The sequence below is a fragment of the Opisthocomus hoazin genome, chromosome 2 (assembly GCF_030867145.1).
Source record: "Opisthocomus hoazin isolate bOpiHoa1 chromosome 2, bOpiHoa1.hap1, whole genome shotgun sequence".
Taxonomy (NCBI): domain Eukaryota; kingdom Metazoa; phylum Chordata; class Aves; order Opisthocomiformes; family Opisthocomidae; genus Opisthocomus; species Opisthocomus hoazin.
In genome coordinates, this window is record NC_134415.1 from 8,757,989 (window position 1) to 8,897,196 (window position 139,208).

The 139,208-nt window shown below is 41.8% G+C and overlaps 4 protein-coding genes across 6 annotated transcripts; 2 read left to right on the forward strand and 2 right to left on the reverse strand.

Moving 5' to 3' along the window:
* Positions 1-870: 870 nt before the first annotated feature.
* On the reverse strand, positions 871-29,814 carry ERO1B (endoplasmic reticulum oxidoreductase 1 beta). Its single transcript, XM_075412406.1, has 16 exons — positions 29,619-29,814; positions 24,890-25,009; positions 19,772-19,855; positions 19,335-19,376; positions 17,313-17,395; positions 15,305-15,378; positions 12,533-12,653; positions 12,396-12,442; positions 11,250-11,261; positions 10,520-10,546; positions 9,237-9,329; positions 8,835-9,081; positions 8,052-8,121; positions 7,083-7,169; positions 5,312-5,445; positions 871-4,544 (listed from the first exon to the last, which is right to left on the reverse strand). The coding sequence occupies exons 1-16, from the start codon at positions 29,718-29,720 to the stop codon at positions 4,484-4,486; spliced, it is 1,404 nt and encodes a 467-aa protein (XP_075268521.1). The 5' UTR covers positions 29,721-29,814; the 3' UTR covers positions 871-4,483.
* Positions 29,815-39,049: 9,235 nt separating this feature from the next.
* On the forward strand, positions 39,050-57,258 carry EDARADD (EDAR associated via death domain). Of its 2 annotated transcripts, XM_075412418.1 has the most exons (6): positions 39,050-39,146; positions 43,457-43,518; positions 45,181-45,220; positions 48,550-48,638; positions 50,878-50,923; positions 54,009-57,258. In XM_075412418.1, exons 1-6 carry the CDS (start codon positions 39,116-39,118, stop codon positions 54,371-54,373), a joined length of 633 nt encoding a protein of 210 aa, XP_075268533.1. In that variant the 5' UTR covers positions 39,050-39,115; the 3' UTR covers positions 54,374-57,258. The 2 variants fall into 2 exon arrangements, with proteins under 2 accessions (XP_075268533.1, XP_075268532.1); XM_075412417.1 differs by lacking the exons at positions 39,050-39,146; positions 43,457-43,518 and having other exon boundaries at positions 43,526-45,220; positions 48,528-48,638.
* Positions 57,259-64,098: 6,840 nt separating this feature from the next.
* Positions 64,099-79,332, forward strand: LGALS8 (galectin 8). Of its 2 annotated transcripts, XM_075412437.1 has the most exons (10): positions 64,099-64,193; positions 66,192-66,329; positions 69,807-69,895; positions 70,619-70,829; positions 71,472-71,588; positions 73,899-73,955; positions 74,035-74,061; positions 75,437-75,525; positions 77,422-77,587; positions 78,041-79,332. In XM_075412437.1, exons 2-10 carry the CDS (start codon positions 66,288-66,290, stop codon positions 78,188-78,190), a joined length of 948 nt encoding a protein of 315 aa, XP_075268552.1. In that variant the 5' UTR covers positions 64,099-64,193; positions 66,192-66,287; the 3' UTR covers positions 78,191-79,332. The 2 variants fall into 2 exon arrangements, with proteins under 2 accessions (XP_075268552.1, XP_075268554.1); XM_075412439.1 differs by lacking the exon at positions 73,899-73,955.
* Positions 79,333-80,389: 1,057 nt separating this feature from the next.
* Positions 80,390-120,875, reverse strand: HEATR1 (HEAT repeat containing 1). Its single transcript, XM_075412425.1, has 44 exons — positions 120,553-120,875; positions 117,185-117,401; positions 115,961-116,102; positions 115,353-115,454; positions 114,296-114,436; positions 113,502-113,713; positions 112,113-112,246; positions 111,181-111,289; positions 110,730-110,840; positions 110,159-110,276; positions 108,812-108,919; positions 108,298-108,393; positions 107,192-107,280; positions 106,692-106,903; positions 106,293-106,414; positions 105,545-105,742; positions 103,689-103,872; positions 103,265-103,413; positions 100,981-101,173; positions 100,272-100,444; positions 99,764-99,931; positions 98,665-98,907; positions 97,776-97,907; positions 97,259-97,365; positions 96,026-96,169; positions 95,118-95,236; positions 94,733-94,854; positions 93,167-93,295; positions 91,651-91,881; positions 90,852-90,978; positions 89,583-89,749; positions 88,847-88,893; positions 87,862-87,985; positions 86,871-87,011; positions 86,367-86,656; positions 85,431-85,581; positions 84,746-84,904; positions 83,872-84,006; positions 83,535-83,639; positions 83,273-83,441; positions 82,391-82,545; positions 81,862-82,020; positions 81,047-81,155; positions 80,390-80,608 (listed from the first exon to the last, which is right to left on the reverse strand). Exons 1-44 carry the CDS (start codon positions 120,692-120,694, stop codon positions 80,520-80,522), a joined length of 6,474 nt encoding a protein of 2,157 aa, XP_075268540.1. The 5' UTR covers positions 120,695-120,875; the 3' UTR covers positions 80,390-80,519.
* Positions 120,876-139,208: the final 18,333 nt, after the last annotated feature.

The following is a 139,208-nucleotide window of genomic DNA, read 5'->3' on the forward strand; positions in this document are numbered from 1 at the left end:
GCCAGAGATTAAAAGAGGTGCCACAGGGTTGGGAGAGGAACAGAAATTTCATTAAACCCTTTGGAGTTCTACAGTCATGTTTGTACAAAGCTGCCTGAAGACCTACTGCAAGGAACGTCTGCAGGAGGAATTACATTTTCTTCACAGTTGATAGAGCTGCACAGCAAAAATTTAATTATGAGAAATCTGTGCTTAAAACAAGCTCAATCCCTGTGCCACAGTATGCATGCAAAAAAGTGGAATGGCAAGTGACTGTCATCAATCATAGTGATGAATTCAACACTCTCAAACACAGGAGATTTAAACAACAATGTGAAAGGTAAGATCTTAAATTTAAATTAAATCACTATAATTATCAGCACCTGTGTAACAGGTCCTAAACTGAGGATGAAACACATGTATCAAATCTTTAGTAAGATAATTTGTTAAAAATACATACATGGAATGAAACAGAAAGCTGCAGAAATGCTTTACGGGGAGTAATTTCACATGAAGAGCCCCACTGGGTAAACCCACCAGAAAAAATAGTCACAAAATTAATTTTATAAGCTATTCTGAGAAAGGGACAGAACAGGCCACACTTTCTTTCAAAATAAGCCTTTTTGCCTCTTAAAACAACTGGACTTACCCAGGGGCTAAATCTGGCCACACTACAACGCACTGTGCGCAGCAACGGGCACCCAGGTTACCGGCACCGTTGAGTGGAGCTGAAGTGAGAACGGAAGCCTGCTCATCACCATAAGCATAAATGATGGACATGTAAATTATTTAAGTTATATAATTTCTACCAAGTGTAGTTCAAAGGGAAATGAAATGAAGAGTCAAAAAATTTTCAAATTAAGACCCAAAAATTACCTTCACAAAAAGAAGTTGTAGCAGAAAATACTTTAATTCACATTTTATAGACTCAAACATAGCAAAGATTCAGAACTGTTTAGATCTCAGTAAGCAGTTCCAACACTGATTTTAATAAGTATTACATTTTAATAGGCTAGCTATCGGGAGGAATTGTGAAGTGAAGCATTGCTGATTGCTGCTTTATAAACATAACCATCTAGATTATTTACACCATATTACAGGCCATTTCCCAGAAAAGCCCAAAGCAAGGCCAGGTAAAGGCAACCCAACCAGCAACACACAACTTGGGGAAGCGCGGCACAGTGTATTTCGTGTACACACGACGAGACCTACAGCAGAAACCGTCGGCTGAAGTAGGAAAACGCTTTTGTTACTCCAGCTTACACAATTCTCTATATTTTACTGGTTTAAATCTATATTCTCACCTTCCTCCTCAGGCACTGAAGAGCCAGGTGTTCACCAGCAGTGCCTCACATTCCACCTGTGCAGTTTGCACCAAGTCTTTTTCACCATTTCATGTAAGCCTTCATGACTTGGGGAAAAACGAAACATCTTTGTCTTCTCACTGCCTCTGGGATTACAATCAGTGTGTCATTTGTACAGGGAAAGGTACTTCTACTCTGAAATGAACGGCAGACAATGCTGACAAGCTGATCTCCAACAGGGAGCTGGAATTTAAAATCGTTTACAGGTCATGGACAGTGTAACTAACCTTATTCTTTAGTATAAAAACAGATCTGTAAGTATCTAAAATTTCATTTAACATATAAAGAACTAAGTCACCCAACTTGCACGGCAAAGCTTCATAGGCAGTACAGTCACAGAATGTACACCAAATACAGTAAAAAAGAGAGTGACCAGGAAAATTGTTTCAATTATATTTGTAACCGGAAAAATCTCACGTCCCGTTTCTACAACGACAGTGCAGTGAAATCCCTTCCATGTTTGATCACCAAGCCAGATGTACCTTCAAATGCAACAGAACTTCCCCGTATGCAGAATTTGCTGTTCAGTTGCATTCCTGCCTTTCCATGACACAAAGGAAAAGAAAAAAGCTTCAGTCTCTTCAGGTCCTCCCCCATCGGTGTTAACCCCGCCTGCTCTGTGCCCCCGAGGTGTGCAGGACCTGCGTGCCTGAACCTCTCGCCTGTCCCGCGAGCAGTGCGTGATGCCAGTGTGTGATGCTGCTTCAGTGTCCGCAGATTTTCGCCAGGCACGGGTGGAAGAAAAGAAAAACAGCAAGTTGCATCCCCAGAAGAAGGTTGGAAGCAATTCAACTTTCCCCACAAAGCAAGGGGGAAAAGGGAAGAAACAATTCTGAGACCCAGGGCCTTCCCGGGGTAGTGCAGACAACACAATTTTTTTTCAACTAGAAAATCCTGCCTAAAGCTTTAGGCACTGTAAGATATAACAATACCGATAAATCGTAGCTACACAGCATTCTTCACACGAGTGAGCCTACAGGTTCTAGCCCTTGCAGGCCAAGCCACAAGGCAAGGAATTAACGGCCAACTGAAAAACCACACTTTTCCAACGTGTACAATTACTCAGAAGAGTTAGACACTCGGGGTGTAACTCATTTACCAAACACAGCTGTGCACATCTGAGCTAGTTACCTAGATTCCCACTTCAATTTAATGGAGAAAAATAAGCTCTAGGGTGCAAAGGCAGAGCTCGGAATAGGCCGGACCAATCCACCCGGAAATCGCCCACTCTTCTCCAGTAACTAGAAGGCGGAAGCCCCATGGTGACTTGCTCCGACGCGGGTGTCCACAGGCAAGAGACGCTGCTGGGTAAGAACAAAACACCCCCAGAGCGGCACCAGCTTTCTCTAACACCACATTATATTGTGTACTGGCTTAAACGGGAACTTCTAACTGGATACCAGTTCATTGCCAGTTTGTGCAACTATCACCAAAACTTTGTGGGTGTAGTTTGTTTTTTGGGGGGTATTTTGGTTTGGGTTGTTTTTTTTCCCCCCTTTCATTTAGCTTATGCCAGTTTGACTCAAGAGGGTTTACTTTCTTGAGAAACAGTATTTTTGATAATAGCACGTGTCAGCAGGACAGTCTATCTCATTTCCCGCCAGGCAGAAATTTGAGGCTCGTCTGGAAACAAGGGACAGAGCATATTCCGGCTTTCAGAAAAACTCAGCTGTAAAGGACCACTTTATGGAAGCCAAGACAGTTACAATCGATTACATAAACAAGTCACTAAATATCTGGTAGGGTGAAAAATGTTTAAGAGCACTTTATCTTGTGAAGACTTATTTTTAAAAACAAGAGATGTATCTACACTGTACCAGCACTTCCTACATTCATAATTCCTAACTTCACTTTGAAACATGCTGGTTTAAAAAAAATTATTTCATTTTAAATTTAAACCAATATTTGGTTGCTCCTCATCAGTAGTGCTGTTTCTGAATTCTCTTTTGGACAATGGAAAGTTATCATTGACATCTGTGGACAATGATACATGAGTAATTTCTTACTTTATGAAAGTTACGTTATTAACATACCCGTTTTTTTACGCTGAATATCGTTTTAAAGAAGATACAGTCAGGGATTGCATAGATAAGAGTATGCGGTATTAAATGTCGGCGTGACTTTAAAAAGCATTTTTTTTTAAAAGTGACTACAAAAACAAGTTCTTACTTTTTCCACTGGCCTTTTAACATAGCACTAAAACATAACCCACAAAGAGCAAATCTGTTTCCACAGCTCAAAGACTGAAGTGTGCTGTTTTAACATTTTAGGCTTTAAAAAGACAATTTCTGGAAACTGAACTTGTGATTACAATCTAGAAAATGAAACGGGGTTAGATGCGAATTTATGGACTGAGGCTTTTCAGCCAGCAGCACTCCACTCACCACCTCCCCCTGCCTCGACCCCCAGCCCTGAGCAAACGCAGGCAGCCAAGGGGCTGCAGAAAAGTCCCTTCCAACTGTGCTGCATCAGATGCCAGGTTGTTGTTTTAAAGAAAAAAGGAAATTCTGCAAAGCAGCACGTCAGGAAAAAAAAGTCGATATCAGCATGATGCAAAGGAGCTCGGTGTGAAATAAAAATTTTCTGCTCAGTAGATTTCCTATTTTTAAGTAAGTTTCATTATTACGGTAAGAAGTCAGAACTCAACAACAGTCTTATTTCCTTTTTTGTTTTTTTTGTTTTGTTTTGTTGTTGGTTTTTTTTTCCTCTTTTAGCCAGCCAGAATCGGCATAGCCAATCCTCAGAATATACTGAGGCTCAGTACTGGGGAGAGGCGAGAGGTGCTCCACCTCTCTCAGGACAGGCCGAGGCAGGGTGGAGGGACACACGTTTTCATATAAAATAACTGTCTCAGAAAGACAAGGAGATAAAGAAAGTTTATGAAGTTTCAGTACAACAGAACTGTGAGCAGAGAACTTAAAAAATAAACAGATCAGCATAATTTACACATTTAAAAACTATATATTTCATTCATAAATATCTTTTCTAATTAATATCCATTCCTAATTTAAACATAAATATTCAAGTTGGTATTTGATTTTACTTTTTATCAGTTCCCACGAGTCCTGTAAGGATCAGTTCCTCCTGCTCAATGCAGTCACGTAAATGGTCTTCGCTAACTGGTTGTGCAAAGGCCTTCATTACCTAGTTTGTTGTAATAAAACTTTAAAATTCTGCAACTCTCTTATACTTGTGGAAAGCCTGTAAAAGAAAAACCCCTTCAGTGTTAGTAAGTCAACTGTGAAAGAGAAGTGCAAATCATCATCTTCCGGGGGGGCTTTTTGTTTGGGTTTTTTTGAACACAATTCTGTTCCAAAGATGAACTAAGATAATACTTTCCCACAAAAGATCTACTATCTGACTCTCCATTATTTTGACACAATATATTACAGGGATTAAAGTTTAGATATATTTTACATTTTCCCCACTTGATTAAACGTCTAAAGAATCTCCAACTAGAGGTAAGAAACACTAATTATATTCTTTTAAATGGGACCAGATTGTTCTATTCAAGATCTGAAGAACTAGCACGATGAACAAACTAAGCAAGTTTACACGTCTTTTAAAGCTGTTCAAATGTTTTATTTCATCACTTAAATGGGGTAAATATTTGCTGTTTTCAAAAAATTAATCAAAATGTAAGTTTTAACAAAGATAATCACATCACACAAAAATAGAAAAGCTTAAGGGCTGAAGACTGTTTGAGACTTAAATCCAGCTTTCCCAAGATGGAATTTATAAGATTTGGGATCAATAGATGAATTGGATCCCAATACACAAATGACGACCGAGGCTAATGACCAGCACTCCACATACTCAGGTTGATGGCATTAAGTTTATCAATATCACTAATAATAATTCAGCCCTTAAAAGCTACAGCTACATGTACAATACCATCTTTCCACAGACCCTGAGTGGTGACACTGAAGTTTTACTGGTTTTCTACTACACAGCTGATGAAAACTTACCTTCCAAAGGCATTTACAAGAGCAACTATTTCTTGACGTGTGAGCTGAAAACCTTTTGATGGGCTATTCTCAGGAAGGCTCTGTATTTCTTTCTCAGAAAATAAGATCTTCAGAGCAGTTCCTAAGCCTTGAGTCTACAAGAAAATGTCTTAACATCAATAAGATCCCTCCTTCAAACTCGCAGAAAACAGTAAGAGTTAAAATATTACTATTCCAGGCAAACTGCAGTACCAGTCCTTGTATCTTGACATTCCCTCAACTCAAACGACTGCACACAAGCCAGGACCCGAGTGCAAATGCATGCCGTCAGTGGTGTACCAGGTTCAGTCGCTACATAAGAACACCTGTTTCCTCAGGTATACTTGCTCTTCACCCTCATGTTTTTAATCTCTTCCTTTCCCATCTCTTTTCTTCTCAGCCACACCAGATGCACATGAAAACACGTCCATTCCCACACTCCCAGCTTCCTCTCCCCCCGACAGCAGAGATGCCTCACTGCTGCAGAGCTGCTGGATCAGATCTCCCCTTTTCTTCTCCCCTCCCCTTTCCAAGTCAAACTAGGTTTTTATTCTGAGCTATCACAGCACTCCTGCTCTTCCACCTCCAGTCCCAGTGGCAGACATTGCAGTTTAAGTTTCAACCCCTATTTGCTATACAGAAATGGAACAGCAGAAGCTATTCTCATTTCCCCTTTTACTGGGCTACAGAAACAACCACTGGCTTTTGACACAAAAGTGGTTGAGGCTGGCTGCAAGAGAATTTTCTAGGTCAGGAAGTCTGCCCCTATTTCATCTTGCGCAAGAAGGAAAAATTATAATACATCAGAAGCATTAACTAGGACAGGGTAGGCAGAACTCTGGAAATTCAGCAGAGACCACCAAATTTTAGGTATTACGAATCTCTTTGAAAACTGAGCTCTGATAAGCTTAGTGCTATAGAGCAGTATAGCACCCCGCTAGGCACCCCAGAGTAACAACTGTTCTCAGTCTGGACTTAACTTTAGCCTTCAGGGTTAAAATCTTGTTCTCAATAAAATAAAAGTAAGATGTCTCCAGAAACTGACATTCTGTTTTGCAACTCTCAGCTTAACTATAAAATACCGCAAGATGCACAGTAATCTTAAGATCACATTTCCAGGCGGTAAGATAGAAATCACATCTCTACTTCCCCTTTTTTACAGAAATAAAAAAGTTCCCAATCCTTCAGGTTCCAGTGAAGTTTCTAACTGTAAAGAAAACATGCTATTCATTTGCTGCCTTCTGCATAAATGGTAAAAATCTGACTGACTCCTTTTTCTTATGCCTCAATTTGTGGAGTTAAATCTCATGCTGAATTTCCTAACAATTAAGCAAGTGCTGTATTTCCAGGAAGGCTTCTGACAGGTGATTCTACAAAGCTCATCTGATCACTGACTACAGAGAAGACACTGACTGCCAGTAAGACTTTGCCATGAAGCATCTGTTATAAGTAAAATTTTCTTGGCAAATACAAACTATACCTCTGTCACCATTTAGAGCAGGGCAGCGAAGAACCTCTCAGTAAACTAAGCAGCTGTTGACTAAGCAAAATAAATGTTTTTTAACAAAATTTTAGAAAAAGTTTAATAGTGAACTGAAAAGATGTCTATTTTTAATATGCAGGTAAGGACATCAAAGACCAACCACGTGTAGAAAGTCTAAATGCTAAGGTAACAGGCACCCTCCCCAGACCGAGACAGATGCTTCTCGCCTAACCCCCCCTGCAACGCGCACACACATAAAATAAACGATACCTGCAGCTTGCCCCACAGCCTGCATTTATCACACCCAACACAATCCATTATGCGGGATATGTTCTTGAAATGCAATCGGAATTCTTCCTATCAGTTAAAAACAGCATAAAAAAGGTTAACAAAGTACCTCTTAGCTTTACAAAAAAAAAAAAAAAGGTAAACTAACTTAGTACCACTAGAATATCAATTCTCTATTACTAAAACTGAACAAAGCCGCTACCATATGTGGTCAGGCCATAAGAAACCCCCCTATAAACCCAGAATCTTGTTCCAAACCATTGCTAATAGTTAATGCCTTGAAAGAACGAAAATGCAGGACATGCAGGGCGACGCTTGTATTCTGTACACCAAGTTTCCAACAACTTGCTCAAAATTTTCTGAGCTGTAAGTACTCTGTCTGTGTCCTTGCCCAATTTTTCTTCCATTATCCAAATCCCTTTAGAACCAACATACATTTCTGACAAACAGGCAGACAAGTTACAATTCACAAATGTTATTTTCTGTCCAAAGCTACGAGTGGATGTTGCTTTGCAGCTTCAGTCAGAGTGGAAGCAAGCACAGCACAGAACTTCAGATGATCCCGATGAAATACTTAAGGTCAGAAAAACACTACCTGGGCTGATAAACTACTGGCACCTTTCTAATACTGATAAAATTCCAAACTACTACTGAAATATGTATTAAAAGTGTTATTAAGTATCAAACCAGACCTTTACTACTAAGCCACAATTCAGCTGTGGAAGTGTAGTGCGTACCAATCTGAACAGCAGCCTGTTCATTTACTATACACACCTCGTGTTCATTTACTATAAAGTAGATTAAGAGGCCTCAGATATAACCACGTAACTTTTCATCCCTTCCTTTCCTACTCTCAGCAGTACGTTTCTGGTAGGTAGAGAGGTTTTCTAAAGTAACACAGCTTAACTCGAAAACGGGTATTTTGGATGTCATTCAGAAAACTAGCTTTACCTTTAGTGACTTGGCTCCTTTTTTATCTCCAGCAAACATGGACTTTTCATCAAAGTGCATATGGAAGGACCTAATAAAGACAAAACGCAAAAAAACCAAATGCTGGCATGAACTACAGTGTCCTATCAAGCCTGGCAAGCAGCTGATGCCATCGCTGTAAAACACTTTTCAGAGTTCCTAGTCTTCGCAGAATAAAAAAATCTACTGAATGGTATCAGTTTTACTACTCAATCACTGCAACTTGAAACCTGTTCTTTACAGTTTTGTTGAGAATTTTCTTCATTTCCACTGATGAAGATTTCTCTCTAATACACACTGACCTTGCCCTAATGCTTGCCTTTCCGTTGATCGTTGTCTGACCACATCTCAAATACCTAGCAAGATTATGACTAGGGACAGCACTGAAGCCACACAGCACATTACCAATCACAAAAATCAGTGAGAATGTGAGCAAAAGAACTGGACTAAAGAGCCTTACAGAGCAAACAGAGGAAGCAGGGATGGCTAAAACCCCAGCGGGTACGTCACTCAGCGCGTTGTGTGGTTGTGGTTTTGGTTTTGTTTTGGTTGGTTTGTTTGGGGTTTTTTTGTTTTTAACGATTGGTATATTCAGACCTCAAAAATACCCTCTCTTCCTGTCAGATGTACAAATTCCTCTTGTTCTGTCTCATCATTCCACTTTCCTTCTTGTCTTATGCTATCAAGAAGTCATCTATTCTCACTTGAGAATATAACTGAGAATTTAAAACTATTCATGAAAAAACCAAAAATCTTATGCCTTACTTTGTATCCCTGAAGATATCTAGTAAGAGAGCTTTAGATTCAGCATCCTCATGGCCATTTCCAGTGTAAAGGTCAACAACTGCACGCTCAAAGTACGGTGCAACCTTTGACAAAGCACGCAGCTCTATCAAATATAAGAAATACAAATTTTTGAGCCTCCTTGGTCCTTCTCCTTTTGTTTCAGCGGGGTCAAAGCGGCGAGTGAACTCTTTCACATTTGCTCCCCAGCGAGGCTTCCCCCAGGTTTCTACACAGAGGAAGAAAAGGGGCAGGGAAGTAAAACATACATATTTAGAAAAAGAAAGCAACTAAGTATACAGCAAAAATTTTGACAAAAAAAACGAATACATGTTACAGATATTGTAGAATTCCATTTGGCAATTTTACCTAGACTTATATTACCTTCAAGAAGATAATTTGCACACAGATGCAAGTTGATGCTAGCATGAAGTCCAGAAATGAGTTTATAAAACACTCTTTTCTCAAGGCAAAGACCTGTCCAGGAAAAAAGACAAACAGACCCCAAACTAAACACTGGAAACCATGTATGAAAACTAATATACCTTGACATTTCAGTGATGCAAGTCTGCATAGTTTAACTTTCAAGAGTTACAATTACAGTACTTTGACATTGTTAATAAGCCCTTATAACCATCATAGGAAAAGTTTACCTCTTATTTTTTATATAAAGAAGTACAAGTTTGACATTTCTTACTCAGTATTTTAGTGTTCTAATAAATACAGTCAGATTAAGTATCTGGTCAATTAGTACAGATAAATTGCCACACAAAAATAAGATGCTTACATTGTTTGAGCAATAAATTTTAAACAGTCTTGAATTTCTGGAAACCAGAACTGTACTGTGATCCACCCTAATTCGAATCAAAGCTACCACTGAACTAGTGAATAAGTAGTGACCTTACAGAAAAACATCAAAAACCCCAGAAAACCTTATGGCATTGGAAAACAACACAAATATTTCTCAATATTTCTTCCAAGCTCTGCTATAAATTCACTGAAGAAATGCAATGGCATTGGGTGGCCAAAATATAATTTAAATGCAGAAATCAGTTATGATACCACTTCGACCCAGAGACAGAGACTACACTCAGAATTTAGGAGTTTGTTTCTTTCTCAAAGGTGTGTTTGGGTGACTTCCCTGCCACTCCAGTCCCCACAAACTGAAGCAGGAAGAGCTGATGGCGAAGCCTGTCTGTGAGGCTGAGACACGGCGTCGTTTACAGACATCACATTTTAAAAAGCATGTAAATTTGTATGCTTTCCTGCAATAGCACCAGTCAGAGATTTCCAACTGGACAAGGAAAGGCTTATGAAAAGCAGAATGAACTAAGTTTAAAATTAAGTACATTTAACCCATTTACTTTTCTGCACACCCTCAAAATGTGATTTTGATTGCTACCACTGTAATAATGATTTCCATTTAAATATGAATAAAAAGCAAATTGCTTTGCCTTCTGAACAAACACAGATTATACTTCTGTTAGTCTATATATTGGGAACAGAACCATCAAAAACTTTAATGTTTTAAAGTTGTTTTCAAATAAGAATGCTTAGCAGTTTTACTACTAAGAATGTCCCTGCTTAAATGCCTAAAATGAGCAGAAAAGTCAAAGTGTTTCTTCTAGTGAATTTAACATTATATTAACCCATCCAAGAGCCTTTACCTTCTAGCCATGTGTAGAAAGATTCTCCTGTAAACACAAAGTATATAGTTAAATGAAGAGTATGCATTTTCAACATAATGGTATCTTTATATTACTACGCATACTAACACTAGCTGCCACCTGGACATAAAGCTAAATTATTTAGCTATTAAAGTGAGAATAGGCACTGAAGTGGCTGAGCTCTGAGGTTAGTTTAGATCTGCTGGGGTCAGAACAGGAGACATACGAGAACGAGCATGACTACGTTACTGGTCAGGGCGCTCAGAGGTGCATGCAGCGCAAGCCTGATTATGTGCACTGGTGGTGAAAGACGTGATGGCAGAGTGTAATTATACCCCGTAGCCTTCACCTTGACCGCTATTGTCTGCAGGTTTCCTGTAGCCTTAGACTTTTGCCTGAGAGCTTTCGACTGAAAAAAATCTTCAAGTCTGTCTCAGTGCAGACAGACCAAATGCTTTTTCTCCCCACTCTCTCCTCACCTTCCCAAAATCAAGGACACATTCTGTTACAAGGATAAGAACCAACAACAGAACTGTGTTTTGCTCTTATACACTCCATCCTCCAACTCAAAATGAAAGAATTATCCCAATAAAAACATTTTCTGATCAATCATCTGCAGAAAAACATAACTTTCCAGCCCTCTAAAGCAATGGCAATAAAGTGAATAAATCAGATGTCCAAAACTCTTTATACTTCATTTCTGCAAGTCAAGCAAAGTAAGATGACTTACCATCATCTCCTCCTTGGGGGGGCAGGGAGGGGAAAAAAAAAAATCCTTAAGTATTAAAAAGATAATTTCCACAGCAAAGTAGTAATGAAACACAGGCTTTACTACAAACACTGAAAAAGTGCAAGAAATCTTATTTAATCTACAAAAAAATAGGCTACTTTCCATCCTCTTCCTCCTCCTCAAGACCACCTGAGACTAAACACATTATAATAATGAAAGTCGCTAAGAATTTGAAAATTTAGTAGCAGCTGATTTACATATTCTTGAGAGCTATGTTTTCACTTCAGAAAGATGGTTGGGAAGTCGTTCTTCAGTTCACACTGTTCAACAATCTGACCGGTGTTCCATTCTGAAATGCTGATCTCTGAGTTAAACTGCTCTTATAGTTCTTTTTATTTATGTATGCCAGCAATATATTATCTCAATATTTATAATTACTTACGGCTATCTTGATTTTCTAATGTGTGGTGTTTTCAAATTCAATCTATTGGCTAATAGCTAGTTTTTAAGGGAAATGAGACACACTGATGGTGAAAGCTAATTTATTTGGAACACCAAGCTATAGTTTTCAATTTAATTTTGAAAACTTAAAACCCAAGTCATTGGCATACCTTTTTTTTTTTTTTACATTCTTGCAGATAACTGAACCTTCCGAAGTATCCACTCTTTCCTCAAATAATGCAATAATTTGTACATTTCTAATACACTAAACATTATGGTGGAAAATGTACAGCTACATTACACTAGGATGACTATGAGCTTAAGTGATTAAATTAAATGCTCTAGAAAAACAAAAAACAAACCCAAGGGAAGAATACAGGAGTGCTGAAACTTTTGTTGAACTCCTTCCCATCCACACTGGAAAATTACAGTGACACTTACTACACAGTTTGAGACTTACTTTAGTTTTCACATTAGTTTCCCTGACATTAATAAGCCTATTCATATGCATAAGATTAAGCATGTATGTAATCAAGTATCACAAACCTTAGCCTGAATATTGAAAACGGACAGCTACCTCTACAGAGGAAATTAAAACAGCAGAAAGCAAACCTACAGACTGAAGATTACCATTTGTATCACTTGTACTGCAATAGTCACTATGTTAAAAGAACTGCACTGGAAAATAAAACAGGCAAGACCCACCCCTACTAGGCGCCAGTGGATTTAAAGGACGATAGACAGATCGAGGCCTAGAAAATAAGTTAAAAAACACAAAAATCAGTTTTAAGCTAAATTGAAGTGCAGGTGTAAGAAATAGGCTTCCTCTCCCTCCCAATTACTTGAAGCAGTTTTCTTCATAGATGCTGTTCCACACTCTCCAAGCAGAAGGCCCCTTGTATCCAGTGTAACGTTCTGGATTCAGCAGCAAATCCACATACTGTGCATCTGGAGATCTCTCATCTAAACAGGAAACCTTTTGTTACATATTCTAACTGATCATTTAAAAAAGATTTAATTTTTAAAAACAGTCACACAGAATTAAATACAAATAAGAAGTCTCATATAATACCATTCTGTCTCCCAGCTGGATTATAAATGCCTTGTACATAAAAATACAGCAATACACACACTACATAAAGCTCAAAAGTACAGAATTTATTCCAAAGTCTCTTGTGTGGCCATCATTTCTACAATGTCTGAACACCTATGCGGCTTCTTCAACTCCACCATAAACACTTGCCATGCAATGTGTTCTCTCACCCTGAGCTAAGATACAAACAGTGTTTTCTTTTAAATGGGCTTCAGATTCAGGGTTTATTTGTCCGGCAGTGTTTGGCTGGGGGTGTTGCCTTTGTTTGAAATGGGTATACTGCTACAGGGGCTTCTTAATAAAGACCTGGTCAAAGAAGAGCATCTTGTAGTTGGCACATCTTGTGTATTTAGTAGCTAAATCCCCTTTTTCCCCAGATTCCCTTGTATACTAGCAGGAAGTCTGGATCGCATTGCTTCATCGAACAAACTTTCAGCATATTGCAGAACACTCTGTTGGTTATGGCAAGAAACATGTTATTTAAGCAGCACCTCAACAAGTTCTACCCTCATCTCTAAAGTTCACTATAAATTCAGGTAACATATTCAAAGACAACTGTGGAACATTACTCTCTCTGCTTAAAAACTCTGTATGAATAGAAACTTATGTTTTGAGCCACAACCAGTAAAAAACAGGAAGAACTCCCTCCTCTGAAATTCTACGTCAAGAGCAACTCATGCTTAAAAGTCCCCACATACAATACAAGTCAGTAGTCCAGAGATTTATTCACAGGAATAGGCCAAGCAGTGCCACTGACTGTTTCCTCAGATGTTGAAAGAAGCCACAGAAACAAAGTGAAAACTGCTCTAAAAAGAACAGATGATTCTGCATGAGCAGTTAAGCATCGCTTCAGCAGCAGCAGCAAAAACAAAGAAAAGAGACAGACACAAGACACACAACAACACAGTGAGTGCCAGATGAGACAAAGTCAAATTACAGCTTTGTTTATTTCTTTGACAGCATGGCTAACCTAAGCAGTTCCTACGCTTCCTGGTCACTTCAGGTCTCCACTTTTTCTTCTCGTTATCCACACACAACTGAGTCTGTGGGGCAGTGCAACAGAAAGATGGAAAGCTGACCTGGGTTATGAAGTTTTTTTCAGCTAGATCAATTCCCTTATCCAGTTTATTGTTAAGCCCAACAAAAAGCTAGTCAAAAGTAAAGCTGGTATGCTTTTGTGCTACAGTTGTGTGAATTAAGAGCTCTCTCACTACCAGGAAGAGAGGAGAGGAAGAGAACAAGAGTTTCTGCCTCCTCCCAGTCACTCCCAGTAGTTCTCTCTCACCTCTCCTGCTCCAGCTCAAACTCACCTGATAAGCCAGTTCATCACAACATATTTGGGAGACAGCAGGGAGATGTCAACTTAATTTCCTGCTATTCGAGTAAGCTGAAGCAGCTCACCATGCAGAAAGATGCACTCCAGAGCCAGTGCAAAAGAAGCACTGGAAGAACGCAGCTGGGGGCAGTACATCTTCCTTCAGCAGGGCACGATGCAAGGAGGGATGGAGGCAGAATCAGCAACTACTTAAGTTAGTATTACTTCTAAAAGAAATGCTCCTGCACTACACCTTTCCCAGCTGAGTCCTCTTAAAACTGTAAGTAGGCAGCTTGAAGATAGTAGAGACAACAGCAGCTTATTGCATATAACAGTTCAGATCTACAGTTATACTCAATGACTATTTATTACAGAAACAGCTTACATACAAAATTTTCACAGGTAAGACGCAGAAGTGCTGAAAGAGAACCAAGGCTGGTAAGTCCACTACAGCTGCTACTTTCTCAGGTGACACCAAACATTAGCCTAAAGGTAGATTAAAACATCTTGCATTACGCCCCAAGTCTTCCTAGCATCGAAAGCTTTCTAAAGTATTTATTAAAAAGGCCTTTAGCAGTCATTCCCGAACTTGGCAATCCTCATGTTTATCTGAAAAACACTCCTTTGAGCTTTGAATGTTACGAGCAAATAAACACACTCACACATGTGGAGCAGAGGGAAGACACAATCTAGTATCCCAATGTTTTGCCAATAAGAAAGTTCTTACAAATAAGGGTGAACTTAGTGCAGAGATCATTTGGAAACACAGCAAGGCTGGAAGAGGAACAAACTCAGTCCAAGCATAGACAGCAGAATAGCAACAAAATCATACAGTAGTAAGAAACTGAATCAGCTGCAAGTAATTTGTCTTATATTTGAGCTAGATGCAACTCTTCTGCGAGAAGAAGCTTTTTAAAAAATATATGCTAACCTTCTCCCATTTATCTTTTTTTTTTACTTCCATAAAAGTCTCCTGTTCACTATACCAACAGGAGGTAACCGTGAATGTGCACTGTATAGACTACCAAACGCTCCTTGTAAAAAATTGCATTCTTTGTTTGTAAAATGGTATGAACTGTCACATCCCCATTCAGCACAAAACTAAAACGTTTTTAGAATGGTTATTTGCAGAGAAACTACAATCTTTTGTGTTTTTTAAGAGACAGAAAATAAAACAAACACTCTGAAAAAGCTTAAACATTTTACCATCAAGTTCACAAAAATGATCCTGTGAATCATCGTATCTTGCCCAGTCAATGAAAGCCTCCTTACTTTGGTTACTGAGGGGAAAAAAATACATTTGATTTTAAACTTTTAAATAAACAACATCAATAAGAGCTACCGAAAGAAACACAATCCACATACAGTAGTTAACTTGGAACTGAATTCTGAATTACTGTATCTGAAACTTGAGAATATATGGAGTTACCGCTTCTCAGCTGCACAGAGATTCCAGCAGGCATCAACTGCAATATTTTAAAAAGTCATCTTAATGTTAGACAGTAAGAAAGATTTTGCCATTGTTATTTGAACAAAATGTGCAGCAGCACTGACCTCTCTCTTCCTTCAGTAAGAGTTTGGTAAAATACTTTTACAGCATACATTTTCAACACTTTTCACAGTACTACTTTAGCAGCTGTCACTTGAGGGGGGGGCGGAGGGATCATCATATTTTCGTAACCTTTCAATGATATCTACAATAATTAGCCTTGCTTTTTAGTGGGAGACTAGATGTTTAAACACCCCTTCCAAGCTAAATTACTCTGTGATTTGTCTTAAGCCTTTTAAATAATAATGGTATTCAACTCACCCTAGCATTTTCAAAGGTGTACTGTACCAGAGAGACAAGTTCTTCAACGTTCGCATGTTATGAAACACAAAGAATGCTTTCTTCTACGCATATGTGTGGCACAGAACCCCTGATGCCACACTACTGACAGCAAAACGTAAGCAAAGTTAAGACTGGAAACTCTGCCTCAGGGTGCAGTGGAGCACCCCGAAATAATGAAACCAACCTGTTGCGTTTGATCAAATCAGTACTAGCTCAACTCTACAGAGGCAATTCTACAACAGGATACATTTCTAACATCCTGCCAAATCACAACAGGAGACTTCACACTTGGCATTAGGCGAGGAACTTCTCCAGTAACTACAAGCAGGCAAGATTTGATAATCACAAGAAACACAGCTGATAAAGGAAAATAACCCAAAACCATGAGGATGGTGCACTGCTAGGTAGAGAACAAGGAGGTTTGCCTACAAAGCACAAATTCCAGCACTTGCAGGGTCCATTACCTGCTCTCCCCGAACTTTAATCTCCCACGCTACTCTCACAAAAGGCATTCTCTTTAGCTCTCCGTATGTGTACTCAATTTTATATTTCTTTTGCCCTACAGTAGTGGAAAAGAGTTAATAGTTCCTTATTTCCCCTAAAAAAACTCGGATAAGGGCTCTACCCAGTTTGGTTTAACACACTACACACCAGGCAGCAGCAGTCACTTTTTCATGGCAGTCCCATTTTGTCAGACGACAGGAAAGAGTTTCAACATCTCTATCAGGTAGGACTGCTCAAATCTGTGACCACACCTCTCCATCAACACTGAAAAATTGATTTTTCTATTTCTGCTTTTTAAAGGTGGGGAGTCTAGTAGAATGCAAGTTTTTTCTAAGTACTGTTCCACACACTTTCCTAGTCAGGGGCAACACCATCCTGCAGAATTCCTCCCACCGAACCTTGACTGTGCCGTGCAATAAGCAAGATCAGGGAATTGATCCAAGCTAAAAATAACTTTACTGACCACAAAAGGAACTCACAAGCTCCCTGATCTGGTTCACTGAACGATCACAAACAGGCACATCAGTGTAACAGAGGGACAGAGAAGGACAGAATTCCTTAATCCAGCACAGTCATCAAGAACAAAGAGTGATACTAGTAAAAAGTAGGAAAAAGGTGGGTTTATTTGCAAGTTTCCTCCGACTCTTGATGCTACGAGATACATCTTTCAAATAATATCAAAGTGTAGGGTTTTTTTTTAAAGTTACTTCTCACTTAACACCCTTACCTTCAGATGTTCTTGCATCATTTCACATTTAGTTTCTAATGGGCTATGGAAAGAATGAAGAACAAAAAACAGCACATTCCAAAAACAAGACTGACAAAATGAAATGCTCCTTTGTTACTATTTTTGTACTATTGTTGTAAATCACAGCATACCTTAAGGTACTGTTAACAGCTCCCAGTTTGTTAGCTTGCTCACAGTCTTCCAGTTCTTTGGAATTATTTGCTGCTTTTGAATACTGTAAGAAAGTTCATATTTAATATACAAGTGAGTTACCTAAATTCTCTGAGAATAGGTGCTGTGAAAGGCATTTCTACGTCTAGTAGTGAACTGGCTAGTATCAGGGAAACCCCTCAGATCCTAGAAACAGTAAGTAATTCCAGAATATTTCTTATTTCTATTTTTCTTCACTTAATCTCATCAAGCCAATTTCACCCTGTGGATTTGACCACCACAGAGACTTCAGCTATTCATTTAAATTAAATGGAGTTCTGAAGAGCTTCAGATACGTCGTTGCATTCTTGTAAAAGGACCTTGGAAGACAAGTAGCGTCATACCTATAAATATACCTTGTATTCTGCAAGCATAATCATACCCCAAGTTTCCTTGGTCATTTCAGTAGGAAAATGTATCAGTTTTGGCCATTTTCCCCTCATGTTTCATTTAATCATATTCATTGACATGCTTTAGATGTGCACATGTCTGGAAGATAGGCTTTTCAAGCTAAAGGCAAATTTTGATTATTTTAAAGCCAGAATTGAAGTATTTAAGCTGAACTCTGATTCTACAGCATTTTTAAAAAAAGTAATCCACTAAAATCGTCTCACTGTTAGAATATTTGTACGGAAAACATTTGACGAATTAAAGATTAAATTCCACTATTCTACAATCATATGGTTATGTCAGCAGGGAATTTAAGTCTGTCAGCTTAAAGCTCAAAAAATCCTTCTAACGGTTTTGAAACACAATAGACAGTATCAGAGCTCCTGAAAGATAAAAAACCCCAAGTTCCTCTTTTATGGGGTTTTTGGGTTGGGGTTTTTTTTTTGTGTGTTTTCTTTTGCAGACTGAGCCTTAGGTTTACATAGATTTCTGCCTTATCACAGTCCTTAAATACAGAAAATGACTTAATGTTAAGTAACTGATAGCTTATATAAAGCTAAACTGCTGGCTTCCCTTCACTTCAGGGCACAAACATGTTGACATGAAGGATTACTAGCCAAAACCAGCTCAAAATAAAAATGTAAGTGAAAGGCTTTGATACACCCTTCAGAAATAGCAAACAACAATAATAATTTCATACATTTTAAAAGAAAGAGAATACTTCATTTCTGAGGACAGACTTGTGGTCAAGATGCCAAAGTACCACCACAATACATACCACGACACTTCTCAAAAAAAGAAAGGATTTAATTAAAATTGTTCAGATGAGTAAGCGAGACAACTTGCTTTAAAAATGCATTTGCCAGAACAAATACAAAGGAACACAACAGAACCTCAGCATATAAAAAAAAATTTCAATTTTTTCCCCCTAGTAATATACATAATATACTACGTATAAGGAAAACTAGATCAGCATTCCTCTGATACAAAGCAGGCACAATATGAAGAATCTGAGACAAATTATAGCCAGATTTTACTCTCCCTCTAGTCTATTCTCTTAATTTTGACAGCTAAGAAAAATCAAAACTATGTACCAGAAATAAAAAAACAACCTTTAATGCTTGAAGGATAAGCTGTTCTGTGGCACTACGTACCCAAATTAAAGCAAAACAAAAAGAATATTCTCTTAATTTTCCAAAAGACTGGACTGCTACTGCATCTGTGCATCTTAGCCTATGGCTTTATACAAGGTGACCTGTACTCGGAAACGAATGCAGAATTTTGCATCAGGCATTCTGTGGCCATGTACTGCTGTCCCTGGTCATTCATCGACTCAGTCTGCACCAGATCTCAAGCTATGACAGACTCAGAACGACATGACAGTACCAGTTATGTCAGAAACACTACTATACGTAAAAGTAAAAATGCAAAGCCACATGCAGGAACTAATCAGTTATGTTAACAGTTTCACTACTATGTCAAGACTGAAGGTTTGTAATAAAGTCAGAGCAACTGTAATGGTAACATTTAAAAAAATAAATCAGAAAGAACTTAGAAAGCAAATGACCACTTACTTTATTAGAGCTCCCAGCCTTAATTCCAACAGGTATTTTGCTCTAAAACCAAAAAATAAATCACGTTTTTTACACTGTTCATAGAAATGATTGATTAAAATCTACAAATTAAATATAATTCCTACAGAGGTCAAAGCAGACTTGTTTTCAAATAACTAAACTTGCTCCTTTACCTTTCTCAACACGTTATATCCAAAATAGTGCTAAAGCTTAGAAGAGACTTATGCTTAAAGTTATTTGTTTTATTGGTAAAGTGACTAAACCTTAAAACACTTCTGGTATTTCTGCTTTTGAAATGGAAAATAGTTTTATTGTCAATCTTTTATTTAAAATTAAGTTCCCATTAGTAAATATTGTTAGTATAGTATTAGTCACTGCAAATCAGCAAAGTTTATAACCAAATAACCTTTTTCAATTATATCTTATTTGATCCATACCTCAGGACAAGGCTCTACATGACAATCTTTGATAGAACAATGGCCATCATCAGCCCAAAATGGGCATGGTCTCTTCAGGTTGACCTAAACATACAAAACCAAAAGTTTACAATCAACACTTACATAAGGCAACTTCACAAGAAAGAGCTCTCAGTATCAGGAAATCCTTTCAAACTGAGAGAACTACTCTGCCCCGGAGTATATAAGCTGAAGCTTGCTGCAGTGGAATTGTTAGTGACAATGATCTCCAGTGGACACAAACACATAGTATATTAAAGCACAAATTAAATCTCGTACCACTAGTACAACTTCAAAGCAGTAAACAAACTACTACAAAGGTGGCAAATCAGACATATGCAGCTCCAAAATGGTTGTCCTTACAATCAATTGCACCACTACTACACTGAGCAAGAAAATACATTTGATGGAGGACAGACTACTGCGCAGATTTACTAATGCAAGTAAGTGCTTAGATGATTTCAGATTTCAAGCAATAAAAGCAGGCAATCATTACCAGACATCATAGCTAGTCAAGGAAGAATGAGTATCACTAACGGCCTCAAATTAGAGAGCTGACACTGTACAAATATAAATAATGAAGAGAAACTACTTCAAAAACATTACCAGCAAATTCTGTGATCATTAGCGCTCCTATTTGTCATCAAATGGCACAGTAAAGGCATGGAGTACACAGATATTATTATGTACTACACGGCAAGCGATTTAAACACTTTACTACACTTCACTTGGATTGTCAATGTGAAAGTGAAGGAAATAAAAAAAATTCCAGCTTCCCTTTACATTAGCCTTATACATACTAACAAACATTAGTGATAAAAACCACTTTGACCTCATCACTCCTAAACGGAAGACTACAGACTAAAGGTTTTCCCACATGATCAACCAGAAACACCGCAGAAGTACATCGTCTTTGAAATCTAACATTACAAATAAAATACAAAGCATTTAACCTCCGTAGGAACCACTATTTTCAGATAAAAAGTCAGTTTTAAAACTTTCAAAGTAAAAATAAAACAAAAACACAAACCCAAAATTACTTCTATTCTTTTACTTTGTTTTGCTTTAGCACAGCTTGTAGTAGTTTTCTTCAGCTGATAAATACTATTCATGAAGATACTCAACTGAAGTCACTACTTATATCCAACAAACTGCATCTTGAATGATTTGATGTTATCACTTCTTAGTTGAAACCATTGCAGATATTGAATTTTATTCTAGTGAGGCACGGCATATAAAACGCACTGTGAAATTAAGCCTAATACCTCAAGGACGGCATCAGGCCCTAGAGTAGTTTCAACACAAAAATTCAAGAATTCTAAACATGCTTATAAAAATTATTTAAATCTACAAGTCTTAAGTCAGAAAACTAATGCTTACACTAGCTTATGGAAAAAATACATACAAGCTGTACAGTGAATTCACAGCCACACACTATAATGAACAGTACTCCCACTATACTTAATAGGTTGAAATATTGAGATTAAACACTTCATCAATTTAGCCTTCAGAAAAACATTATTTTCCCTTATATGTAGGAACACTTTTCTAATTCATGGAATTTATATATTATACTTTCACATCACATTAGGAGAAACATAGAGTGGAAACAAAGCTTAAACATCTAGTACAGTAGTGCCAGAGCAGCCCCTTAGGCAAAGAATTGGCAACTGAACTCTAAATCCCACGCTCTGATGAACTTGGAGTCCACTACATGTGGTACCTGAAGGGTTCCTGCTATGATAAACGAAACACACTACTCAATCTTTTAATTTGGAGATTAAATGATACCACTGAGCTGTCCTGAACAATTATTCCATTAAAAAAAAACTTTATGCTTTGAACACATTTAACTGGCAGAGTGCATTTACACTGGATCAGTGATTTGCTTTAGGTGGCCTGGTTTTTAGGGGAAGACAGTAATAGAAGCCCAATGGCCACATTCACTGAATTGTCCAACCAGAACCTCAGCATATATATACATTAAAAAAAGACTCTTTTTTTTTCCCCCCTAGTAATATACATAATATACTACGTATAAAGAAAACTAGATCAACAAAGCAGGCACAATATGAAGAATCTGAGACAAACTATAGCCAGATTTTACTCTCCCTCTAGTCTATTTTCTTAATTTTGACAGCTAAGAAAAATCAAAACTATGTACCGGAAATAAAAAAACAACCTTTAATGCTTGAAGGATAAGCTGTTCTGTGGCACTACGTACCCAAATTAAAGCAAAACAAAAAGAAATGTTCTTTCAATACCACAAAAGATCCCCAAAGAGCAAAACTTAATATTTAACTTGCTCCACTGCCCTTTATTATACTAAATTCCTCTACCAAACCTTTCAGCAAGTAAGTTCTTTCTGTATTTTCAAAACATGCATACAAAGCTAACTGCTATTTAACATCTGAAGGAAAGGCTCTTTTCCAGGTTTCTAGTTTGATGTACTTATTCAGCATGACTGGGAATTATAAATTCAGCTTTAAAATGTTAAAGAGATTCCTCAGTCAAAAACCTAACAAGACATTAAGCAGATGGTGCGACTTCTTAGGAGTGGTGACAACTATCTTCCAGTTACAGTTCAAGCCATGCTAGCACAGATACATCAAAAGCAGAGATTTTAGGTTTCTCCCCGCCCCCAAATCCACAAACACCATCCCTAGGAAAAAACAATATATAAAATTTTAGAATTTTTTGTACTTGTTCACTCATCTTTTTTTTTTTTAAAAATAAAGCACAAAAAAGTCTTAGATTTTACATCACCTTCACAATAAGACTTATTATATAAAATATGCCCCCCCTCAATTTCTACCAAAAAAAAGACCAGCTAACATAATTAGACTACAACCTTCTTCAAAGTAAACTGTAACAATAAAAACTGGTTACACACTCATAGGAAGATACAAGTAACTAGGCAGTTGCTGCTCTTACACAGAGGAACTCTGTAAATAACAAAATAGTGCTGTCTGAACTGCAGATTAATTCAGAAAAAACACCTGTAAATCAAGGTACACTAGTCCCAAAATGATTCAAGAGCACTAAAAACCAGTGCACATGCGCACACACACACTTCTGAGACAAACTGAGGTTGTACAGAAGTACTTGTACTTTAATCAATGCCAGTCAGGCACTGACTACATAGAACATCTTTCTATTTTCTTCAGGGTCTGAAGTATTAGATATCGTTATTATCGTTCAGAGTATTATTCAATAACTGTCACAGACTGAAAATTAAACTCCTTATCACGAGGCTTCCATAGTTTCTGTGTTTTGATGTATAAAACCATATAAAGAGAAAATCTTTTATTCTTTTATTTCTTTCACCGAGAAGTGTTCCACTAACTGTCTAGAAGCCACTTCACACAATTTCAGCAAGACTTTAAATAAAAACTAGCTAGTTCATTCAATATTATACACTAAAGTTTAAGTTCTTTCATGGCTATCGAACTAGTAACACAATGGGAACACTGTGACTGTAGTTACAGAAGTTCACGATCAAAATCCCTATTACAAATGTAATTAGTTCAGAGTAAGAGCGTTTTCACTCCCAGAACAAGTATATTCCCCCTATGCTTATTCAGTATTTAGCTATGCTGTAGTTGACCTAGATGATGATTGCCTACCCTCACAATTTCCACATCCACCTATTTGCTTAACAGCACTTCCATGATTCTGTGCAGGGGCATAAAAAAAGTCCGTTCCTTATTCAGAGAGGAAAGGGTGAAAAACATTCTGACCTACTCAGTTTGCTTGTTCAACACAGATTCTTCCCTGTCACAAGCGGAAGTACTAAATAATGTGTGGTGACGGGTGGGCTGCACGCTGGCCCTTATAATTGCCCATCCATTAGGAAGACCAGTACGAAAGATGAGGTAGGACTGCAACACACCATTTAAGTATGATTTGCAGAACTGCTGTTGAAACGAAGACTAACTCTACATTCACAGGATGAAATTACTGTTACACAAAACCTTGTATACCTGTTGCTCCTCTTGTTCAAATACTTTGTTTTGTATCTTTCTGTTGCCTCTGGAGAATCTATTTACCACTACTATGTAATGTATTATCACAGAAGTTGCATGTATCTTGTTTCTCCTGAAAAGTGACGTTAGAACTGTATTGTGTAGCAGGAGGAGAGTCAGGATGAAGTTACACACTACTGCTTGCTCAGACTAGAAAGGGTAGATTCTAGCACTTTTTTCTCCTTCCTCACGTTCATAACCCCACCCTGCATCAGTTTAACACTCGTCTGATTCCAGATCAGCTAGATAATGTGCTACATCCTGGGGGAAAAACAAACAAACAAACAAAAAACAAACCAACAACCAAACCCAAACATCCAAACTAAAAATCTACCAGGTTAAAGAGGTGCATTGGCCTAATGCGCCGTCAGACAGGCCCTAGAGCTAGAAATAGGGAAGCAGCAGGACAGTCTACCCTAAAGGAGTTCAACCTCCTTTTTCCAGTGGCAGGCAACCTTCTGATTAGCTCAGTCAAAATGCAACCTCATTTTCGAGTTAAGCATATCTGAAAACAGAAGTATCAGGCTTCAAAGTCTTATTTTGCTCATCAAATTCTAATATAGAGAAAAAAATGTTTAAAATCACTAAAAAGTGATATTACATACTACTTTAAAATTGAATATTTTAACCTATTTTTCAAAATATAACGGTTCTTTAGACAACAAACACTAAAATCAGAACTAAGACAGCAACTTATAAGAAAAGGAAATCATTGCAATATTTCCATGTCAAATTACGCACCTTTCTTAGAAGACAAGTACTGCACGCTGTCAGAAAGTTGCTAATATACAAATCTTTTCTAAATGTAGCAGTACAAGATACTACCTTTAAAATTACCACTTATCAGTTGAATGAAAGCAGTCATGATGTACTGTCACTGACTCAGGATTAACACAGCAACCATGACTTATTACCATCATAACTGTCAGGGACTGAAAACCTGCTACAACCAAATTAAAGAGCTGTGGGCTTCTATAAAACAACTTAATATAGACAAGTTGATTTGATATGTAATCCTCCCTATATATTCTGGATTTTATTTAAATGATTCAGGAAAATACCATTCTAATTGTACCTTGTAATATCTGAAGTAATCGCGTTCTTGCAGTTTCTGTATTTTGGGGAAGATCTTGAAAGTATTGAAGTCATCGATGCTTTCTATGTCACATAAACAATCATCTAGGACTCCTGCGAGCTATTTAAAAATACATAAAAATTTATTTTTAACCAAGAATTGCAATATTAACTACAGAAAAGTCCTCTAAAGAGAAAAAATGGCAGTCAAAAGAAATACTAGTGAAATGCAGTTCCACAGCAAATAATTTATTTCTCATCATTAAAATACTCTACAACATACCTTACACGCTCAGAATTAGATACAGCATACCTTACACACTCAGAATTAGAAAATAAGACTGATTTTGTTTTATTCATTTTAAGTCCACCTCCAAACACAATGCTGAATCAACGTTAGCAAGATTAACACTTTCAGCCCTGAAATTTGTTGACAGATTCAGTATATAGAACCTTCTGCAGAATGAGCAGCAAGACTTTCCAGACTACGAACACATGGTATATTAGCACATCAGACCCGCATACCAAGTATTCTCCTGCCAAACACTCATTAGTTGAATTGCCTAAAAAAACCCACTGTCATGCATTGACACCTTATAATTCTTCTCAAGTGTAAGAGCACTCCAGCTAGTTTCTTCAGAGGCATGGGAGAAAGGCGAAAAGGTAGTTTCGTACCCAAGAAGTCAGTAACTTCACAGTTAAACCCTATAAATAAATACCATGAAAACCAGGTGCAGGCGTCTATATTGTAAGGCTGTAAATCTATTGTGAAACTATGTCTGAACTTTTCAGGTCCCAGTTTTCATCTCGCGCCAGGACAGCAAGCTGGTTCAAGGTACTGCACTAATTGAAGACCACCTCTACGGAAGGGAGTGCCCAGGAGCGCAGAAGCGCGACTGCCAGCACAGGAGAGGAAGACAGGACTGTGCAAGCAGCAGAGAGGACAGGCCCAACTTGTAGACTCAGCCACGGCAACACTTTTGCTGAGACCCTGACAGTGTCTTAGTGAAAGGCGGAAACACTGAAAGAGTAGTTCTATGAATACCTGTATGGCAAATGTCATTAAATCTAAACTAACCACTCCTAAGCATAGCTTCTTAAACTACTACAAACATGTTTGAAAGGCCTTTCAAATGTACATTTGAAGGCTTTTGACCATATCTAAGTGAGGGCAACCAAACACTGCTGTTAACTACTACTATTCAGCAGCTAGACAGGAAATTCATTTATATACATGGTGGCCTAGAAAGCACATAAAATAGGAAAGCCCATACATCCTATATCTTGCATGGGCTTAGAAGAACTTCTAGCTATTAAAGGGTTATGTGTAAAAGGAGACAAAAACTATTTTGTGGCTTTTTTCCTCCACAGATTTCACATAGATGAGATTATGAAATCATCTAATCTATTTTATGCATGATAAATCACTCCATCACTTTACAGAACAGATACCCTTACATAACCAGGCTTGATGTAAGGGTCACTAGAAATTGAACTGTAGGCTTCTGCTCTTTCATGAAGCATAAAAGAGGCCTGGAAAATGGACTTCCCTCCCAACCCCCTGTGAGAATAAAGAGGTGAGGGTATGGCAATAAAGCATTCAAGTACAAAATTCACCTTATGTAGATCCTACTCTTCCTGAGGCACTAAATAGGCTGTCCCAATTCTGCAAATCGGATACGGCAATGAAGTAGAACTCATTTAAGGGAAGCTACTTCACCCGAAGTCTTCCATGCTGTTATGCTTGCCTTGTTAATGTTCTCTAGCTTCAAACCTGGGCAAACAGCTATGAAACAGACTACGTGTAATTACAGGTTTTTCACAAAGCCAGGAAAGCTCACAGCCCACATGACTGCCAACTTCAATGTCAGAAGACAAAACTTGTTATTATTGATACCCACAGAAGTAAAATACCTATGCATTTTAATCTATAACAATTTCTTTAAAAAATTCAAATTTTCTTATTGATCACACATAGGCAGAAATTAATTTTGCAGTCTTTACAGGTAACACCATACCACAAAACAAACGGCAGTACATTTCACTATAATATAAAAAGGTAAAAAGATAACTCCGAACATTTTGCTCAAGTATTATTAAACTGTATAAAGAGGATAAACCTTGTACGAAGAGCAACAATTTATTAAGCTGAAAGCAGTAGGAAAGATCCGAGAAATTTTCTTTGGACTCAGAAGATAAAGAGTGGGAAACTATTTTGATGACCACCTCATGAAGCTATCTACTGGTTACAAAAATATTTTTACCATCTATGCAAAACCGAACGTGCTTTTTCAGAGGAGAATGTCCCAAATAAACACGCAGTAGTTACACTCAGTGTCAAATCCCCATGACAAAATAAAAAGCAACTAAGACGGCAAACTAATGGAGGTCATACCTTTGCCAGATATCTCTGATAAAATCTCGATTCTAAAAAGATCTTTGAAAATGTAGTACAGTTTACTTAGAACACTATGAAGTTTCAGAAATAAACCCTCGCCAAAATCTAGAACTGGTCTGAGAAATTATTGTAAGAAAAATTAATTTAGTGTAAGAGAGCAAGCAAATGCAATTCTGCATTTCTTTCTCACAACTTTTTTGAAACTGTAACAGTTAGCTCCCTGTCTACACAAAATAACAAAATCAAAGTTTCCTTGGAAGGCATGCTCTAAAATTAAGCTGTGCTATATCCGTACTAAACCACGATTTATAAAGCGGTTTGACAGCACATACTAAACACCAACACTGCACATGGGTGGAGTCAGTTCATGGCATACTAATACAACAGCAACACAGGCCTCAAGTACCCCAGAGATACATATTTTTTACTAATCCAGGTGTAGTTTTCAGTGTTCTCACTTGCACAATGATGGAACACTCTAAGAATATGCAGAAAATGGTTTCATTTTGTCAACACCTGGATCTTCCAGCGGATTCTTTTTCAAACTGGACACCTCAAAATAACAGCAGTGTATTACACAGTTAAAAATATGTATTGCAAGACCTACTTTGCTAGTCACACAATTGGTATTTTGCCTTTTTTAAATTGAGCTATACTAGTTAACTTTGTCCACAAACACAGAGCCAAACTGTACTGTAAGTTATCACAACTTTTATTACAATAGCCAAGTATCAAGCTTTCTTTTCATCTGTTAATTAGTCTGAACTCTGCGATAAACTCTAAAAGCATTAGCCTAATATGATTTGTGTTCAAGAAGCCATCTAACATTGAACAGCTGTTACTTCTTCTGTATTTCCAATACGCTTATCAAAGTATTTCAATGTATTGTCAAACTGAGTTTTAGTTCTTGTACAGACATCAGAGCTGTACCCGAGATGTTAAAAGTTCTAACTTATCTTCTCCAAGATAAATCAACCTTTCAGAAGAAAAGGTCAATGTCCAACCTGCATCGATTTCTCCTTATGAAATCTGTAAAGAGAAACGTATACTGCACTTCAACATCAAGAACAACCTGAATAAAGACATATATTAACAAGCAGTCTATTCATGCAAACAACCTTATTAGTGTTATCAGGTTGTCGTACTTTAATTGTTTCAACAATTAGAAGACCACCTGGGATACCTTGTTCTTTTCCTTCATGTTTTACTTTACCATAGCTGCAGAATGAGAGAAAAGCTGTAACACGACTCCAAGCACTAATGACTAGCTTATCACTTCCCTGTGCAAGTCAAACTCTAGGTGTTTAAACCCTGAACACGATATGCTCACAATTTTATGAAATAGCAGCAGCCAGTCTCTCTGCCAAGCATAACAAGAAAACCATGCCAGTTTGTTAATGGTTTCTTTAAGAATCCCAATTCAATCAGCATTTAGTTACGCTAAAATAGCTACTAAAATAAGGGATTTTCAAACCTGAGAAAAACCCAATTTACAACAAAATAAACCTGCAATAAAAACTGTCTGTGCTAGTAGAAAATAGAAGAAAAATAACAATCAGACACAAAAGACAAACTTTGCTCTGCATGGACGTTACTCTTCATATTTCCACATAAACTCACTCCAATGTCTTCGGACCAGCTGAAACCCTTCCCTACTTGACACCAGCTATGATTTCAAGCCACAGTCATCCCGCTGATGAGCAGCAAAGTCCCACCTACAGACACGCGTCCTTCGGAAGCCGTGCAGGCAGTTTACAGCAAGAAGGAGCGCTCTGATCCTTCTCTGTAATGTGGGCAAACGGACACGACCTAAGCACAAGCCAAGCCCGGGCGCTGACGTTACCATTCAAACACACGGCTTCTCATCGACTTCCTAAGGACACCGAAGTTTCTGCCTGAAGCCAAGGGTGCGATCCAACGCAGAGCTCCTCCACAGAACACCCCGGTGACAGCAAGCAGCCTTCCCGGGATTAAACAACCCCGGGATCGTTACAACCAGGGTACCACCGGTGGTTCTCCGGTCAGCCAGCTGCTCCCCTCGCTGCAGCAGCGGGGCCCCACGGACCGGAGGCACCCGGCCCCGGGCTGGATCCCAGCAGGCAGCAGCCGCCGGGTATCAGAGGAACGACGCGGGGGACAGGCTCCCGCCAGGGATCCCCACCGCGGCCCTCGCCGCCTCCTGCAGCCCGCGACGGGGAGGATCTCGGCTCTCCGTCCCCTCAGGCAGAGGCGTCCGCGGCCCTACCGACAGCATCCCTGCCCGGCCGCGCTCCCTCCCCTCCCCGCCGTGAGGGGACCCCGCCGCATCGTCCCACCCGCCGCCGGCTCCTACCTGAGCCTCCGCTGCCAGGGCGCAGCCGAGCACCGCCAGCAGCCGCGCCGCCAGCCGTGCCCTCGCCGCCGTGCCGCGGGCGCCACCACCGCCGCCGCTCATGCTGCCGCTCCGCCCGCCGCGGCTCACGGGGGAGGGCGGCCCTCGCCCCGCCGCGCAGCAGCGGCCGCCACAGGAAGGAGAGGGGCGAACCGCGGGGCGGCGGCGGCGGCGTCTCCTGCCGGCGCGCCCGCTGCCGCCTGCGGCGGGACCCGTCGGGCGGGGGCGCCGCGCTCACCTCAACCTGCCCGCCCGCCGCCGCCACGGCACCGAGACGCGCGCGTACGGGCCCCTCGCGCCGCCGCCGCCCAAACGGCCGCTCCCCCGGCAGCCGCGCGGCATCTCGGGAACGGTAGTCCGCGCGCGCGCGCGCACCACCTCCCCCTCCGCCCCCCTCCCCGCCGCGCGGCGCCCAATCGGAGAGGACCACGCGCGCCTCCAAAACAAGCGGCGAGGGAGAGGGCGCTTGCGCGCGGCGGGGCGGGGCGTGCGATGACCGCGCGGCGACGTGTGAGAGGAGGCACGAGCGGCGTTGGGCGGGAGGGGGCCGCCACCGGGGAGTTGGAATGTGCGGGGCCCGCGGGCGGCCTTGGGGCGGGCGCCTCGGCGGGACGGGGGGTGCTGGGAGGGAGGTTGCGTCTTGCTGGTGCTGGGAGGGGAACTGGGGGTGTGGAAGGGGCGTTTTTCCTCCACGCTAAACTCCCTGCTCTCAGCGCAGCTGCTGCTGTGAGGAGGTTGCCATATAAAGGTGGGCACGCACAGGGGTTTTTTAAGAGCGAGGAGTACAGGGAGGTCGGACATACGGCTTTGCCTTGTCTGATTCCCTCACCTGTTCCCTTTCAGAGCAAGGGTGAAAGTCACAGAATCACAGAGTGTTCGGAGTTGGAAGGGACCTCTGTGGGTCATCTAGTCCAACCCCCTGCCGAAGCAGGGTCACCTACGGCAGGCTGCACAGGACCTTGTCCAGGCGGGTCTTGAATATCTCCAGAAAAGCAGACTCCACAGCCCCCCTGGGCAGCCTGTGCCAGGGCTCCGTCACCCTCAGAAGGAGGAAGTTCTTCCTCATGTTCAGGTGGAACTTCCTCTGCCTCAGTTTGTGCCCATTGCCCCTTGTCCTGTCGCTGGGCACCACTGAAAAGAGTCTGGCCCCATCCTCCTGACACCCACCCTTCAGATATTTATAAGCATTTATAAGGTCCCCTTGCAGCCTTCTCTTCTCCAGGCTAAACAAGCCCAGCTCCCTCAACCTCTCCTCGTAGGGGAGATGCTCCAGTCCCCTCACCATCCTCGTAGCCCTCCGCTGGACTCTCTCCAGTAGCTCCTCATCTTTCTTGACCTGGGGAGCCCAGAACTGGACACAGGACTCCAGATGAGGCCTCACCAGGGCAGTGTAGAGGGGAAGGAGAACCTCCCTCATCCTGCTGGCCACACTCCTCCTAATGCATCCCAGGATCCCATTGGCCTTCTTGGCAGCCAGGGCACACTGCTGGCTCATGGTTAACCTGTCATCCACCAGGACACCCAGGTCTCTCTCCGCAGAGCTGCTCTCCAGCATGTCCACCCCAAGCCTGTACTGGTGCCTGGGGTTGTTCCTCCCCAGGTGAAGGACCCTGCTTTTGCCTTTGTTGAACCTCATCAGGTTCCTTTCTGCCCAACTTTCCAGCCTATCCAGGTCACGCTGAATGGCAGCACAGCCTTCTGGTGTGTCTACCACTCCTCCCAGTTTGGTGTCATCAGCAAACTTGCTGAGGGTACATTCTAACTCTTCATCCAGGTCGTTGATGAAGAAATTGAACAGGACTGGGCCCAGTACTGACCCCTGAGGGACACCACTAGTTACCAGCCTCCAACTAGACTCAGTGCCGCTGGTGACAAGTCAATGGAAAAGCTATAGACTCTCCATCCACAGGCTTTTTTTTTTTTTTTAAATGCATTTTTTTAGTTGTACCCCCCCCACCACGTTTTTCAGAGGAGGCACAGGCTACTGTGCAGTACATTGAAGCCTACAGGACGGGAAGAAGGTGCTTTCAGCTGTGGTTTCACGTTACGGCTAAGATAATGAACTACTGAGTTGTGTGGAAAGAGGCAGTCCTATTTCTCCCTCTCCTCCCTCCTTCTGCAGGTTCCCCATCCCATGTGTCAGACCCAGGAGTCCTAAAGTTGCATCTTAAATCAATTCAGCTACTTGAGCGGATTTTTTTTTTTCCCCCCCTTAGGGATAATTTTCTGCCAGAGCAGCCAGCTGAGCTCACTGTATGTCTGCTTCATCACTCGGCCTGATCCAGGCAAAGAGGCAAGGGCACATACCCTGGTAGGAAAAAGAGAGGGTAGGACCATCCCTTCCAGTGTCTGCTTCCTGTTAGATTACCTACACCTAACTTTATTTTGTGATTTACTAAATTTTTACTGACCCCTTAGAGAGACTGGTTGGCACTTGAGAGGTTGAAAGTTGCCGTATGACATGAGTTGAATTTCTCTAGCTGTGCTTTGCCAATAGCTATTTGAACAGGTCTAAGACTGCTCCTCCTGCTTCTTTTCAGTTCGTTTCAAAATCTGAAAGAAAAAATATAACAACAAAAAACTACAAACCAGCTCAGAAACAATTTTTTGCTCCCGACAGTTAAATGTATATCTGTAACTCACTTCCAGAATTGCAAAAATTCATACTCTTCTGGAAAAATATGAGTGTTGCACTGAATTCATGTGCAGTGTTGTTGGAATTAGTGTTTTATTTTCAATCCATGTGCTAACCCAGGTTCTTCTTCCACACTTTCAGTTAGAGGAGAATACTTCTTTACTGGAGTATGGAGACAAGCTTTAAGGTCGAGGAAACTATTTCAGAGAGCTTGTAAGTTTTTAGATTGGCCATTGTTATTTGCTTACAAATTAATTCAAATTAGTTTTCCATTAGATTTGTCCTTAAGTGCCAGTGTGTCACAGATTTTGCGTTGCTGAAAATGGCTTGAAAAGATGAAGGATTGGTAGCTTTGAGTTACAGAGACCACAAAATGGAGTAGGCAGTAGTTTTGTAGTTTGGTCCCAGAGAGATGATGTAATTCCTCCTTCATTTCCTTTCTGGAGTACAGGCAATAGACCTATCATTTGGGAAGGATTAAATGAGAATCTATTCCTACTTTCAGCGTCAGTGGACCAGTAAATTCTCTAGGTGTTTGAGAAGAAATGGCAGAACAGCTAATACTAATATTTACATTACCATAATTTGCTCCCACTATCAGTACTCCATACTTTGTCACAAGTGGTTTGTACTTCTCACAAAGGAACTGTTTCTGTTTAGCAGATTCACATAATTCATTGTATTTGTTTGCATTTTGTAGCTTTGATTCTGGAGTAAATTTTCTATCATGGGTATTTTAAAAAGCCCTGAAACCTTGGAAGAATGAAGCACTTGCACTGCGTAAAGGACTATGCAAATTAGATATAAACTATCGTATTTTCTACCTCATAGTGTTCACTCAGTTGTCAGTTCAGAACATTTTATGTGAGTTAAAGAAAGTACTTTATTTCTTCACTTCTGGCAGATCTTATCCTACTTGCATTGAAAGTCAGTAGCAGTTTAGTTTTTGACTGCCAGGTTGGTATCGTAAGGAATTGGCTGTGTAAAGGTATAATGAATAATTTTAAGAGGCAAAAACCAGAAGTTAATTCCTTGTGTACATAAGCATTATCTGCTCTACCAGAGCTGAATTTAGCTTAATACAATTTTCTAAACTCTAGAGTATTTTCAATCTTATTTTATGTTTTAGTGTTGATTTCAACCTATGAATGCTAATTTGGTAGTGGTATAAAAATGTTTAAAAAAAAAAAAGTAAAAATCCTAATCTAGTGTTTCTTTGTGAAATCAGTTTCTAGAAATGGCTGCAGAAGAAACAGTCTTACAATCGTAAATGAAACCTGACAGCATGTTACAAGGCTGGGAGTACCTACTAAGCCTGTTTCTTTTAAAGAAATTTGCCATGATGCTATAATATATTTGGCAAGGGCTGAGGACAAGCCTTTACTGGGGAGAGCGATAATCACAGTTTACAGCTTGCTGGGCTTATGAAAAAAGTCTGGCATATATATTTAATTTTTCAATGTACATTGTACAATGTACATGCTTGGCGTAAGAACAAATATCTTCTGTGATCTTGTAATATGCATTGCTGTTAAAAACGTTGACAGTTTTATTTGCAAGCTCTAACATTTTCTTTCTACGTGCGAGCAAAGAAAGCCTTGAACACAGCAACTAAAACCATTATTATGTATTAGTAAATGAGAGTTAAATAATGTGCATCAGAGTCACCTCTTCCCCATCACAACATTGGTCTCTAGAGTGGACAGAGATCTGGGTGCACCAGAGAGTGACAGACAGTCTTTTAGTGGATACAACACATGTGCAATTACCAAAGTTGCCGTTGGCCTGCAGTGGGAAATAAAACTGATAAAGTCCTGCTACTGTTCTTATGTTAGCTCCATCAGTGCTTTTTACTCAGCTGTTATTTGCCAGAATTACAGAGCTTATGCACTCTGGTTGTACACAGAAATCATGATCTGTGATCATCAACCGTGTAAAAATGTGTCTTAGAAATTATTATGGACCAATTAAAGTGAACAAACGGCAAAACAGGGTGGCTTCACGTTTTGTATTAGGAGAAGCTTGGTAAATTCCAGCTGCTTTGCCAAGTTCATGAGCTAGATTTCAGTAATCTGAAATGTGGATTTCTGGAAATTTTTTGCCCTTGAAACTTTTGCCTTTATTTATTTTTCCAATTAACATTTGAATGAGTCCTTTCTAAACTTAGGAGAGTAAACCAGAGGAATCAATATGTCACAAACTTCTGTTTAAGCCTGGCAAACAGCAGCGGTGGGACTGCAGTGCCTGTTGAGCAATGGAACATCTTGTGGTAGCCTGGTTACGAAGATTTGACGATACAGCAAGGCAAAGCTGTGGGTAAGAACTGTAGTAAACCACCTGATGGAAGTACGAAAAGCATGCCAAGTAGTGGAGCATGAGTTCTGTGGTCTAATCAGGCCTGCTACAACTGAAGAGCTTGCATGCCCCAAAGCCTGTTTTACCCGGCTGTCTCAGGCCTGATACCAGTTGTTATGTTTGCTTGCAAGTCATGGTTCATTGACATCCTGTTCTCACCTACTGGTATCTGCCTTAAAACCACAATGTATGCTCAAGTCTGAGGCAACTGTTGCAAATAACTTGTGAAAAGTACCCATGGATGTCTACACAAACAACAAATGTCAAGACTATGGCCTGTAAATGGCAAAACAGCAGGTTGAATTCAGTACAGTGAAAAAAGGGAGATTTTTTAACATAAAAATTTCATACAGCAGCAGCTTCACTATGACTTCAAATCCTCAAATTAACTACGAATCTTGGCTATACACCTGTATCCTCGTTCCTGTTTCGTGTGTGCTCTATAGCTGAATGTTAACAAACTGCAGTGCACAGCATATGGCTGGATCAGCTGAATCAAGAGTACAGAAGTAATCTCTGGTGTCTTACTGTCATTCCTGTAGTACCTATAATTTTTGACGAAGGAATGCTAACAAAGAAAAGAGTCTACTAGCTCTGTCAAACTTCTGAATATAGCAGGTGCAGATGAACAGAAGTAATCTTGTTTAAAAAAAAAAAAAAACAAGAAGAAGATTTATGCACTGGCACTTTGGGTGCGTGTGCTTATCTGTCAACAAACCCAGTCGTGAGGTAGAGATCTCAACTAAATACACGTTTCATGGAAACAAGCAGCCAGGCAGGGGGACGCCGCTAATGCTCCTGCGGAGTGATAAGCTGCAGCCTGAAACCAATCGTGTTAGGCTCAGTCTCAATATGTCTATCTAGAGAAAGCAAGGTTTCACTGTTTCTGGGGTGCGTGTTTGACTTGGACACAGCACAGCTCCCGGAGCGGTGGGAACATTCCTGTATCATGCAGTCCTGTAAGGCAAACAAATTATCCACAGGCTGACGTAAGATGGTCTAGATATGTGTGATTTCTTATATTTTATCCCTATAATGTTGTTTCTGCCAAATGAATGTCAAAATTCTGACCTTCCTGTACAACTGTAAAAGAACAAACCGATGTAATTATTGGCAAAGAAAGTAGTTTTAGTTTTTTAGCTGCTGGTTAATTATTCCTACTCCAAAACAGTCTCAGAATTTTAAAGAACTGGCCTAGCAAAACACTGTCAACTGCCAACAGCTGAAAGCTATCTATAGGATATCTGGGAAAGAGAAATGCAGGGGGGGAAGTATTTCCTAACCCTGCGGAAGCACATTAGAGGTAAAGAGCTTGTATTGAAACAGAAGTATTTTACTCAGCATGAACTTCCTTAAATAAAGATGTTTGAAATGTATAAAGCAAATGAATGAGGAAGAATAAACAAGGTTGCCATGCGATACTGGCAGGCCCACGATTACCGTGACTATTAGCAACCCCTGTCAGACAGGGGAAGATTACTGTCCCACTGTGTTAGTGGCGTTTGTGATCTGGAACAGAAGTTCCTTATTTCCATGGGGAAAAGCTGCAGAGGATCAGTTGGAAAAAGGTTTTCTATCTTTTTGTGGGGGGATAGCGATAATATTTTGCTGGACAGGAATATATTGTCCCTGGCAGGAAAAAGGTTTCATTTGCAGCCTTGTGCTCAGAAGGTGGGAAACCCCTTGAGACTGTAGGTTAACTGCGATTTCAAACAGGGAACTAACTGGAGATGTATTACCAGACGGCTTGTAGGTCTTTGGGAAGTCTCTGCCCTCATCAGAGATGGCTGTTGTTCTTTTGATGGGGCCCAGAAAGGGGTGAGAAGAGGCAAGTGCAGACTTGAGCTGTAGAAACTGTTTGAAAATACTAATTCTGTATTGGAGTGGAAATTTACAGAATCCTGAGCTCTTCACATTATCGTTAGTTACAGTTAATTTAACAGCTTGCAGGGTTACAGCAAGATAAAATATATATTGTACTTAAGTATAGAAATTTGATTAGAAAGTTAATCCACTGTTTTAGAGAATGCCATTGTTTAAAGTTATCTTACTCTGGATTTAGTATTTGTGATAGAATTATATCTAGTTTTGGTAAAATAATTGCTGGCTTTCTGGACTGGTCAGTTAGTTAAGCAACAAACAAAGATTTCTGTATCACTTGTTAAAGAATGATGCAAGAACAGGCATGCAACAGCCAAATTAATCTTTACTGTTGACAGTGCTCTAGAGATATTTATATGTAATTGCAGGCTCCTCCTTCAGTGTTAGGAGAAAAATTGTTAAATTAGGACGACTAACCTAAGTTTTGAGGTAATAATGTTATCTAGACTATTGGCTTTTACTATTAAATTCCATTATTTAAGGAGTTCTTTATGAATAATTTGTTTGAAAACAATGTTCCAAATTGAAAGGCCAGTGCAATTTACAGATGCACTTTTAAAAATACATTATTTGTAACAACATTTTAACAACAGTGTTGGCTGCTGGCACAAGTGTTGTTCTTCTAAAATTAGTTTGTTATTGTTTATGAAAGTATTTTTTAATCCTAGGGTAGGAAGATTTCAGGTTGTAAGTTATCAGAAGAGTAAATGCCACATCGATGGTAAAACCTGGCTTAGCCCCCAACACCAATGCTTTGTATGTTTCTCCAGTTTACAGCCCCCTGTATAACAACAGTACCTTAGAGATATTTTGAATGATGTTAATGGATACGTGTTTGTATAGATTATACATATATTTATCCAAAGTTTTTTGTAGTCACTGACTATATCTACTTCTGGTTAAAACCAGTAGTCTTCAAACAGCGCACAGAGGCAACGCATACATGCAGGTCCTCAGGGCAGATATGACATTCATTTTATTGAGGCATAAATGTGTCAGGTTTAAAATCCAGAGAATTCTTAGCTCTACCATGGCTTTGTCATGCCTAACAGTTATAGGAGAGGCTGCAATTATTACTGTAGCATTTGTGTTGGTAAGAATATACTTCCTCCGCCCTCTAACTCTCAGCATGATTATCTATCACCAAAAACATTGTGCCTCCAGGGAAATGTACAGAATCAGCAATTTTATTTCTAATCAGACTTGGTGTTACCCTTTTAAATGAAGAAATTCCTCCTTTCTTTGACAATGAGTTTCAACGTTAACATGGAAGCAATCAGAATCAAACCATACTGAACAGCCGGCCTCCAATGATACCCCTAAAAAAGTACTTCTTTGGTTTTTACGCGTGATGAATTACAGAAATGTTGGTGACCTGATAGCTCTGCCTTGGAGATGCAGTTCTATGGAGCTATATGTATGTGTTTGTGTATTGCCCAGTGGCAAAACCTCCATTTATCTCGGGCACAATAAGGGTGATGCTCTGAATCTTCTAAATACCACGTCGGTGCTCTCCCTGGTAGGGTGATTTAGGCGGACACCGTAACACTCTCGTCACAAAGCTCTCCTCTTTCATAAGAATTCACAAATTCAATAACAGAATTATTGAAAAACATTAATAGTATTGGTATTAATGAAAAGCCATAGAGCAGGATGAGCCACTGTGTTCAATCTAAATTCTGAAAATTAAAGCAATTTCATTTTTATTACCTTTTTTTTTTTTTTAGATTTGTAACGTGCATGAGAGATGGAAGATAATCTGTGGAGAAGCACTCAATTTTTAATGGTCTATGGACCAAAGGGTACTTTTAGTCACTCCAGTGTAAGCCAGTTGACTGAACTGGAGCTCTCCCAGTGTAGCAGAGTAGGGTTTGGCTGCGAAGTGACCTCGCTAATAAATGAGGAAGGTGGCTCACACAGAAGTGTGTTCTTTATACTGACACAATCCAGCTACGCTGGCTTCTTTGGTTTGTATTGCACAGTGAGCAGCAACAGACAGTATTTCTTGTATAGAAAGAGGTTTCATGCGTCGACCCCGTTTAAGAAATCTGTATTAATTTAAGTATATTGAAACCTTAAGGGCGAGAACTCGCCAGAGACGACAGTGGGGACCCAACGCAACTCCAAAGATTTGACATCACCGCGGTGTTGGAAGTGCCCGTAGCATAAAAGGATGAATTTTAAATATTTGTGAAAAAAACAGTGCAGCTTGTGACTGCTGCTCTGCCAGACCGGTGTTCCGCGGCTCCGGCTGCGGGGGTCCTGCAGGCACCCCCCCGTCTGAGGGGCGGGTTTCACGCGGGTAAGCACCTGCCGGAGCGAGCCCTTGGTTTCCCACTGCCGGAGTGACTCACGTTGCGCCCGAACCGGAGCCGCTGGAGCGGCCCGACGCGCTGCCCGGCCGCGGGAGCCGCGCCGGGGGCGGGGCGGCGCTACCTGTGGAGGGGCGGAGCCAGCGGGGGGGCGAGGCGGTGCTACCTGCGGGGGGCGGAGCCAGCGGGGGGGGCGGGGCGGCGCGGCGGTTCCGGGCACGTCGGCGGGCGCCGCTCGTTCCTGGCGCTGGGACCCGGCCGCCGCCGCCCGCCCCATGGCCGCCCCGCAGGACCCGCTGCCCGCAGGTGAGGCCGCCGCCGGGAGCCGGGCGGGCGGGGAACGGGAGGGGCGGTGGCTGCCGGGCCCCCGCGGGTCCGCTGCCCTCCCCGCGGCCGTGCGAAAGGCCCCGGCCCGGGTGGAAAGGGCTTGGTAGTTGCTCCCCCCCCCGCCGCACGCGGTAATTAAGCGTGGTAATGATTTATCGCGTGCGGTGCTGGTGTGATTTAGTGCAACTTGTCAAGCCTGCCCCGGTGTTTAGCTTATCAGTCGGCCTGTGCTTGCTAACAGCACGTTAAAAAGGCATTTTGCTGAGCTCCCGGGCTCCAGGTGGTGAGGAAGCCCACGCTCTTCAGCTTACATGGCTAATGGTGCGAGTGACCTTTGAGTATCTCCTCTCAGGTGTGCCAGCATCGCGGTTTTCCCCTACCTGTCTGCTCAGACAGTGACCAAGTTTTGAGCGGTTAATAGTAAACAAAAATGCACAAGCGCTGATGGACTCAGACTTTTCAGAGAACTTAATATTCTAATATACTTTGCTGTGTTTCCTCCTCTTAACCAAATCTGAGGTTTGTATGCCTCTGGCCAAAGCATCGTTGTCGATTTGGTTTGGTCAAAGGGTTACTCTCTATTTAGCACTAGTACTAGGGTGATCGCTTGGAGTTGTACTAAGTTGTACTGTTGAAGTGTGTGCCCTGCCTTGGCATGAGAGGGGCCTTACATGTGCGTGCTTGAACTGCATAGCTATGTTAGACCTTACACGCTTCACTCACTGCTGGTGGTGTCCAGGCTGTGTTGCAGGGACAAAATGAACAGAGGGCAATACCACCTCTGCTACACGGTGCTTTGCGACCCCCCTCCTCCCTGAAGGTCAAAATGCTGGGGTCTCCAAAGCTCGCCTTCAGGCTTCCTTCCAATTCAAGGGTGAAGAGCAGATGTAGGGTTAGAAGTTTTGAATATCTGTGTGTATACACATATATAAATCTGCTTATAAATAAAATTGACTGTTCACACTGGTAAGTGCACAGCGTTGCATCCCCGTTGGAGTACCAGTATTGAACAGAGTGAAACAGTGGTGATGGGTACAAGTCTGCTGCTCCTGTTGCCGACTGGTTGTACTGGACAGGCTCTGGCGGAAGAGCCATGGCAGCTGCTGAGCCATCCGTGTGCGGGTGCTGGGCGGCAGAAAGGGTCCTTGGGAGCAGCCATCGAACCTGGCTTATGTCTGTCCGAGTCAGTCTGTACATGCTGATTTACGTCCATCTGAGTCAACTCACGTGTGGTTCCTGGCAGGAGTGTGGGGAATTAAATGCAGGCCAGTGGTTGTATGCTGTCAGTGGGGAGTATGGTGATAGTGGTTTTTTTGAGGGATCCTGAATCACGTTGTTGTCAAGCTGTCTGTCAAAGTAACCATGAAATCAGGTGGTCTGCACTGAATAGTCAGATGATACCTGTATTTCCTGTTGACCTTTCAACATGCAGAACTGTGGATGTTTTACATTTGAGATAAACAGAGAACTTTCCTTCCTGCTGTTTTGTGCACCTGCATCCAGCTGTATGAGATGAGCTGCAGAATGCTGTGGGTGGTACGTGTGGGAAGAGAGAGGGGACATGGCATTTTAATTGCCTTATTCACAATTAAATGTTAAGTCTGTGGTTTTCAGATTATCTGCCAGCTATCAGTGATCAACAAGACCATGGTGAATCATCCACAGCCAGTATGTGGACCATTTATCCTTAGGTACAAATATTCGTAGACATAGATGCCACTTACAGAAAATGTTGGAACTTGGTAGTGCTCTACAACCTAAGAAAATGGAAATTGTTGTTCTTCGTAAAGAATTATAAAAATGAAAGGGAAGAAATTGAAGCACAGGGAGAGAAATACAGTCTTAAAATATTTTTCAGGATGGATAAAACAAGAAAGATGCAAGGTCACAGTTCATGGTGACTGTGTTTCTGTGCGAGACCTAGAAAGCAGGAGTCAATCAGAGGTACCGCTCTGTACGCCATCACTTCTTGTAGGGTCACCCTGGAGTCTGTTGAATCCTTATTTCAAATGCCTGTATTCTTGGAGTTTCTCCCATTTTTTTCAATGCTTCCCTCTGGATTGTGGAAAGTACATAATTACTGGTGTTGTGATGTACCTTGGCCGTATCTTGGAGTTGTGACAGAAGATGGGGGATGAATACCTTAACGGTAGCTACAGTAGCCACGAAGGTTCACCAGAGCGTGGACCTTTTGAGGGGCCTACTTTCATCTACCTTAAGGCTCCTCTTATATTACAAGGGTGAAAGAAAGATTTATTTATTCATGCAGCCAAGAATTCATAAGGAGGAGCTGTAAGGGCTCCAGAATAAGCTGACGACGAGTTGCATGCTGTGCCACTGGGTTTGCTGGGTCTTTGCTGACACTGGAGAAACAGTGAGACAAGGGGTGCCTGGGCTGGCTTTCTTCCTTCGAGACTTTCTTTGGCTCTCAGTACCTCCTCCTTTTTCAGCTTTCCTTTACAGAGTGGGCCTCTGTCTTTGCCCCAGCTCCCTTTCCATTCTTTTCACAGCTCTCCACTACAGTTCCCACTTGGATCCGCCATTTTTGGCCTTGCTCTCATGCAACGTCTTACTCCAGCTTATTGTATTTTTTCATATCCAGGTCAGACTCCCACCCTCTCTGCATTTGAGTTCGGAAGCTTATGTGGTTTGTGCTGGCCCTTGCCATCAGGGCAGGCTTTATCCAGAGTGCTCTGTTAATACCGTGTTTCTGGAGCAGGGATTTAATATTTGCCGAAAAGGGCATGCGTGACAAGAATGTGTGAGTTTGGTTTGGGGTTTTCTCCTCTTCTTAAACTTTGCACTGCAGGGTGAACATGCTCATCTGAAGTTTCAGAGACCTCTGCCTTTGTAAAATGTTCAGTGTGTGTTTGTGCAAAGGCTGCGCTCAAGCTTTGGAGGTCTGAGCCCTCTGATGGTGTGCCACCAGCCTGGAGAACGCGTGTGGCCATCCTGTGGGCATTAGCGCTGAGAAGACCCCTCTCCGCAATGCTGGGAAGAGCCCGGGGACTGCACCGTACCCCCGGGAGCTGCTGGTGGGGCTGCCCCATGGAAGCAGGAGGGAGAGCAGCTCTGTCCCGGGGCGCTGGGGCTGCCTCTGTCCCGCTGCTGCCACCTTTTTGATTTTCAGGCCTGTTTATTGTACTGTCTTGTGTTGTCTTATGCTTTAGCTTGTGGTTCTGTTGTGTTGAGTAGGTTTGTAGGAGCAGGCCCTAATAACAATAATAATAAACAATTATGCTAAATTTGAGTTGGTTAGAATAGTGTCTGTGCAACTTCTGTGCTATTTTGGGGCTCGGTGTTTATACTGGGCGTTTTGTAATTAATTTCTGGGACTAAGTTGTCTTCTAAAATGCCCTGATTTCTATATAGGGAGAAGATAATCACCAAATATTGATTCCAACCACCTCTTTCTGACCGCGGTTGAAAACATTTCATGTGTTCTTGTAGTAAGTGTAAGGACTTTCAGAATGAGAGTGACAAGAATGGAGTGAAAATCCGACTACAGAATTTAAAATGCTTTTCAGTATTTGAAAACGTGATACTCATCAACAGAAGAGAGTCCTCGAGGAAATGGCATGATGATGTTAAATTGCAGGAGTGGTGTTGTGAATCCTGACTTCTGTATGAGATTTGTTTCAGGTCCTCTGTGCACTTTTGGTCAGTACCCCACTATTATTTGTAAGTTCAGCCATCGGTGCAGAGGGGTTGACATTTAATGATTCACCTGCAAATGCGTTGAAGATTTATTTTTGTATCCTTTTGATGCTAATAGAATTGAAGTTTGTGATTCTATTGTGTACAAATAATTATTATTTACCTTAGATATGTATTAATTATTAGGTTTTGTATTACAGTCTGCTGTTTATTATAGTATTAATTTTTGTTGTAATGGATATATTTACTGTTTGAATTATTGCTTTAAGGAAAAAACTGAGCTTGGATGGCAAAACTTAGCTTTTAGCAGATTTACTGGATTTTATTCCTTATTGCCTAATTGCTTTGTGATTTATTTATTTTGATGAAAAATAATTTAGGGTTTTCATTTAAGTCTGTCTTTTGTTAGCTTAGAGTTGGGATTCCTTGTTGCGTGTAGTTTCTTACCTATATGCTAGTAGCTCGGACATTTTCTAGTTTGTCATGTTTTTTTTGTGGAAGTGTAGTTTGACACAATGCAGGTAAGGGCGGCATAGCTGTGCTTTATCTTGGTCAGACAAAGAAGCAAAATATGAATTGCCGGACAGAAATATTTTGAGGATTATGCAGCGATAAAGCTTTCTTATTTCTAGCAGATCATGCAGCAAAAGAGCCGGTGGAGGATACGGATCCAAGTACTCTTTCCTTAACAATGGTATGTGTTTCTGGTCTAATACAGTTCAAACCATTATAGCTCTCTACAGTTATGTAATGCAGAAGCGAGGTAAAACATTCAAGGATGTGAACTCAAACGGCGAGTATATATAGGGTTTTAATTTACTAATCTTGCACAATTAAAGTGTAAATAGAATACCAATAGGTACATAAGCCGAGTTGGATCGTGTCAGCTGAGCTGTCCATGGGATAGCCTCTAGAGGCTGTGACAGTACCATTTTTTTTTTAATTTAAAAAACCCCAACAACCGAGAAAGATTGGTGCGGGCATTCTTCTTTCTATGTGGGTTGGAGGGATAAGAAAACCCACCTAGGGTTTAAAATTCCAGTCGTACTGAGTTGTTACTCCTTCCTGTAGCTCTTTTGTCTTATGAGTTAAAGTCATGGAAAGGTAAGATCAAGCAGCAGCGCCTTACAGCAGGCGTGGGTGAGCCTTGGGGGACACCGGACAGCGCTCTCTAGTGCTTGCTGCAAGCAGAGTAACACCGCTTACGCCAAGTTTTTGTGCCTTAGGATATTAAACATGACAGTCTTATGCTGAGACAGGAGGATATAAGGTAAAAGTAATATGAAATTCCATGAAGTCTTTTAAGAGTTCTTCTTTTCAGTGTTGCTATGGATTGCTTACTCTGGGGAAGAGTTAAAGTGCCATGTAGCCCAGAGAAGACTGTTGTCTAATGTAGTTACATAAACAGAATGAAACACGTTGGTTTATTTTATGGATGACAAGTGAGCAAGCTATTGCTTTGCCTTGGTGTTTTCTTCCCATTTTGAAGCTTTGCAACAGAGGGTCAGCAGGAAACTCTGAAAATTTCACTAGTATTTTAAATGCTGATCCTTCACTGTGATCCATTATTGCAGTCTGTGTGCATGCATTTGTGTTAGCAGATTTTAATAAAAGATGTAGACTTTGTGATTGTTTTTGTGAACTGACTAAATTAGACGCTGTGTTTGGCTAAGGAGAGTTTTTAAAAAGTGGGGAAAAGTTGCTGTGCCTCAGACAAAAGAAAGTTTGTTTATTCCCCCCACTCCCTTAAATTAAGATGTCTTTAATCTGTTTGCTTGGTTACTAGCTTCTGTAAAAGCCACACCTACTTTTACATAATGGTAGGGGTCATAGGGAAGGAGGTGGATTGCAGGTATAATAGTAAGTTATAACATGCCTGGAAATCAGCAGCTATTCCATTAAACTCAGTAATAATGTTTTCTATTGCATCCTTATCAGTTTTTTAATTTTAGAGCAAAAGGGAAAAATATTCTTTTCTTCTAGTACAGTAAAATTTTAGTAAAAGCTTATATCTGCTAAAAGAGCTTTTGAAGTCATCTCTGTTCCTCCAGGTATGCATTACCTTTTCTAGATTATCTTGCTACTTAAATGCAAAATTTCTTTCCCAATCTCTTTTTTTTTTCACTAAAAAGCAATACCTTTAAAAATAGCAATCTCTATTACTTTTGCATATGCTTATCAGTAGTGTTAGTAGCATCTCGATTCCTGCATGAGTGTTACTATGTCTGATTCTAGACAGATCAACGAGTAGCAATTTAAGAGATGGAACTGTAAATATGCAGTTTTATATACTCTTTCTCCAGCACAATTACACTCAGAATAACAAACATCTGTCTCTCTTATCTTTTTGTAACAGACTGAAAAATATCCTGTCCAAGACACAGGAGTACCTAAAGGTAAGTTTTGTGAATTCTGTCTGTTCAGGTGTTGTAGATCTGTGTTGTTATGTGCAATAAAACCATTGGTGTTACCCAACAGATTGAAATATTCTTACTTTTTCCTATATGTTTATGTTTTAAATGTAGTGTTGTTGTCTGTATTTTTAAGATCAGCTTGGTGTATATATAAAACTTTTGAACAAATTTCCTTCTAAAGTTTAGTTTTGATCTAAAAGTCAGTCTAAAACTATCATCAGAAGATCTTGGTTCTCAATCTGAAAGGAAAATACAGTGGTGCCATCGAAAAATAGTGTTCAGAGAACAGATGGTAGAGACATGACAATGTTAGAAGGTGACTTTGAAGAGATTACCAGTGCCTTCAGGTTATCAGAAATACAATCCAGGAATACCTTCCAGGTCTCTTGCCTCTAATTGCATACTCAGCCCTATGACCAATGAACTCTTCATACCTTCAGCAGGTATTAATACCATCTACTTGAAAGCCTAGTACAGGTCCACTCTGCACAAGTTCCTGTCTCTCCTCACTGCAAAAGGAGTGAGGGAGTACAGGTTCTGTATTGCACTGAAGTCAAATACTTGGATTACGCAGTGTAAATATCCCCTTTACGGTTTCCTTGACATGTGGGGTGGGTTTTTTGTCATCCCAGGCTTCACCGTTGGCTTTTGTCCAGGGAATGCACTGGCGAGGGCTCAGTTGAGGAGCGCTCTGCAGGTAGTGTGTTCTCCATCCTGTGTTGCACAGCAGGTCTGCAATGGGGACAGACACAGGAAACTATGCAGAATCTAGTCTTAATTGAAACTTTTGCTGAGGAGCGTGAGCAGTGTACCACTGGGGTTAAAAGAAAGTTAGAGACTGTTTTTGGGGCTTGAGGGAGCCAGCCAGCGGAAATGAGCATCTTCTCAGCAGGAAAGGAGAATGTGGGATGAAAACTGGTTTGAAATCATAAGCTACTTTCTGTTTATTTGCAGCCATGTGGTTTGTTCCTTCAGAGTTGAGTATTAACACTAAAGTAATTTCTCTGTAACGTTCTTTTCCATGCCTTGTTTTCTATTTCACCCATGACATCAGGTCCCCCTCAAAATTAATTAGATAAATTCCTAAATTTCAAATTTGTCAAAGTTGTTTGAAATCTGAGATTGCATGTTTTAAATGCATTTAATTTAAAAAGGAAAGCCGAGAGGAAGTAGAAATTTCAGCACTTTCTGTAGAAAGGACATGAACTTGGTTTATTTTTAATCTTAGTTTCTGCTTCCTCTTGCTAAGTGTATAAAGATGTAAGTACTAATATAGCTTGACATTTCCCCCTTGCAGTTGAAAGTGATACAAATAACTGTTTATATTCTGTTTATTTCTGTGTCTTAAATTTTTTTCTGAAAATGACTTTTCATAACTATTTCTATAAAATACAGACTTAGAAATATGAATCTGTGAGCTAAAAAGATATGCAGGTCTGATTCTGTGTAACAGAAAATTATGTTTGCTTCAGATACAGTGTTTGAACAGAAAGTACGTTGGCCAGGGGTCAGGGCTGTTTTGTTGCTTTAATAGGTCAGTTAATTAATGGACCGTTTTGGGGCTGTAACTTATTAAAGCTCTTGGCACCTTCTACTGATTACAAATTAAAGGTGAGTTGAGGGAACTTTTAATCTTGCAGGACTAGGCCTAATGTTTACAATATGTTTTGATTATAATTCTACCTCCACTCATGTATAGAACAAATTTCACACGTAATGTTGCCACACAAATGAAGTGGAATTTTGATGCCCGTACTCTGCATTTTCAGCCAGACTCTTCTGGATTTTTTGTTGTTGTTGTTGTCTCTGGACCTACAGTCATAAGGAATAAAGATGATCCTTATTGAACATTTACCCTGCTGGCAGTGGAGTTTTGGCTTTAAGTTTCAGCAGATTCAGATTAATTTCTTGAGTGAGATTAGGAAATATGCCTTCTTTCTGTTATCTGACCATTCATAGGGCCACAAAGATGGTCCACGGGCTGGAACCCCTCTGCTACAAGGACAGGCTGAGGGAGTTGGGGCTGTTGAGCCTGGAGAAGAGAAGGCTCCAGGAAGGGAGACCTTATTGCGGCCTTTCAGTACTTGAAGGGAGCCTGTAGGAAAGATGGGGACAATCTTTTTAGCAAGGCCTGTTGTGACAGGACAAGGGGTAACGGTTTTGAACTAAGGCAGGGTAGATTTAGGCTGTATATAAGGAGGATATTTTTTACAGTGAGGGTGGTGACACACTGGCCCAGGTTGCCCAGAGAGGTGGTCGATGCCCCATCCCTGGAAACATTCCAGGCCAGGTTGGATGGGGCTCTGAGCAACCTGACCCAGGTGAAGATGTCCCTGCTCACTGCAGGGAGATTGGGCTGGATGGCCTCTGAAGGTCCCTTCCAACCCAAAGCATTCTCTGCTTCTGTAAAGATAACAGCTGTTCTTTAATGAGAACTTACCACTAAACAAACAGCAAATGGAAATGTACCAGCATTACAAATGTCGTCACCACCATGGGGAGTTCTTGCGTGTAAAAACGTGTAGAATATAACTTCTTTTAAAATTGTGTACATGGTTGGTTAGTACCTGACCTAGGGCAATTATGCAGATCATTTGATGATGAGGACCTTATTAATCATGCAGAGTGAAATTTGTCTGTTTGCACAAGGTTCACAAAGGGCTAATGCATCCCTTGTACCCCATTTTGAGGGCTGAACTGGAGCTTGAAAGGTAAACAGAGTTTGTGCTGTACTGGAGAATGTTGTGCTTTTGAGTGGACTCCCAGGGCAGTTGATAAACAAACTTCGAAATGGATTGTTTCAGTGCTTCAGAAAACTCCAGTGTAGTAGAGAGAAGTAGGATGAGTGTAATTCACATAGAGGCAGAATAAAAAGTAAATATTTGTGTAGTACATATTTAAAGAATTAGCATTGTGTGATGAGAAAAGCAAAGCAAAAAGGGATAATATTGACTTGCAACAGTCATCTTCAGCCTACTTTAAATGTGTTGGCTTGGTTAATATTCTCTGGTCACTTTCTGAAAGAAGAACATGACTCTTCAAAAATAGTATGGTGTTGGTTTAAACAACAATTGCTACACTAATGTCTGATCTCTGCAAGGATTATTTTTCTTTGCATAGTCATGCTCTGCACGATTATTGCAGTCTCTGCCAATTTTGTATTTTGGGCTTTTAATCCAGCATTTTCCAGTGGCTGCTGCTGATATGGAGTTAAATTTTGTATGCTAGACATCTGTAATTTATGTTTGATAGTCTTACTATTTAAATTTGTATTTGGGTGGGAGACCAGTGTTTCACAGTCTTTGTCTTAGATGAGGAGTACCTAACAGATCAAGTTACATTGGAAATTGCATCCGTGAACATCAAGACCCTTACGTCAGATTCTGGCCTAATCCAACAGGTAAGAAAAATGATACCTGAATGTGATCTAAGTTATTGTTATTGATTAAATAAGTATGTTAACAAATAAATATATTTTCAGACTATATCTGGACAGCACAGAATTGCTCAGTAAAACAGACCAGAAACAAGCTCTCTTCTTAAGAGTTCAATGAGATGAGCTTTTGTGGAGAAGATCAAAAGAAAGGTTATTTAATCATTAACATGTACTTTTCAGTTTAAATAGGTTTTGATTAGTATGTAGATGCTCTCAAGAAGAGCTGACAAAGACTTAAGGCTTTGTCATGCATGCTCTCCCTCTTTCCTGCTGAAAATAGAGCCAGGGCAGGGACCAAGTGAAGAAGTAAGGAATCCTAGGTTTTGGACTCCTGGTGTTTTGCCCTTAGGAGGAGGAATTTGACCACTCTGCTTTGACACTGGGTCACTGGTCTTCCTGCAGTTGGAAACACTCCACTGTTTGTGAAATCTTACGTTGCCATAGGGCAAGCAATGCTGAGTGACCCTCGTGGCTGCCATCTTTCAAGTGAATGTTATTGGCTGAATTTCAAATTGATTCTCTTTGGGTTGAGCAGAAAACTTGGAGAAGAGAAATGAATGAGCATTTTCCAGTGAGACAAAGAATTAAAAGGAGTTCCTTATGCCAGAGTCCCAGCTGAATTTCATCAGAAACAAACATGGGTTTGGTATGCATTTCACAGATGATGGAGGTAACGGTCTCATTCCCATCATCAAGAGGAGAGCATTTATTGCCATCTTGGAATCACTATGCAGATATTTCAGTGTATTTGGGTGTTAATGGGTCTACAGAGATGAAAAACTTTCTGCTTATCTTCAGACGGTGCATAGGTTTGTGGCTTTCATTAGACCTGTAGACGTTCATTGGATTTTAGTTGTGGGCAAAGAATATTCTTGCTTAATACCTTCATTTCATGGGTAGTAGTACTACATTGTCTTGTTGCAATTACATTACAAGAAAATGATCTTGAATAAACCTGAGTGCATCTAACTTGATAAAAGTGGATTATAACTGATCAGTAAAAATGAAAATTTTGAAAACAGATGTATGGCACAGGTAAGCATCCCTGTTTTATTTTGTACTTTTTGCAGTACTAGCCACTCTTGTTATTTTTGAAGAAATGCTGAAAACAGCATGCAAATTTTTCCCTTCCTAACAAAGTCTTTGACTATTTTGGAGATAGTTTGCCTTCTTTGTAGTTGGACTGGGAATATATGCACGTTCACCACATCAATTGAAACGGCCTATATTCTATTTTTGGTGGCTTTCTTAGTAAAGAAGGTGTAGCAGGTAGGAGCAGCGTATCTTGTTACGCTATATTGTTACCCAGTTGACTTGTGTTTGCATGCACAGCCTGCAAAATGTTAACAAGGCTGCTGTGATAGTTTTGGAAGAATGACGCGATACAAAAAATCACATTGCAGCTATCTAAGGGGAAAATCCCCTTGTGCTTTCATCTTTAAATCCTCAACAGAAGAAAGATATTTCACCTGGCTCCACACCCGCATAGTTGAAGTAAGGGCAGCTGCCTTTTCCCGCAGTTCTGGGATCAAGGTGCTGTCCTTCCAGTTTTTAGATGTTGCTCTCTAAATAGTAGAATTGAAACGTTACAATGTGTGTTGCAGTCTCACGATGCTAAGTAATTTCACTGTGTTTAATTAGCAAGCGAAAAGCCACTGAGGGAATGTTTACTTCAAACAGGAGAATGGTTAGACGTGAACCAGCAGAGAGGTTCCAGTCCACCTGTTGTCTAGAAAAGCTTCCTACACATGTAAAGAAATTTGTAAAAAAAGCTTCTCCAATTTTCCTAGATCAATGGAATGAACCCTCACTGCTGCATGTCATGGGCAAAATTCTAGTTTTTTTTTCATTACAAAGCATTTTAAAAATCTTTTAAATCAAGCCATATGAATTGTTGAACAGCTGTTGAGGGATTAAGAACAAATTACTCAAAAGATGTAACCCCACAGCATATCGTTAATGAAGATGACATTGTTCGGTGGATCCAGCCAACAGGCCAGTTTTGTGAGACAAAGCATGAAAATGGTGCCTGAAAAGACTGTAGATTGTCAGTAATTCCTCAAAACCAGATATGTTCCCTGTCTCAATTTACAGGTAGCTCAGGATTCTTCTAATTAATCTCCTGCCACTTGTGAATTAGCCAAATAGTTATTCTGATATTCAAATACATTGTTTTGATTTATATTTGTTTTCTGCTTTGTAGCCAGAAGACAAAGACTTGCAAAACCATAGTGACGAATCACTTTCAGGTAATGTGTCAGCTTTACTGTTCTAAGTATTTTATTCCTATATTTTCTTTGAAAGTACTTCATTAAAAACTGCTGCTTGTTGTAACCAAGAACTGCCTGGGTAGTCAATGCTTGTGGAGCTCATTTCGTTAACCAGTGTCATTTACAGCTTTCCCTTTGTTCTAAAGGAGGTGGTGATCAATAATGCAGGCCATATAAAATGTGAAAGTTGGGCTTTCCAGACACATCCAGTACATCCACCTTTGGAAGAAATCTGTAAACAGCTTCCTGGAGAGAGCAGAAGCTCGCAGTGGGCTGCGGGGGCTTGTCCCATAATTGTGTGAGCGCAGCTGGGGTTGGGCTGTGTGGGGAGGATATACAGCCCTGTTAGTCTAACAGCGACCAGCTGAGACTTTTCCTGTTGGTAAAGAATCTTGTCCTATCATGTAGCATTAGGATCATGCAATTAGGTGGGTAGGTCAGAAGTTGCTCGTCAGTATCTAACACAGGACATCTTAGAAAAGCAAGATTCTTTGTAATGCTTTTGATAGTCTGCACACGGTATAGCACAAGAAGCAGGTTGGTTTAGTTTTGTTTACCTATAACTGTGCCCTGTGTTTTCTTTACCCCTGCTTCCCTGTTTCGTACTGGAGAATAAAACTTAGTCTGGCATCCTCGCAAAGCAAAAGAAGATGAAATTCAGATAGGGTGCTCTCCTGCCCTTTGAGCTCAACCAGAACTTTGGATGAGATTCATTTTTCCTTGTTAGTATAACTAAATCTTAGTATGAGTGAAGCAAGCAAATTTCATCTCACTTCAGCAAGAGTTTAGGATGCACAATAAGTACAGAATAGTTCCCATATGTATTTCTGCAGAGAACAGCTGCAAGGCCTGTGGAATACCTGTAAGCAAAGATGTCACCAGAACATGTTTCCCCTGAACAGGGAATCTAAGCATTTGTATGAAGCTAGGTGTCTGTAGCAGCGTTGTTGCTGCACGTCCTAACTTGTTGAAAACCTCAGAAGTTGTCTTTGGCCTGATAAAAAAGCAACCTGATGTGCAACGTTACAAAAATAACAATAGTGTGTTCTTCCCTTAAAGACAAAAAAGTGCATGCAGAAGCTACATTCAGCTGAGTTGCTTTTATCAGCACTAACAGTGAGATTAAAAAAATCACAATTTGACCATCTTTCTGGAATTTTTACACAATCTGAGAATTAATTATTGCAAATGAAAAAAAAAACCCAATCCCAATCAAAAAAACCTTGTCAGATACTGTTGTCTGTATGAGTAGGTGGCACTCAGTACCAGATTTGCCCTTTGCCAGAGGTACAAATTCAGGTCTCTTAGACCAGCACTGATCAAGCACTTGCAAATTGTGTGTCACTGTTTTCTGTTGATTTTAATCACTTTTTTGATTAAGATTAGTTTTCTTATTGTACTATCCCTTTGTCAAAGAGTTTTATCCCAGGCAGGACAAATTGCTTCCCTATTTGAAGCTGTACAGTGAGACTAGAGGGCAGCAGCTTTAGAAGGTGCTTCTAGGCTGCGTCCATTATCTACTGCTCTTCAGACCTACCAAATTCTCCCTGCCTGCAAAAAGGAGCAGGGAGAGTTAAGGTCGTATCTGCAGCCAAAATGCTCAAGTGATGCCCTACACCACTGCAATGTTAAAGGTCTTAGTATTTGACTAGACTTATGACTAGAATTGGTCTCTACATGCTTCTACGGGTTCTTAATGTACAATACAGTCTGATAGCACCACATTGTTGACAGTGGTGGGGAGATACTGACTGTTGTGTGTGGGAGACATTTAAATGGCATTTTTCGGTATTTGATGCAGATTTTAGAACACATCACGATCTACTTCCAGCAACTTGGTATTTTTATTTTTCTCACACATGGAAGAGTACGCACTTTATTCCTTTCCATAATGTACATTTAAAATAAGCTTGCTTGGTAGAGCAGGGACAGCTTTTAATTTAAGAGCCCTTACAAAGCAAAGGAACATTTCCACTTTTCCACTGTGTTAAAGTACTAGATGTTAGTTGTGTTTGCAGCTGTCAGCAGAGATTCTCCTGGTGCAAATATTTCATGTTGTTATGAAGGCAGCAGCTCAGAAGTGCATAACCTTTTCCTTCATCCTACAACATACGTATAGGAGATGCACATAATCCTGTTGGTGTTGTAAGTGGGGGTTATGACAGATTCAAGGAAGCGACATCGTTCCCAAAAACAAAAAAGGGGAGTATCCCAGCTCATGCACTGGATTGAGTTGCATGCCTTTTCTATGAAAGTATAAATACAGTACTTTCAAAATGACTGTCCTTTTGATTGTAGCCACTGAGCGTAGTGAAGAGAGACATGTTAGAAAGTTAATTTCATGAGTACTTCATAAGGAGAGGCATTATGTGTCACTATTCTGACTTTTTCAGAAACAGAATCACAGAATGGTAGGGGTTGGAAGGGACCTCTGTGGATCATCTGGTCCAACTCCCCTGTTGAAGCAGGGTCACCCAGAGCAGGCTGCACAGGACCTCATCCAGGCGGGTCTTGAATATCTCCAGAGAAGGAGACTCCACAACCCCTCTGGGCAGCCTGTTCCAGTGCTCCGTCACCCTCAGAGGGAAGAAGTTCTTCCTCATGTTCAGACGGAACTTCCTCTGCTTCAGTTTGTGCCCGTTGCCCCTTGTCCTGTCGCTGGGCACCACTGACAAGAGCCTGGCCCCATCCTCCTGACGCCCACCCTTAAAATATTTATAGGCATTTATAAGGTCCCCTCTCAGCCTTCTCCAGGCTGAACAAGCCCACCTCCCTCAGCCTCTCCTGGTAGGAGAGATGCTCCAGCCCCCTCATAATCTTTGTAGCCTTCTGCTGGACTCTCCAGTAGCTCCTCATCTTTCTTGAACTGAGGAGCCCAGAACTGGACACAGTACTCCAGATGGCGCCTCACTAGAGGGGGAGGAGAACCTCCCTCGACCTGCTGAATCAAAACAATTCACAGGAACATAATACTCTTCAACCCTTTGTGCTTTTAATTTTTTATTCCCGCTGAAACCGCAGCAATAGATCCTAACTTCTCCCCATGTCATGGTTTTCACTGCAGATCTCAAGAAAACCTGCAAGGAAAATGGCAGCTGCTCCTTGTGCTTATTTCGTGCACCAACCATCAGTGACATGCTCAATGATGAGGACTTGTTGTACACAGTGAGGCTAAAGCTGGATCCCTGCCACCCAACAGTGAAGAACTGGAGAAATTTAGCAAGCAAGTGGGGGATGACCTATGATGAATTGTGTTTCCTTGAACAGAAGCCCCAAAGTCCCACCTTGGAGTTCTTGCTACGGAATAGTGACAGGACTGTGGAGCAGCTGATCGATCTCTGTAAATTTTATAAGAGAATTGATGTTGTGAAAGTGCTGCTGAAATGGGTGGAGGAGGAATGGCCCAAGAGAGGGAACAGAACTTACTAGAATGACTTCTAGGTCAAAGAAAGTCGTTAATCCGTGCGTGTTACGCACTGGGACTTGCTGCCACTAGTACATGGGAAGTTTCCCTTGGCAGGGAGAGCGAGCCTGTACTGACGGTTTGTATACTGTGTAAGCTTTATGTACTGTCTACACATGTATATGCTCTGTGCCCTCAGGGTTGCAAAGATAACCTTACAAAAATGGATGGAATAATGCAGGTTGTGTTCCTGAGTCTGCAAATGCCTTCAGTTCCTTTGCTGCTGTTTGTAGGCTTCCTAAGCAGAAGAGGAGTGAAAAACTGGTTTTGCTACAGCAGTTGTGAACCATGTCAGTTGTGAGCTGTTGCTATTGGGAAAGCCACAATTAGAAGGCAAGTCTCTTGGCCTTTCTGGCACCCCTTCCACAATTTTATATCTTCTACCTAGTAAAAGATGAGGAGGTTTTTTTTTCATATCCCCCCCCCCTTTTTTTTTTTTAATTTATGACACTGGTCTTGGTACAGGAACACCTCAGCGTTCCAAGCAGCAGCTTGGATTTGCATGTTACAATTAATTCAATGTTTCAACATCACATTCAGGCACATTAAGCTTTAAATCTCTTATAAACAAGAATAGAAATTAAATAAAATAATTATTTGCATACTTCTACATCATAGGGCATAGATCTGCTACAGAAAAAAATCATGCAATTCAGAGAGACTTCCCAGCGAATAAGCACTAAAGACAAAAAAAAAAAAACCCAATTAAAATGCTTTATGCTTAAAATTACTTTCCAAAGTTTTGTAGACAATATACACTCTGAGTGCACTTACCTATTTATCTCAAATGCCTCTCGCTTTGCAGCATGAGGTGACGGCTAATGCCTCACCCACAGCAGATCCTTAGTATTGAGTATAACTTCCCTTGTCACAGGCTCTGGTTTTCTTTACAGTCCCGTGGGCTGACCTACCTTCTGTCCCACACTAAAGTAGTTGCACACTTGCGTGACGCTAGCACAAGTTTGTGTATTGATTAAAGCCACTCTAATGGGAATTAACAGGCAAATTAATCTGCAGTCCAGGTGGATGGTTATTAAAGTAGTTATGGTGGCTTAGACTGATGTTTCTCAAAGAATTTTGATACTCTGAATTACACTGTTTACATTTTAAATATTTTAGAAGGGAGTCTTTTTCCTACCATTCTTCTGTGTTCTAATGTTTTAAAAAAAACTCCTGAAAAATTAGTTATACAATATGATGTATAAAGTACTTATACCTACAATGCTACACACAAAAATGTTGTGACTTAAAAATACTTCTAGTTGTTACCCTTACTAAAAGCATCTGAGACAATACTAATATGTACATAGGTGTATATACCAAAGCACTGGTGAACAGTATGTCAAGATGTGGGGCAGAACTAGAATGGGGTACAGGTTGATGCACTGTTTACTTTTCTCAAGTAGAAATGGCTAAGAATTAGTAGCAAAGCTGAGGGAAAGCTAATGCTGTCTATTGAGTTTCTTACTGTAAGAGAATGTAAAGGGACCTGTAGTAATACTATACTATAGATACTGAGTGATACGGTTACAGAGGAGCTAGAAGTAAAGACTTAACATTTTCAGTGTCAGGCACTAGTTCTGGAGTGACATAAATTAGCTTTATTTTAGTGACTTCAAGAAGCTGAAGATCTAGTTTCAAAGTGACAAGACTGACCTAAATTTGAGGTTTGAATTTTTTTTTTTTGTTTTTAAGAGCTTGTGCAAGACTGGAATTTTTAATAACTTTTTTTAACCATTCCTCAAAAAAGCTTCTACTCCTTAGAACAGTAAGTTTTCTAGCCATATTTTAGATAGGAAATTGTACTACTGTGTCTTGTTGAAGCTGCAGTTCAAATGTTTCATGTTCCTCTTCTAGGAACGGGGGTTTACTGATAAATGTCTGTCAACTCTAACTTTTGCAAATAGTCTTCTGTCTGTAGTTCGGAGCTCAAGAATCAGCTTTGAGGACTACTGCTGTGCTGGGCTGCCTGTTCCTTTCAATTCCTACAGAGGCATCCACTGCCTACCTGCAAATAGCTCATAATGCAGCTTGTCCAGCGTAATCCCCGTTACCTTAGGCCTACTAGATGTGTGATTTAGGATCATGTGGCTGTGTGTTAAGTTGTGCTGAGTGATGAGTGCTGGCATGCATGCCAACACCTTTTCTCTCCCATAACATACCGTCGCTGTGTGTGTGGTATTATAGTATGCTCTGCTTTGGTAGATCCAGTCCAGCAAGGAGCTGGACCCCTTACCCAAGACTCACAATGGGAACATGAAATGATGCAGCAGCATTTCTGAATCCAGACGTTCAACTGAAATCTACCCCTTCTCCTGTTTTCTGGATAAAACTTGTAAAATTTTGAAGAAACACTGTTGCCTTGTGGAAATGAGTTCTGATCCCTTGAAGGTCTTGAAAAGTCAATGTCGGCTGCAAGGATTCGTGTCTGATGGAAATAAAGCTGCTTCTGCGAGTTGCCATGTAGATTCTGTATAAAGTCAACACTGAAGGTTGAAAATATTCGCCTTAAACTTCATCACACACTGGATTACCCATTAGTATACTTGAAATATTTTTTTTTTCCTCTTTGTATGGCATGAATTGGGATGTACACACTTTTTTTAGTTTTATGTGTGGTTACAAGATATTGGGTCTGTGTGTTCAGTTTATTGTATCTTCTGTTATAATGTGTACTATTTGTAGAAGAAATATAGATTGTCAGTGTTTGACTTGATTGTATCTGTTTTTATCACAGCTAGGAAAACAGCTGTTTTCCTTCTCATCGGTCACCTTGGAACCACTGAATGATCAACTAGTTGTGCTGTGTAAACAAAAAAAAAATAAACGATCTTTTATTTCTTATATTCAACATTCATGGTGTCTTAAAGCACCTATGCTTTCAACAGATGCTGCTATTCAAGAAAGGAAGATACACTTTTAAAAAATCTTTTCCATATGAAAAATGAGTTAATTTTGATAAGAAGATGAACAAAGATGTTTATCTAGAAGCTTGCAGCGGAGTTGCTAACTATAGAGAGGTATGAAACCTACACTGGGTGAACTCTTCCTTAATTAATAACCAATCTGGTAATGAAAGTTAAGGAATCACATGTACACTGAAAAGGCTCTACTAGACTTTTTTTATTGCATTATATCTTTCTCCTATTCCCATGTGAGACCACTTTTGCTTCAGGGGTTTCCAGTTCTTTGGCTGCCATCTCTGTGCCTGCAGGATAATCAGTGGCACTTCCCACCCACTGTAGCTTTTATCAAGATGTCCAAACTACTATGTTTTTTCATTCCTGCAGCTTTATCTAAGACTTGGTGAGCCTAATAACTGTGCTTAAACAGCAAAGGTACAGTCCTGTGCTCCAGGAGCCCCTAGTTTTGCTGCGAGGTCAACTATGGGGCATCCCCAATGAAATGGTGATAGTATCCACTTGCCTTACTTGCTGCATGTGCTTCCCTTTGATCTGTGGAGAGGAATGCAAGATGAGTTTGGGGCTGCCTTTTGGAAGCCTGTCATAAAGGATAGGGTAGTCAGCATGGCCCCAGGTGCTTGCTTGGAAGTAAGTTGTACAGAAACTGTAAACCATGCTTCCTGAATCGCTGCTGAATAACAGAGAGCTGCAGCTCAGTGTGGGCAATGCTTTGTGCAAGAGACTGCAGATTTTTCACTGTCTAAAACTGACTGCCTCCCACAGTTCCAAGTCGAGCTGTTAGCAAGCGGATAAAAAAATGTAAATTCTGCTTTATGATGGCTTAAGTTAGGGTAGCACTGTTGACTTGTGGCCATAGTTAGAAATTATTGTCGGATATCAGAATTGTTTAAACAAGGTCAAAGAACGTGCATGGTGTTTATAATAATGTAAAGAGCAGCCTACTTCTGTAATTTTTGCAGCATATCATGTGCTCTGTCCATGAAGGAAAAGCAACGTATCTTGTAAGTCGTATGTTTTGGATCAGGTTGGGCAGAGCGCCATTAAATGAGGACTTGGCCTTGTCTGTTTTGACAGAAAAGTGCTTTTCCTTGCCCTTGAGCCCAGCTAGTCCTGATTGCGTGACTATGGTCAGTTGTTAGCCTTAGCTGGGTAGGGAAGGTATGGAGCTACTGGTCAGAAGGCTGAATATGAGGAGCACTAAGAAGAATTTATTTGGAAAGGTGGAGTCTGGCATTTGTAACCCTGAACCTTGGCCAAGGACTGACTCCATCTTACACGAAATTGATGGCGAAGAGGAGTTGACAGACCTGGGAAAAACTTGCCTGTACCCTCTGTTGAGGCAGAGGCAATTAAACAGCCAGGCAGATTTACTAGTTGGTTTGATCTCTGTGTTTTACCTTTGTAGAATGGTGATTCTGGATTTCAAAGGCAGGTCGTTGGGGTATGTGTATTATTTGTTACTGTGGTGCTGAGCCGCACGAGAATTTTAAATGTGAGAAAGATAAAGCAGTGCAAGTCTTGTTAGGATGGGATCAGCAACGTTGGCTTTGGCCTTTTTGAATTCCGACATGAAAGAATATTGGCGTGTTGGGTTTGTTCAGGCTTTGGTTACTGGCCTTCACAGTGCTATGAAGATGAGGATTAAAATTGGAGAAGAGAAAGAAGTAGCTTCTGTCAGAAATAATTAGTGAGAAGTAATGTCTGTGGTGTTAACTTTCTCTTTCTTCTGATGCATGTACAGAAACAGTTTCCTTGACTGAAAAATCTTAGTCATTTACAAATGACTTCTCTGTAACTCATTTGTCGTTTGGCCCTCATACCAAATTTGTATCTTGTTTGCTCTTATGCTTCTCTTCAGTCTTTTGCTTTAAAAAGCAGGCATTGCAACAAAAAAATACACTACTTACTAGTTTCTGAAGTAGCAGTAGCATCTTAAGATTTTGAGTGGGTAAGCCCATTAAAAAAAAAAAAGTCTTTTTATTTTGTTCCCTGTGATTTCTAAGATTTGTGCATTTAGGCTTTAAACTGAAAGCTGGAAGATCTGAGTGATCGTTAGAGCTAAGTATTGACGTATCAAAGAAGAGTTATGGAAGGTCACTGGTTAAATTGTAACTAAATAACAGACGAACCAGCTGGGCTGTCAACTGAAATTTTTATGTTGGTGTACCAAGAAGTGGTGACTGGTGTCCACTTTGAATCTAAAGCCTTTCAAAGAAGCTTGGGGAACAGTTTTCATCAGAAAATGCTGTAGTGCACAAACGGCTCCACTAAGCTATGGAAGACACAACAATGTCAGGCTTTTGAGATCATATGAAGTCCTTACACATAAAATTTCTGCTGAACAGTACAGTGTGCTAGAGGCTATACCCCTGTAGCCTGTAATACTGTATTAACTATGGGAAGAAATTACAGTTATTCTGGTGCCACACAACAATATAAAAAAGATTACCTGAGAGTAACTTCCGCTGGGTGGAATTTCTTAATGGGGACCAGTAGCCTGCTTTGATTGCCTCACTGCAAAGCTAGATAGTCTGTGTAGCCATCAGCTTTGGGTGAGGACAAACTTGTCATAACCCATATTTTAGATTTGCTACCAGCCTGTTAAGGACTCTTGATGAGACCTGCAGAGAGCCATTGAGGTTATTGATATTGAATGGTCATAGTGGTGCATTGCCAGTTTTGTCTCCACCAGATCACAGAAGTCTTGTACCAACCTCAAAAGAACAGCAGCACTTAGAAAGCTGTTGTGGTCCTGTATGCATCACAGAAAGGGCAAATGTAGCCAGTGAGGCAGCCAACCCTACCCCTAGACTAAAGTCAGTGTAACTTTGGGCTTTGGTACATAGGCTAGGAAGAAAAGTAAACAACCATATCTGAACACTGAGAAACCACAAGTAACCTATTACATAAAGTGCTGGAAAAGCAGCCTCTTACATAAAGGGAGGAATGGTGTTTTGGGTTGTGGAGTGGAGGGCAGTTGACCAAACAGGGACCCGTGAGAGGTTTTGAAACGTGTTTATTTGTGTCAAGTCTAGGGACTTCTCTTTTTTAAATAACTCACCATTAACTGGTGGAAATTTTAGAATTGGAACTGTGTATAAAATATTGGGCCAAGTAATTATGACTGCGTTTGTTGTTACCCTCACTTTGAGCAATGGCTTGCTGCCCTGAGAGGTGCAGGTTATAGGCTGGGGAGGACGAGGGTTCTGCTTAACAAGTCTCCTTCGAGGAAGCAGGCTAGCATCTCATCGTGTGCGTTGTGGCACTGCTGAAAAGCGGGAGGAACGGGAGAGCGGGAGCAGGCGGGCGAGGGGCGGCGGATAGCTGAGGCAGCTAGCAGAGCCAGAGCGCTGCTGGAGTGACTCCAAGGACAGAGCAGCTTCTAATGCCGCTGGATCTGGTGGAGGTTGGATGCAGCTCTGCTGCCCGGCAGGGAAGCCACTGTCTGCACTTCATGCTTTGGAGAAATGCAGATGTAAGAAGAGGTGTTTACCACAGGAAGAGAGGAGAAAACATAGCAGCTCCCTTAGCAAGAAATTACAGGAGAGCTCAAAACAGTCTGTGGTTGTACTCTGCTTTTTCTACCCAATAAAGCGGTGTTTGTAAAGCCTCCTGACGGAATATGTGAGAAGGGGTTAAAAAAAGTGCCAAGTCATCAGTTTACTTCAGCTTTCCCAGATTTCTGAGTAGGCTTTAACTGTTATTAGCATGGCCTGTGTTGCTCTCGGAAGCTTACACTGAAGCGTGCTACAATTACGCAGATGATTGTGACAAACTGTATCAAATCCAGTTTTGCTGACAACAGACTCAGCAAGCACAATATTTATCTAAACTAAAAATCCATTGTCGCTATTAGACTCAGTCACGTAGATCCAAAAGCTCAGTGTAAAACGGTGCTAAACACCACTAGTGGGCTGTGGTCTGACACTGCTGCTCGGGTGTTAAGTCCATCTCTTCTCCAAAGTGGAAAGGGAATACCGAATCGAAAGCTACATCTGTAAATGATCACGATTCAGTTTTTAATGAGATGAATCAAAGCAGGTCCTGGTAGCCAAGAGGGAATATAGAAGATTTGGAGATCACCTAATTATCTCTGAAAATAAGCAGGAAGTTCATAAAGGCTGTACTCAGTAGTGCTGGCTGGGGACGGTAGCAGCTGACGTGCAGTAGAAGCTCCTGTACTGCTGGTGGCTTGTGATTACATTGCTCTCCCAGTTCTTGTGGCTGGGCAGGTAAAACTTCTTAGGGGTAACAGGGTCCTCCTTCAAACAGTACCTTTTGGCCAAGAGCAGCTGCTGAATTTGCTTCAGCTCAAATTTTCTGCCTCTGTCTTGACACAGCACTTCTGTCTCCCCGGCAAGCAGAATTGCGCTGGAACGCGGGGAGTCGGGCTGTGCTGACAGGATGACGCGCAGTCCCAGCAATGGTTGTGTGCACCTCGAGTTGGAGCTTTGAAAGCAAAAGCCTGAATTAGGGCTTGGGCCGTGGAAATAAGGGAAGACTTTGTTACTTGCCATCATGACTGCGACTGAAATCAGCAGGAAGATGACAGTCTGCGAACAAAACAACTGCAGTGTAGAGCCAGGCTACTCAAGCTGTAACCCAGCTGACTCACTGGCAATGCTGCATTAGCTTCGGGAGCAGAAATGGGGATTTTCCTGCCCATTTCATAAACTGCCTATGACTCAGCCTTCGAAGAGGTGAACAGCATGTTAATCCAACAGCTGTTCTGCTTCGGCAAAGAACTGGTGCGTACTTTAAATCACTTTATTTCCTTTGGATTGTTCCTTCCGAAAAGTAGAAGAGCTCTGAGCCAGAAGTAGTAGTAAAGTAGTAAAACTTTATTTTCTGTGGTTCTCCTAGAAACACTTCCACTTCTTGCTTCTCCTTTCAGCATCACTATGTTTTCATTCCGGACCTTCAGCATCTTTTCTGTCCCTGTTGTTTGACCTGAACTTTTAAACCTGCTCTGAGGTTGCTGTCTAATACTGAGAAGTGAAGGCATCATGTACTTCTGTCAGTCTGGAAGTTTTATCAAAGGATTTATCAAAATTTTCTACTCTTTAAACTAGAATGCCTGGCACAGTAGCTTCAAAGGAAAACGAAGTGGTAGCTCAGGCCCTAGAACATTTTCTTTGTTCTCTTGTAAAAAAAGTGCAGTGGAATTTTGAAGAACAACTGAATAGCAGGCTTTCCGCTGTCACCTGACTGCAGACAGTAGTTCTTGGTCCTCTCTCAAAACCATGCACGATTCTAAGACACCTGCTTCGCTGCTCTTTAATCCGAGTAGCTCATTTCTGCCGTTCTCCTCAAGAGCGATGTTATCATACCTTTCTGTGAATGAGTCCTTCAAACCTGATACAGCTGGGCTGATGTGCCCTTCAAAGCAGCAACCTTGCAGCTGTCAGCAAACTCTAGCAAGTAGATGTGATTTGGCATGGGGTTTATTTTGTGCCGGTGAAGGAAGGGGTTAAAGGAATTTTAGTAGAAGCAGCATTGCCTAATAGTTAAGGGATTTAGTAGAAGCAGCACTGCCTAAGAGTTGCTGTGCAGAGAACTGATAGTGCCTATCTGTTGTGTAAATTAACTGAAGCAGAGAGTCTTGCATTTCCTTACAGAGGGGGTAGCTCCTGACGAGCACTGGGGAGTCGCCTAGGACCGGTTAAGACCGACCCTGCAGTTTGGATGGGACCCAGAAGAGAACTGAGTTTGCACAGAAACAAAGCTCAGTCAGTGAACACCGTGATGAAGAGGATGGGCCTTCATCTTGGCACCCCTGATGACCACCACCAGCAGGCACTGCGCAAGCGCACCTGGGAGGAGTCTATGAAAATGACTTTTTGGAACTGATTTTAATACGAAGTGGGGATAGGTCATGCATATGTATAGGCAGATTGGGAATTTGATGAATATATAATATTTGACTGTATAAATTGAAGAAGCAAGTTACTGTCCAGCAGGAGCAACTTTGGTGGGGCTACCCCCATGCCGCCTGGCGCCGAATAAACATAGCTACTTCACAGTCTTACAGATTGTGGAGCCTGCTTTCCGCACGTCACCGCTTAATTGTAGAATGGAAGACCGGGTATTATCTAGCTGAGATATTGGAACGGTCTTTGGCCCAGGAGTGGCTGAGTGCCATTCTAACTTTGCTTGTAGCCGCGTGCACTGCTTCCTGCCAGGCAAGGAAGTGCCTGCCATTGAGCGGGACACGGCGATTTAATTCTGTGGGCCCTTTCTGCTGCAGCCTTTATTTCTGCGCTCATCTCTCCCCCCGCCCAGAGGAACGGGGGGAGCTTGAAGCAGCGCTTCCCTGCGCGCGTTGCTGCTGCGCATCACGGGCCGTAAAACTACGAGGGGCTTCGGGAGCAGCCAAAACCGCAGTGGGTGACGCTGGTGAGGGGACGGGAGGACAGAAGCACATCACGCGTGGGCGTTTCGCCAGCTCCGCGGTCCCGGAGCAACGACTGGGGTTGGAAACCGCCTTTGGGTCCGGTCGCGGGAGCCTTGCCCTGTCAGGAGATGGGCTCAGGCTGCACCGCGGGCCCTGCAGAGGAGACCCGAAGCGCGGGGGAAACGGTTTTGCGGAGGAAGGTTGCGGTAGCGCCCAGGACCTGAATTAACTTGGCCGCCCACCCCGCCCGTTCGGCGCCCGGACGCCCAGGCCTGCCAGCGCGCCCCTCCACCGGCAGGAGGCGCTCTCCCTGCGGCCGCGTGGGGAGGCGCGGGGCGCGGTGACGCGGGAGGCGGCGGGGCGGGCCCGGGCCGGGCGCGGGGCAGGGGAGCGCGGGCGGCCTCACCGCGCGGGTCACCGGGCGCTGAGGCGGAGAGAGGGGGAGCGTCCGTCGGCCGGGAGCTGAGGGTAAGGGCGGTAACGGGGGCTGCTCCCCGCGGGGCCGCGGCGGGCCCGGCTGGAGGAGCGCGCGGTGGAGTCGGGCGGCCGGGCTGCCGCGGCGGGACTGGGCCCGCGTCCCTCCGCTTTGTAGCCGGGGGACGGCGCTGGCGTCTGGGCTTTGGCTGCGTGCGGGCGGCCGGGAAGAGCCTGGCTTCCTCTCCCGGCGGAAGCGCGGTTTGCCGCGGTGCGAAGTGCGGCTCCGGTGACAGAGCCTGACCGGCCTGGCCCTCGTCGCAGGCGCCTCAGGCGTGCCCCGGAGGGACGGCTGGGTGTTGGCCCGTCCGCGTTCCTGGTTGTTGTTTTTCTTTACTGAAGAGTTTTCAGCTGCTTTGCAGCGCCTGGGATGACAGGAGAGCACGCGTGTCTTACTCAGTTCTACAGGTGCAGCCAGGAAGCCTGAACTTCAGCGCTGCAGGCTTGAGGCTTGGCTTCACGTCCGCTGGCAGCGGCTCCTCTGACAGGAGAACCTCGCCGCGGCGTGGTCTCCTGGCGTGTCAAACAGGGCCTGAACTGCAGCTTGCCCTCGGCACTGTGACCCCTTCAATAAAAAAAATGACCAAAGAAACAAAAAACCCCTCAATCCATCGCTTTGCTGTAGCGCTGCCGGCTCTGCCCAGCCTGGCAGCGCTGGTCCAGGGTCCTCTTTCAAAAGCAGGGTCTGGGTTGCTGTCGCACACCCAGGGAAGGTTGGTTGGCAGGCTGCGGGTTGTAGGCGCGGGTTTTGCTTTTTTTGGGTCTGCTGTTGGACTTTCTGATGCTGAGTTAGTGTTTGCTTTGGTCTTGGTTACCTCCTTTTCGAGATTACAATAATGAAGTTTCCCTGCCTTTGCACATTCCTGTTGTGGTGGTGGTATCCCATGAGGAGATCAAAGGGGCGGATGAGTTACGCAGCGTAGGCACCTTATGTTCTCCAAATTGTGTTCTAGACACTGGTTTTGAGTAGGAGAATTAATGCCCTTCTGGCCCAAGTCTCCCACGAGATAAGCCAGATGTTGCAACGGGCCGCTCTGTTGTGGAATCATTGCAGAAGATTAACCCCAGGGCCCTGTGGAACAGGTCGCAGACGTTGCGTTTCGGTTTGGTGGTGGGTTTTTGGAGGGTTTTTTGCTCTTTTAACATTGCTAGCAGTTGTCACACAGTAATGATGCTAGAACCCTCACCTTTGGCTTTTTCCCTGTCTGCCTGTCATCACCACACAGTTTGCATGCTACCTTAAGTTAGTTCTCTAGAATGAGCAAGAAATAATTACTTAGTAGTTTCAGCTGGGCCCTGAATTTTCTTCACTTCATTAGAAGATTTGCTAAAGAAATGGCAGTGTGTAGCTGGGTATGCTCACCAGCTGTTGTTTCATTTCTCATTAATGGTGTGCATCTAATGCAATTTTACAAACTCCTGTAGTTAGTTGTGGAGTCCAGTTTGTGGATTTGCTTCCCTGCTATGTCTTTGCCTAGTATCTCTTCAGCTTATGTCAGGTAAACCTGGAAAAAGCAAGTTCAGCCCCTTGGGCTTGTCTGCCTTGGGAAATCTGGAGAGAGCACAGAAAGCATTAAAGGACATGGAAATGGTTGGTTGTTTGTCTTGGAAGAACTGCTTTTGTACTGTGTATCTTTCCCCTGTCTGCAGGCAGAGGTCAGCTGCAAATGGAGAGCTGTTAGGGGCTCTGAGGGGCACAGAGTTATCAGTGTTCCACTGTACAATGATGGTTTTTACATGGGATTCTGTCTCAGTGTACATAATCTCAGGAAGCTGCTGCTGACATTGTGTACCTGTGTGCGCTGTCCCTTGTTAGGGTGGCACCTCGCTTCTTCAAGCAAGCCTTTAATTTTCATATTTCAAAACTCCAGCAAATTTATTGGAAAGATGTCTGCATCATTTCTTGTGCAGTTTAAAGTTATACCTTGGAGGGTTTCACTTCATTTAGTGTCACTTTGTTTATTTCTAATTAAAAGTTTTGGTTTTTCAAAGGGGTCTGTCCTTTGTTGCTGCCCGACCAGTGAGTCCTTTAACTACGCTCCAGCGGTGGTCACACAGAACTGACAAACTTAAACGGGAGGAGGGAAGATGATGTCCTTGGGTGGACCGCAGAAGACAATCCGTAACCCGGTAACTCCCCTGTTGTGTCAACAACTACTCCCTTGCAAAATGGGATTTTGTTTTTTGTGTCAATAGTTAGTACTCTCACTGTTTTGCACAGTGAGGGATGCTATTGAGAACTCAGGTGTTTGAGGGAGAATGTCACAGGTGACGCTAGGAGCCTGATGGTGTTTAGAAATTGTGCTGTAAGCAAATGGACACAATGCACGGGGCTTCCGACGCAGGAAGGAAGTTCTGTTGGCCTTGGAGGGTAATGCTTCTTCATTCACAGCTTACTGGATATCTGCCATTTTTGCAGAATATGCTGGATCGAAAGTGAAAATATGATAAGCAGTGTTTTCACTCCTAATTCTCTGTAAACATGGGTGGTGCCTGGCAGCCCCCATGAAATGTTTTTTTTCTTTCTTTTTTTTTCTTTTTTTTGGTGGTGCTTGTAACTTCAATCTGAACAATTAAACTTGGAATCTTTTTCGATAGTTCATATCTTACCTTACAATAAATCCCGTTTTGTAGGGAAGACTTGACCTAACACGATTCACGCATTGCAGAGAGTGGATTTGACGGAATGTTGTTTGCCTGGCTTAGAGGCTGGAGACTTTCTCTGAAAATCTCTAGTATTCTCATGATCTGGGAGAGCGGCCTGACAGCGACATGTGGCTCAAGGGGTGGGCTGGAGCTGTGCTTTTCATTGTGTCTTTAAACAGGTAGTTCCTCTGAGCCTGCAGGAAATAGTATTTTTAACATTCTGTGCTAGAGCTCTTCAAAAATATTAAAGTCTGTAGAGTATCTGTGTGGAGTGTACAGTTGCACAGATCTGCACAGGGCTTCCTTATCTGTTGCAGCTTTGCACTAATATACGCCTGTGTCCTCAGTGAATCTGGTTGTTCAATCCCACTATACATTCACTGCTTGCAAAATGGAGAGTTAGGGATAACAGGGGAATAGCTTCAACCTTCTGCAAAGAACCCAGCTGGGAGAGGAAGGAGAGCTGTGTGGGGATTAACTAGAAGGGGGAAGGACTGAACTGCAAAAGGAAAGAGAGGATGAAAGTTGGTAGATGGGGACTTTGGTGGGAGAGGAGGATTAGGAAGTGTTTGGGAAAGTAATCCGTGTAAGGGAGAGAGTAAGAGTTCAGCAAAATTGGACGGCTGCAAGGGGACTGATGAGTGTGATGGGTGACAAGACCAGGCTGGAGAATATAAAGGGATAAAGTAGGGCTGAGAGGTCAAGAGTCTAAGCTGGGAATAAGAGTGAGTATTTGGGATTGGAATACTGAGGCAGAGTTGGGAAAGACTGTGCTGACGACCTCAGGACAGCCTCCACACAAGGCCACGTCCAACCTGCTCTATCTGACCTTGCTTTGAGCAAGGCATTGACACCAGAGGTGTCTTGCAACCTCAGCCCTTCTGTGTCACCTGGGTGATACCCCAGGGTGAGCTTAGTAGGGATGGAGGAGGGCAGGCTGTGAAGATTGCACTGTTTCAGTGAATTGTTCCACGAGCAGCGAAACTTAAGAGCTTTATTACATGTTTGAGTCTGAGGCTGATTTCTTCACTACTGTGCTGTTCTGAATCACCCAGAATATCCTGCTTCCCTCTGTATGCCCTCTACTCCACCCATCTGGCAAGAAATGTTGTCATGCTCTATCTGATGGGGCAGCTGTCCGCTACCTGGCAAACTGGATGAAAGCTGTGTAATCACAGTCCTTTACTCTGCAAGACCCTAATGTGTCCTCTTGGTTTATGAAAACTGGCAGATATTAGAAAGAACTTGATCTTCGAGAACTCTGAAACTCAGTTGACATTGACCAATTGGCTTCAGAGGTAATATTTTTTTTCCAGAGGTCTGGAAGAGAGCTGGGATACTGGTAGATCGTGTGATGTCACAAGCATTACTCTTAACAAATGAGGAAAAATTTGTAGAAGAACATCTTGAGAAGTGAGGAAATTACAGGCACATTCTGTGATGACAAAACCTCATTAAGTCTGTAGCATCGCGCCCAGGAAATGCTCTATTACGGTGTTGCAGATTCCATGCCTGAGCTTCTGAAGAGTTGATGGGCCAATCTTCTTTTCTCTCAAAGAAATGCATAAATGCACCCTTTTGAAACAAGTTTGGTTTTTTTGCCACAGCTTTTCTTCCAGGGGTGAATAACTTTGATCCACTAGAGTGGTAAAGTCCCAGAATCCCTGGGCTGTGTCTGTATGTTTCTCTGGTTCGTTGTTGAAGACTGAACCAGTAATTTATTGCTCTGCTGCATTACTCAGAGCTACTGCCCCTCAGGAACAGTGTGTTAAAACTAAAATAATCAAGATAGATTTTTGTTATTTATTATGATTGTTCTTATTCTTTGAATAAAAATGAGCCTCTTGTGAACAGCTTGTGTATTAAGGAACCAAGCTACTATCAGCACAGGATTTCAGCCTATTTATTCTTTCACTTTTAACATTTAATTTTGCATTTTTGCCCTCCTTTACTGCACCTGCTTAAGCCAATAAAAATGCATGAGACTTGAAACAACTTGACCATTTGTGAGCTTATGCTTGAGAAGCAAGTTCTTAAAGTCTGTTTTGCCTGGTGTAGAAGACGACTGCAAACTGGCTTTGTGCAATGTGTGGGTAGCTGAGAAGGGAAGCGGAGAGAGGGCAGTAAAGGATGTGTATCTGCTGGCAGCAGTGATCGATACTCTGGATTTAGACAATTTTTGCTGTCATTCCACCTTCCCTTCTCAGAAATTCACAAGACTAGGTGTCAGCAAACACATCCTCTTTTCATATCTTCCTGTTTCGCATGGTGATATGTAGATATTTAAAAAATAAAAATCTCAACTTGTCCTTTTATGGTCCAGTATTTCATTCAAGAGTATTTCCAGTCTGTTCATTTTTTGTTTTTAATTACTGGAACACTTGTTTGCAATTGATGTTTCATTTCAAAGATGTCCTAAAATCTTACACACTGTTCCATAGGGATTTTTGGGGAAAAAAAACCCCCAGAAACAAGCTTTGCAGAAATTTTTGTCTGTTACCCAGAGCAAATGTAACATTTGCTACCATTTACTTCATTTTTCAATCTAAAGCACGTGTGATGAGATGCAGACTTACAGCTTTGCTTTCAGATCAGTCCCCTGTGAACTTTCACAGTTTTCTGTTAAGGTGCTCCCCTTCCCTCCCTGAAATTCTGGGTGCACCAGCAGATGGTCAGGGTAGGGCTTCTGTCAGCATGTCTGAGCCTTTGCCAGAGAGCTGTGCTGCGGCATTTCGGCTTTAATTTTAGCTGACGTGTCCCCTTATATGGCTTAACAACTCCTGCTGTGTTGCCATTTCAGTTTAGGGTATTTAGTGCTTTCCTACTGTTTCTTTTAAATGAAATGCTAGACCAGCACAGAATTATTAGAATATTATTTTTAAAACAATTGTGGGTTTTTTTAACCTCCATCACAAAATGTTATTTGAATCTTTTTTTCCTTCCTTCTTTTCCCTCTTCTAGATCATTCCATATGTTGGGACCATACATGGTGGCCTTGTTCCTGGAAAGCAGATTGTGATACGTGGGACTGTTCCTGATGATGCAGACAGGTAGCGGCTACACTTTTTGCAGCATCACTGTGTGACCAAGAATGTAATGGATAAAATGTTTCCAGGGACCCTACTTATGATGACACACACAGGCTTGATCTAAATACTTGTGACAGTGTCAGGGTGAACACAGGCTTAAGAAGTTAATGAAAGCTTTGTGGTGAGAAGTGGAGGATGAACTGGTTTCCTGCTTTCTGCTGATCCTCTCTTCTCTCTACTTCGCCTGCTTTGGCAATGGTTTTTTCCCTGTCACGGCATATGTCTGCTTGTCTAAAGAGGTTGTCTGAGACTAACAAAAGTGATAACTGAATGTGTTGCATGAAGTAATTAACTTAAACTGGGATAAGGAGGTATGAACTCGTGCTTGTGCCCAGTATGGGTGTTCTGTTCCCTGTCCTTGCCTGAAGTTCATTTGGTTAGTCTACTGAAGATGATGAGAGGGAAGGTGGTGAACATAGTAAGTGAGGAGCTTACATGATATGAACGATGACCATGAAATAAATACTTAAATATTTTAATTTATTGCAGGAGTGCGTGGGAGAACCTTTCACAAATGTGGAGGGGTTGGACAAATACATGTTTGTTTGCTTTTTTCCTTACCCAGCATCACTCATTTGCGTCTGTCTGTTCTGAGGCTCCACAGTAAAGCATAAGTGTATCAAACTTTTAGGTGATTTCTTGACAGACTGAGCTGAATGTGGTTTGTCTTATTTTTATGATTAGGTTCCAGGTGGATTTACAGTGTGGCAGTAGCACACAGCCTCGAGCTGATGTGGCGTTTCATCTCAACCCCCGCTTCAAAAAGCATGGCTGCGTTGTTTGCAACACGCTGGAGAGGGAAAAATGGGGCTGGGAAGAGATCACTTACCACATGCCCTTTCAAAAAGGGAAGCCATTTGAGATTGTCATAATGATTTTAAAGGATAAATTCCAGGTGAGTCTGGATCGATTCTTTATAAACAGCCAGTTGTCAGGCCGATGAATGAAAGGTATTTTGTATGCTTAAAATAAGTAGTTGGAAGCCTTGGTTTCTCTGTTATCTAGGTATAGTCTAACTACAGAAAAGTTTAGAAGCTTTTTCTTTAAAGAGATGCTGAGTAAATCTGTATTGCTTCCCTCTCAGTTGAATGAGTAGGCAAGTAACTTCCGCTGTGGCGAATGGCTACTCCACCCTTCCCTGCTTACATGCAAAGGGCTGACCTTAGGGTAAACCTGTTTTGTGACAAGTGTAGGACAGGCTGCGTGGAGGAAACGTGTGAGGTGTATTTATCTTGCTCTGTTAGACTGCAATGATTGATTCTATTAGGTTGACAGTACCACAGTGGTAAATGATTAGGTAATAAAAACAAAAGGTGTGAAATGCAGATTTTAGTGTAGTCAAATAAATCCCCCTTGTAGTAATGGAGAAAGAGACTGAATCGTGGATGAGCCGAACTTAGTAGCTCTGAAATTTCTAGGACACTGCCAGCTTCTGCACCAAAACACTGTAAACAGAGATACATGCATATAATTCGATACATGGCTGGTGTGATGTGTGTTTAATACAATTTTCCTATTTTGTTTCCTGTCTCCTTAGGTGTCTGTAAACAAGAGACACTTGCTGCTCTACAACCACAGAATTAGCCTTGAAAGAATAGATACTCTTGGAATATATGGTCAAGTGCACATTGAAACCATAGATTTTGTTTCTAATGTAAGTTATATAGACAGCTGACTTGTTAGATTCCTTTTCTCTGTCTTGCTGAACTACAGAGTAGAATTTATGGTGTAAAGTGCTGTATGGTGGAAAGTAAAGAAAAGCAACTACACAGTCTCATGTTAGCAACGAGACTTTCACCACAGTGCAACCTGTGAGCCTCATGTGAGGATCTCTTCCCTTTTTTGTCTTGAGGTTAGGGGAAAAAGCATGACAAAGTTTACAGCTTATGAAGTTAACAGGACAGATACTGAATCTGGGAATGCATTAGACTTTTCAAATATCACAGGAGCTCCAAAATGATCTCCCAGTATTCAGGCTTCTAAGTGACAAGTTCAGCCATGGCTGTAACTTGTTGCTTGGCTTCCCAATGCCAAGTTCAGCCACGTGTGGAACTGCTTGTGTGCATTAACCCTGTTTTTCCTGCTAAAATGACCGAATTGCGGAATGAAGTTATAAGGAGGAGTGTATGTTTGTTTCTGGGGGGCGAGATGTCCTTTCTTGTAGAAGATCTTGTAGCTTGTCTTGCTCTTGGACCACACTGCAGTGAATATAAAGTGCAGGCAGTGCCGTGCTTCCTCTCAGCTGCCAGCTCTGCTAGAGGAAGCAAACCAAGAGGGAGAAATGGAACAACATGTTTTCCCCGATGCAGAAGGAAAGATCCTTCTGCTCTGGAAGGGTGAGACTTTGAGCAGAAATGGGAGGTGATAAATTCCAGGGAGATACAGAAGGTGAATGCCTTTTCACTTTCTTCCTGCCACTCAGTAAGGCAGGCTGCCTACTCCTGTGTAATATTCTGGGTCTTTTCTGCCTCATCTTCACTACATTGTGCGTAAAGCTTGGGTCTGTTGCTAGTAAACATCAGGTCTAACTCTGGTCAGCAGATGGTTGTGGTTTAGCCTGGCTGGAGGCCAGGTGCCCACCAAAGCTACTCTATCACTGCCCTCCTCAACCGGACAGGGGAGAGAAAAAATACGATGAAAGGCTCGTGGGTCAAAATAAGGACAGGGAGAGATCACTCACCAATTACTGTCACGGTCAAAACAGACTCAAGTTGGGGAAATTAGTTTAATTTATCACCAAATCGGAGTAGGGTAATGAGAAATAAAACCAAATCTTGAAACACCTTCCCCCTACCCCTCCCTTCTTCCCAGGCTCAACTTTACTCCCAATTTCTCTGCCTCCTCCCCCTGAGCAGCGCAGTGGGACGAGGAATGGGGGTTGCGGTCAGTTCGTCACATGTTGTCTCTGCCGCTTCTTCCTCCTCACTCTCTGCCCCTGCTCCAGCATGGCTTCCCTCCCACGGGAGACAGTTCTTCATGAACTTCTCCAGCGTGAGTCCTTCCCATGGGGCGCAGTCCTTCAGAAACAGGCTGCTCCAGCGTGGGTCCTCACGGGGTCACAAGCCCTGCCAGCAAACCTGCTCTGGCGTGGGCTCCTCTCTCCACGGGTCTGCAGGTCCTGGCAGGAGCCTGCTCCAGCGCGGGCTCCCCACAGCCTCCTTCGGGCATTCACCTGCTCTGGTGTGGGGTCGTCCCTGGGCTGTGCGTGGAGATCTGCCCCACTGTGGGCCTCCATGTGCTGCAGGGGCACAGCCTGCCTCACCAGGGTCTGCTCTGCAGGCTGCCGGGGAATCTGCGCTGGTGCCTGGAGCACCTCCTGCCCTCCTTTTTCACTGACCTTGATGTCTGCAGGGCTGTTTCTCTCACACATTCTCACTCCTCTCTCCTGCTGCACATTGCTGCTATGCAGGTTTTTTCCCCTTAAATATGTTTTGGCTCAGCCTTGGGCAGTGGTGGATCCATCTTGGGGCTGACTGGCATTGGCTTTACTGCACACAGGGGAAGCTTCTCGCAGAAGCCACCCTTGTAGCTCCCCTGATACCAAAACCTTGCCATGCAAACCCAATACAAGACTAGTAACATGAAGGGCAGTTGTTTCCCTTTTGTCTTTGCTCCTAATGTACTCTTCTGAGGAGGAAGAAGGAGGCTTGCATTGAAATAAAAGAGCTGAAGATACAATCTGCCAGGGCTAGGCTGGAACTGTATCTCTGTGTGGCCATGTTGCTCATCTGTCTGCCCGAGTTAAGGGCAGGGGACTGCTTAGAAACCCAAGGTCCCCTGCGTGGACCTGCCTGGCTTTGAGCAACCTGGTCTAGTGGAAGGTGTCCCTGCCCATGGCAGAGGGGTTGGAACGAGATGATCTTTAAGGTACCTTCCAACCCAAACCGTTCTATGATTCTTAACCAACTTGATGTTAAAGTTCTATGATGTTAGCAATGACATCTAAATATCTCTCTTTCTGCAGTCTTTACAAGGCTCTCAGCCATCATCTCTAGGAATAACAAAGATAAACACAGAAAATGTACGTATGTTTGTAAAAGGTTGAACGAATCTCCCTGTTGCCTGATAAGCTAGTTAATGCTGTTTGTTTTCTCTTGCAGGGGAAAATGACGGATGGTTCACAATTTGTAAGTGTCTTGTGTAGACTTGTGGCAAATGTGAAGTGTAAAAATAATTGATATAACATTATCTCGGGTATTCCTAAAAAACATGCACAGAACAAGGGAACTGAGAATCTGCTGGGGGGTGATCATCACTGAGGTTTTGTAGAGAGAAGTGCTCTTTGCTGCTGCTGGTAAAAGTGAGGCTATTTGTTAAATCATAGAGAAAATCCAAAAGATAAATGTTGCATTCACAGCCATTAACAGAGAAATAAAAAGTGAAGCACCTGAAGTTTTCAAGGACCAAATCACATTAAAACCTTCTTTCAAATAAGCATACTTCGTTTTCTCCGCCGTAGGGAATACCTGCGAAACACACGTGTTCTGTAGTCACACCACGCCGAATGGCCTGATGTTAATGTGCGTGTCTCGGAACCTGTCTGGCTGCATCTGCCTCTTGCTGACAGATCCGTGCTTGCCCTGTATGCACTGCGGGTGGCTGGGTGCCAGCCTCGCGCCTCAGGGTCGGACCTTGCACCCGCCTGGCACGGAGCGTAGACAGAATGAGTGCTCATCTCTTTGCAAAAAGCTGTACAGGGGGACAGTACCCAGACTGGAGTGAGGACCACGCTCAGACTGAAAAGGGGTTGGAAGCTGAGGAATATATACAAGTAGAATTTATGGAGAAGGTGAAGTTGCAATGAGTGCCATGGTTTTAGTTGCCTTGTCACTTGGCACTCTGCCTTCTTCAGTCGTCTTTTCAAAACCAAATAACGTGCAGTATTGTTGTTTGCAAGTGGAGGACTCCAACAAAAAAGTAAAGGCAAAGTACTTCTCCATTCACTCCTTTTCCCTGATCAAAATAACTTCTAACACAACAAAAAAAAAGGCAAACAAAATACTTGTACTATCTATTGTGAACTGGTGCCAGAAGGACAGAATACTCAGGTACCCTGCTTCTAGTACTTACGTAACTGTGGGACTACACACTTAGCAGGAGTGTTTAAAGCGTAACTGAAGCTTTCAGAGAGGAGAGGTCAGGATGTCTGGGATGTCTGTATCTGAATAAGTCTGTGATACAAATTTAAATTAGTGCAGGGAGTTTCATGCTTCCCCCCTGCCCCATTCCACTGTTAGGGATGGCAGACGTAGTTGTAAATGATGTTTATTTTGAACCCGAGGTGGTGGTCTAAAGAGAAGACCCAACATGTTGACACATTTATCTCAGTGTAACTTTTCCACTGTAGTGTTAGTATCCTAGAACATGGTGGTAGGAATAAATTTAGCTGTAAGTGCAGATTTGCAATCATAAGCCAAATTTCTTCCTGCTGTAGTAAAGCTCAGCTTGTATATTGAAAAAAATAAGTTGCAATCGAAATTTTTACTGGTGGTGTACTTCCAGGGAGTTCCTTACGTTGGGAAACTGGATGCAGCACTTCGTCCAGGATGCACAGTTGCCATTAAAGGGGAAGTGAATAAAAACCCAAAGAGGTAAGGGTTATTACATTTTGCTGCTGTTTAACTGAGCTACTCTTGAGAAAGAGCAGGCTTTCCCATTGCCTCAGTGTATCCTTACTCACTTGCAACTTTGCATCTGGAATCATGTGAAACTACAGGGCATGTGTCTGAGGAACCTGCAGGATACTGCTTTAGAGAGGACTTAAAGAGCAGCTCTGTTGTGAAGAGTGAAGGTAAAACATGAGTGTGTTACCTACTAAATCTGCATCATTCACAAGGTTGTGTGTCTGTTCGGGTTTCCATTGTGCAAGGCATGTGAGCACACGTACTGTACAAAGACAGCTTTTAGTCTAAAGAGATCCAAGGGCAAAGGAACTTCCAGAAGTAAATGGAAAAATGAGTGAGGTGAGTTGCTGCTGTGCTCGAAGGCTGCATGTTACAGCGTTTCGCTAAATACTTCTCAGATGGCCTTCTCGGGGACTGTGGAAGCATGAAGGTGCCTAACTGACAACAACTGAGTGATGAAAGCTGGTAGGGGAGTGTGAGCTATAATTTTGATAGCAAATTAGGAAAAATGAATTGCAAAGAAGACATTTTCTCAACGTGATTTAAAGAGGAGGAAAAATTAAAAATAGGTGGGAGTGCAACACAGTCAAAATGGAGCTGGGGAAACGTCTGTGCTTCAGCATGCCCTTTGCTTGAAGGGTGCTTTGGCTCTGCAGAAACATGCCTAAAAATGAAGCAATTAGTGCAAATGCCGAGAAGTATGCTTTTTACACTGGGTGTAGGCATTGTACTCCTGCTTCCACAGAGCACGTATCTTCCATGCAGCCGAACAGCACTCAGAGTTTGTATTAACACTGGAACCTAAGGTCTGGAAATCTCATCAACAACGTTGGAATGGACTTTAAGTTGGACAGGACAATTAATACATAGTAGCATTTGTTTTCCTTCTGCTGGCTTGGGAAGCTTATTAGCAGGTTTCAGGTGCTGAATGTACTGCGTGAGGAGGCTTTTGGGTGCTGGCTGAAGCGTTGCAGGTTGCGTGGTGTTTATGCTTTTAAACGTATAGATTTTTGTAGAGTGTGTAAGTTAATGTCTTTCACTCAGTTCACACAGTTGTAGATGTTCCTTTTTCTCAGTGGAAAAGAGGACTTCACAGCTTGGAAGTGTGGCTGTTGCTATATTTTTGTATCTGGACTAAATGATTCTAGGCTGCTCAAAGGAGGGAAATAATGTGACAGCTGGAGCTAATTTGGGGGGAGGAATATTTCTTCTCCAAATGCAGTGAGGTCTTCGCCACAGGTTGAAGTGTTCATTTGAATTTGGATGACTCTTCCCTGTGATGGCTTTTCTCCAGAGCTCCCCTTCAGGAACCCTGTGTGGTGGTGGCGTCTGAGATGGCAGAGTATTCCTTCAGCCTGGGCAGAGCTACGCTGCCTGGTGTCCCACCATCTTAAATGTATGGAGAGAATCCGCAAACTTTTCTTGAGAGTCTAACCAGTTTGTTGGCAGAAAGAATATTACATCTTTAGGTAAACTAAAGCCTCCCACTCTCCACTGCCTGAGTGAAGAGGAGGAGATGGTGGAGCAAGCAGTATCGTACGTTTCTGTGAGAATGCTGCTTCCTGGTGCTGTAGGGGAGCAGCACTTGGCCCACTTGGCTCAATACCTCCTTGCTGAGACATGAACAGAAAGCTGTGAGGGACAAAGCAGATCTAGCAGGGTCATGTCCTACGTTTGCTGCCTCCAGCAAAGGTTTCTGTGCAAAGGAGACTTTAACTGCCTGCTTGGTTCTTCAGGTGAAATCACGACCCTGGCTCCAGAACAGTGCTGAGTATCGGCTGGGGGCTTGGTGTAAATAGCATGGACCACTGCATCATGCTTATAAACCTTTGGTATAGTAAACTTTTAAAAAATATCTTCCAGCTTTGCGATAAATCTGAAATCAAGTGACTCAAAGGACATTGCATTACATCTGAATCCCCGAATGAAAAATAAAGTTTTTGTAAGAAACTCCTACCTTCATGACAGCTGGGGAGAAGAAGAAAAGGAAGTTGATGATTTCCCTTTCAGTCCAGGGATGTACTTTGAGGTAAGATGAACTGAAACACAGCATCAGACTGGCAATTCTGCCAAAAGGATTAGCAGTGGTGCTTAAACGTCATGTCACTAATGCAGATTTAAATAAAACTGCCATTCCTGCATTTCAGTATCTTGGGAATATTTAGGATTAAATGGGACCATAAGGAGCAGAGATTTGACTTGGTTTTAGTGACAACTTTCTTTTTAAATAGTTGCAAGAATTCAGCCTGTGCTCAGAATGAATTTTAATTGATTTGAGTTGAACTCGATCCTTATGGGTCCCTTCCAGCTTGAGATATTCTATGATTCTATGAATTTTATGTAAGTTTCACTTTTTTTTAATGTTTCTTTTGCATGAAACATTCTTTGGAACAAAAGCAGGGCTTGCCCAAGGCTAGGCTAGATCATCAGGTTGTTTTTCGTGCCTTACTTGAGCTTAACTGTTTCTCTTCTTGCTTTTCAGCTGATCATTTTCTGTGATGCCCACCAGTTCAAAGTTGCTGTTAATGGTGTTCACACTCTGGAGTACAAGCATCGTTTTAAACAACTTGAAAAGATCAACATAGTGGAAATCACGGGAGATGTTCAGCTGTTAGATGTGAGGAGCTGGTAGTTCTTTTCAACCAGTACTAAAAGAATTAAACGTCTTCTAACAACAGTGCCTCCTTGTCAAGTACAGACAGGTGCTGACTCATGCCGAGCCTGCCTTTAACTATCTAGGCTTCTGCGTCTGAGTTAGGCGAGTACCAGAACTGCTAACGGCGAGATTAAATCCTCCTCTAGTTTACAGTCTCCTGACAAGCTAAGTGTTTGCTCAGATAGGTAAGTAAGTCTCCTGTGTCACTGAGCCTAGCAATCTGAAAATGCTGCATCACAGTGTGGCTAACAAGGGCACTCGGTATGTTTCAGTTAAACTACTACTCGTCATTCCTTGATAGCGTACATTCACTGTTGTGAAGCAGAAACAAAGCTGAAATAGGATCTGAAGGTATGGTAATCCACCCATAAAGGGGCATTGATACTTCATTTAAAATAGAATTATGAAATATACTCTTCTATTTCTTAGTTTATATTATCAGCTGTAACTTTTTTACTGAGGCTGGACTAAGCAAACAGTTGGCCCGTCAGTTCTAGCAAACGGCAAGGAGGAATTTGGTCTTACTCAGTCTGCTGCTGCAGCAGTACCTTCTCTGACACTCATCGTTATGTCACCTCCTGCTTATAAGTGGCTTACATCAAACATACAGCAGCATTTCTAGCTTTTAATTTTCCAAAGTGAAACAAATCAAAATGATTTAGCTGGTACCAATTGTGTGAACTTTTGAAAGCTCTTTTGATCTGAAATGGCTCCTAAACTGAGTTGAGATTGCTCAGGGACTGAAGTAGATGTTTGTGTATTTCATTTTTTAAGAACATGTGAACCCAGTTACTCCAGGCAGGATTTCAGCTGAGACTCAGATGCCCATCAGTGGAACAGAGAACAAATCATTTTTCAGTCTTGTATGAAACCACTACCTATCTGAAACAAGCTGTTCCTATTCAGTCAGTTTTCCATACAAATGTCAGTCTTAATTTTTATGCTCTTTTTAAAAAGAAGTTGCTACTGACTGTCAATACATATGTGAGGGATGTTCCTATTTATCTTAACAGCTGCTAAAAGAGTGAAGCAATACCAAGAATAAGATGTACCCTAAGACTGTTTAATTACCACACTTAATCTATAAAAAGCATAAATAAAAACATTTGTGAACTCTGCTTTTCTCTAAGTGTAGCTAAGTAGTTATGATCCCTTTTTGGTCTATATTGTATCTTGTTTTGCTTATTACCTGTCTCACCAGTATCTCCAAGGTGGCACAGCGACCCTGACTGAGGGACCGTTTCCCCATCGAGGAGTTAGTGATCCACCGACCAGTTAACCCGAGCAGGCCTAGGCCTGGGCTGCGCTGGCGCGGCGTTCAGGACTGAGCTGTGCTGTGCATGCCCCTGGGCTGCAGGGTAAGCTTCGCTGGCTGAGTGCAGTGGAGGAGCAGGCAGGCAGCTCCCGCTCCCTAATGGCCTGACACCCTTCTGCGTGCTTGCCTTTATCTAGAAGCTCAGCAGGACGTTCTCAGGTGAACATCCCTTCTGGCTGACAGCAGACATGATTAATAGTTGTTTTCTTCGAAGACAATCCTGTGAGGACATGAATGACCACAGCGGGGTCACCGGTCTGCAGACAAGATCTGCATGGCATGCTGCCCCCTGAAGAGTGGCCCATCCCCCCACCTGACGGGATAGACAGTTATCCTCTTTATAGTGTTAGTTCTAACCAGTTGCATTTTAACTTTACAGTCTGAGAGCCTTTCTTACAAGCAGTGTAATGAACTAGTACCCCCGGTGGAAAACAGCTGGTGAGTTTTTTTGTAAGCAAGCAATTTGTTCTTGATCTCCAGGTGAGTAAGAAGCTAATCGGCAGCAGTCTTTAAAGACTAAAAACCAGCTTTAGCTCCTCTAGGAATCCTTGTAACTTCAACATCTTCAGTGGGTTTACTTTTTACTTCCCTAAAAATGACCGAAAAGCAGATTCTCAGGATTGCAGTACATGGGCACTCAGTACCATGCTTACACTGTAGCATGAGAGCTCCTCCGCAGGGACAGTAACTGCATCCCCCCAGCGCGGTGGAATTCGGCGAGTCTCGCAGGTTGTCGCTCTGTTTGGGCCTAGCTATCAGAATTTGCTTACAGCTTTCTCCAGTTTCCCACTGAAGAAAAGAGCAGTTAAGGAAAAATCATATGAAAAGTCCCCAGACCATCCCGAAATGATGAAACCAGATTCATACAATATTTTATTAAAAAGTTAAGATCTTGGCTCTGGTAAAAATCAGTATGACAGTTTGCCTGTAACACTTGCATGGGTGAAGCTAACACGATTCAGACAAAAATTGACAACAAAGGGGCTAAACTTAGAAGTAGCTTTGGAGTGGTTCTCCCAAAATGACCTCCAGCTGTTGAATTGTCTTCTGACACTGCTGTTCAACTTCTTCACATTCATCTAGAAAAAGAAAGAAATAGGAATTAAGCAGAATAGTGATTACAAAGCTACCCAAGGAAGGCTTCATCACTTGGCAAGGCTGGAACTGTCTTCAAACATCAGGTATGAAATAATAATTAAAAATTATTTTGGCACTGACTCAGGATTTAGGCAAATTATTTCTACTGTAACACTGATCTAAAACTATGGAACAGAGGAGATGTGCACAGGCTGTAACACTGAGGAAACTACTGTAACTTAACCAAACATTAGAAAGGTGTTGGACAAAATCCATTTCAGTTTCCATCCTGCATAGTTTAAGCTACCATATACCAGTTCATAAGATTTATAGCAACTGTAGCAATCATCCTGTCTGAATCTTTGAAGCAAGTGGCCCTTATTCTTTTCTTGGTCACAGGCGAGTTGTCTGCCTGCGCTAATGCCGCTTTAGAACATTACCTTCCATGAGCTCTGCTAAGAATGGAATAGATTCTGGGAGCAGGACCAGGTAGTTCTCCTTCAGTTTTTGTGCAACTTCTACCAAAGCAAGCAGAGCAGCAAATCGAACCTAAACCAACACAACAATCTTTGTAAGGAAACAAACATTACAGTGTAGTTCCCCGTTCCCTCCCCTCTCCCCCCTTCCTCCCATGTAAGTTTGTGAACTAGCTTTCCTTACTGAGGGGAACTAGTTTTAAGCTAATTTACATCTCACATCTGGGTTAAGATAATGTCAAATGCTGCAAGAAGCAGGTATGTTGCTGGAGGTTCTCTGATGTAACGGTTTTTAAGGTCCTGTTACAACGCCACTCTGTTCCACTGTATCAGAAGGGCTTAGCTCCGTACAATGAAAAACCCAGTACTCCCCCTGAATACATATAACCTGTCAAACAGGAGAGCGTTGGCAAAACTCTACATGATAAACAGGTCTGAAGACTGATAAATAACTGTCTTCCAGTTCCCTCTAAAGTGCCCCTTTCTTCATACACAAACACCTTAGCTCTTATTCCAACAGCTACCAAATTTTTAAAAACCACAAACTGTATGGAAGACATCCACATGTGGAACAGAATACTGACTGCCTGCAGTCAGAGCAGGCGGCCATGCTGTACACATCTCTCTAGAACTTGGGAGTAGCACCGTACAGTATCAGTATTTTAGTTTAGGCTCGTATTTCAACAACGACTTGGCTAATCCACGTCTGGTTTTTGGGGCACTGTTCCTGTTTCCTACCGCAACAAAGAAAACCAGTCCAAGCTCTGATAGCTCCCAACCTTAGCAGAGGTGTGCCTCATTTTCAGCAGGATGTGGTAGTTCAGTGGTTTCCAAAGAGAATCATCTGCCATTGCCACTGCAAACTGAGCTATGCAGGGTATCAGGTGTGCTGTCACTCTTTCCTGGAACTTCTCGTCTCCTCCAAGCATATTTTCCAGCTGCGGAAGTAAGAAGCTTGTCAAACGCATCCAGGCTCAGACAAACCCAGCCAAAAGCACTTCTAGCTTTGGCTTTCAGGCACTCAAGAGTTAGTCAAAGAGCATCAGCGGGAGTGCACTGGTCTGCAAGAGCTCAACAATATGCATGAACCTTACAGAATGAAGAAGCTGAGAAAGAGGATAAAAAAATTAGTCATTTAGAGCCCTAGGCAAAGCAGTAATACTGTCTGTAGCCCAAGGAAAAGAAATTAGTTCCTCCCTTTTTGTTTAGGGAGAGGATTGAGGCCTGATAGTTAAAAAAACCCACACCTTTTGGAGGAAAAAAAAAAAAAAGATCAGCTATGAATTGTTTTTTTGTGTTTGTAAATACCTGATCAACCAGAGGCATCATCAAGGTTTCTGCTCTTTCCTTACTCAGGAACTTCTGGGTGTCAAACAGGAAGAGCTTGTGCAGACAGTCCACGGTGAACTGCAACAGGAGACAGCTCTTTTCTGTGCTGTTCTCAGAGTCAAAGAAAGCTTCATCTACATACCAATGAAGGAGAAAAAAAATACATCAAAAAACCCCAAAATACAAAACTTCCCCACAAGACAGAAACACTGTTAGTTTGTGAGTCTAGCTGAAGGATGGACTACATAGCAAGTACGTACTCCTCAGTGAGAACAATCCAGTGGACGCAGTATGTTACCCGGCTTTCAGCCAATGCCCTAGCAGGTCTGCCACTGCTGTTCGCAGTCAGCTGGGGCTAGAAGAGAAGAGCCACAGGCTACAGGAAAAGTGCTCGGCCGTGCCCGTGGCTATGGAGAGTCTCTTCAGATCACTACAAATGGGATGGGCAAATAGTTTCCCATACAAAAGAGTAACACCTATTTTTGCCAAGAAAGCAGAGGAGTCTGAATACACCAGGTAGCACAGAAGAACAGAAAAAAAAGAAAACCCAAACAGAAACAAGTCACCCTCTTTCCACACCATTTCATTCTCGTGGAACTCACTGGGACTGACATTGAAAATTTTCATGTGGTCTCAACTTTCCACTGGCAGCCCAGAGCCCATGAATGAAAAATGGCCTTTGGTTCCATCAGAATGAGAAAGATGCCTTATTCATGAGAGAAAGATGAAAAAGAGAAATGAGAAGGATGTGCTGTGAAGTAAATCTCATGCGACTGAACTTCCAGCAATTCTAATTCACCTCTTTCAGCAACTGGCGTTAGCCTGCCACTGCGGCTCTGTAGTTGGTAACTGAAAACTTACCAGTTTTAGAAACGTTGACCTGGTTCAGCGTCTCGGCAAACGGCTTCACTAAATGGCCAGCAAACAGGGTGAAGAGACCCTTGAGCTTGTCTGCAATGCAATCTGCTATTCGGTGGAATGTCAGCAGCCTGTCTTTTAGGGTAGACTCTGTTTTGGACCAGTCAAAGAGCTGAAAGTGAAAGGCACATTAGCTCTTTCCTGTGTCTGTGCACTGGAAAATACAAATACGCTGATGCAGATGAATTTTGTTTAAACTTCCTACCTTGAAGAAGAGGGGTCTGAAAGAAGCCTCAGAAAGTTTCATAACCATACTGGTTAGACAATCAATAATGTAAGCCTCTGTCTTACCAACTTCCTCCAAATCATCCTAGAAAAATTAGAACATAATTCCAAGTTTGAAAGGTAAAAATCTGAGTTTTCAAAGCATTTTGTCTGTTTCAGACTATACCTAACCGTACTGTTTTCTACCCCAAGAGCAACTCCACCACAGAATAGCTGATACCCAGAATTTCAGAGCACGTACGCAATGGAAACTACTAATGTTTTTGAAACAACTGGTAGAATTAGCATGTAGAGCTTGAGCTGCCTAAACAAGCTACCTGGGCGTGCTCTGTTCGGAAGTCCAGGGCTTTCATGAAAAATGCCGTCAGCTCAGACTGATGGGAGATCAGGTTCTCCTTCTCCATGCCAACAATGTGCTCCTTCAAAATGTTCATCAGGGGACCCACGCAGTTCTGCCAAAACAAAAGCCAAGCAATGCGAAAGCAACTGTGGTGCTGACAGTAACTGAGACGTAAGAAAGAAATTGCAGTTTTGCACTTCACACATTTACTCTTTAAAATACTGTCAATACAATAAAATAAAATTTTTCCTGTACTTTTGGGGGGCTTAAGTTGTTAGGATTCCTGAAAAGAGTTTGGTCTCCCCTCTCCAATCCTGGAGATACCAGTTCAGTCTGAAAGGTTTACACCTACGAGACAGGAGCAAAGCCCAGATGAAAATGATGACTCAAATTCCTAGCAGATAAATCAAGGCCGTTATGAATGGGACGATCTCTCGAGCATTCATCGTCTAACATGCTAAGGACATTACGCTGGCACATTTCTCCCAAGTCTAACTTTCCTGAATCACCACTGCAGTACAAAATGAGATATATAAAGACCACGCTGGTTCTGCCTAGGTTTTCTTCACAGCTGCTCATACAGTGCTGTGTTTTAGATTTGTGACCAAAACAACGCTGGAAACACACTGGCGTTCAGCTATCGCTGAACAGTGCTTGCACAGTGTTAAGACTTTCTTTGTTTCTTCACTCTGCTGCCCCAGTGAGTAGGCTGGTGGTGGGCAGGAGGCTGGGAGGGGACACAGCCAGGACACTTGAACCAAATTTTGCACTGCTGGTTTCTTTTTTTTCTTTCTTTCTTTTTAATCACAATGCAAAAGAAATTCTTTTCATTCATGCAAATGAATCCTTACCTTGCGGGTGTTTGCCACTTCACTGTAACACTTTGTAACTGCAGGCAGGAGTATTCGGGGAGAAAGCCTTGTAGCTAGGATAGTTTTCAATGATGTTATGCGTAAACTCATCTGGGAAGAAGGACCAAACTCGACCGCAAACTTTTCCAAGTGGACAACCTATCAGGAAATCCAGCAAAAGTTAGGTGTACTTAAAACAACTCAAGAACTTATTGTACGGTAGCTGTCTGTTGCAAGTGTCAGATGGGAATTTTACTGTTTGCATCACCTGGACCACTTTACGTGAGGATGTCTGTGTCCAGAGCTTTGCTGTCTTCAGACAACAAACACTGAAAAAATCATGCACATCAGCGGCCGGGGGTCAGAATTACCCTCCTAGAGCTGTTAGATACACACATTTGAGGAGATCATGGATACTACAGAATGATCCTTCAAGACTCGTCTCCCTTTCTAAAGAGACAAACGACAACCTGTCAGAGGGAGGTGTAAGAGACGCTCTCATACTCTGTATCTTAGCCATCTGCATAAGAAGGTGAGTAGAAGAGTAATAGGTTACGACCTTCCACATAGTTGGGACACGCTCCTACTTCAGTTTCAGAAAGAGAAAAGTAAACTCTGTAGTTTCTTCCAGGAACTGGGCAGATCCCATCCCTGTTTACTCGTCTGTAGGAGTCTGATGGCTCACCTGCAGCAAGCAATCCAGAAGATAAGGACTAAGGAAGTGTGGTAATGTTTCTGCAACCTTCAGCAGAGCAGTGACGGCACTCAGCAAGTAAATCTCATTGGAGACCAGCTCCTTCTTATTTTTGAGTGTCTTCAACAGTGCCGGCATCAGCCTGTGAACAACCAAGCATAAATACAGAAAGGTGAAACCCCTGACAATTTGGAGGCACGTTTCCAATCACATAAATCCATCTGTTAATCCTGCAGGGCCAATTTTCATATGAATTTTTACATGTGTATTTGAGAAAACTCAGTATTCTGGGCTCTTCTGCTGTGTTTCATTTTTCTCAAAGTTCATGAAGGATATTAGGTTTAGAATCACAGAATCATAGAATGGTTGGGATCAGAAGAGATCTTTAAACATCACCCAGTCCAACCCCCCTGCTGTTGGCAGGGACAGCTCGCAGTAGATCAGGTTGCTCAAAGCCCCACCTTTAGTTTCAAGATTTAATGGCAATAAGAAATATCTATTTGTAATGAGATAAAACAGCCTTAAAAACAACAAGTTAGATGCTTGAATTCTTGAATAGGGAGAATAAAATAATGTAACATGTAGGGTTTTCAACTGTACTGGTTCTTGTGTTTTTAAATGCAATCTGTTCTACAGTAGAAACAGAATACGACCTGACTTTTCTAAAGCCATACAGATTGCCTCTCTGTTCACAGCAGCAGACTCCATAAGGGACTCCATTGATTAGAAAACCCTTAAAATTTCCCCACTAGCTTCTTAGTGCTATGACCACTAAGCACCTCCAAGTACTATGAATACCTTTTCTCTACACAAAACACACACAGGGGCATACTGCCACTTGGCCTTCATCAGTGTTCCTTCAGTAACGCATTCGAGTGTAACCAATTCCCGCTGCAGTTGGTTCTCTTAGAAAGAACCCAATGGTACCTTGGAAGCTGAGGGACTGCTTGGGCTTTCAGCGTACAGGTGACCTCAGCTATACAGAGCAAAGCACTCCCCATCACATTCTTCTCCTCCTTCTCTGAAGAAATTAGATCAATGGCAGTTTTCAGAACAGGTACAAACGGCACCGGATTTTCTGTGCCAAAACCTTTGCAGAGTAGCTTCAGGCTGAACAAAGCAGTCTGCCTGTTGATGGCTTGCTCCTCCTCTTCCTCTTTGCGTTTACGCTGCACAATAGCAATGAGCTCAGGAACTAGCTCTAAGAGCTGCAGGATCTAAGAGGACATGAGAACACAAACGTTACACACACAATCAGAAACTCGCAACCTGCAAGGTAACCATGGGCAGGTAGCCTACATCTCACCACTTGAGAGCTGCCAGCCTGACTTGCCACCACTACTGGAAGTATTTATAGAGCAAACCACTTCCACATCACTCTCTCTGCAGGTACTTCTGCTAAAGGAGCCAAGTTCAACCATGTCGCCTCACCTGCCTCTTTTGCCACTTTGTGCGCTGCTGCACCTTATTGTTCAAAAGGTCCATTGCCTTACGTCTCACAGATGGCAGCTGGTTTGTCATTAGTCCCCCAATGACAGGGATGAAGGTTTCTGTTGGCAGTAAGGCATTGACCTACAAGAAAACACAAATAAAACAATACCATAAACACTTTTCCACGTGCGGTGACATCGCAGCCTCCAAATAAGACAGGCAAACTCTCTTCAACTTCCCAACGTGGGTTTCAGGGTCAGAGAAGAGAGGACAGGCTTGAGGCAAGCAAAAGAACTAAGTAGGTTCCAGTTACAGTACTTAACGTATGTTCACTGGCTGCTGACCAGCCAATATCCACCAGCTCTGAGATTTTCTGAGCAATTCCTTTCGTCTACACTGGTGAGCTATCCTTTCTCACCCTAAAATACTTCTGGTGGTGCCCTGTGCATCTACATCATGAAAACTGGAATATGCTTCACAGGCAAAATAAAAAATCCACGCTGTGAAAAGACATCTGTTTCACAGCTTGCAACAAGATCGTCAATCCTATTCTACAAATATACTTCTGATCAGAAAAAGATTACAAAGAAAAGCATAAGGATTTTTTTTCCATTTAAACTCCACGTAGAAATATACAGCAGTTCCATTTGCATTAGGTGAACCACTTTATGAGTTAACAGTGAGAAATGCTGCCAACAGCCATTCCTCTCCACCAGGCAGACAGTGAAATGACTGTGAAATGACAGCCAGTAGAATACTAACTAGAGGAAATAAGCATTCCTGATTTTCTTTTTTTTCTGGTTGTCCTGTCTAAGCCGTTAGCTGTAGTTACTCAAGTTGTTAGATGAGCTTAAACAATGATGCACCAGGTTGCAGACCATCCAATAAAAATTAGTACTAATCCAACAAGAAATCCTACAAAGGTTATAATCATATTAGTAATCAAAAGCACAAATGCCCCACTGCTAGCGTGAGGGCTAACGAGACATACATTATCCAGCATATCATAGGACTTGTTAAGCAGAACCCTCCAAAATTTGGCTGTTGGCTTGTCCACATTTCCTTCCACTGAAGATGCCACAGTGTTTATATAGTGAAGAACTTCTTCTAATAGCCTAGATGGAAAGGAAGCATCTTTTAGTAAGTAACAAGGACACTAAAGAAGTTGACTTTATTACTGGAAAGCACAGAATTTCATAAAACAGCAACAATAAAGGAAAATGAAACACCTAATGGAGAGACTAGCAGATCACATCTACATATCAACAAAAAGCTACGGCAATAAGGAAAACCCTGTGCACATTAAATAAGTCTACCTGTTACCCCCAAATTAGCATCTAGTCTAGACAACAGCAGGTCTACTTAAGAACTCTACTTTAAAACAAAAACCATCTGGGAAGATACAGATATTTTTAAATGAGCATTTAAGGAACACAGCATTTAAAATAAACCCTACACCCTTATTCACTGAGAACAAACATAAAAGTTCAGCCTCTGCAAAAGAAACCCTCAATTTTGCATCACTGGCTGTTACAGCCCAATGACTACAACTGTGATCTGTGACTACTGGTAACTTGCTTACACCAATAGAGGGGCACCTGTGAATAACGGTTCTTTTTCCTGTGAATGAAGCAATATGTTTTGTTAAAAATCTGGAATTCTTTTAGAGACTCCATCATCAACAGCATAATAGTTATGGCCAAGTATGTAAATAACCACTATCAGAAATACAGAAAGAGTGGGTATTGGATAAAGCAACCTTTCAGAAATAAAAAACTCCACATTGTATTAAAAAAAAAAACAACCCCGAAACAAAACCCAAATAACTTGCATATAATAAATATTGCTTGTTGCTGAGGTCAACAGTAAAAGTATCCTTGGGGAAAAAAATATTCTAATGGGCCTACACTTAAAAAATATTCCCAGGTTGCAGTAAAAGCTAGAAATAGGAGGAGTGGAGCAGATTTAAAGCATACCTCTGTTCCAACTCCTGCAGCAGTTCTGTTTCTTCACATTCAACTATCTGGTTTGAAAAGGAAGAATGAAAATGCTAAGTGTGACACTTCATATCCCCTCACTAAGTTCATAGCCAAGAATACAGGAATTTGTTTGTTCTGAATGGAAAGCCCACTAACACGGTGATCCCGAGTTCCCCACATCGCACTTACTCCTCATTCTAAAAGAAAACATGAGAGTCTTGGGCAATACAGTCAATATACAGTTAGGCAATGGCAATTACACCTCAGGCAATGCAGTAGCAAATACATTTCATTCTGGAGGATGACGTTCAGCTGAAACACTGGGAACTACTTCCAGCTAGAGCCACAGCCTAAAAGATTTCTAACATTTATTTTGTCTTTTCAGAGTTAATAGTATGAATCCCACGCCAAACCTGGAGTTACACAGACTATGAGTGAAATCCCAGACTCCACAGAGCCGGTGGGAATCCACTGGGACCAAAATTTCACCTTTGTTACCTATTCATCAATCACACAAAGTGAGTCTATCTGGAAAAGCCTTACTAAAAAATAATTAGCATTACCTAGAGGTTTCAAAACTGTCAATAAAGCTGTCAGCAAGATACACTGGGCAGTGTATTCTTTCATCCCCTTTGAATATAAAGTTGTATCAAAAAGAAAATTACATCTCCCCTGTTACAGTACAGCACAATTACTTAATGTGATCAGTTTAAGAGGAATCTGTCATTCTTACCTTTTTCACAAAACTCTGAGAGGACAAAAGTTGTGACATGAAGGAGACTGACAAGAATTTGAAATGCCGAAGTTGTTTGTCTGAGTGAGACTCCACATTAAAGAGCTGCCCATCCTGATCTTTTAGCTTTGTCTTGCATGTTCTTGACTTTTTTTGCCCAGGATCATCTGTTGAAAACGTTCACAAAACAAATTTGCAGCCAAGAGAAAGAGACATTTGCTTTCTGATTGCAGAAACAAAGTAAAATTAGAGTCAGATGACCATCAAGGATAGTCAGGGTATGATCCAAAATCATGTCAAAGTTCCAAAAAAGATGCTCTGAAATACCACAGGAGAGAAATGTTTCATTTCAACAGCATCAAAAAAAGCAGTGCCATTTCAATGCCATTTCATCTGCTCGTTTTTATGTGAAGAATCTTCTTTTTTCTTGGTGCTAAAGCTATGGAACACTGGCTACAAACACGAGAGATGGCTGAGGCAGGACCACATACACTGTGCATCACAGATCTGGGAAAAGTGCTTTCAGTGTCGTTGCCTCGTCCTTCCTGGCTGAGCAAATGTACCCGGACAGCAAATGTGGCAAGTCCTAACTTAAACAGAAATAAGCAACCCTCACCCACCTTCCCCAATGCTCTTTGAAATAACAGTCTGGAAAAGTATTAAAACATATTGTTTAATTATTGCTCCACTATATTATAGTAGAAAGATACAAAACCTCAAAAAAACCCCAGAAATGACTGGTAGTCCCTGTGATCTTGTCTGCTATGAGTAACAGCTTTTTATTTCAACTAAATGATTTACTGTACCTTCAAAATGAGGACTACTGTTTGATTCTAAGTGCTCAAATCAGACTTCAAAAGGATAGAAAAAAAAGTAATCACATATCTTAGCCATTTATTAAAAAAACAGTCATTAGAGTAATTCTGTATCCCTTAGTCTTCTGTCTACAGGATCACAGAATCATGGAATGCTTTGGGTTGGAAGGGACCTTTAGATGCCATCCAGCCCAACCCCCCTGCAGTGAGCAGGGACATCTTCACCTGGGTCAGCTTGCTCAGAGCCCCGTCCAACCTGGCCTCCAATGTTTCCACAGATGGGGCATTCACCAGCTCTCTGGGCAACCTGGGCCAGGGTTTCACCACCCTCATTGTCAAAAATTTCCTCCTTGTATCTAGTTTAAGTCTACCCTCTTTTAGTTTAGAGCCATTACCCCTTATCCCTTGTAATAGGAAGGTTTACATGCATCTGCTGGCTCTGTTTTGTGGTTACCTTCTTTGTTCTCTGGCAGCTCTGTCAAGTATTGGATTATTTTCATCATGCTCTTGAACTGAGAACGTACATTAAATTCGCAACAGATGGAAATCCAAAATTCCGTGTCTGCTTCTAGAACAGCATCCTGTTTATGGTTGAGAAATTAAAAAAAAAAAATTTAAGAATTAAAAACATATTACTAATGATGATAAAAAGACTCAGAAAACTCCTCAGTGAGTTTGTGAAAATGCCATGGTGAGCTGGCTACTGCCAGGATTAACACCAAGGGTAACAGCAGGAAGCACTTGGAGATAACATCGTTCCAGAGGGTACAGAAAGAGATTAAATTGCTACAGCGAAGACTGTATCTTCTCACCAATCTTCCTTTGATAATTCTTTTAGTTTTCCCTGTAAATTACGCTTTCACCTAATCCGAGGGCCTGCCTACACGAGAACGTAATAGGGTTTATCTTGGTCTGTACAGGAAGACCAGTACCATTCACTAACACAGTTAAAGGAAAAAACCTTAAAAATATCGAAGCACTTCATAATTTGATTGTCAGCTCTTCATGTCAAGGACTGCTGTACAACATGACCTGACTTACTGTTCAGTCTCCAGGACAAAACAATATTGTACCTGCAAAACAAATCGCAGGCAACATCATCATCAGGTTCTGCTACAGCACAAGCTCAGAGCTCACCACTTATCTTAGCATAACCCAGGGGCTTATCTCGCACCCTCTTCAAGGCAAGGCCATGAACAGTAAGGGGGAGATCAGCTTCTCGAGGAAAAAGCTGACCCCACTCGTCTCCTAACCTTGTCTGTGCTTGATGTCGCCGTCACTGTTTTGGTCACGTACTGCTCAAACAGCAGCACCAGGAGAACCCAGAGGAACTTATCTCCCCCCACGGTGGTGATCAGCTGGGCCAGGATAGGCAGGCGGCGGTGCTCCGGCACATGGGGCAAGGCATCCACAAACACACGGACGATCTTTATCACCACCTCTTCCACGCTTCCCGAGGACTCTGACAAATCGCTGTCTTCAGCCTATGTACCAACAGGTCCAGCAGGTCAAACAGGTTATTGCAGATGGGTACAAGTTCTTTGGTGTAAATTCAGAAAATGAGAAAAAGCACTACGCGCCTGATGACAGCATTACCAAAATCACAATCTCGAGGAAAATATAAGTGCTCCAAAAGAAACAGTTTTCAATCACACAGTTCCTTTTCAGCGTTTAAGCAAGATATTTCAAATAAAATAAAATTAAAAAAAATAAAAAGAAAAAAACCCAAAGGAGAAAACCAGCTACTTGGCATCAGTTAAAACAAGCAAGATGCTTTCAAGGGAAAGCAGCGCCACGTCCTTCTGAAAACTTTGCCTGTAAGCCTGATAGTTCCAGTCTTGGATTCAAGGGCCTTGTAAAAATAATACAAGTAGGCTACATGATCTCAGGTAAGTAACATTAGGCTCTCCTTACATGCAATAATTGTGTGTGCCATAAAAGTATTGTCACAAGAAACTTGTGATGGCTGCTATGAAAGGTTTAAAAAAAAAAAAAAAAAGACTGGAACTTGGTCTAACAGGGAGCTGCAAAATATGTACACATATTATTAAAAAATACATCAGGAAATCCCCAAACCTTCCAGCCATTATTAGAATAATTTTTTTTTTTAATTTTTTTTACATAGAAATTTATATGTCATTTTTCATGTTTAAATCTATGGATGACTCTAGAATTAAGATCTATTAGGTGCAAGTGAAATCTGACTGAAGGAAAAATAACCCATTTGAAAAACAATGATGTATTTTTGTTTTGATTTATAATAATTTATTTAATATGTCCAGACCAAAACAAGAAATCCCACACAAACACAAGCTGGATAAATAAAAGTGTTTATCAAATATTTTACCCTTCCACTTCCTTCAGACCATGACTACGACTGATATGATCATGACATATTATTATAGGACTAATACCTTCTTCTGATTTCCAAAGGTTCTTCTACTGAATTTCCCGCTATTTTTAGGATGAAAGACTTGAACTTATAAGTATGTTTGGGGTTCTCTTTAGGGACAGTTGTGAATTGTTTTGGCTAAACCATTTATAAAGTGCAGGAGCTCGTAAGACTAAGAAGAAGCAGTAGTCTGACGAAATCAGAGTTGGTCAGATGAGGAGTAGCGTGTTAATATAGTTATTACATATAATTTAATATCTATCTAAAAATAACCCTAGAATAGGCTACAACTCATTACATATTCTAAACCGTTTACTTAACTGGTAATCTGATTGGTGACTTTTTTCTACTCCTTTCCATTAAGTAGACAAATTTACCTGTATAAGAGCAGGAATCACCATCTGCACTGTCTTATTAATCACTTGGAATGTGTAAGTATCATCCAGACGCAAGACGTTTGCTCCCATGAATGTAAAAATGGGCATAATGTTGTGGAGAACTTTATCCTGGAAAAGAAGACAGATGAGTCTGCTTTTTGAACTGGGTTGCTCTACATATTATACCTGAAGGTATTTCTCCTTCCCACAAATGCCTCTAGATTCCTGCAAAAGACAATCAGAATCACAGGTATCTACCCAAATCTCCACGAACTAATTTTAAATGTATAGTGTCTCCTAAAGCTACTTACTATGCAACTGTTAAGAGAAACCAAGATACACTTCTAAGCAAGTAATTAAAGAGTGGAAATTGAGAGTTCAGTCTGATGAAGTACCTTGTACTCTTCAACTCCGTGCCATGGCAGCATGACAAGCAAACTCAGCCATGGGGAGATTTGCAGAAGCATAAATATGAGTGTGGCCCGTAGATTCCAGCGACTGTCAGTACCTTTCCCACCCACCCTTCTTATATTTGTAAAGCATCTACAATATCCACTGTTATACAATGGGAAGCAATCACGCACATTTAAATTTTTGGCCCTTTTTTGGGCGAGATCATTACCATGGTCACTGATTTTAAGAGGGCTGGTTTAGATGTGTCAGGGAGCTCAGGAGTTAGTTTCCTAGTTTGCCAGAACTTAGAACAAGAAGTTATGGGTACATTTCTCATTCAGTTTTAGTGAACTGAAGGAGTGTTTTAGATTTAAAAAGATAGATGAGACTCATACAAAGTATTTCCTTGTATTTTGACCTTGAAAATCTTGTAAGGGCCAATATTAGTATACAATAAAAGCTCAGTTCTATAGCATATAATGGCACTAAGATGGTGACAAAGATAACCTCAACAATAAAAAAGCCAAACCCTCCACAAGTTTGTCAAAAACATTCCAGTTTTGCCTTTTGGAAAACACGTTAGCTTTCCAAATGTGTGGAGAAAACACCGAGGTAAAGTTGCAAACTGAGTTTGGTACATCTGGATATATTCTGCTGCTTTTACAGCTTCCAAGCAAAAGAATCTTACTTAGAAGAGTGAGTGTACGCTCAAATGTCAATCCATAGCAGAAAAGACCTGTTTCTCAGTCAATTAAACTCAGACCAACCTGGTTTTTTTTAATCAACTACATTTCTCAGTGTTGTACAAGAGAGGAGCTTGTAAGCATACATGTGCTATTGGACTAGATGTTTTCTCTCTTGTATAGAAAAAAGCAGGGGAAAGAAGAAACAATGCACCAGAGCTCTGACCACACCGGGAAGGTGAAGCATTTTCCATTCCTAATGCGCTTCACTGCAAGTCACAAATGACTAGCGACCACAGCATCAAGACAGAGGTTTGTTTTCAAGCAAAATGGAACAGAAAGCCCTAAAAGAGCAGGGAATCTGGAAATTTTGCCTCTTGCTCCTTTCGGAAAGTTTCTCTCCATAGAACAGCTGTATAGGTTCTTCACTCTTCCCAATATTTGGAATCTGAAGAGAAAAGCCGACACATAAATTTCAGGCACTACTTACAGGAAACATGCCAGCAACAGCACCGAGGAGCAGCAGTGCATGGTGGTGTGTCTGGGGCATTTTAGATACCCTGATGCACTGAACTATCAGTTCCACATTGAATTTTTCTTTGTCAAGGATATCTGCAAGTAAAAAATCCTCGCTGATTAACACTTTAATGGTCAATGATGTAGGAATGAAAACAGTACACTCGAGCAATGGTTTCAATTTGCAGACCATACCGAAGGGATCTACAAAAAATGATTAAGGAGACAAACTTGCATACCCTATAAAGGAGTATCCTCAATGATACAGCACAGACTCAGAGAAGAAAAAAGTCAGAGAACACTGTTTTAATGCTGTACTCATGAGAGAAGTTCCAAGAAATGAGTCTGGCAGTTTTTACCTGCTGGGATCTTGCTACCATCTGAAGACAATTTCTGACAGATGCTTAGCAAGCAGCTGAGAATTAGCTGCTTTGTATATTCCATATTTTCTTCTTCTGATGCCATAGGTTCCAGACACCTATACATTCAGGAAAACATATGGGAGTTGAAAAAGGAGACAGAAAAATAAGTGACAAAACTAAACTGCATATTAAGATACAAGTAAGAAACTGCAGTGTGCATTCTACAGAAGTTCTAAATTGATGTTTCTAAACAGTGTTTGCAAAAAGTGTCTTTTTTTTCGTTTGTTTTCAGATACATAAACTGGCCTAAGAAAAGACAATTATCAAAGCACTGTCAGGAGTATAAGATGGTTACCTGAAATATGATTGCCAGTCTACGTAAAGGCAAGTCGTAAGGAAAAAAAAGACAAATACCCAATCTATCCGTAACCTTTCCTAAGCACCTGGAGATAGGGCTGGCAGGAAAAGCAGTCGTTTTCTTAGGCTGCACTGGATGAAGGCTGTTTCACAATGTTTTGGGAGGAATTTTAAAGCTTAGAGTATTATTATAATAGCTCTGCAAAAGACATAAGTCCTGTCAATTGTGCCAGTTTTAGCACAAGGTGTCATCCTTCTTAGCAATCCCAAGCCCTCCACCTCAGAAGCAAAGTCTTAGGTAAGAAGCTGTACATCAAGTCACCATCTTAAAAAGCCCATCACATTGTTTATAGGGGAAAAAAACTCTGAACAATTTCCCACTCCCTTCATCTGATCTACCTGAAAGAAGTTCAGGTAAAAAAGGCAAGCTAACCTACAATGTTACATGGTAACAAAGCAGAGAGAAAGCAGCCCGTATTTTAACACTTTACAGCGTCTGCTGAAGAAGAGAAAGCTCAAGGACTCCCGGGTTATGGGGGCTCGATTACCGGCTCAGCAGGTTAAAAAGCGCAGGTACCAATGCCTGCGGACGTCTAAGCTTCTTCTTATGCTGCAGTAATTCCAGAATAAGCATAACCCTTTGCCAGCTGAATTGGTTTGTTTCTGGTGCCATTTCCGCATCTTGAGGCTTTCTACAAAGACAAGACCAACAATCAGGATACACATCCGTAATAGTGCAGTGTTTCGGGGAACAAACACAGGCAAAAGGAAAAAAATACAACTTCTTTTTCCACATAGTAATATCCTTTACTGCTTCTGCTGGCAGAGGTGGCAATGTGCGGGCTTTTGCTAGAAGCACCAACACATTTTAAACAATCAAGAGAAAATCCAGCCCAAACTTGAAAAAGCAAACAAGTACAGCATGCCTTCTGCGTATACAAAAAGTCTACACAATGAAGCAGACTTCTGTGCAAAAAAAATGAACTCTATTACAAATAATAGCTCAAATGCTGACCTGCTTGCAGCCCAGGGAATTTGCACCTTTGGAACCACTCCACTGACTCTGCAGGCAATGGGGGTGTGCCTGAGGGTGCGTGTTTATAAACTCTGACAGACAGAGTTTACGGACGGATCAACCTCATGGGTGATGATTGTTAAAAAAGGTCAAATGAAGGAAAATAAGAACACAAGAACAGCTATTCTAAGTCAAACCAAGAAAACCAATTCAATAACCCATTTCAACAGCTGACAGCTGATGCTTAAAGAAGAGAATAAGTACAGTGGACAAAACACCTCCTCCCTTATGAGAATAGAGAGAAGAAACACGATGAAGCAATCTAAAAATTCATAATATTAACATTTTAACTGAAAGAAAATACTGTTTTTTCAGTCTACTAACAGGAATATTTTGATGAGCATCTGTAGACTTCAGCCATGTGTATGTAATCTGTCCATACTTCTTTATTACTAGCCAAGTTTACTACCTACAAAAATGAATCTTGTTCAACTGTGTCAAGCCAGACTCTATAAGAGCAAATATTAATATTAAAACTACTGGATTTTTTTTTTCTTTTTTTTAATTTTTGACTATAGTTCCATCCGTTTGCAAACAGCAACCTGAGTTTGTTTTCTCTTGCCAAAAGTAGCTCAGAGTTATTTTACCGTGCATGGGAAAAGAAGAAATAGATGCTTATGCTTTCAATACAAACTATGCGATGTAGTAAAACAAGTGGCGTTTTCAAACTGTACCAGTATCGTTTTGGGGTTTCTAGTTATTTTACCTCTGTTGCTGCATTTTCTGCCTTCTAGTTTGCTGAACAGTGGCCAGACTTTTGGTTTTCTCAGGAGGCTCCAGTTCTCTGACAATCTGCTCAGCACACACTGAAATCTGACACAAAGAACAATAATGCAAGCACCCATGAACAACATGCCCTATCACACATCTATGCCCCCTCCTTTGTTTTAAAACACGCCCCTTCCATGCACATAGGGGTATATAATCCACATATCAAGACGTATCTCAGAAAATTAATATCAGTGCAGCAGAAAGAAGTGACTTCTGCTGAATTCATTCACGCAGTACAGTGAATGACTGATGCACGGCTTTTAAAGCAATACCTCTAAAAGCAGTCATTTAACAAACTTTTCATGCTATTTACACAACTGTATTATGTAACAAATCATTTCTGATTCCTTTCATGCTACGACTGATGCAAACAATGAGTGTTACTGAATGTAGCAGCATAGAGCCACTGCAACAGGTCTGAAGGTTTCTGTGTTCTGGAGTTTCCCACTTACCCCTTTAAACACACTGCTAATAGCCTGGGCGCAAAGCGGGTTCTTACAGTTTAACAGTAAGTCAAACAATACTTTTAATAGCTTCTGTTGCACCATCCCACCCGACACAGCTGCAAAGAACGGTTTAGTGATCTACAAAAGGGAATAAAAAAAGGATGCAGAGAGGTTTACTGTAAGAGGGTAACGAAATCACAAGCTATGGAACTTAGGTATGTTAGATTATGTATGACACACCCAATCACACACACTTGTTAGAAGGAACATATATCATAAACATTTACATATTAACTACATATTTGTATACATCCAGGAATCCTGAGATGCAAAGCACATACTCTGAAACATTCGTCAGACATACTGGTTCCTGAAATTTTTCACACACATTGCCTGGTGGGGGGAACAAAGCTGCTGTTGCCAGCCTTTGGTGAGTATATGCTAATACCTGCCTACGAGAAGTCCTGAATTTGTAGCCTCCTTCAAATTAGACTATTTCTCACCTACTGTATTTTCTTGACAATTTTTTCCTCAGAAGAAAAACATGAAGTAAAGCTCCAGCCTGACAAAAACTAAGGACTGTGGAACAGTAGCGTCTGCAGGCAACGATACAGGTATTTGCCTGCATGCAAATACAATGACATTTCTATTCCACACTTGTCAAAACGCAAAAATAAAGCCAGCAGCAATTTCTCCTTCTGGTAAGTCAAGAGAGAAAGTTCTGCAGCCTGTTTAGATGTTTCAAAGACATTGTGGAGACCTTGTAAGCTTGTACTAAAAGAAAGACGGGTCAAAAGCTATGGAATCATTAACACAGGAAGAGTCCTTGTAAAACCAATCCTAAACACTGCTCTTTGCTTTAAGCAGAAATTAAACATCTTTCAAAAAGCCATACCTGCCCAAGTGCTGTGATCTGAAAAGGTGGAATTTCTTCATAGATTTTCTTGGCGGCATGCAGACTTTTGATAAATAAATCCAGACTCTGCTGATTCTTGCACAAGAGAGCTGCTGAATATTCATTAAACTTTCCAAGGAAGAAATGCAGGAGAACAACTTCATCTTTCAGCATGGCCTCGGGTTTCTTAAAGACCTTCTCTAGCAACCGGTCTAGTGCAGGCAAGAGGTGAGAGAGAATCATCTGCAAACAGAGGAAATTCATAAGAGAAGTTTTCATCCATCCTCACCGTAACAACCTTCCAATAGCACAGCTTCATTTTACTGCAACATCCCCTCTCTGGTAACACACTGCATATAGTATTTCATGCAACAGCTATTCAAGAGGAAAAATACAAGAATTCTTGTGAGATTACCACAAGTACATATTCATCTGCTACTTTGCTATTCTCCTTTGCAGAGCAGTATTTCATATTTTTAAAGTACAGAAACAAGGCAATTTTTTTCATCGATTTATGACTGCTGTCTCCTACAAAACCCAAATGTGGGGCACGAATGCTCATCCTCTATCCAGTTCACAGTCCTTTCAAGGCACATACAACTGAACAGAGCATAAAAATTCATAATCTCATCTGTTTCTTTGAGCATTGAACTCACGTATTTTCCAGCGCTGAAACAGAAGAATTCTCAATATACTAGATAAGAAGTTAATACGTACAAATAAAATTGATAGTACTACCTACCTATTATGTTACAATTCTGTACAGAAATCTCTATATTCACTGATATCTAACCAAGGCAATAAATTTCCTATGGAAGATCTTCTGAAACTGTCTTTTTCAGTAACATCAAGGGAATTTCCTTAACAACTCCAGTGCAAACTTGTGCAGCCCTTACATTCCTGGATGGAGCATGCAATATTTTGTGTTTCACTAAATCATCCTTTGCAGCACTACTGCCTGTTATTAGAGGTATCAACTTACTGCCAATAGTCTCATACATTATGAAGTTATGTAACAGCATTATTTTTATGTGAAAACTGATTTCAGCATTTCAGTCAAGTGCAGAACCCATAAAACAGCTAGAACAGCTTCACTTACCTCACCATGGACTCGATGAAGAATTTTCATTAAGTTTCTTGCAATATATGATGGGAAAATAGGGTTCTGTACACAATCCAGTATGCTTTCCAAAGCTTCTGACAACTTTTTCTTCTGGAATTTCTGTTTTGTTTGTGTCTCAAGCTCCTCAAATAGAGTTTCCATTATCTAGTTAATAAACAAAGTGAAAAGTAAGTTCTTACCCTGCAATAATAATGCCTTCAACCAACATTTATTGGATGCTTGTGTAATAATGCAATCTAGATACAAACAGAATTCTTCACCTGTAAATAAATCACAAGTTAAAACTTCTTATTTGACTGGCATTCTCAATTCTCTGTGTGTAAGAAATCACATGAATGTTTTTATAGTCCTTCAAAAAAAAAAAAAAAAAAAGTCTGCTATAGTATACAAAGACAATGAACTTTCCCAGTTGACTTCGTCTGGAAAAGATGGAAGCTCACAGCAGCGGCAAAACTTGTATTAATGCACACCTTAACAAAAATACCTGTGTTATGTACGCAGGGTCAGATATGATCTCTTCTGTCTTCTGCTGCAAATGCTGAAGAACAGGATGAAACAGAGACTCCTTTATCCCTCTCAAGGAGTGGAGACAGTTGAGAGCTGCCCTTCGAACTTCACTCACAGGACTACCCAAGTTAATTAGCAAAGATATCATCACTGCAAAAAGAATGAGGGAAGGAAGGAGGAAAAGACAACAGAACAAAGCGAGTGGTCAGAATTTTATCGTATCTGTCTCTGAAGAGACATCGACATTACTTTGGAGTTAAAAAGTCATCTCTTTTCACTACAAAGCTCTAGACGACACAAACCCAACCCAAATCTCACAGATCCATGGCTCTGAACTTCTTCATCACAGTCCTTATATTCATGTTTAAGCTCGGAAAGTTCATATATTGCTACTCACTGCCACATCCTCATACCGCACAGAAAGAAAGGTGCTCTGACTGACTTCTTCAGCACAGCGGAGTGTTTCTTTAACACTTTTGAGATTAAAAAAAAGTGGTTTCACCTACTTCCAACCTTGGGCTAATAACTGCAGCAGTCAATCAGCAAGAAAGCTGCCTCAGCCCAGTGCAGCTGAACATAAATGACTACGAGAATCCTTCATGGTATAAAATGTAGTGAAATTGCATAACATTGAAACCCACTGTGATTAAATCTTAAGATGAGAGATACATAGTGTTATACTTTACCTGGAGATGATGGCGACAGCAGCTGTTTCTTTTTTTGGTGTGTCTGTGATTCAAGCAGTGCATAGCCAATATATAAAGCCTGAGTCTGTAGCATTGCACTGACTTCATAGTTCAGATGATTTGAAAGGTTATAACTGTGAGTCCATAAAATTGAAAGGAATTTGAAGAGAATCTCTGAATCTTTTAGATGTACCTTGTATTTAACAAAAAAAGAAAGAAAAAAAAAATAGAAAAGTACCTGTTTAATAACTTTATTTGGCAAACTACTACTCACAACAACTGATAAACCACCCAAATCAAAGGAGTACGCAGAAAGAGAACTAAGGACTCAGAATCTTTTGTGAAGAGAAAGCTATCAAATAGATGCTTTTGGGTAAAATGTACTTACAAGTGTATAAAAGTCCACATGTTGCTTAACAGCTGGCTTATTCAGTTTAACAGTTAACCTGTAGTCTATAGGTACGTAAATACAATGTTTTTTTTCTTATCGTAACAGACTGAAAACACATCCATATGAACTTTCGTATAGTGTGTCAACTGCGCAAGAAAATTGTTATATGCAAAATAAAGCAAAATAAAAAAATTCTGTCTCCTGTTTTGTGCAGCAGTAATCTTCATATTAAAAGTGCTCTAAGTAATCCCTGACTTTTTCATCAGTCACATAAACGGATTTTCAGAAGTCTACAAACTGCTGTCTCAGAAGAGCCAGGCATCCAATTTCCTTGTGCAGCACAGCTTTCTGTGCTGAATATTCACACTAAACTTTATTCTTCGAATTTGCCCTGGATTGGCTGTATGGGCTTTATAACAATAGAGCATGGACCACAATGAACCAACTCTGAGTCGTACCTGTGTCACTGACAATGGTGGGCACAGGTCAGACCTTCCCCCACCCCTGCAACAGGAATAGCTGCTACAAGAAGATTCAGCTCAGTTTTTCACACATCTACATCCAATTACCTCAACTTTGCTTTAGAACCTTTCTGTCAAAATTTAATGAGGACAGCTTCTGATTTTGAAGCAGTTACATTGTCTCCCAATAGTATCCCAAATCAATTTAAAGTTCCTCCTTACTATATAGTCTGGCAATAGGTAGCATGCCTTCTGTCTGCAAGGTGCTCTCTGGAATCCTAAGAGCTCGTCATTCCCCAAACAGGAGTGCCCACTCAGCACCCCGCAGGCTGAACACAACTGAGAGAGCTTCTGACATACTCTTGCCAACTCTCTTTTCCACAAGCCCACACCAAGATCTAGGTTTTAGTTATATTAACTGTTCTCGAGTGGGCAAAAATAACTTTCTTGTCCCTTTCAAATCAAACACCCTTAAAACTGGCAGTACTCCACAAGTGAAAGGAGCAAATTAGTGCTGCAGCTGTTGCCTTCACAAGGTCCTAGGGCATTACTAACACTGTTCTACAAACCTTCCGTAGTCCCTCCTCCCACCTTCTTCTCTTCTTCTGTGCAGCATTACCCAGCTTGCTCAGCCAAAAATCCCAGCAAAATAACATCCTTGATTCACTGCTGACAGCCTTTAACTAGCCAGGCACTGAATCAAACTCTTTAACAGCTTAGTGTCAGTAAAATTTCACTGTATCTTGGAGTGATTGATAATTAGACAAAGTTATATACAAGAATTAACATCAGAAACAAGTTTTTTTTACGAAATCATTGCTATTCTTTCCTTCCTCTGTTTGTGTTTGTCATGTGCTGTTCTTGAGGAGACAGCATCAAAATCCAGCAACAGTGGCTTTGTGTCCATTACTTGCTTCTCTTTTCCTCCGAATGTGCAGTTACTGCTCCCTCTCATCTAAAATCCAGACTGCCAAAATCCCTTATTCACAAAAAAGTATCACTCAGTGAGGGTGAGAAAACATGAGATGATGTTGTAAGAAAACATGCAATGCCTTCTGAAAATTTTCCTTTAAGCTTTTGTATTTAAAAACTAAAAAATTTTACAGAGCAATCATTTGCTTTGCTCCTAGACAGGACCAAAACTTTTAGCTCAAACTTCAAGCTCTTGACCTTGTCCTGCAAATCAGTGCTATGTTTTTGCCCTTGCCTCAACTGGGCCATTTATTGTTTTCTTTACTTTAGTTTTCTATTATTACATTTAATTAGGGTTAACGAACCAGCTGAAGCTTAGACTTTCATCTGCTCACTGTACTACCATGCCACAAGCAGCGTTGCAGGATCAGTTCTCAATTTTTCTGTTTTCCTTAAAACTTATGCAACTCCATCATAGTTGATGACTAATAATTCAGAGCAATAAATGCAAAAACAGTACCTTGAATAAGAGATTCATCAATGCTCTGTACTGAACAGCATCGCTTCCCTCACTGGCTCCACAGACAAGTAGGTCAAAGAGCCCCAAAAGGAGGTGCAGGTAGTCTTGGCTATCTCGATTCAGAGATTCGGGATTCCACCACGTTTCCTCTAAAAAATACAGGTTATAAATAAGACACAGTGGATGCATATGAACAACTTCAGAGACCAAGAGAAAACAGACACCTCTACTTAATAGAAGACAATATATCTGGCTGATTTCATGTTCACAAATAAGTAAACTTTACAGATCTCAATAATAACAATAAAGGAAGGCGGCTTGGGAAGCAAGGCTTACTTGTTTCCAACAGCTTCTGAAGACAAAAAAATTAACCTTCCTTCTTCATTTCACGGATATAAAATACAGCCAAAACCTTAACACCTACCTTTTGAAAAGGACAGAGGAGGTTTTAGGCCATTAATCAAGTTTTTCAATAAGAACAGGAACATAGCCGACTCCTCTGCGTGAGCAGTCTGATCGTTGTTGAGCTTTTCTATACATGCAGTTAACAAGTCCTTAGGGACCAAAGTTTCCTCTGTTATTTCAACAGACCAATTTAGGGGAGCTTCCTGTGAATTAAAATTCATTTTAATGTATACCGTCACAATTTCATCCAACCAGAGACAGAAATTTAGCACTGAAATTCAGCAATGTTTCATTTCCAGTCTCAAAAGAGGTATCCTTATGAAGTGAATTACATTTCTGATTTTACGTATAAACTTGCGTCTGCAGTTTTAAAACCTATGACAGCTCTTACTACCATAATAAACAGTTTACGTAAGTGAGGTAACATAAGAGTAAAATACCAATCTCTCTAAAATATCTCTTCAAAGTGATTAGGAATTACTCACAGCATTTTATGAGCATTGAGTTTAATCCTTTCATCTAGCTCTGTTTCAGCAACAAAATCTGTATCTCTCAGATACTGGTATATATAAAAACTCTTTAATGAAACAATCTGCGGTCAGAATAACTAATTACCACGTATTGCTACGTGTGTGTGTGTGAGGGGATGCACACACAGAAACACAGCCCTACGCATGTGGGGCTCTTACACACAAAAAAAGAGTAAAGTGTTCCAACAAAAAAATAAATCAAGACCCCAATGGGAAATACGGGTAAAAATAAAGCAAAAAAGATAGCAGAAAGATGCAGAATTACTCTTTCTGAACCATTGTTCCTGCCTCTCTGATGGCTCCTCCTTACGCCTCCATGTTACCTCCCAAGTGTCAATACAACTGCTTGTGGAGCTGCACAACAAAACAAACCCCAAGAAATTCAGGAACAATGCTTCCGATATTGTTGCAGGGACTTGCTTGAGGTTGCAATTCATAGAATCATAGAATGGTTTGGGTTCGAAGGAATCTTCAAAGATCATCTAGTTCCCACCCCCCTGCCACGGGCAGGGACACCTTCCACCAGACCAAGTTGCTCAAAGTCCCACTCAACCTGACCACCACCACTTCCAGGGAGGGGGCATCCACAACTTCTCCGAGCAACCTGTGCCAGGGCCTCACCACCCGCAGAGTAAAGAATTTCTTCCTTACATCCAAGCTAAATCTACCCTCTTTTAGTTTGAAACCATCGGCTCTTGTCCTATCACTACAGGCCCCGGTAAAAAGTCTCTCTCCATCTTTCCTATAGGCCCCTGTAAGTACTGAAAGGCCACAATAAGGTCGCCCAGGAGCCTTTTCTTCTCTGGGCTGAACAGCCCCAGCTCTCTCAGCCTGTCCTCGTGGGAGAGGTGTTCCAGCTCTCTGATCATTTTTGGGGCCCTCCTCTGGAACCGCTCTTAGCATAAGCTCTTTTTCGTACTCAACCACATTTCCTTCTTTCCCCTACTGAATGAGCCAGTAAAACCTCTACTCAATGCCTAAAAAACCTCATATTCTTAACCCCATCAGCGACACCACATGATGCCAACGGGTAGCTGGCAGAAGCACCCTGAACTTTGTGCCAAGCCCACAGCTCTGAAACACTGAATCAGTTGGTGGGATGCTAGCCTAAAGCTCTGGAGTACTTAGTTTTTTAATGCAGACCCACTAGAGTGGTAGAATGTAAAAGCAATTCTTAATGGCAGTTGAAGCTGCCAGTACTGCTGCCAGGTATGCATTTTTGCTTTGAAAAGAAATGAAGGAGAGATTTTCAGTCCTTCTCAAGCTTTATGCACTTCTTGTTCTCCAATAAAAAAGATGTCTCCATTACAAAGAAAATGCCCTCTCCAAACTGTTTACATCTTACCTCTGCAGGATCACAAGCTCTGAGATGTTTTATTTTTTTATCCAAGAAACAGAAGACTCTGATAGCCACTGAAAAGTAACTTTCCTTCATCTGCCAGTCGCAGCAGCACTGAACAAGCACTGAACCAATTATGTACGCAGTTACTTTGTGTCTCACGCTGTCAGACTCTGTTTCAGCAAGGAGTATCAGATCCTCAACCTTAGAAAACAGAGGGGAGGAAAAACAACAACAAAAAGTCTGTAAGACAGTGGGAAATTCACTATGACTTTAAACTGCGTTTCATTCACAGGTCCAACTAAATCCTTGTTACCTTCTACCACCAGTAACAAATTACTGTCTGTTGTAATGGTGCTCTTTGGAACGTGGGAATGCACAAGCGTCTGTTTCTTTGAACTACCCACAGGTATATTTGTTTATTCCCCAGAATTTTTTTTCAGGAAACTAAAAATTCCTGGTATTTAGTTACCCTAATAATTTCTCAGAACAGGTAATAGCTTCGCTTCTCCTCTTCCTTGCATTAAGGTAGAAATCTTGTTTTACCTAGATTGTACTGGGATTTGTTATTTTATATATATATATATATATATATATATATATATATATATATATATATATATATATATATTTGCCTAGCAGCTTCACAACAGCATACTAACGCTCAGAATTGCATACACCAAGTTATTCTATATCACATTTGACCACCTGGAAAGCAAGATGTCTTAAGGTTAAGGTAACATGGTACACATACCATTTGCAAGAGTGAGGAAGGGTCCTCTGAAGTCATGTTTTCAGAAAACAGCAGAATCATTGTCTTGTTGGCCACTCCAATCAACTCTGTAGATTTGCTAGATTTAATTCCCTCTTCAAGAGCTATTCCAAGGGAAAAAAATAACAATCAGACAACCTACGTATACAAATCACAGATTAAAACACCGGTGGCTTAAAATGTTTAGAAACGGTCAGAAACATACTAGACAATTTCTTCATCTTTTCAAAGAGCTTTTTAAAGAACTCTGTTCACACTCATAGCACAACAGCTTGGCAGCGACAGCCAGTCTCCTTCGGTAAGTGTTTAGGTTCAATAAGCATGATGCTGTAAATTGTCACGATTTTTCTTTTACCCAATTAGTTGGAATTAATGCTTTACCTTCTGGCCAACCTTTCAGCAAAGGGTGTAAGGAGCAGAGCTCAGATTCTGACAGACAAATGGCCATTTTCAAATCTGAAGATTTTGAATTTGCGTTAGTGATTACCATGAAAGGTAACAACCGCATTACTGTTTCATCTAGTAGTTCTTTTTTCTCTTTCAAAATCTCCTCTTTGACTAAAATTTTTACTGCTCGCTCCAGAACCTTGTACCTAAAAGAGAAGAAGTGATGTTGAAAACCCATTGCTCAATCACACTAGCAATATTTAATTTTTTCTCTACTTTCCACGGTAATTTTCTGAACCCAAATAGCAGTGAGAACAAATTAGGAAGTCATAGGAACTGGTATGTAAACAATTGAACATTTCTCTTGTAACTCAGCATAGATACAGCATAACCAAAAGTATTTGAAGTGAAAAACAGCTTTTAAAATACTCTAAAGAGTTTAAAAGTTTAATTTACACAGAAAGAATGTAGACTGAAAAAAGGCACAAACATACCACTTTCCATCCTTTGAAAGATCAGCTTTCTCGAAGATGTTCAAAAGACTTGATACTACTACTTCTGGATTGACTTGTTTCCTGAAAATCTGAAAAGTAATCAAGAAAAAGAAATGCAAGTATAATAAAATACAAAATAATTACCATATCATAATGGAAAATGCATCTGCTATCCCAAGTAGAAACATGGACCAAACATTACTAATTGCATTCCTATTGATGATCATGTAATAAAAATATTATCAGGGTGAACAGAAGTTATAAGGCTGCCCAGTGTGCCCTCTTGATATGCTAAAGTACAGAGAATTTATCAAATTCAGAAATGTTTGGTAAAATTGATAACATAGAAGCAAAACACTATAATTAAATAAGAACTTTTACTTTACATAGCATCTGTATGATAAAAATAAAAGGCACATTAAGAAAAGGCACTACAGTTTAAAGATAATCACTCACGTGCTTCTGTTCCCATTTTTCAGTGATTGAGAATGAACGAACACACAAGACCAATTATACCACTGCTAATAATATTCTCCACTACTACTAGCAGAAGCAGCAAAGAAAGACCGTTACTGTAGCTGGAAACAATCAATACAATGCATACCAGAGTCCTATCCAGTAAACCTGAGCTGGAGTTTAGGACTTTGCCACTATCCACTGATCAAATGACTCTCATATGGAAAAACTCAACCGAGCACTTCTCACTAGCATAATGACTTGTCACTGCACCATTTTCCATCCAAAAGGCAGATGACATGGCTTACATTTCTACAGAAAAATGTATAGAATAAGCAGGAAGCACACTTCAAATAGTAATCAAAGATCAAAATATGGTCTAGCAGCTCCATTAAAAAAAATACAATCAATAAATCCAGGTTCACTGCAAACACTTTGGGAAAGATCAGGAAGCAGAAATTTTGGGGGGCATTGTGAGGAGGTAAAAAACACAAGCCTCCTAAATGTGTGCTGTTTCATCCTGTTACAGGACAAAAGCCATACGCTAAGGACATAAGTAGAAGAAGGGCCATTACAAAGAATACATTCTAGACACATATATTCAAGACCAGCTACAATCTCACCTGACATATGAAAAGATACATACTTACCTCCAAAGAACTGAGAGCAGACATTACAACATCTCTGTTGTCATCCTTGAGCCGACCAAGAATTGCTTCTTCTATGAAAGACTGATCAAAGCCTTCCTGAAAAAACAGAGGAAAAAAAAAAGCCCCAAGAAAAAAAAAAATCACTTGTTGGTAAGCACAATTTACAGGCTTTTAATGAAATAGCTGAATCCTAGTACAAGAAACGCAGTTACATCATCTAAATTAAACCTCAAATAACAGGCAGACTAACTTTCAACAACAAAAGAAAGAAACCCGGATGTATCCGTTAACTTAGATTTCATCTTAGATTACAAGCAGTTTAATAAACAAGAACTACATCCAGACTCCAGAATAGAAGGAAGTGGTGACAGAAGCCTATGCAAAACAGCACGAAAAACAGAGAGGAAGACATACAAATAGTTTAAGGTACCCTCGTTTTCAACTGGTATGTCTGGTAAACAGCTTTTTGAAGACATTACATGTTAGTTCTGTAAGTGAGATTCAGGACACAAACCTTTGATGTTTCAATAACATCCTTCAAATGCCGAAGAGCCAGCACCCGCACAGCTGGCTGAGGATGATTCAAACTAAGCAGAAGGGAGGTATCAGAGTCTTCCAGAAACTGAAATACAGATTTCAGAATGACTCGCTGCACGTTAAAAATACTTTAAGCACATATAAGGATAAAGGGAGAAATTCTTTCAGCAAATTTTTGTACCAGAAGAAAACCTGTATAATTCAGACCCAAAAAGTGTCAATTACAGAACAACGATGTATAACTGTTTCAAATTTGGTCATCTTCACTTTGGTAGACAGTTTTTGGAATACAGCTTGAAAAGTACAATTAGCCACAGACACCTTTTTGTCCTAGCAAAGCACTACACTTATCTACGGATTCTGAGAAAGCCCTAGCGACAATGTCAGTGTGACAGAGCACAGATAGAAACCGTTAAAAAGGCATCCCTGCCAGTCTAATTGTGTGCACTTATCTCAGGAACCTTAAACGCTAGAAGAGAGTCACATGCCTTTGTTCTGCATGCCTTGTTTTCCTGTTAATCCGCTTGTTATTCAGCCACAGAATCGGTGCCTTCATTAAACCAGTACAAAAATACATGCAGCACTTCTTTATGCAGTTTATCAGCTTTTCCTGAGTGCTTTCAGTCTTTCAGTCACTGCAAACAACAGCCATAATACTAACCATCTCTTAATAATAAATTCCTTGGAAAGATCTGCTGCACTGATGGTTATTCTGTGTTAAGCTGAGTTTCAATTGCTCTTCAGAAATGCCACAGGAAGAACTCTGTAGTCACTCTACTCCTCCATGTTACTGACTGTAAACATTCATAAAAATCAATGCAACAAAAAGGACCAAGCCATCTTCTCTCAACAGAAATAAAGTTTGTCGACCTTCCTAAAACAGACACTTCTGACACTGAAAAATCTTTAAGTAAGATGACGCCTTGCTGGGCACTACCACTTTCTCATTACCAGCCAGTACAGTACATGTAGTGGCCATGTTCCTAAGGAAAAAAATTACCGATAGCAATTGGGGCAGGTGGAAACATATAAATTTTAACCATGAAAAAAAGCTCACACTCGTGACTGTTCATGATAAACATGAACTTAAAAGATCTGATTGCTTTTGCTCTCACCACAGTTTTGATCAAGGTCATCCTCCCCCCAGTCACATTTACGTAAGTTGCGGTTTGGTTTGGGGTTTGTTTGTTCCTTTGTTTCTTTGGGTTTTTTTGAGGGAATGGTAGAAATTTTGTTTAGAAAGAAGGAGAGCAGAATATTTCCAAAATATCAGCCTTCTGACAGTATAAGCAGAGAAGAGGTCACGAACTGAGCTTCTACCTACCTTGTATTTGCCACAGCTTAATGAAAGAGAAATAAATTGGTGAAAAAGATTTTGGTCAGCCTCATCTGTGCAATCTTCCAGATGCTTCTCCAACACAGAGTCTAAGGCTTCAGGATACCTGCCAACAGACAAAACCGCCAACATTCTCCACTGAGCACTACAGAAGAACATGTATTTACTAGAGAAATACAGGGAAATACAAGGAAGCTGAATGCACAGGCACTCCTCTGAACCAGCTATTTTAGGTAGCTTCGCAAAGGCAACCAACCATTATGTCTTAACACACATGAATGACGTGCAGACCTCTAGGATCAATAATGAGCAGAAAAGGTCATGCTACACAGCAAACAGCTGTACAAAGGTAGCAGGTCTGTGCCCATCTATTACAGCGATAACAAAAGATATGAAGACAGATGAGTAAAAAAAAATTTGGACAAAGTTTAGAAGTCAGCTGTTTTTACTGTATTTATTCAGGCAAGAATATTGTGCTTACTACACCCAATAAGCCAAGATCATAGCTGACATCACTACTCTACAGATTGTGGGTCTGTAATAGAAAAATGGAACTTACTTTCTCTCCAGAAGTCTGATAAGAGGAAGTATCTTTTGATTGAGCACAGCCATTTTGGTGGGATTAGATTCAATCTCTGTACCATAGGAGATAAATTCTTCAAGAAATTTGCTAAAATTGCAAACAAAAGAAAAAGACACCCTTTTTTTGGATAGTACAGTTTTCATTAATGTTACAAAGCACACTACTAAACATGTTAGGATCAACATACATTACTTGTTGCAAGTACAGACTTGCTCCTGGCCTGAAGTTTCACTCTGTCCCACAAGTACTAAAAGCATGGCTCTTCTGGATTACTGAATGTTACAGTTTCAAAATCCAGGTTTGGAGTTAAGTTATGAACTCAGAAAAACCTGCTCATATAATGCTAATGCCACTGTCAGGAATTAGTTGTTGTTAAACCAGAAATGATTGTAGTACTGCAGAAGAAATAGACTCAAGGTTAACTCACGAAGCCAACAGGTGATCTAAATCCCTTTCCAGTGGTATATTCTGAAGAATAGCTTCAAGATGTCTGATGTAAATCTGATTCTCTGTCTCCTCAGATTCTTCTTGCTCCTCTAAGGACAACACGTTAACCAGAAAAGATGAACAATAGTTTGAGAATAACCCCCTCGTACAGATCAAAGCTAATAGCTTGTAAAGGCATTATCATCGGGTGAACCCAGCACACGACTTAAAGACCACAATGTTCATTGGTCACAAGCACTAAGTCTTCGTGTGCTGCTAGCAACGCTTTATACCATTCTCATTAAAATGCCAAAGGCTGTATTGCTACCAGTAAATTCAAGTATGCTTTGGAATGTTCCAGATCTGCTACCACAACCTGTGCCAGCAACTCCCTACAGCATTCCCTGCCGTGAATCTGGCTGTTTTCAACAAAAGAGCTTTCCCCGCCATGATTCAGCAGTCACAACTCCACAGCGCAGACTTACTAGCACAGACACAGGCTACTACTGCACGCCAGACAGCCTGGCTGTCCTCAACTGTTCCCAGGCACATTTAAATTACCAGGTAAACGTAGATCTCCACTACTTAAAACTACATATGAAGTACATGTAATCTACCTAAAAATGATTTTGCAGTACTACAATAGATCTCTAAGAGTCAGAAATTTCATAGATCAAAATCAAGTTACTGCTGAAATACTGCAAATCAACACCTAAATCCAAGCGATACAGATATAACAATGTCTAAACCAGCCTCCTCTGTAAGACCTGGAAAAACAAAAAGCAACACACACACACAAAAGCTCAATCAGGTCTTCACATGTATTGGCACAGTTTTAACGGCAGAAGCAACTAAAATTACACAGCTACGACACTGACTATAGATATCTGTCCGTAAGACTCAACAAAATATTAAAAATGTATGCCAACTTACCCGTATCACTTTTCACGACAGTGCAAACAAGGTGAGGCAACAGGTAACGCAGAAGAGGAGAGATATCATAGCTTGCTGAAAGGCCTTGTAAAACTGTTACCAGTTCTGGGGTTTTGCACAGATAATTAAACGGCCTGCACAGTGGAACAGGAAATAAAAATAATAATAAAAAAAAAAAATGTATGCTCATCTGGGCTACCAACACTTTTTTCCTAAGGGCTCAATTTTCAGCATCAGCTAACAGCCTCACTGTAAACAGATGCTGAAAAGGTTTAAAGGGCTCAATTTCCTTCTTGCCAGATGTTTATTGGCACATTTAATACCCAAGAAGAAAACAGGGTACTGCCAGTCATGCTGAGCATGGCTTCTGCAATGGCACAGTGAACACACCTATGTTTTTGTGAAGTTGGTAGTACAAGAAAAAAAATACTTGTATGGATTGCATGAAGAGATCTCCCCACATTGCAAGGGGCATATCTATTGCCCAGCGGCAGCAAACAGAAGAGAGGAGAAATAATAGCTCAGACAAGAGATCCTCAAAGAGAGCAGAAGCAATTTCCCTTCCTGCTAATAAAAAGTTTCTCTCGTCTTCTTTTACATCCCCCTGACTGGATGCTCCATGATGCATGAAGAGTGCCTCTCCTTAGTTCCCCACACCTCAGCTTTTTAACTCATTCTCCTCTTCTATGACTGAGTTCAGGTATCTGGAAGGTAATCACCGTACTCATCCCAGCAAGGATTTATTCTATTGGAACACCCACGCTAACCACTCTGCCAGTAAGCAACCTCCCTGCAGCACGTGCGACTTCCATTGCCGTGTTCAGCTGCACGTTACCAGCACTAGCTAACCCTTGTCAGGGCAGGGCAGACAGGTCGATGGGGATGAAATACTCCACGTACTTCCAGAAGAACACCTGACTTGTGGGACCAAAGAAGAGGTGGTATAGAAGCACTTACACTTCAGGTATCAAACTATATGAACTCCAAGCCCTTCCACTGAAAGGACAGAACTTATTTTTTCCAAGCTATTCAAATAACCTCATATTTGCACTAACATTATTGTTCTGGCTTCTCTTCCAGGACTCCCACCTTCAAGAGAACCTCTTACTGGCAGGGTTCAGTTTTGCACATTGACACCAATCCTTTACTGAGGAAAGTGGCAGGAGAGGGACCAAAAGATGACAGACTTGCACCACTGAGACTCCTTAGCTGTAGCGAGCACACAAATTATCAAAGTAAGCCAAGAAACTTTTGAGCCCTTTGAAAAGTCAACTAACAACATTTCTGACTGGAAAGTATCTCTTTAATGAGGAGGAGAAAAAAAATCAAATTATCAAAGTGCAGTCCGAGCTTTTAAAAAGTGGGAAAACTCAATTCAAGTAGACTTACTTCTTCCCAAGTTTGCCTCCTTTCTGAGTTTGTAGAATCACGTTCAAGCACGCCACCCCGTCCCTGACTAATGAGGGCACTTTAGATAATGTCTTGCTTATTTGTAACATCAAGGAATGCACCAAGGAAGTCTCCACTGTCACTTTTACTGTCATCTGGCAGATTATCATGTATGTTGCAGCTCTGTAATCCTGTATAGAGGATTTCAAGCCCTAGGAAAAGAGATAAAGGTGGATTTTTAACATATACAATTTAAAAAAAAAAGTGTATTAACATAAAAATCATTTTGATTCTGACATCCATGGAATCACGCTACCTTCTTCTCCATGTGTTAGCTTTTAAGGGATCTATAAACTTGACTTTCAGGAAAGAAAAACTCTCAGATAGGGTGCAAACACACAGAAGACACGTTCATTAACTGCTGCTCTGCTCATTAACAGAGCAATAATCCTGGAGGAAAGAGGGTACTAAAGCAGGCTGTCCTCCTTGACTCTGTTTCCTTATTGTTTAGCATGGTAAGTCTCTAAGGCAAAAAGGTTCATTAAAACTGTGTATTCATTTCTCACAGCCCCATTCCTCATGCAGAGTAGGAAACGGAGTTCTAAAAGGGCTCATCTGAGGTGTGAAAAACATTATTATTCACGGACCCTTCACCTGCCTGGCGTTACAAAGCAGGCTAGGACTGGTACGATACATTTCATATAGAACGTCCCGTTTAAATGTTACCTGCAGACGCATGTCTGCAGAACACAGTGCACTTCATCACACAGGAAGGAAAACAAAGCTTCACGTACCTTTTGGATGTACGGGAGCAGCATAGAGACTATAGTGTTTGTTATCTTCTCTGCAGCTCCAAGAGCTGCTACAATGGTGGAGGCATAAAACACAAGAAGAACTCTCAACTGAGCTGTGTTGCTAGGACACTCTGAAAAGACCTGGACCACAGAAAAATCAGTTGTTCAGACATCAGGAAAAGTGGAAACGCACAAAGGGCTTCCCCCAAACCAGCCAAATCTCAGAATTTCAGCATGTAAGCTCTACCAGCTCCAGTGGTCACAACTGAAGGCACCACGTCCTCCCAGCAGTAACCCTCGCCAGAGGTTACAGCTGCCCCTTGCAGACAAGGTAGAAGGAAACGGATGCTATTCCTCAGCTACTGTAGTTAATCCTAATAAGGTGACAACTGAAATCACTTGTGATTCTGGTGTAATGCTCAAGACCGAGAACTGGACAGCCAAGAAGCTGACTGGTATATGTCTAACACTCCCTACTACAAACCTGGTTACTGTGTGAACTTTGCTTAGTTTGACAGCACATGCATTCTAGTCCTCTAAACAACTGAAACTGCCGTACATCTCACCCTTTTGAGACTATAAAACTAGTTCTCTATTTGACATTAACTGAAAAAACAAGTAGACCTGCTCACCTTCTAACATTCTCAATTTTAAGTTCTCATTAGTATTTGGAGATGCACGTTTAAAACACCCACTACAACCCCCAAAAGAGGTACCCAAGTTCGTAGCACAGTTACAAACTAACAGCAGGAATGACTTTATATAAAAAAATCAAGACAATTAAGTACTTTGAAGCCACATGACATCTTTAAGTAATATAGTATTGCCAAATTATTTTGTCATGCCTCATTAGTTCTCAGTCACTTTCTTACAAGAATTTTTGATAGACTGTCATCTATACAAATAATAAAAAAAGAAATTTTCATATTGTTCACTAATAAATTACTCCTTTTACTATTTGATATGTAATTCAAAATATTAGTAAATAGCGTAATACTATACAAAGATGGGGAAAACCAAGTGACAACAAACAAAGGTTCTAGAATAAATGAACAACCTTCACAGATTTTGCCACCAGCCTGCAAATGAAATCCATGAAATCCAGGTCTTTATAGCAGTGTGTAATGACAGTGCCTCTTGCCAGTGGGACTCCAGGTTTCTTTACATGTTGAAAAAAGTAAAATTAGAACACTCAAGGGTAAAGCACCCACAGTAAAAATTAATATAATCTCTGAATTAATCCTACAGATCAGTTATCACAATTTAAATTGAAATAAGTAATGGAAACCAAATCATCTCTCTGGAAATTTCTCTATCTACATTAAGACAAATGATGAAGAGCATTACATAATCCATATTCAAACAAAACATATATTTTAGTCATTGACGTATCTTCCTAGCACTAGCAAATACTTGTACCTTAAAACTTTTCCAAAACAAAGGGTAATTACAATCAAAGCTTTTTAGAATTAACTTCATATTTAAAGAAAGATAGCAGAGACAACAGGTGGGCACCCAGGCTCCATCCCTGCAATTAAGTTTTTCAGTACATTTCTACAAGCACATGACCCGGTGGACCATATTCATAAACCTAGTAACAGAGTCAAAAAATTATTAATAAAGTCCCTCATGCTTTTCCCAACTTGCATCTGTGAAGTACTTTACCCTTATCGGATGAATCCAATGCCATTTATGAGTTGGGCTTTTTATATCTAAAAGCTGAATAACTCTCACAAATAGTTTAGTCTCATGATATGGCAGAACACAACCGATCAAACTATCTTGATTGTAGAGATGGATGTGAAATCTAAAGAAAAAACATATATACACAGTAAAAAACTCTCTGGAAGCCCCCCAAAAAAAGACCCAGCCACGTTCTTCTCAGACCACCTGGTTTACTCGCTTTTAAGCAAGATGACAGATGACTGTCATACTGATTCAGACCTCTGGTCCACTTGCAGTCCCGAACCCCAAGGCGGCCACTAGCCTCTACATCCTAAAGGAAAGAAACAGCGCCAGCAATTTTTTTCCTTACTCTCCATAATTTTAGGTCCCTATAGGGCTTAACATCACCTCAGTTTCTTCTGTAGAGATTTCAATATTAAACCAGACATTACAGTAATCTAGTATGAACTTCAAGATAATACATATATAAAAAATATTGTGATTCGAAGGTCCTATCAACAAAATCGCCCACTCTTTCATGACATGAAATATTACAGTTTCTGCATCTGGATGGGTTAATTTATGCAAATACATACAACATCACTTCACAAAATACTTGCTTTATTTTTTCTTCACTCCTTCCTACATAACCTTGAAGTAAGAGTACTTAGCTCATGTTATAATACAAGGGCACATCACACATGGTTCACAGTTAATATTGAAAATTAGCTATTTTACAGAGCCCATTTCTAAAAGCGCATTACATAAATGTCTCTCTAGGTCCGCTGTAAGATGGCTACAGATGAGCAAATCTGGTGAAAGCCAGACAGGGAAATTGCTTTTATGTAGAGTATCATGACAGATTCTCCTTCTCTGGAGATATTCAAGACCCGCCTGGACAAGGTCCTGTGCAGCCTGCTGTATGACCCTGCTTCAGCAGGGGGGTTGGACTAGATGACCCACAGAGGTCCCTTCCAACCCCTACTATTCTGTGATTCTGTGATTAAAGTTTTCACAGACATTTATCAAAAGACAAAAATCTAACTGGCAAAGAAGAACCTCTGGCCCCATGAAGACTAAGCCCAAACAGTATTTTGAACATTTTAACCTGTATTTTCAGAAAACTAAAGTAAAATTATTAAAAATTTTTCTCCTCAGGGAAAAAAAAACCCTGGCATTTCTAGTACCCTTCTCTATTGACGTGTTGGCTATTCAGTGGATTACCTGTGAATCAGCCATTCAAGGCACTTCTGGGCTGGCTTAAGCATAAAGTAAGGGGACAGGTGAATCAGGAACAACGAAATATTCTTGTTCAGCTGTTCATTTACTGCCTTAGACTGAACACTGCGTTCCAGGCCTTTGGACGTGGAACTAAACAAACTGGACTGGAACACTTCAAAGGAAGGATCAATCCCCATCAGCTCTTCCAAGCCAGTGCATCCTGTGGAAAAAAACAGAAGAATGCTTTAAACGTAACATTTTTATTCACCAGTCCTACCCACCTACCTCCTCACTGGCACACCCAACTTCTCTGCTGTACTGGTATATGCCATCCTCATTAAGCAAATCAAGCCAAACGGTAAACAGGTCTAAGACAAAAACTTTTGCTACACTTAAAGTATTTCTTAACTGGTGAAGAAAAAGAACATTAACAAGTATCGGCAGCGTGCTCGTGCAGCAATGAAGGCCAGCAGCACCCAGGGCCGTATGAGCGAGAGCGTAGCTGAGGGAGGTGAACTGTCCCCTCCGTTCGTCAGATTGCATCTGGAGTACTAAATGCAATTTTGAGTTCATCGGTAGAAGAAAAACATTGACATGGGTGCAGGTCCAGCAGAGGAACACTAACATGGTCAGGGGATTGGAAAATAACACACAGGGAAAAAGAGGAACTGGGTTTGTTCAGCCTGGAGAAGAGAGAGCCAACAGGAAATCTTCCCGCTGTCTGCAACGACTTAATGGGACATGGTGCAGGTCATCAAGAAGATGGTGTCAGACTCTTCTCAGAGATGCACAGTGGAAGGACGGGAGGCAACAGATGCAAGCTGTAACACAGCAAATTTCAACTCAGTGTATGGATTTTTAATTTTTCCAACACTGGGGTGGTCAAACACCAGATCAGAGGCCGAATATTGGATCAGAGACCATAAAACCTTTATTCTCAAGCTCAGCTGAACACAGGCCTGAGCAACCTGCGCTAACTAGCCCTGTGCTCAGCTGCGTTAGTACCAAGTGACATTCAGAGGTCCCCTTCCAGCCAAAATTATTCTATGATTTTCTCTGGACGAAGCAAGCAAAGGTACCTCTTTGAATAAACTAGAATACAGTATTCCACGTACACCACTGGAGAACCATTTTAATTGTTTCTTTATTTTACACAAGCTTGTAAATATTAATGGCTAAGCATAAAGCCGACAACTTCAGCTGAAATAAAGAAACCAGGCAGATGGGCGAAAAAATGGCGAAATAAATTACCATATATACACTAGTACTATATACTCCTACATGCAGGAGTTTTATAGTAAATATTTAAGTAATTTAAAAATACTGTGTTGCATCAAGGACACATATATCTACAAAGCTGTTCTTAAAATCGATATATGCTATCAATATTTGTGGCTTTGGAAAACAGCTTTCTTAGTCAAGAAGTATCACATACCTGGGTAAAGTTCTACACAAAAAATGTAAAGAGATAAGCACAAAGGACTTGCAGCATGCAAACACAGCAGTGGGTTTGGCCACTTTACATTATTTGCGGCCATAATGTCCCCAAAGAGTAGGGTATGGGAACGTTTTCACGGAATCACAGACTTCAGGGTGCAAGGGACCTTGGCAGATCTCCAGTCCAAGGTCCTGCTCAAGGCATGGTTAGCCCTGAAATCAGACCAGCTTGCTCAGGGCATTATCCAGTTGGGCTTTCAGAAAGGATGGAGCACACAACCTCCCTGTGCAACCTGTTCAACTGCCTGACTGTCCTCAGGGTGAAAGAACTTTTCCTTACATCCACTCTGAACCTCTGTTGTTTCAGTTTGTGCCCATTATCTCCTGTCCTCCAGCCCTGCATTCCTCTGGAGAGCATGACCTCACAGGTATTGGCAGGCTGCTATGAGACCCCTCCAAGCCTTCTCTTCTCTGGACTAATAACACCAGACACGTCCTTCCACCCAGACCCCTCCAAGCCTTCTCTTCTCCAGTCATGTCCTTCCCAGCAGCCTCCCCTTTTAGGGCAAATTCTCCAGCCCCTGAGATGGTCGGGGCCCCCGCCCCCTCGCAACCACCTTCCCCTTCATGCCCTCAGCGCTGTGCTCCTGGAGGACCTGAAGCAGCTGGGAGGATCTCCCCGCAGGCCGGAGCGATGCTGACTGGCCTGCAGTTGGCCGAATTATCACAGAATCACAGAATGTTCGGGGTTGGAAGGGACCTCTGTGGGTCACCCAGTCCAACTCCCCTGCCGAAGCAGGGTCACCCAGAGCAGGCTGCACAGGACGGCGTCCAGGCGGATCTTGAATATCTCCAGAGAAGGAGACTCCACAGCCTCCCTGGGCAGCCTGTTCCAGGGCTCCGTCACCCTCAGAGGGAAGAAGTTCTTCCTCATGTTCAGACAGAACTTCCTCTGCTTCAGTTTGTGCCCGTTGCCCCTTGTCCTGTCACTGGGCACCACTGAAAAGAGTCTGGCCCCATCCTCCTGACACCCACCTTTCAGATATTTATAAACATTTATGAGGTCCCCTCTCAGCCTTCTCTTCTCCAGGCTGAACAAGCCCAGCTCCCTCAGCCTTTCCTTGTAGGAGAGATGCTCCAGTCCCCTCATCATCCTCGTAGCCCTCCGCTGGACTCTCTCCAGTAGCTCCTCATCTTTCTTGAACTAGGGAGCCAGAACTGGACACAGTACTCCAGATGGGGCCTCACTAGGGCAGAGTAGAGGGGAAGGAGAACCTCCCTCGTCCTGCTGGCCACACTCTTCTTGATGCACCCCAGGATCCCATTTGCTTTCTCAGCAGCCAGGGCACGCTGCTGGCTCACGGTTAACCTGTCGTCCACCAGGACACCCAGGTCCCTCTCCGCAGAGCTGCTCTCCAGCAGGTCCACCCCAAGCCTGTACTGATGCATGGGGTTGTTCCTCCCCAGGTGCAGGACCCTGCACTTGCCCTTGTTGAACCTCATCGGGTTCCTTTCTGCCCAACTTTCCAGCCTGTACAGGTCTCACTGAATGGCAGCACAGCCTTCTGGTGTATCTGTCACTCCTCCCAGTTTGGTGTCATCAGCAAACTTGCTGAGGGTACATTCTAACTCTTCATCCAGGTCACTGATGAAGAAGTTAAACAAGACTGGGCCGAGTACCGACCCCTGGGACACCACTTACCGGCCTCCAACCAGCCTCAGCGCCGCTGATGACAGCCCTCTGAGCTCTGCCATTCAGCCAGCTCTCAATCCACCTCACCGACCACTCGTCCAGCCCACACTTCCTGAGCTTCCCTAGGAGGATGTTATGGGAGACAGTGTCCTTTTGGCCTTTTTTTCCTACGGGGCCGCCTTTCCCATGCACCTTCCTCCGGCTGTCCCGCACAGCAGGCGACGCTTCCCGCCGAACTCACCGATGGCGAAGAAGGTGTCCCTGTCGATGGCCGCGGCCTCCCTGCTGTCGAAGAGCAGCGACGCGACCTCGCTGCGGCTGAGGAGGCTGGGGTCGCTCTGGGGCAGCGCCAGCCGCTTCAGCTGCTCGGCCAGGGACGTCATGGCTGCGAGGAGAGCGGCCCCCGCACCAGCCTGAGGGAAGGAAACCGCAGCGGGCCGACGGGCGACGGGGCTGCGCGGAGGCGTGACGTCACTCCCGCCCCCCGGTGCAGGCCCCGCCGGCGGCGGCCCCTCAGGGGCGCGCACGGGTGGGGGATGGGTCGGGCTCCCCCGGTCCCCGACACCGACCGGGCCCCGCGCCGCGCCGCTCCCTGCCGGGCACCACGTGGGCTGCAGGCGCCGCTGACCCGGAAGCAGCGGCTCGAGCGGAACGGGAAGCTTCCCCCTCCCCGGCCGGCAGGGGCCGCCCCCTCGGGGCTGCGGGGCGGGGCTGCGCGGAGCACTGCGTGAGGGGCCGGCTGTTGCCGGCGGTCTGGCATGTTAGTGCGGAGGCTTCGTGCGGGTGTGGGGCGGGAGCCGGCCGGCCTGAGTCGGGGAGCCGCTCCGGTTGCGGTGCGAAGGCGAACGGGTGGGCAGGCCTCGGCCAGGCGCCAGTGAGGCCGCGCACGGGCGGAGTTGTTCCGCCCGAGGATTTTTCCATACCTGGGGTGAGGGGTGCCAGGGGAAGTGCAGGAACTCCATGAGCAAAAGGTCTTGAAAGCGGCTGCGGCGTGTGTGGGCTGGATCGCAGCTGCAGAGCCACGCAGCTGTAGGTTGGAGGAGTCCTCTACAAGTCACAGAATCACAGAATGGCAGGGGTTGGAAGGGACCTCTGTGGGTCATCTGGTCCAACTCCCCTGCCGAAGCAGGGTCACCTACAGCAGGCTGCACAGGACCTTGTCCAGGCGGGTCTTGAATATCTCCAGAGAAGGAGACTCCACAACCTCCCCAGGCAGTCTGTTCCAGGGCTCCGTCACCCTCAGAGGGAAGAAGTTCTTCCTCATGTTCAGCTGGAGCTTCCTCTGCTTCAGTTTGTGCCCATTGCCCCTTGTCCTGTCACTGGGCACCACTGAAAAGAGTCTGTTCCCGTCCTAGTCACCTGATCCAGCCCCAGAGCAGGGCCAGCTTAGAGCGAGTTGCTCAGGGTTTAGTCCAGTTGCGTCTGGAGTATCTCTAAGGATGGAAATTCCACAGCTTCGCTGAGCCTGTCGTCCAAGGTTTGGTTATCCTCAGATTAAAAGGAAATTCTTAATGTCCATAATGCCTCCCACCAGTTTTCATTTGAGGCTGCAGGGTTCTGCACCTGCAAGTAAGTGCACAAAACCAGAAAGGGAACATGGCTTCCGAGAAATGAGGAGAAGCCTGGGGAAAGAAAAGCAGAAATAAACTGATGGATGAAATGATGCCAAATATAACATTTCCAGCACCTGATCTGTAAAATGATTGCCATATAGTTGATAAGCGGTATAGCTATGGCAGAAATAACAAAATTGTTCACATAGTAAAGCTGCCTTATTTGGGAATCATTTAGCATGCAATAGGAATACAAAAAGCTGATAAAAGTTTAGGGTTGCAGAGAACTGTTTAAATTTTTTCATTTTATCCATTTATAATAAATTTTATTTTATCCAGTAGGAGTATTCACTGATTTCAACAGGACTCTTTGCTTGTATGAAGTTAATCCTTTGTAGGAGTGAGACCAGAGAGAGGAAATCAAGCTGGATGTCTGACTTTGTGCCTGATTGCATTTGCTGGTGCCTTGTCAAAGAGCATGTATTAACTATATATCGTGTTACTTCTGACAGTGTATTAGCTGGACATAATGGCAGCAAGTGCTGAGCTGCTAAGGGTTGCTACCACTGCAGTTATAACAGCATTAAGGTGTTTGGAGGATATTACTGATTTAACTGATTCTGACACGGAAATTCTTATCACCTAGCAAATGAGCTGGCTAGGGGTGGTGCATACCAAGAGGCCAATTTATTGCAATTTTTCGCATTCCCGGTGGCTTCTGTGCATCTTTTTCCTTTACGAAGCCTTCACGTGACCTTGTTTTGAGCATAGTTCAAACCTGCATAAATATGCATGTTTCTGTGTCTAAAAATACCAAACGTTAAAATATGTAGACATTGCAAAGGACAGAAAGCTGTTTCTAAAATAGAAAGCTAGTCATTTTTTATGGCAGTGTGGGTCATTATACTTTAGCCAGAAAGATAAACTCGAAGTTGTGAATGCTGAAATGGTTTCAGGTTTTCCTGTCCCACTCTATTCTTTCCCATGGAGAGCTGCAAGACAGAGGTTTTATGCCTTTGTGCTTTCTGTTCCATCCTTGTTTGGTTTCAGAGTAAAGCTGGGATTCCCTTTGGATGTTAACTGGAGGAACAGAGACACCTTCTGCAGAGGGAAAAATATTTGTTCTTTATTTAATTCTAAAAAAGTGTTTCCTGGGAAATATATAAAACCAGGAAGTCTATTAGGAAATATGCTTATTTGGGTTTGTAATTCCCCAGTGGTGAAGCTGAGTATCACAGAGATTTGGTCCATGCTGGACTACAAAGAGATGCTTTTCTGAACTTAATCCAAGCCTGTTTCAACCAGTCGCTTTAGCTTCTCAGTGCCTGTGTCGTCACGTGGCTAGTCTGTATGGGTGGAAGTCTCATAGCCATACTACAGCGGAGATCACCTCTGCTGGTGGCTGCGATTAAACTGTGCTTGACGAATCAGATTGGCTGTTAAAAAATCCTGAAGTCTTAGAATAGAAATTGTCATATGTTGATTTTTGTTTGGAAAAAAGTGATCCGTTTCACATGTTTTCTATAAGCCTATTCACTTGTAAGTGTTGGTGTATTTGAAAAGATTTGACTGAGAAATGCAAACACTGTTAAACTTTGAATGTTCTTTATATCTGGGTAAATCTGTGCTACCACTGGAGCAAATATAATGGGTGTCTTTATATAGATAATGTTCTAGTCTTTGTATTCCTTTCCTTCCAACTCACCTAACCAGCTGTGCATATGTAGAGCCATATCTACCTTGGTAAGTAATGCAACCCAGTAGGAGGAAATTTGTAGAATGAAGTGTTGCTGAGGAACCCCCGTCACACTGTGTGCATTTCAGAGGTTTTATGCAGACTAGGTCTTGTTCTGCCCTGTAGACCAAATTCACATTAGGTGTGTTCCCAGAATGCATCTTCTGGTTTTGTTTCATGTGTAGGCAACAGATGGGGAGGAATTTCATTTAAAGAGGAAAAGGGAATCACTTCTGGTACGGAAAAGGAGTGTTTAGTAGCATTCAGTTGTAATTTATCAAAATGAACGTAAGGAATTGAGTACTAACTATACAAGTTACTGTTTGCATACAAAGTTAGAGAGTGTTTTGAGTACTATTAAGTACTCTCAAAAGCTTATTAATTAATTTGCTAAGATGATGCTTCTTTTTCCTTCTTGCACCATCTCCTGTACTCTAGTGAGCCACCATGATTTCGGATTACTAAAACAGTTCTGAAGGAGCGCAGAAGCACCTTCCGTGCGCTTCACCATCGCTTGCTAATCATCTTGGTATGTTCCCTGACATTTCCCCATGCCATTTGTAATAGGGAATGTGTCAGTGCCTGACATCTAAAATATCATCTTGTTGCAACGTAATGAAGTAATATTAAAACCTTTCTAGGATATGCAAAGGAGACTGTAAATTCCTTAGAGTATATCAGGTTCTCTAACTTTTTAAGCAAAAGTAGGTGTTAACAGATATGTGTGTTTAATGGGGGTATGTATATGCTAACTGACCTGTAAACCAATACGTGTTCTGGGGCAGTGGCTTGATCAAATTGTAAGCCAAGGTAATCTTATTGTCAAGGGATATATTTTGCTTTGCTGTTGGTTGTAGGAGGCATATGAGGGTTTTGTAGTTTTGGAGGCTGTGCAGTTAAATCTGCTACTCTGAGCTCATCTGTGTCCTTTGTTCTTAATTCATATACATATCTGCTCCCTATTGATAGTTTATAATTTATGAAAATACATCTGTGGTCTCTGAAATTATAGAGTTGCTGTAATTACCAGGAAGAACAGTGCTTCATTGCCTACTTTAAGGCTGCAGTGATGTGTTTTTCTCTGTTTTCAGTTCTTTCTGCTCTCTGTGACAATACAGCAATCACCCTTGACCTCTGGACATTGTGAAATGCTGAGACAGTACCCTTCTGCAGTGTATATATTGATAAGGCCCCGAGGCCATTATTCCCTTGGCTAAGCTTTTGTTAGAAGCAAAGAGATTAGAGCCATTGTATTATGTAGCAACGCAAATACGTAAAATGACAGTGTGAAGATTTGTTTTTGCTATGTACCTTCTTACCCTAAGGGCTTGATCTTTTTATGCTTACATTAGTGAAACTCGGGAGTAATTCTGATGAGGTTGGTGGAGTTGTTTGAGTGCGCAGCTGATGTAACTGAAAGTGGAAACAATCAAGCAGAATTTGATGGTGGTTGAGGTTACAGAGAATTGCAGTTCTCATTGCTGGAACAGGACTGAGGTAGAATATTTCTTCAGTTGAGCTGAAGGGCTGGAAGAAGTTTCCTTGCTAGGCAAGCACATCATCGACTTACAGACCACTGTGGCAGGCGGTATCATGTTTCCCTGGCTTTTCTTGGAAAATCTGTTGCAGCTTCCCCCAGCCATAAATTCTCATGTGTAGCTGCATTCCAGATCTAATAATAAATAGAAACCCTCTGCATGGGGTGGCGGGAAGCTATTTTTGGGATTTTACTGTATTAAAAGCTTTCTGATATGGTAATATAAACGGAGGCCTTTTGAATCAAAATTGTTGTAAAGAAAGCTTTTAAATATGTATTCTAGATAAGGAGAAATAAACCCCAGATAAACAAACTAACTTCAGCTGGGCACATGCAGGGAAAGCATCGGCTTGAAAAGGGCAGGTGATAGCCATCTTTGTAACTCCATTTGTATCCACTCGAGGTAGGTCTAGTTTGTCCCAAAAGCATCAGGGAAAGTAAGGAATACAAATAGAGATGGTGAAAAATGGAAGAAAAAAGCAGTCCTTTCAGTGCTGAGCTACTTGATGAATTGTGTTTTTTTGTCTATTGTGTAAAAAGTTGACTAGAAAGTGGGATTTTAACAACTGCACGATTACTGCAATGAAAAATAGGAAAATGTCTCTCATGATTGCTGTGATTGTGATAGTCCTTTGTCATGATTTGATATTTATTAGGCTGGGAAATATGATACTGTGTGTATATGTTAGCTGTTTATTATTATGAAAAGATACGTGTGCCAGGCAATCTACTGAGAGAGTAGGTGGTGTAGATCTACTGGGTGGTAGTTGTGAGTCACATTGTTTAAAGCGCTGGGAGGACTTGGTATTCGGAGTGTAGCAACATGGCCATTAGGGAAGTGGATGTAATAAGCAAGAAGCAGAGTGTTGTGTACTAGACACGTCTCATATTTCATAGCAGGGCTGGAAGCAGTAAAAGAGACAATAAACTGAAGGATGGGCAGAAGGAAAAAATGATCTATAAGGAACACGCTTAACACAGCATGCTTTTCTTAGTGCAGTATACGGTCTTGCTGTCACCTCCCTCAATTGCCTGTTAGTCAAGCAACTGACAGGCGCTGGAATAGCAGTAGATCTCATATGGTGCAGCTACCCATTCCTGACTTGCAGCTGTTCAAACCTCTATTCGCTTGTCAGCCAGCCATTTGCTGGGCTTTTTTTGAAATGCTGAGGTGAATCATAGCTCTTTCCCTGGAGAAGAAATAGTGTCATTCCTATGCGGATGCACCAAGTACTAATTTCAGCCTTTTCCCAGGCTGGCTATTGGAGCCAGTGCTGCTTTCATTTCTTTGCTTGCCCCAGTCACTGCCAATCCATGGGCCTTTTCCATACCTGGTGAATAAGTGGTTTGAACTAGAATGAGCTCACAACTTCACATGAAAATGCCTGAAAACAGTATGATCCACATTCAGTAGCAGAGAGGAGAAAATATATCCGCCAGTTTTGCTGTTATTCACTTTCTAAAGTTTATTGATTCTGCATATTTTTTTGTGGGAATGAGTTATGTGTTCGTGTAATGCCTAGCACAGTGACACTGAACACTGGGAACAACTGAACATTTTTAATAGATGTATATATGCATACATATATGAAAGATATATGAATACTATAATATTTTAAAAGTATTAGAAAGTCAGAGAGTGCATTTATGTGATACTGAATTATACAAAATATCTGCAATCATAAAAAATCACCCACACTTTTCTCTGTGTTTCAGTGCAGTTTTAAAAAATGTTTAGCTTTTGTATTTGCTTTCATTGTGCATTGGAAACTGTTCATGCTGTTATGTATCTTGGGAATTCTTGCAGAAAAACACCCTGTTATTAGATGAAATAGTGTGTTTGATTTAGATGGTGAGGGCACACAACTGAGTTTTACTTATAAGCCTTTATCTCCAGATTTGCTGATTTACTAGAGGTGCCATGTTTTCAGAGTTAAAATAGTGGCCCTGCTGTCTGGAGATGATGTAAAGACTCTGTGCTGCCTTTCATAAAACAATCTTGACAAATGGAAATGTTCTTGATAACAGCTAATAACTCTTACAGACATAAGTATACATCAATGTTTTCTCCAATGCATTTCTTACTCTCTGTCATTCTGCATATATTGTGTATACCAGTGATTTAAGAGAGTTCTCTGCAGAGAAGCTACTTAGTTTAGGCTTAGCAGCCTGAGGACATCAGAGGCAATTCCTTGGGCACACTGAGAGAAGGGTGCTATTTCTGCAAAAGGCTTGACAGGCATTTAGTATAGTGGGTAGGAAGGCAGCCTGGCCTGGAACATGCAGTGAAGGGGAGTATGGTGCTAAGAATCAGGTGATTCTGCCACAGGTGCTGATGCACCACTTTTAAATAAGCCCAGTGGCCAGAGATAAAGCAGTTCCCTGCCGCGATGCTCACAAATACTGCAGAGGAGAGATTCTGCTTCAGAATCTGTCGCACTTGTGGTAGGATCCCTTTGATTTGCAATACCTGCTGATTCTTAACAGTATGGTGATGTATGCAGCTTGCTTTAGTCTGCAGAGGGGGAACAAACCATCTTGAACAATTTATGACTGATTTAATCTTTAAAATGTGCCTAGTCTGTCCGTGTCTCTGCAACACATTTGAAGACTCTTTTGTGTGAACCTACAACAGACAGATCTGAGATGCAAACCAAGGCGTTCTCTCTTGAGCAGAAGCTGTAGTGGTTGTGTGACTGTTAGGTTGCAGTGGAAACCTTTCTTGCTTTCCTTAACATCATGTATGAACTATCTTCAAATTCAGAATTCATTTATAATTACTTAATTTGTAATGTATTTCAGGTTTGTTGTAGAGCAGAGGTCTTAAAAGAACATGAAGGTCACATAGAATCATAGAATGGTTTGGCTTGGAAGGGACCTTAAAGATCATCTGGTTCCAACCTCCCTGCCATGGACAGGGACATCTTCCACCAGACTAGGTTGCTCAGAGCTCAATCCAACCTGGCCTTCTCTGGGCAACCTGTGCCAGTGCCTCACCACCCTCATGGTGAAGAATGTCTTCCTAATATCTAATCTAAATCTGCCCTCTTTTAGTTTTCAGCCATACCCCCTTGTCCTATCACTGCACACCTTTGTGAAAAGCCCCTCTCCATCCTTCCTGTAGGCCCCTTTCAGGTACTGGAAGGCTGCTATAAGGTCACCCTGGAGCCTTCTCTTCTCCAGGCTGAACAGCCCCAACTCTCTTAGCCTGTCCTCATAGGAGAGGTACTCCAGCCCTCTGATCATCTTTGTGGCCCTCCTCTGGACCCGCTCCCACACGTCCATGTCCTTCTTATGTTGGGGGCTCCAGAGCTGGACACAGTACTCCAGGTGGAGTCTCACGAGAGCAGAGTAAAGGGGCAGAATCACCTCCCTCGCCCTGCTGGCCACGCTTCTCTTGATGCAGCCCAGGATACGGTTGGCTTTCTGGGCTGCAAGCGCACATCGCCGGCTCATGTTGAGCTTCTCATCCACCTGTGCCCCCAAGTCCTTCTCCTCAGGGCTGCTCTCGAGCCACTCTCTACCCAGACTGTACTTGTGTTTTGGATTGCCCTGACCCACGTGCAGGACCTTGCATTTGGCCTTGTTGAACTGCATGCGGTTCACGCAGGCTCACCTCTCCAGCCTGTCAAGGTCCCTCTGAATGGCATCCCTTCCCTCCCGCATGTCAACCATACCACACAGCTTGATGTCGTCGGCAAACTTGCTGAGGGTGCACTCAGTCCCACTGTCCGTGTCGCCAACAAAGATATTGAACAGCACCGGCCCCAGTACGGACCCCTGAGGCACACCACTCATCACTGGTCTCCACCTGGACATCGAGCCATTGACTGTAACTGTGTGTGTCCATCGAGCCAGTTCCTTATCCAACAAGCGGTCCATCTGTCAAATCCATGTCCTTCCAATTTAGAGACAAGGACATCATGTGGGACAGTGTCGAATGCCTTGCACAAGTCCAGGTAGATGATGTCAGTTGCCCGTCCTGTGTCCGCCAACGCTGTAACCCCATCATAGAAGGCTACCAAGTTGCTACTGGAGAGAGTCCAGCGGAGGGCTACAAGGATGGTGAGGGGACTGGAACATCTCTCCTACGAGGGGAGGCTGAGGGAGCTGGGCTTGTTCAGCCTGAAGAAGAGAAGGCTGCGAGGGGACCTAATATATACTTACAAATATCTGAAGGGTGGGTGTCAGGAGGACGGGGCCAAGCTCTTTTCAGTGGTGCCCAGCGACAGGACAAGGGGCAATGGGCACAAACTGAAGCACAGGAAGTTCCATCTGAACATGAGGAAGAACTTCTTCCCTCTGAGGGTGACAGAGCACTGGAACAGGCTGCCCAGGGAGGTTGTGGAGTCTCCTTCTCTGGAGATATTCCAGACCCGCCTGGACGTGGTCCTCTGCAGCCTGCTCTGGGTGACCCTGCTTCGGCAGGAGGGTTGGACTGGGTGACCCACAGAGGTCCCTTCCAACCCCTACCATTCTGTGATTCTGTGATTCTGTGGTCAGGCATGATTTGCCCTTGGTGAAGCCATGTTGGCTGTCCCCAACCACCTCCTTGTTATCCATGTGCCTTAGCATGGTTTCCAGGATGATCTGCTCCATCATCTTGCCAGGCACAGAGGTGAGGCTGACTGGCCTATAGTTTCCCAGTTCTTCCTTGTTTCGCTTTTTAAAAATGGGGGTGATGTTGCCCCTTCTCCAGTCGGTGGGGACCTCCCCAGACTGCCATGACCTCTCAAATATGATGGAGAGTGATCACAAGTCACTTAATAGTGGACTATGCCAGCTGCTTTGTATGTATCGCAATGCAGACTTAATTGCATAGTCACAAACTACTTTTTCTCCAGAAATCCTGGTTTGTTCAATGTATTGCATGAGCAGTGCTCTATAGTATTATGGTTTCTCTTTTATTCAACGAAGGTCTGTTGCACTCAGTTGGAACATGTTCCCAAGTACATACTTTATGATTTTCAGCTCTGGTCATCAAAGTATTTATACTTGTCTTCAAGTATTCCAAAGCTATTGGATATTTGATTTTTCATCTGCTTCCTTATGCTTCACAGCATTAGTATTATCTCTGGTCTACAGAAAGAAAACTGAGGCACATGCCCCAAACTGTCTGTAGTTCCATTACTACAATATTTGTCTTTTCCCTAAAGCGCTTTACAGAGTACAGTTACATACTGCCTTTTTACCCACTGAGTAGACCTGGTGGTTTGAACCTTTAGGCCCAGCAGAATCCTATATTTGCCCGATATTTCCTTCATGCATTGTTTTAAACATTCTCTTCTGCAGCTGAAAGTGCAGTCTGTGACTCTCCTGACTTTCACCACTGGTACTTTAACAGTAACAAATCAGGCCCTTTCACCTGACTTTCACCACTGGTACTTTAACAGTAAAAAATCATGCCCTACGAATTTAGGGCCTGATCGGCCTAATTTCCGTAGATCATCTGCATGCCAGGGTTACCTACGAAGAAGGTATAAGGGGGATTGCTGAGCCATGGGGAACAAATGAAAAAGTGTCTTGGTGTTCCAGAAGCACAGTCATAACTGAATCGTTTTCCTAGAGAAGTCGAAGATACATTTGAATACATCCATTTGAACTGCAAAATAAGCTTTCTGCTGAATGCTTTTATCATGGGAAAAGAGGCCAGGGGAAGATGTGTTCAGACTATCTAAATCAAAAAATGAATTCTGGAGTTTGCTATAAATACACGTGGAGCCTTATGGCCTGTAAGGAAAGGCTCACCTTTGTCCTATTTGCTGACTCCACCACCAGTAACTGTTGTCCATAGGAACTGGAAAAATACCTAGAACAGCATCTGGCTTGAAAAAAAATAACCCTCTTGAATTAGGTTCAGTTTTGAAATTCTGTAAGATTACAGCTCTTCCAGATTTAACTGTGGGACAGAACAGAGATCTAGACTGCACGTTAGCACAACTCCGCTGCATTTACCCTATAGACAAACTGGTTTCAAAGTGAAGAACCATGCAGGTACTCTGCTCTCCTTTGCTTGTGCTGAACTGGATTTACGCAGGGCGACAGGTGAGCCAAATAAGAAACAAAGGACTTGTCCATATTCAGAGGGATTGAGAATATATGAGGGCCTTCACCATGAGTAGGTCATTGCTGGTAGATCTGAAGAGCAACCAGTCTCCTGCTGGAAAGTATGTTGCGCAAAAGTGATACCCATTGCTGCTGACGTGAGAATACAGCCAAAGTTAGTGAGAGAGATCATAGTTGGACAAGGAACAATTTTCTTCAAAACAGGAACTGGAAAATTCAGGCCTTGCTGCTTGCATGTCAGGAACTCTGCTCGTTTTTCTCAGTGCTGATTCTTAATACAGCTGAGTACCAGAGCAAAGCTTTGTTGGAGAGGGTGTAAGGACAACAGCTCCGGAAAAGGAAAACTTGCATTATATGTGTGGCAAAAAGTACGTTATCCCTGTTTGGCAGTAATTCAGGTTGTGCCTAACGCTGCCTTATACAGGGATGAATTTGCCCCTTTTACTAATCTTTGTATCACTCCTGTGGCATGTATAGTAAGTAGCTAGTACTCATTTTTACAGACTGGCATTTTGTTCAACCAGGTTGCCTTCTTGAGCGTGCAACTTTAATTTCATTGATGCTAGTGAAATTACATTGTTGTCTCTGGAAAGACAAATGAGGCCGTTGAGCCTGCAACTTGTCTAAGGTCGTTCAGTCACTCTGTACAAACGCTGAGTTTAGAATGCGGCGGTGTCTGATATCCAGTGCCCATATCCTGTGCCCATAATCTCTACTTCATACCTCAGTGATTTAAAACCTGCCAGGTCTCATCTGTGCCCCTTAGATAATTATTGTCTGGAAACTCTGACTTAGCTGATGAAGTTTGTTTCTGGATAAATAAAGGCATGTTGTTTATGCATTCCTTATTTCACACACACCTCTCGCTTCTCTTTTCTCAGTGTGACCAAAACTATTGCTGAATTATGTGCTTTTTTAGACAAGTAGTCTCAGATAAATCAGTTATGGGTCACAGGCTGGCTCACTATGGGTTTTTTTAAACAGGTAGTTTTCGTGACGTTGTAGAGTCAGTTGCAGGCTTTTGGATCACCCTGGTCGTACAGTTTCTTCCTGGCTTAGTGTCTTTGTGTGGTAACACTAAGCCAGCATAAAACAGGAACACCGCCAGGGTTCTGGGAACACATGATGGAGTGAAGGTTCCTTCAGAAGGTTTGTAATGGGCCATGCTATAGCCCTAGTCCTGCCCCTTGCATTCTCATCACTGAACCATTTTTAAAATCCTGGATCTGTCTCACCATTTTTTCCAACCTTATGCCAGCACTATTTGTAGTTTCCCCACCTGTTACCGTGTGTATTACGTTGTAACTGGCTGCATATTGCTCTGCAACTTTAGTGTGCTACCAGACTGACGGCAGTGTTGTGTACAAATTGCCATACACATTTCCCAGTTTTTCCTTTGATGTTACATTTCTAATCTGTGCAAAGCAGCTGTCGAAGTTTCTGATATTATTGAGTTTGTGATGTAATCTGTCTTTGTGAGTTGCATCTACCCAGACAAGAACCATTAAACAACAAAGGCACCCTCAAGAGGCTAGCCAAAGGGATAAGGGATTTCAAGTATCATGGTTTCTTCTGAAAGATTTAATAGAAATATGGCAGAATGTGAGGCCTGAGAGCTCTTCTCATTCATGAAAGTTGTGATCTTGTGTAGCGCTGCCTGGCAGTCACCATCTCTAGTGGGTTTGCCCTCTGCTAGATTCCATCTTTCAGCACTCACACAGCAGTTTGTGATTGCTATTATGTATCACAGTACTGAATACTGGTACTGTGGCCAGGTGTTGAATGATTCCTACTAGTACCTGCCTTGAAGCCTTCCAAGAACCAGGACCATCTGCTGTGCAGGCTAAAAGGCTGCAAGCGTGGCCCCACGAACAGTAGGGACATCCCCTCCAGAGCGTGAGGGACCCTGAATGCCTGAGCAAGCCTGACATACTAGAATAATGCTAGGTATTTTTGGGTGCAGGCTACGCATAGACCTGGGAGACAAATGTGGAGGTGAATGGTGTGTGATAGGTAAAGCACACTGTAACCATGATTGTTCTATAGGCTCATCAGGGCTTTTAGACAGAAAAAGCCCCTGCTCCAGAGAATTGGTGTTCTAGGTGGACATCAAGGACCAAAGGAAGCATTGCTGACGGTATTTTAGAAACGGGAGAGTGCAGCACAACAGGCTTGTTTCTTTCTCTCAGTGAGAGTAGTCTAATGGGCAAACACTTAGCTTTTTGGGAAAATGTTATCTGAATTGATTTGTTCAAGGTCACATAGGGCATCTTGGGCTGGTGTGGGTCACCCAGCGTCTCATCCCCGTGATTTTCCTTCTGCACAAAGGGTTGGCAAAAGCCAGTGATCTCAATGCAGTCAGCATTTTCTCCATACTCCTGAATCCCAAGCCATGCTTTGGTAGTGCTTGTCTGTCCTATAAATGTTTATTGCTACACTTCATCCATGGCTGAATTTCAGGGGCAGAGTAAGTTGTCTCTATATATAGCTGATGAAATGCTTCGGGGTCTGCTGACAATGTCAGTTGTTACTATGAAGCCAGCAATGCATTTTTTCAGCTCTTTCTCAATTTTTTTTTCCCAACCTGTAATTTGAGATAGTATACTTTAATAAAAATCATTATAATGTATACTTAGCTTCTGTATAGTTAATATCACCACACATGAGTAGGATGGGGAATTTTCAGAAGCAGAGTTTGTGCCTTGTGGTGCTAGATGTGGGAGGGTTAATATGCTGAGCGCCCATGGTGCTTTTCCTTAGCTCAGACAAAATCAGAGTTTTGATTCCCAGATGCATCCTTCTCTTCTCTACTCTTTTTCTGCCTTGCTTCTGTATGTGTTCATTCTGGGAATATAAAGCGAGTCTGACATTTATTCATATTATCTTTACATACAGAACTTAATTCTTTGGGTTTTTTTTTCTGGACTTACAAAATAGTGTGTTTCTCACATTGAAGAAGGTGAGCTGTGTTTGCTGTATTGGAAATCTCAAAAGAGTTATTTCTCCCAAAGTTTAATAAAAAATAAATACATTTTGTAACACATCTCACCTTTCTGCTTAGCTTTGTTTGGGAAATTTATGCATAATTTTTAACAGAATCCAACATTTTGGCCCAATCTAAATTAGCAATGTCTTCTTTAAATAATTCAAATTTTTGTTGGTTAAGCTTTAAATGAGTGGATTTTGCTACAAGCAGAAGTACGTTTTAGTGACAGTTATGACATGCTTTGAAAGTAGAAGGGCTTTTTGATCCCTCTTTTAAAATTCTGTTAACAGTTTACAGAAGAGAATAATCACTTTGAATTTATTTTATTTTATCTTTCATTGACTTCTTTCTTGAGAAACCATCCTACTGTTTTTTTTTCACAAAGAAGCAGGCTGTGCCTATGGAAAGATGGTTGCTTAAACACTCACCGACTTACTGAGCTCTCATAAGGTTCTTCATCTTCCTGAGGCCTTTCTGAGGCAGTTTTGACAGACGTGAGCTATTGCGTTCCTGCAGAGAAGTGTTACCGCAGGAAACTAATGGTGATCATTTTCACATCAGTTGATTGTTTCACAGGCAACTATTTAAGTGGAGACATCTGGCTAATTTCTTATTCTAAATTTCACAAAGTTCAAATAGAATGATCTGGGGAAACATTGTTAAAGTGTTGAGCATTTTTGAAGTTTTATTAAAAAGTTGGGGTTTTATTCTCATTCTAAGATTTTGTGAGAGGGAAGAATAAGAAGTAGGTTGAAGGGGTTGAACGTGTGATGAACAGTGAAAATATGGAGGAGTGAGTTCTCGAGACAATGATGTGACAGCTTTTGGGGAGCAAATGGATGTTAAATGTAAACTGTGTGAAACAATTACCATTTAATTAGAAAAATGATGAAGGCTGACACAGGATGTGAAAACTGTGCTTCCTTTAGTTAGAAAAGCTCTTTGATTCTCAAGGAGCTTAATGCAGAGTATGCCAGGAGGCTTTCAGTTAGGTGGTATTAGATTCAAAGATCCTTCTTAAGTTGAAACTGTGGTAAGAAATACTGAGTGAGTTCACCCACAGACCTGCTGCTCCTTTTAGGAAAGTTCTGGCCTGCTTGGTGCTCCTCATGCATGGGAAATGGTATCTTGTTGCCACAGCGTTGTCCTGGGGTAAAGACATTCTCCTGGGTAGGCCCTTACTAGCATTTGTGTTAGCATGAACTACAGCTGCACACCTTTTCCCAAATAAAAGACAATTCAGCTCTGCCATCTCCATTTCTGATCTCCCTGTGCTACCTTATTTCTTCTAATCTGTTTCCCAATCATGAGTATTCTTTTTGTCTCACCACATTGTAAGCAATCTGTCTCATTTCTACCTCAAATATACCTGCTGGCTCTCAGGTATCTTGCCATGTCAGTTTAAAATTCTGTATCCACTGTGTCACTGTGTTTCCTCCTCTTTCTCTACCTGCGACTTTTGTCCTTTCATTCCTGCTCAGCTTGCCTGTTTCTGTTTTGATTGGATTTTCTTTCTCCTTAGGCACACACAGTTTGTAGCTGTGCGGCTCTGCGAGCCTTAGTGGGGACAGTCCTAACCTACCTCTGATGTGGGAATACACTGACTGAAGCACAGTGCGTTATTCATACTACTCTGCTGGGCACAGCTTTCCTTTTCTCTAGGTGAGCTGGAGGAGGCAGCTCCCTTTCCACTTCAAGTTTGGCGTCAGAGTTCCATTTTGGCTCTCTTTCCACTATGAACCTCCATTCATATGCTTGTCATTACCATCCACACAGTTCGTTTATAAAATTAAATTAAAGTAGTAAACAAAATACCAGATACTCCTCCTAAAGCTCCATCTATAAATATCTCCCCTGCCTACTCATGCTGTCTGATTAAGGGGCAGTAAGCAATTATTTAGAGAACCTAAACCAGGTCAGATTCCATTAAGATAGGCACTTTTTTGAAAATGGGGATATTTGATTCAGCTTCCTGTTTCATAGGTAAAAAGCCCAGCTCTCAGAATGCACACTGATGAAGCTGAAGCCCCCTACTTTGACATTTTCAGAATTAAAAGGTCAGATTTTTCATTCTGACATATTTTTTTATGCAAAATGAACTAACAGAACCTACCCAAAGCAAATTTTGAAATACTTGCCCCTTATAGAAGAATGTGGGTTTATTCCTATTTGGATTTAACTTGAATTTTTTTGATCTCTCAGACTAGCTGAGAGACACTATGGTTTTAGCTGTTGGTTCCTTGGAACAGCGACGACATTTTTGTTTTATTTGATTTGTTGTGAAAGTACTAAGTTTACCTATGTACCAAGTAAACATGAAAAAATAAACAGTACCTTTGCAGCAGTGGCTAGCTATGTTTTGAGCAAATCCAGTTATTTTATGAAAAAACTTAATATCCTCCTGTCAGCATTCTAGAAAATCTGGGTAGACTTCCCTTTGATTTCCAGAAATCTAGGCATGGATCTGACTCCAGTCCTAATCCACAGTGTGATCAGATACTCTTTGTCATCATAATGCCTCAGTTTTTATTTTGTGACACAAGCACTCTGGCCCATGTTATAGGATGAGGGCCAACAAATAAAATGTGGCTTTGAATTAGTCCCTCCGTGCATGAAGCCACCAGCAGCTATAAGGCTCACCTATACTGCGCAGCGGGGAGTGGTGCGGTACCATCTGGCTTCACCCACAGAGATCCCCAGACGAGGCAGTGCGGAGGAAAGGCACGAAGCTGGTTGCAATGTCTTCCTCTAATGCAGTGGTGCGTAAAAGGTCATGGGTCTTGTCAGTGCAGGAGAGCTCTTTACACAGGAGGCAGCTCCTGGTTCAGACCATTACAGCTTTACATGTAGACTTCTGGGACTCTTCTGACTTCTTCCTGCTTTTCCTCTAGGAACTTCTCCCGTGCTGTGTATTGTGAATAAGAAGAAATGGTTTTACTGACTTCAAAAGTTTATATAGTCATTTAGGTGATTGAAACTGGACATGTATCACAAACTACATAAGACTACCCAGCTAAAAAAATGAACCACACAAATTACACTAGTGTACACATAATGTGTGCACGCATGAAATATTTGGTTTTGTAATTGCTGTTTGATATTGTCTGAGAGTATGCTAGGAGAATGCTCATCTGCACTTGAACAAAAAAGTCGAGGCATAGCATTCAACAGCATTTGCCTCATTCTGTAGATGGAAAGATTGTAGCAACCTTGAGAATATTTGCATTGAGCAGGTGAAAAGCGTGTGGTTCTGACTTTGCTCTTTGCTGCTTAGGTTTGGAATTTTTTGTTTAGACTGTTTATCTTACAGTATGTACATCAATTTTAGGAAGTTCAGCTTGCATGTTGCAATCCTAATTTGAATTTGGAACCTTAGTGCTGCATTTATGAAGTCTTTCTGAGCTGATGGGTTGGTAATAGCTGTGCATGTTGGTATGTTAGAGAGGCTGAGGTCAAGTATGAGGTCCTGCCGGGTCCTGCACTTCGATCACAACAACCCCATGCAATGCTACAGGCTTGGGGAGGAGTGGCTGGAGAGCTGCCCAGTGGAAAAGGACCTTGGGGTGCGGGTTCACAGCCGGCTGACCATGAGCCAGCAGCGTGCCCAGGTGGCCAAGAAGGCCAGTGGCATCCTGTCTTGGATCAGGAATAGCGTGGCCAGCAGGAGCAGGGAGGTGATGGTGCCCCTGTTCTGGACACTGGTGAGACCACACCTGGAGTACTGTGTTCAGTTCTGGGCCCCTCACTACAAGAAGGACATTGAGGTGCTGAAGCGTGTCCAGAGAAGGGCAACGAGGCTGGTGACGGGTCTGGAGAACAAGTCTGATGAGGAGTGGCTGAGGGAGCTGGGGCTGTTCAGTCTGGAGAAGAGGAGGCTGAGGAGGGACATTATTGCTCTCTACAGCTACCTGAAAGGAGGGTGTAGTGAGGCGGGGGTTGCTCTCTTCTCCCAAGTAACTAGCGACAGGATGAGAGGCAATGGCCTCAAGTTGCATCAGGGGAGGTTTATATTAGATATCAGGAAAAATGTCTTTACTGCAAGAGTGGTCAGGCATTGAAACAGGCTGCCCAGGGCAGTAGTGGAGCCAGCATCCCGGGAGATGTTCAAAAAACGTGTAGATGTGGCACTTCGGGACATGGTTTAGCAGGTATGGTGGTGTTGGGCAGATGGTTGGACTTGATGATCTTAGAGGTCTTTTCCAACCTTAATGATTCTGTGTTCTTCTAAATTGCATAGAGTTATGGGATAGAAGGTGACTTGGTGGAAAGCAGGGCTTTAGTTAGCGATACAAAGTGGAGGACGTGTGCTGTCTAGCTGTTAATTATTCTGATTATTCATTCACATTGGCTTAGAGACCTGTGGTTGCCTTTACTGAATGTAGTTCTCCCTTGTATCTGACTTTGCCTTTTGTGGCTTCCAAAAGCTCAGCTTTGGTGAGCATTTTCTTTTCATAAAGAAGGTTGGAGTTGGATCCAGTGTGGACACTGCTAGAGAGGATGACCTTGGCTGGTGATAGGTGCAGGCATTAATGACAGGCTAGATGAAGAGTGTGATAAACATGCCAGTTCCCAGAAGAAACATTGTCTCCAGGGCAACTGACAGGATAGGACAGGGGAGATTCGGGACATGCTTGCCAGGATGCTTGATCCCAGTGGTGTCTTTTCAGATTTTACCCTATGGAAAGCATGGGTAAATGGTTCCTGTCACATGTTTATAAAGTTACTGGTGCCACAAACCTTTGTGTGTGCCTGCTTTGGGGATGCATGGAGCACGTTTCTCAGATGAGAGAGACAGATGTTGCTTTTCTAAGTTGTGCTTCCACACTTTCTGTTTGAACTCCAGACTGAATCGCCCCTGGAAATTGTTTTGTCTCTTGGGTGTCCTTGTCTGTGCTGGCTCTTGGGATCCTGAATCTGAAAAGGAAAGTGGGAAGTGACTCCAGGGGCCACGCAGGCTTCAGACTAAGGATAAACAGTGTCATACTCCACCGGCAAATCACAGCCCGGTCCGGAGAAGCAG

Coding starts and splice junctions, on each gene's coding strand:
- LGALS8 (XM_075412437.1), top strand. CDS start 66,288: ATGATGTCCTTGGGTGGACCGCAGAAGACAATCCGTAACCCG. Junction 66,330..69,806: donor AGAAGACAATCCGTAACCCG/GTAACTCCCCTG, acceptor TCCCTCTTCTAG/ATCATTCCATATGTTGGGAC. Junction 71,589..73,898: donor CCATAGATTTTGTTTCTAAT/GTAAGTTATATA, acceptor CTCTTTCTGCAG/TCTTTACAAGGCTCTCAGCC.
- HEATR1 (XM_075412425.1), bottom strand. CDS start 120,694: ATGACGTCCCTGGCCGAGCAGCTGAAGCGGCTGGCGCTGCCCCAGAGC. Junction 98,908..99,763: donor TTCATCGAGTCCATGGTGAG/GTAAGTGAAGCT, acceptor CTCTGTTTGCAG/ATGATTCTCTCTCACCTCTT. Junction 84,905..85,430: donor TTCTGGATTGCTTGCTGCAG/GTGAGCCATCAG, acceptor ATTTCCTGATAG/GTTGTCCACTTGGAAAAGTT.
- EDARADD (XM_075412417.1), top strand. CDS start 45,101: ATGCAGTTTTATATACTCTTTCTCCAGCACAATTACACTCAGAATAAC. Junction 45,221..48,527: donor AGACACAGGAGTACCTAAAG/GTAAGTTTTGTG, acceptor GTGGGAGACCAG/TGTTTCACAGTCTTTGTCTT. Junction 50,924..54,008: donor TAGTGACGAATCACTTTCAG/GTAATGTGTCAG, acceptor TTTTCACTGCAG/ATCTCAAGAAAACCTGCAAG.
- ERO1B (XM_075412406.1), bottom strand. CDS start 29,720: ATGAGCGGCGGCGGTGGTGGCGCCCGCGGCACGGCGGCGAGGGCACGG. Junction 19,856..24,889: donor ATTACTTCAGATATTACAAG/GTACAATTAGAA, acceptor TTGTATGTTTAG/GTCAACCTGAAGAGACCATG. Junction 9,330..10,519: donor TTTCTACACATGGCTAGAAG/GTAAAGGCTCTT, acceptor TTTCCTGGACAG/GTCTTTGCCTTGAGAAAAGA.